The sequence below is a fragment of the Patella vulgata genome, chromosome 4 (genome assembly GCF_932274485.2).
Source record: "Patella vulgata chromosome 4, xgPatVulg1.2, whole genome shotgun sequence".
Classification (NCBI taxonomy): Eukaryota; Metazoa; Mollusca; class Gastropoda; family Patellidae; genus Patella; species Patella vulgata.
The window spans coordinates 61,958,255-62,074,749 of NC_065882.2; the positions used below are offsets into that span (position 1 = coordinate 61,958,255).

The 116,495-nt window shown below is 35.9% G+C and overlaps 8 protein-coding genes across 10 annotated transcripts; 5 read left to right on the plus strand and 3 right to left on the minus strand.

The window, feature by feature from the left end:
- Positions 1-384: 384 nt before the first annotated feature.
- Positions 385-12,268, minus strand: LOC126817327 (peptidylglycine alpha-hydroxylating monooxygenase). The gene is made up of 12 exons (XM_050544194.2): positions 12,103-12,268; positions 11,455-11,509; positions 11,015-11,105; positions 10,027-10,136; positions 8,210-8,287; positions 7,641-7,689; positions 7,275-7,339; positions 6,599-6,682; positions 5,877-5,953; positions 4,777-4,827; positions 3,470-3,522; positions 385-654 (listed from the first exon to the last, which is right to left on the minus strand). Exons 1-12 carry the CDS (start codon positions 12,220-12,222, stop codon positions 411-413), a joined length of 1,077 nt encoding a protein of 358 aa, XP_050400151.1. The 5' UTR covers positions 12,223-12,268; the 3' UTR covers positions 385-410.
- Positions 12,269-17,689: 5,421 nt separating this feature from the next.
- Positions 17,690-24,720, minus strand: LOC126817323 (uncharacterized). Of its 2 annotated transcripts, none has more exons than XM_050544189.2 (3): positions 24,651-24,720; positions 20,950-20,997; positions 17,690-19,386 (listed from the first exon to the last, which is right to left on the minus strand). In XM_050544189.2, the coding sequence occupies exons 1-3, from the start codon at positions 24,692-24,694 to the stop codon at positions 18,153-18,155; spliced, it is 1,326 nt and encodes a 441-aa protein (XP_050400146.1). In that variant the 5' UTR covers positions 24,695-24,720; the 3' UTR covers positions 17,690-18,152. The 2 variants fall into 2 exon arrangements, with proteins under 2 accessions (XP_050400146.1, XP_055956333.1); XM_056100358.1 differs by lacking the exon at positions 24,651-24,720 and adding an exon at positions 21,918-22,044.
- On the plus strand, positions 23,994-28,880 carry LOC126817325 (carbohydrate sulfotransferase 11). Of its 2 annotated transcripts, none has more exons than XM_050544192.2 (4): positions 23,994-24,154; positions 25,753-25,906; positions 26,424-26,548; positions 27,157-28,880. In XM_050544192.2, the coding sequence occupies exons 2-4, from the start codon at positions 25,825-25,827 to the stop codon at positions 28,198-28,200; spliced, it is 1,251 nt and encodes a 416-aa protein (XP_050400149.1). In that variant the 5' UTR covers positions 23,994-24,154; positions 25,753-25,824; the 3' UTR covers positions 28,201-28,880. The 2 variants fall into 2 exon arrangements, with proteins under 2 accessions (XP_050400149.1, XP_050400148.1); XM_050544191.2 differs by lacking the exon at positions 23,994-24,154 and adding an exon at positions 24,824-24,953.
- A 14,440-nt stretch (positions 28,881-43,320) lies between these two features.
- Positions 43,321-47,794, plus strand: LOC126817324 (carbohydrate sulfotransferase 14-like). Its single transcript, XM_050544190.2, has 3 exons — positions 43,321-43,584; positions 44,105-44,238; positions 46,030-47,794. Exons 1-3 carry the CDS (start codon positions 43,503-43,505, stop codon positions 47,071-47,073), a joined length of 1,260 nt encoding a protein of 419 aa, XP_050400147.1. The 5' UTR covers positions 43,321-43,502; the 3' UTR covers positions 47,074-47,794.
- A 4,754-nt stretch (positions 47,795-52,548) lies between these two features.
- On the plus strand, positions 52,549-56,816 carry LOC126817322 (uncharacterized). The gene is made up of 2 exons (XM_050544188.2): positions 52,549-53,153; positions 54,621-56,816. The coding sequence occupies exon 2, from the start codon at positions 54,645-54,647 to the stop codon at positions 56,010-56,012; it is 1,368 nt and encodes a 455-aa protein (XP_050400145.1). The 5' UTR covers positions 52,549-53,153; positions 54,621-54,644; the 3' UTR covers positions 56,013-56,816.
- A 1,807-nt stretch (positions 56,817-58,623) lies between these two features.
- On the minus strand, positions 58,624-68,999 carry LOC126817326 (uncharacterized). Its single transcript, XM_050544193.2, has 2 exons — positions 68,970-68,999; positions 58,624-60,651 (listed from the first exon to the last, which is right to left on the minus strand). The coding sequence occupies exon 2, from the start codon at positions 60,575-60,577 to the stop codon at positions 59,465-59,467; it is 1,113 nt and encodes a 370-aa protein (XP_050400150.1). The 5' UTR covers positions 60,578-60,651; positions 68,970-68,999; the 3' UTR covers positions 58,624-59,464.
- Positions 69,000-71,730: 2,731 nt separating this feature from the next.
- Positions 71,731-83,893, plus strand: LOC126817294 (uncharacterized). Its single transcript, XM_050544138.2, has 10 exons — positions 71,731-71,836; positions 74,121-74,217; positions 74,340-75,959; positions 76,318-76,423; positions 77,022-77,153; positions 77,524-77,619; positions 80,213-80,290; positions 80,893-80,958; positions 81,277-81,455; positions 82,547-83,893. Exons 2-10 carry the CDS (start codon positions 74,129-74,131, stop codon positions 82,677-82,679), a joined length of 2,499 nt encoding a protein of 832 aa, XP_050400095.1. The 5' UTR covers positions 71,731-71,836; positions 74,121-74,128; the 3' UTR covers positions 82,680-83,893.
- Positions 83,894-89,176: 5,283 nt separating this feature from the next.
- On the plus strand, positions 89,177-103,208 carry LOC126817295 (uncharacterized). The gene is made up of 13 exons (XM_050544139.2): positions 89,177-89,359; positions 91,539-91,712; positions 94,241-94,392; positions 96,334-96,478; positions 97,195-97,326; positions 97,715-97,732; positions 98,487-98,716; positions 99,041-99,186; positions 99,433-99,593; positions 99,733-99,805; positions 101,016-101,178; positions 101,827-101,965; positions 102,882-103,208. The coding sequence occupies exons 1-13, from the start codon at positions 89,293-89,295 to the stop codon at positions 103,055-103,057; spliced, it is 1,776 nt and encodes a 591-aa protein (XP_050400096.1). The 5' UTR covers positions 89,177-89,292; the 3' UTR covers positions 103,058-103,208.
- Positions 103,209-116,495: the final 13,287 nt, after the last annotated feature.

A 116,495-nucleotide genomic window follows, 5' to 3' on the forward strand; every position in this document is an offset into this window, starting at 1 on the left:
AATGGATTCATTGGCAGAAAAAGGTCATTTAAACAGGTAACAACTGACCAATTTAAAATTGTCTTTGAAAGACTACTGAATGAAGTTTTAATTTGATTATAATACCATAATGTATATCCAGGTAATTGAGATTAATTATTCATTTTGTGCCTCTTTTACTCAACTTTACAACCTGCATAAGATAAGATTTGATTTTACCATTACATCCATGGATAGCATACAAAGTTTAAAGTTTAAGCATTTAGTAAATGTTTGTAGTAGTTCAGTAGGAATAACTTTTAAAAAAGATTTTTTAGCATTGTATGGATTTACTATTTCTAATTGAACATCAAAAACTCGATAGCACCTTGTTAAAAAATTGAAAACACATTTGTTGAACTGCACTTTTTTTTTTTATTTATATCAAGATTTTACATAGTTTCCTGCACATGTTCCACTTCTTCGGGTAAACCAGGATTCATATCAAACATTTCCATTACCTTTTCTGCTCCTGGTATACCAACCAAGGAACTGGCAGTTCTCGGGATGTTTTCAAAATAATCATTCCAATGAAAGGTCTGAGCATCACGGAAACAGAACTGGGCTTCTAGATTTGGCTGCCAATATGTGTAATACAAAACATAGAAATTACACATTTCATCGGAATTTGTTGGTCTGAAAAATAAATATAAACAAATCCAAATCAAACAATTGGTTAATGGATGTGGGCACCACTTTAAAAGAAAGAGAGACCGGGGAGAATCGTATGTCCAACCTTGCCACGTTGAAACTAATCCAATAATGCCGTAGCAGTGGTAAGCAGTATTTTCACGATAATCAGCTGTTATCGGAGATTGGTTACCGACTAATCAATATGCATGTACTCTCTTTACGCTGCTCTTCTTTAGTATCCTTAGTAACTGTTACTTAAATTTTTTGAAAGTAGAGCAGAGAATATGAGTTGTGATTCAAGCAAGGTTGAATGCACCCGGTTTCTAAAGAAACTGTGATTTCGTTTCAGTATAGAGGTGCGTGGACCAGGTTCCCAACGAAAATATGTTTTCGTGTTCAGTGTATTTCTAAGTCAACACATGAAAAGGGGTATACGAAATGCAGTGTGCTATGAGGTAAATTTTGCACGGATAGCGGCGCTACGGCCTACTATTATTTCGTAATCCAACAGTCTGGGGTTCTTTTACGTGTACGTCAGTGTGTATACGGGTCCTGGGGTTTTCGTCTCATCCGTACGACTATATGTTGGCCCTCCGTCCTATACCACTGAGAGGAAATCACGGTGGCTTAGTGGGTAAGACGATGACTCGCTAGCCTGGAGGTTTGGTTTTCGCTCCCTGCATTGGCCGAGAAAGTTCCACCGGATTTTCCGACGTGGTTCCCCCATGGACCTTATATAAGGTCCATGGTTCCTCCTTGCTCTCCAGATAAGAATATAGCGTCTCCGTTTGATATGACTTGCGGAATATGCCTAGCCTCGGTCTTCGAGTCCCTTGTTACAAATGGCGCTGAAACGCATTATGGGACGATTTGAATTCCCGGGGCCGTAGTCCCGTATGCACCCCCCCCCCCCGCCACAGCCTCCATCCCTGCATGCTACTGAGTGAGGACAGCTTCCATCACCAAAGCCATAATTTAAATTTCATAAAAACTTAATTAATTTCATTCTTTGATTGCATTCCCGGGGCCTTAGCCCCGTATGCGACTGTGGTTAAAACCCATTTCCTTTCATTCCTCTGTCTGTCTAGATAATGTGTTATATATGAGTACTGGACCTGTATGTCTAGACATTGTGTTATATATGTGTACTGGACCTGTATGTCTAGACATTGTGTTATGTGCACTGGACCTGTATGTCTAGACATTGTGTTATATATGTGTACTGGACCTGTATGTCTAGACATTGTGTGGTATATGTGTATTTTGGATCTGTCTGTGTAGACATTGTGTACATTATTTGTAACGTGCTATACTGTCTATATTGTACTCTTATGTGTAACGTAACATACCGTCTATAGACATTGTGTACTATATGTGTACCGAGCTATACTAGACGTAATTTTATACAGGAAATACCAACCGGTGTATTAATACGATATAATATACGTATATATATATATATTATATATAATATAATATATATCAATGGTTGCCCTCATACAGGTTTCGTGGATGCTATAACCCCCACCCCACCCCCATTTGTTTACATATTCATGATTAAGCCGTGGTATGTTTCTCCTTTTTAATTTCCGTCTAGCTAATATATTAGTATTTTTATTGCCATTGATAAGCTCCGTCCCTTTTCAATAAGTTTCTCTAATCATACAATGTTCTGTTATATTATATCCAATTGTCTCTAATATTATGGCATATAATATAGGTTTGGCTATTTCTACGTTTCACCTAACGTGTTAGTTATTGAGTGTGGATTGTTAAAAACTGAGAGGAGTGTTTATAATGTGAATGTCAGATGAATACACTATATTATTGTCATGAACTAGTTAATATTTAATTGTTATGCCTATCTGGACCAGCATCCAAAACAGTACATATATGATAATTTCAAATAACTATAATTGGAAGACGGCCATCAGTTTGAATGGTAGGTGAATACATTTATTATAGAAATTTAAAAAAATGAATTTGCGTCGATTTCAATCTGATTAAAACACAGATCCTATTTCGTTTCGTTTTTTATTGTTCAAAATTTCGTTTTACTTGTCTTTACTACACTAGGATCTGGAAGAGTTGTTATATTTGACGTGTTCTGGGTGATGAAAGGTGTTAGCCAATGAAACGGTCTGTTACGGCGAGGTTTTGGCGTGAGGTGCAGGGAATTGTGGGTAATCCACTAGAAACATCAATGCTGATTGGTTAATCAAATGTCTGACGTCATAGGGTCAAAAGCCACTCGTATGACCTCTGAGGCGACTTCCCAAAACAACTGGTCAGATCTTCATGTATTACGTGCGCGTTTCTAAATTCAATTTCTTGTTCCAGCTTTTTGTTGTTTCGTAAAAAGTAGTCTTGATTATCCCGGCCTGTCAATCAGACGGATAATGGTCTGTAGACTGGTTAAGCGAGACTATTTTCAAAACAAGAGCACGTATCCTATTTTTTACTCAAAAGTGCCCGGATGTTATGGCCGAACCTCGAAACCATTTTTCAGTCTAGATGTATGGTTAAATGGTCATAGCTTATATAATTATTATTAAGTACATGGCCGTTTATTTGGTGATTATAAATGTGCGAAATGGATTTAAGGCTCGGTATATATTTATATATATATATATATATATATATATATATATATATATATATATATAAATGTTGTGGTGTAATTAAATTTCAAGATATTTGGAGATATTTATTTATGGTGAGACACCCTAACATAGATTCATAAAAACGCTATGGCCGTGTGCCGGATACGCAATACGTACCAGGAATTAACGCTTGCCAAAAGTCTCTAATTACTCACCCAATATACGTGTCTCCGTCTCTCTTCATACTATTCATAGTACACCGCGCAGCCTGAATTTCAAGAAAGGGTGTTAAAATAAGATTTGAAAGAAAATGTACATGTTCTGACTGATGAAACAGTATTTCCAGTTCATTGAACTAACGTAATAAGGATGTGTGGCACCTTGAGCAATATTAACACCATAAAGATGCAAAGTGAAATGTTTGAAAAGGCCACGAATTCGGGCTTTTGTAAAACATTATGACGTACATAAGATATTGTTTTACGCTTCTGCAAAGATTTCACAGACGTGAAAATTTATAAAAGGACAGCGGCTTTAATTGCGATTTGAAGCAGATTGGGGGTGTTGTCGATATGTTGCATATTGTTTACTCATGTTTCAGAACGTAACAATCAAAGATATGTAGATGTATTGACTTAAGTAGTGGCTAATGTGAAAACAGGGCTAAAAGTGGACGCTCTTGCCCCTTTAGGTTTACCTGAGGAGCTTAAAGTGTTTACTGGTGCCCCAAAAATGTAGTTAGGTAGTTACATAATAATAATAATATCTCTTTTGCGATGAATAAGTTCTTAATTTCTAAATCATCAATAAAAGAGAACTAAATTTTATTTACTTGTAATATACGCAACTTAAAACAGTTGTTTATGTAACTGTAACTCGTGGCTTACTGTATTCCAAACAATAGAGGGTACGAGTCTTAAGAGTTCTATTTAATTGCCTAACTATAGAGAGAGAGAAATGGGGTTTAACGTCCACTCGACACAAACTAGGTCATTTCGGGACTAACATATGGTTTAATTTTATTTACATAATTCGCTTGCGCGTAGGGGTCTTTAGCAGTGGGAGGAAACCGGAGGCCCCGGAGAAGCCTAACTATAGACACTCTGAATTTAAATTCGCTGTTAAATTGGACACATTCAAGAACACAATATTTTTTTATACAACTTTTACAAAGTATAATTGTGTGCCCAAATTTTCCCAGCTCGTACGCCTATGGTGTTTAGAACTGTCACACAAAAACAGAGAAGTTAAGCTATAAGCGAATTTAAAAACAATGTATTTCTGACAGGTCTGTAATTTCATCTTTTAAATATAATACAAATACAGGGTTAAATTATTATAAAATCATCAGATTTGTGAAAGATTCGAATGAACGCGAAGAAACTACCACGAACTCGTCGCACACTATGATTTGTATTTCATGAGTATTTTCAATGGAAAGAAACCTAAACCATTGTCCTGATCATGTAGACGATCTAATGACCTATATTTTAAAAATCCTTTCCGTTTTCTAAATTCTTACCAGTACATCTCCAGGTTTAACTTCTACCAAATTGGTCACATTATAAAATGTCTGAAAATGAAAATATAATAGAATAAGTAGAGTTTTGACAAAAAAACAATAAAAAAAAAAAAAAATCCCCCCCCCCCCAAAAAAAAAAAAAAAAAACAAAAGGAAAAAAGTCCCAAATCCCGAAAATTAATGAAAAACATTTGTTGGAATTAAAGTAGCAGTCCCATATATATTTCAGTGAATAAAACTATCTGATAATTTATTGAAACAATGCAGAGTTAATTACCCGTTATACAAGTCTAGAACGATTATTTCCTAAACGCTAAGTATTTCAATTTCAGGCATGTCTTGTGGAATCTGGAACTGCTCCTTTAAGGGTCGTAGTTCAATTAATATTCCGATTTTAAAGCATAGTTCAGAAACTAATACAGTGGTTCTCAACCTTTTGCCAACGGCACACATTCGAACACATGAAAAAAATAGCGGCACACCTGGCTAATAGCAGCACACCTGAATTTTGCAAAATGAAAACATGGTAAGTCAGACGGAATACAACCGTACACAGAGACTAGTCATAGAAACATAGAATGACTCAAATAAAATAAAGACAAACACAGCTATGAACTTATCAGTAATAGACACCAGTGAATAGTGAATACTCAATTGGGATCACGTATGGTTTTGCACATTTTCTTAGTGTGCCGTTCAAAATTTCGCGGCACACCTGTGTGCCGTGGCACACTGGTTGAGAATCACTGAACTAATATATAGTTGGATGGCAATATCTGGGAGTGCTTAATTGATTTAACTCAATAATCCGCATTGATAGAATTATGCGTGGTAAAAGGTATATACATTTGTTTACTAAGTTAATCAGAACTTTGGTCTAGGGCATTGTCAAGCAAAATGGTTTTGTTGAATTATCCGATCATATGTTTTTCAGACATTGTGTACTCTAAGTCTCTGAATTCTATCAATACTGATAAAAGTTGAACCGGTGACCTTTATCTTCTAGCACCCCGGTTATTATTTGTATCTACTCTCCATTGTAGGTCCTGCCTGCTTTCGTGTGTTTTCTGCAGTAAAATTTAATAAAAATACATACATACCTCGGGCAATTGTGGTGACATACGACCTACTTCTATCCATCTGCCACCTCTTATTCTGTACCCAGAAGTTACAACACCTTTAGTAATTATAATACAATGCTCATTATACTTTTGAAGAATGTTGACGTCACTGATATCCAAATTGTATCAGGTGAGCCTAGAAAAACCTTGTACCAAACACCCATTACCACTTTATCTAAATATTAGTTCATTACAATATTTCATTACAGTTCTGGTGTTTATTAAGATTCTTTAATGATTAAGAGAGCTAAATCTATTTGTTAAGGCCTGCTCAATTTTTGCCAAGGTCGTTGAGATGTAAATAAAGTTAGGACACGTGATTGTTGGCGAGATTGTAGGTTAGGGTTAGAGTAAGTTTTGGGGCTAGGTCCAGGGTTAAGGTTAGGGTTGAGATTAGCTCTAGCCCTGTTTACATCTCGTGACCTAACGGCTTAAGAGGCATTATCACTTTTAACCTGAAATTTTTATTTTTGTATTTTATATACTCTCATATAATCTATATTTTACACATTATATTGTATCCAAAAATAAAACAAGACTACGCCCATTTAAGTCGAAAACAAATGAATTACGACAGTGTTGTTTGAAACTGTAATAAAAACTGAAAGGGGAGACTTCCAATGTTGTGCTCCGTAGTTTGTCAGTAGCTTTCTGTACGTGACGGAGAAAACATTGACAAATCATATACATGTAGTGATTACCTAGGTTATGTGAATGTGTTCTGTAACCTATTGGATATATAGGATAATCATTCGCATATTCACACGCCGTTTCCATAGGGAAAGCTGAAATAAAACAATTTTATATTTAGAATCCAGTATGGTTATTTGCTGACTTATAGACTCTTTATGTGTGTCCAACCAAACATTAACATAATGTGCACACCGCGCGATTTTTGTCCAACCGAGTTTCGTATAAATTGAGTTTATTTACTAGACCTTCGTAAATCGACAACTCTGATTGAAAACTACAATATTGTGAAATTCGAATCTCTTTTGGAATTTCAGTCGAAAATATTCCGTTCGGTATTTACTAAGATACGGCGAATGGAAAATTCCATTGATCTTTGCTGCTCCCTATGTAACACGACGACCGCCACCTTTATTTGCCGTTAACCAAATTGATGGGCCCGTTTCAAATCCGATTGAATCCAAGCTGGGAGATTATTTTATAGAGTTTGTATTTTAATTTTTTTTTAAATATAAATGTTGAACACTCTGAATACATAGGCTATTAGCGTGAATTAAGCCGTGATATTTTTCGAAAAATGCGAATCGCTGGTCGTTACTTTAGTATTTTCAGACTATTGTATAGAGTGTACCAATTCCTTTTCCTATTAGTTCAGATATATATTATGACTTATGTATATAGACATACCTAAATGTTTTGGTGGAATATAACCCGAAGTACCAATAACATAAAAACCAGCTTGTTTTGGTTGCCTTTAAAAAAGATAAGAGACATACTAGTAACACTGAGGTTATATTTTGATTTCAGTATGCCAATTAAAGCAACCCCTCCTTGACGATCGGATAACGATTTAAAATAATGGCAATCAAAAGAGACCCATTAGAGGCTTAACGCATAAGTCAGAAAACCCGGATGCCCAATGAAAATCTAAGAGGCTAGACAGGCGACCCTTCTCTATGTCACCCACGAGACTTATGAACTAAAATGCACACGTTATAGCACTTGCACACCCCATCCCGCCGTTTCAATATACTATTGCCTTTTTTCGCTTACCTTGTACGAGTCATTTGAAGAGTGACGCCACTATTGTCAGATCTGCCAACTGAAACATAGTTAAAATAGTAGCATGTATTTCTTGTCACATTGTCGGGTTTCAATAAAGAGAGGCCCCAGGCTATCGACAAATGGGACCCCTCCCAATCTCCCACCTTCGGGACTAGAGGAAAATGAAAAGTGTGTTTAAAACACAACTGAGCAAAGTCGAGAATGATGACGCTTGAGGCCCAAGGCTTCGGCCCGTGGGTAAAATAAATTCAACGCTGTTTTTTCACCGTAATACAATCCTTTAATCAAAGGATTCGCCACTCTTTTGGTTTGTAGATTAAGCGCAGTGATTATCCTTAACTCAGTTTGGAACACCGAGGAAGTTATCGCAGTGTGTGGGGAAATCACATCGATCTCAGAGTACTACGTCATATTATAGGTCGTACGGATTTCCCCTTAGTTTTCTATTTGTAAATCGCGCAGAAGTTTGAAATACATTGCAATTTTCTTTTCTTTTTTATTTTGATATCCATTAATATATAATGATCATAGACAAATGTGTATTATATTGTACTTACTTGAAAACTTTTCTTTATAGTGCAGTTGTATAATTATATAGTTGATTCCAGTTGTTCCACCAACCCGTAAACCAACCCCTAATATAAAAGCAAACCACTATACCAAGATCAATTAGGCACTGTTTCTTTTTTAAGTACATGCATTATCAAATTGTTGAAAATAGCTCCGAAATTTTCTTTTGGGAAAATGAAAGGTATGTTCATTAAACAGCTTTTCTGAAATTGTTTTTTTAGTGATATATATGTGGCATCATTTATAGGTTAAATCGCTAACTCAATATCATCCCTAGTCTTCGACATTGCAAACAGTATTATGGCGTAGACATGACAAAGTAAGCTTGCCGTCAATGAAGGCTGGTATTATACATTGCTCTATATAGCAAATTTACTAGCAAATTGTTGGGATTCCAATAATTGTCTGGAACTGTTATAGATTAAAGTGTGACCTATTTCACATAAATTTGTTTTATAGCAGAGTTACTATTGACTTAAATATAATACACATTAAGTTTTTAAGTTTTCCGATATTAGTTTATGTTAAACTTTGAGGTATTTGATTGAGGGTTGCTACACTGCCGTATACAACACAGTTACAGATTAAGTTAGCGTTTCGCGGGATTCTGTTAATCTTTTACTGATTTGTATTCCTTTATTGACTTACAGATCAATTTAGAGAAATTCATTTTTACAGAATGTATGCCATTGGTTTATATTCAAAGAAATGTATTCGCTTACCAGTCTTTTATATATGAAGCAGTTGATATGCATTGCTTCAGCAATTTCATAATACTTTCATAACAGATCCTGTTTCGTTTCGTATTTTATTGATTAATCGATGTCTGACGTCATAGGGCCAAAAGCCGCTCGTACGACCCCTGACACAACCTTCGAATACAACTTGTCAGATCTTCATGTAGTGTAGGCCATCGAAAGTATAAAAAGACGAAACGAAATATAGATCTGTATTTTAATTAAATTGACATGCTTATTGTGTTTTGTAACTTAGTCCACGAGTTTTAACATTTGACGATTCCCAATTGCAAAACAATACTTTAAAAATATTACCACGATGGAACAGTTCTATGCCAATGTAGTATAAGAATGACATTTGTATTTAGCCAGAGTGTTTCTGTCCTCGAATGCTGATTTGATCATTTCTTTAAATGTACAATACATTTGTGTATTGTGTCTCAGCTAATTCGTTACGCGAGAGCTTGTTCCTTTTATTCTGATTTTTTAAGTAGATTGAGGCATTTGTCATCTAAGCTTCAACTACAAGAATACTTGCGCACTAAACTTATTAAAACCTTTTAAAAGTTTTATGGCCTTCATATTGATTTGATTGGTAAATATAACGTGTCTCTCTCGGCTATTATTCTATATATATTTAATTGACACGTATACTATTACTATCTCCCTGATAATGTCTACTACATCGTTAACACAGTTCATCGCGTGCATTTTGCATACCGATAGTTCATTGGCCAATCACGCTATTTTACCGACATTTCGCCTAATAGTTTGGATGCAGCTATGGCGGGTGTGGCGCCAGGTAGGGTAAGCTTACTCTTCCGGACATCTGTTACCACTGTTTGTCGTGTATTTTGTACACGAGGAGCAGTCCATTTGCTGATTACACTATTTTGCTTGAATACACTATTTTGCCTTTAACGTTTTTTAGGACTTCGAATTCTGTCTTATGGTTTGGATTGTTCGTACTTGGTTTTATTTTATTTATTAATAGAAAGTACGATAAACTTCAAATGACCAATCGACTTATTATAACTTTATATCACTTTACAATAAATTTACAATACCTTTAGGGAATTGGAATGAAGGAGCGTCAAGCGCCCAGGCAAACACGACCTGTTTCTGTCCCCCTTCACATACTAATGTTTCAGGATTTTTATAATTCTCTGAACAAGCCCTGGAAAACATTATTAGCTACAATAGGACATATAATTAATAGCCCAACTTTTAAAGACAGTGATTATCTGAGATCTCAATTCTTTAGAAACATTAAATGTTACGTTGTCTCTTCTGGATAAAATAGTTTAGTTGTCCCGTAACGAGATTGGAGCCCCAAACATTTATAGGAAAATATAATCACCATATGTCGGCATTGTTCTCCAGAAGTTTCATTTTGCTAACTGTGTCTGATCTGATGCGCACTTAATACCAAACGTTATGCAAATTATTATTGAATTTGTAATCCCACAGGGAGCATATTATCAAATGGCGAATTTACGATAAATAGTTCTATGCAATTCTCAGTGTATGGACTGTTTGGACATTGATAGAAACATATTTGTTTATAATTACGAATAAAAACAAATGAGTTTTCGTTTGTAAATACTGAATAATGTAACCAACGTAAAGAAATAATGATTTCGCAAAAATCAAATATCATGGCTATTTTTTATGGAATTAAAAGATACATTTTGTCATAAAACAGATAGCAAGCTCAAACCAACCCAACACGTACAGAACAGTCATAAACGTCGCCAGAATTTCAGTGAAAATGTTTGATTACATTTATCAATTAGTATTGTTTTTAAATTTTAAAAAATTATTAGTCGTTCGGATGGGGCAAAAAAACGAGCTCCCGTGTACACATTGGTGTGCAAGTAAAAAGAACCTTGACTGTTAGAATTCGAAACAAGAGTAGATCGTAACATCGCTGTCAGGCAAAATGTCCCTCATTATCCCCCCCCCCCCCATAATTAGGACATTCGGAACCCGTAAACATCTAAGTGGTAAATAAACCACCGGAAATATTCTAAAATAAGTAAATTCAAATATTACCAGTATGGTTCTTCATTGTTGGCTATTTCTCCACAACCAAATACCATCATATGGTGAGCAACGTCAGCAGTAGCATGGGGTATATAACTTACTGAAATTATTTGTGCAAATTTTAAATCAAATTAACAATATTATAGGTATATGCAGTATACACTGGAGCAAAAGAGGAAGAGATAACACCTGGAATAGGAAGGCTGTCTAAGTTTAATTTACGCTCCGTCAATATGACAGAAATGTTCACCGGGGATAAAACACGTTTGTTGCTATTTCGTTGAAAATAGCAAATAAACAGGCAAGTTATTATTTACGGAATAATAATTTACAGAATATGTTGAGCTAAATCCATTTATTTTACATATTTTTTAAACAGTATATTTCATTTTAAAAGTAAGAACGGATCCACATTTCCGCTGGAATTGGAACAATCATTCTGAAATTACCTATGTAAGATTCTCTTGGATCAATTCTAACAGCATGACATAACAAGGAATCGGGCTGTAAAATAATAATGACATTTATTATCTATTAGGGAAGAGTTTACATAATTCAAAGCTTTTGTAGCATTGGGACATTGGACTGGACTGCCATCACGACTGTACCTCCTGAACAAAGTACTATCTAAGGACTATTTTCTTCTTGTATAACATTCACAACAGCTGGCGTCATAGTTTCTTTATTTCCAAATGAAGTTGTTCTGTATTGTGGGAATTAATTTAATACTACACAGGGAATAGATTATTCAGAATAATCAACTGCTGGACGTTTTCTTTACGGTTATTTCTCAAATGAAATGAACAGAGTTTAAAGACATATACAGTAATTCTAGAAATTTCAATATAGGTCTATATGGCACGTTAGCTATCGTCTTATCTATAAAATACCGAAATACGTATAAGAATGAGATAAAATATTTCAGAAAGTTTTGTAGGTCATTATTTTTCTAATATACAAATATGACCATACACCTTTTTTCTTTTCAAACTAAAACATTTGAACTTAATTGAATAAATGACTGTATAGATTATCAGAAACGGTTAACGACGCTACACGTACGTACAGTTTTGGAATGATCCGAAATAAATGCTTACCTTTTCTGAAACGGCATCTGGCATACGAATTGTGAGATTATAAGATTCGGTATCATAATCCAATTCATCGCACACAGATAATCTCATAAGAGACGAAAGAATCAGTAAGGACACAATCATATCTCATGTGTAACGAAGGTGTTCAAGGAATTATGATAACGAGCTCTTTCCGGTGTTCTATTTAAAATCATTATCGACATTTCACACGAGCTACGTGATTTGAACAATCTATAAAAGTATATAACCAATTATTATGGTCAAATAGCGGTTAATATGATTTTTTAGAAGATTTGGTTTCAATCTTGACATTTATAATATAATATGACGTCAAATGGTAGTTTTACATATATCATTTTACTGTGCAATCTTCATTAATCGTATATCAATTGCAATTCATTTTCAATAATCAGGAAATATATATATGTATAGACACTTAATTGAAATACTATATCGAAAAACCGATGCAAAAGTTAAGCTTGAAAAACTATAATCTATAAAATGGAAACTTATTAAAGATACATTATGGCAGATTAGATAAAGAGCTGGCAGTTCCCACTGTAATAATTAAAAACTAGATAAAATAAAGGGAATTTGATAAAAATTTCAGTCAAATTAATCCACCCTGAACCAAGATTTTAGCGATTGAATTCTGGGTCAAACCTCGATCATCATTACTAAAGTCGGTACGATAAAAAAAACATAGTCTCGATTATCCATTTTTTGATTTAATTATCAATGAGCGTTAAGCAACAGGTAAGATTCTAATCTGGAAAATATCGCAGGCTAAAGATGACATTGAGGGTTGATTATGGTCTGGATAAGTTAATTAATGTCTTATTAATAATTTAGATAACATTTCAGGCCTAAAGAAAGACGTGCAATGGGCAGAATTAGCTTTTGCATAATGTATGTTTAATTGTAGTATAGAATATGATACTAATACTTGATCGTTGCGACCAATTTCATTCTTAGGTATGTAATTGCGTGTAGAATAAACAGCAAAAAAGTTTATTTAAAATTAATTTAATTAGAACAAACAGCTAATTTAAAGTTAATTTAATTAGAACAAACAGCTAATTTAAAGTTATTTTAATTAGAACAAACAGCTAATTTAAAGTTAATTTAAGCAGTTTTTCTTTTTCTGGGTGCGTTGTGTATTGGATACAGGTCTGTTTTGGGTATATTATTTAGTTTCGTGAGAGAATAAATTTATCGCATTTCTTTTTTAGAAACGCAATATATAATGTATATGCATTCCAAAAATCGATAGGCTCTTCTTGAAGCATTTTTGTTATATTAATTAATTAGTAACGTTAAATAAATAATTTAGTAATTAATAATGATTGAATTTAAAGCGAGGAAAGGAATTTTGACATGCTTCTTTGGCTTTATTTAATTCCAAATTCGATAGTATGGAATCCATCATATCTAGTTACATTTTTCATTAACATCTTTTCTCATCAACATTTTTTATTTTTCCTTTGTAAATAGTTATCATTACTGATATTAATATTATGACAATATATGTGTTCTGTTTAGTGGGCAGATTTGTAGACAGCCCCTATAGACCTAAGTCTCAACCCAAATAAAGATTTGATTATTATTATTATTACATGACATTTTCTAGGCGTTCGTGCAAATGCATACGTCATCAATAACTGATTATTATGATGTATTTCTTATTATGAGTCATAATACTATGGATTCAGCAACTATTATCATTTTTATTAGATTCTGATACAATTAAGGCTTAGTATTTTTGTTCTTCGGTATTCGCTAAAAATGTTTCTGTTGTTACTACAATATATGCGCCACGAACCACAGACAGAGAGTGAATCTACATCGGAAAGTGATTCTTCAACCCAAAATTCTTCTTCGATATCAGAAATCTTTACTTTTCCAGAAACAACTTCAGAAATTTTCACTTCGTCAGAAACAACTACGGAAATCATCCTTTCTCCAGAAACAACTACAGAAATCTTCACTTTTCCAGAAACAACTACAGCAATCTTCACTTCCACAGAAGCAACTTTAGAAATCTTCACTTCTCCTGAAGCAACTACGGAAATCTTCACTTCTCCTAAACAAATTTCAGAAATCTTCACTTCTCCAGAAACATCTTCAGAAATCTTCACTTCTCCAGAAACAAGTGCAGAAATCTTCACTTCTCCAAAAGCAACTTCATAAATCTCCACTTCTCCTGAAATCTTCACTTCATCAGAAGCAATCACTGAATTCATAACGTCTGCCGAACTAGTAGCGGAAATCACTGTTTCGTCAGAAAATATTTTCATATTCCGAAACTACAGCATCGCTGGAGGAGGTTTAGAATGCCCAATTTCTGATGGGATTTATATTTATAATGGGTTGACATGGTAGATCTAACGGCTTATGTTGTGTATCTGTCAATTAAAAAATCTTGTCAAGTCGTACATTTGAAAAAGATTGGTAAATTGGGCATGACGATTTACCCAACACCACCCTATACACACCCAAAACCAATAACCACATGCAACCTCATTATTGAAAAAACCCACTAACATCATAATTCAGTTCTATATAAAGAAAAGTAAGTTAGTTAATGCTTGTGAAACTTGTAAAGAAATCTAACAGCTAAAGTGATGGTCAACGTCTCGTTATTAAACTGTTATCTCTCTTGATCACCCAATACAACCTTAAGTTCTCTGAGACGCGTTTTCGAAGAAATACAACACTTAATGTCTGTTTAGATGTTTGCATGGCCTCTTATACCTCGCGAACTTGAACATATTTTTGTCTAAGCTCCGAGTCGGAATCTTTATAAGACATATAGAAATAGATTTCTCAAAATAAAACACTTGTATGGATATACTACTTCTGAACTTTAATAATATGTATGTCTATTGAAACGTAACATGTTATTAACATTCAGAAGTAGTATATCTGTATAAATGTTTTATTCTAAGTCTGAAATAAAAATATCTAAAAGTTGCGTTTCTTCGGCCTACCAATGCCACAGCTCTCCGCATACTATTATGCTCATTTCCGATTTATTGATTTGTGTTGAAACTTTCAGACGGGATAAGTTTAGGTAATTGCCTTTTATTTGCTTTTGACGTTTGATTTTTAAAAGCTTACACTACTTAAAAAAGTCAAAGCCACCAAATGCTGAGGTTTTTTTTAGTATATTCTGTGACCATTTTGCAAAGGACAGCGAATATTGCGAAATTTTCATTTCAACATACCGAATAGCAACACTCCCCATATAATACTGGAATACCCCGAATTCAGGGCCTGGTTTTGAAATTTGTATAGCTCGTAAACTTCTCGTTACGAATATTAATATTTGGATTATAACTGATGGTATGAAGTTATAATCTTTCTCAAAATAATAATAGTCCAGTAAGTTACATCTACTTATTATTAATAATAATATCACCACCGCTTTCTCTTCAGTACACCGAACATTAACAAAAGGCAAACTAATTCAAGTCATTTAAACTGTTGATTAAAGTAACTTTGATACCTGATAATAAACTAACCATTGTTTGGGATATTTGGGTTATCTCACGTCCGGAATTTAGCAAGCAATCAACGGATTTATAAAAGCTTTATCCACGTTATTAAGGTTTCGGCGGCAGGGACTATAAATCCGGACTAAATGGGATACACATAACTGAATCGAATGTCAGTAGGGTATTCACATTGTAGCTGATCAATCTTAGTAACATCAATCTCAAGTCTCTGAGTATGCTAGAAATGGTTCCACTACTGATGCCATCCGTCTTGCTCCAGCCACAATAGTGAACCGTCCTCAGGCCTTCACTTGACTACAAAAACGTTACTGGCCTATAACTCCCTTAATTTCTAATTACACTGACCCAAACTTACAATATTATAAACCAATTCCCATTGAAATAAAGGTGAAACCTTACTGCATAATTATAAGATTCTATTAAACCCAATTGCTATGCGAAATTTGTGTTCATTTTATGTCACTTTAAAACTGTTCGGTAAAATAAGATTAAGATTTCAGTGTTCCATTCTTCACTATTTGTATCTATTGTAGCCGTGAATAAGAATGGTTCAAGTTTATTTCAATAATTCGCTTGCGCGAAGGGATCTTTAGCAGTGGGAGGAAACCGGAGGGCCAGAGGAAAACCAACGAGGTTGGACAGGCGACTCTACTCCTTGTTAAATACAACCGGGGAATCGAAACCACGCCAGTTGACTCAATGACAGACCTTATGATACAGCACACACGTGCTAAGCATTCGGCCATCCAACCCCCACTTCAAGATTCGGGGGCAGGAGCAATAAATAAATGCACGTGTCTAATGTCTTTATGGCTGGTCGATATATTACAGAAACGCATGTTTCACAATGTACATGATGGATACTGATGGAAGTTTATCTTTTCTTTCTCAGGTGGGTGTTCCCTGAATTGTTGGGCTATTTATAAGAGTCCAGTCGTACAGGTGTGAATTAAGCATGTGTTTTCTTATTGTGTCGATCAGTTTTCTGTATTATATAATTTCCGATCTGGACGCCTGGTCCCACATGGCGATTAGTCTTTGTCGCGCAGCGACCCATTTCAAATTCCGGGTACTACATTTCAGCGACTGCCCATAGGGTAGGGAATGACGATATTTTTTCACCCCTTCAAAACGGCTGTGTATTGAGGACAGTACGTTACTGATTTGAAAGAACAGTTAAAGCTTTGACTAGAAAGGTCGAATTACGCGGATCAATCGGGTATGGGATGCATATATCTGTCCACAATTTTCGTAACAGAATTCAAGTTACTCCATTGCGCCCTGACAACGTCATTCGGCGTTTTACACGATCGATACCATTTTAGATAGGCGTGTATGCTCGCTATCTGATTGACGTTTATCTGGATCGCTAGTTTGGAGGTCGGGCTCTCGATCCCTGCATTGGCCGAGAAAGTTCATCAAGATTTTCCGGCGTAGTTACCCCTTGTCAGTGATGCAGGACGGGGGGGGGGGGGCTGGCAAGACAGCTGTCTGGTCGTTCGGATGGGACGAAAAACCGAGGTCCTGTGTACACATTGGCGTGCTTGTAAAAGATCCCTTGACAGTTGGAATTCGATATAAGAGTAGGCCGTAGTGCCGCTGTCCGGGCAAAATTTCCCTCATAGCACACTGTATGACGTATGCCAGTTCGGAGCGGTAGGACGTTAAACCCCATTTCATTTCGACGTTTCTCTTATGCGTCTTTTTAATACGCACCTGGGGCCTGGTTCACGAAATTTTAACTAAGATAAAATCCAAATTTTAGTAATTTGATTTGATAATATTAGACTGATTGTTGTGCTTAGCCAATCAAAATTGAAGTATCTACTAAAATTTGGATTTTATCTTTAGTTAAAATTTCGTTTAACAGGACCCAGGTGTATGATATTGGCAGAACTGTATATTACAACATGGTCAGACAATATCGTTATCTAATATGGCAGGACTTTTTATCGATTGCATTGGAACATTAACATATTTTGAATTCTTGTGTTTTTGACATTATAAAATCATTAATGATTGTGAGAATAAAGTAATCATGACCATTTATAAGAATAATGTATGAAACCGGAAAGTAGAAATACTGCCGGTCTTGTCTTTTGAGGTATGGTATTAGCAAATGGCAACCTATTTGAGAAATTGCAGGTTAACGTAAAGTTACACTAAACGATGTATACGTACACAAGAAAGTATTTGGAATTAAGGTGTCAGAAATCCATCAATCGGTATTATTTTTGAAGTGTGTGTCTTTCATAGAGTAGATTACTCTAATGAGAAAGGAGTCGACTATGTGTAGTAGCTGCGATGCACAATTTGGAGTGATCAGAGGGAAGGAATTTTAAGAAGAAAATCCCCTTTGTCCGTTTTAATTGCAGCCTCTTGCAAGGTATCCTATAAGCATTTATATCGAGTAAAAATTGTAAATATGACAATAGCCGACTATACTTATGGTTTCCGATGAAAAATGATATAACAATTCTTATTAAAGTATAAGTGTATAAAACCAAACATTAAAGGAAAGAATATCAAGTAGAATCACTTTGTTTTAAGTCCTTTAGTTAAGGGCGGTAACTTATTATGTTGTTGACGATAATATTGAGACGATTTTGTTGAAGCTATCGTTTTCTGGCTTAATAACTTGTCACTTCCATCCATCAGCAGCGCTCTACTTTTTATAGCCGAATAATCTGCAACTAGAAGGGGGAAGTCAGATCCTCTCCTTCGACGTCTAGTACTTTTTGATTCGCCCGTGCCGTCTGTCTCTGATAACGTCGGATGTAATGGACTGCAATTTCCTAAGACTCTGGCTCGATGAACTTCCCGCCAAAATTCATTATCTGCAACTGAAAATATTCTGTTATATGCGGGTGAGGTTTCTGTAACACTCAAATTGTTCGAGTCATAGATTCTTTCAGAAGAACTTTTATCTGGCTGCACGTTTGGAACTGGCTCGCTTGTACTCTCTTCTGGTACGTCGTATCCGTAGTTTATAGTGTAATATAATGAATTTCTTCGTAATGGTTCAGTTGGTTCTTTGATATCTTTCTCCGGAGCGACGCCATGTTCGGTTACACCGTGCAATTTAGCTAGCTGATCCACGAGTTTAAAGAGCTGATGTGTATTTGTTGAATGTTGGAGTTTCACCAAATCGGAATAACATACAGCAGCTTTTGTTTTTTTCTGTTTCTTTTTCGAATAAAAAATGACACCCATATCATCAAGCTTAGGGCTGTTATTTGTATGGTGGCTTCTTTCGTTTTGCAAATTTTTAGTCAAATTTATCATTGGAGATTGTTCAGTTTTATCACAAATTGGATCGTCAATGGAGTCACTGGAGTCTTTGATTTCACTAGAATCTTGATTTATGTCACTAGAAATTTCCGGACATTCCTTCGTTGACTCGTTTTCGCCACCAAGTTCTGTATCTTTTTCTTTACTGTCAACTTCAGTTTCTTCTGTAATGACATCTAAAGTTAACACATTAGGAACTGTCAGCTGACTTTTCTGCTTCAATTCTTGTTCACGTTTTTCTCGTTCTTTTCTATTGTGACGCAATGTTTTCGTGTAATGTCTCATTGAACGACGTAGTAAATTTTGCTGCTTGCTTATATGTTTGATGTTTAAACTCATGTCGGTATGATATATTTTCACCCATCTTTGACACGTTGCGTCATCTGCTGCCACTCGCGTCACCGTCAGTTGCTTCAATTCACTTTGTCGTAATTTGTTTAGTTGAAGAGTTGTTCCCCTTGGCCGCGTGTACTGTGTTCTAAAATAAAAGGAGAGACAAACAGATAATTATATGAAGCTTTTCATATTTAATTGTCCCTACTGGCGTTTCCGGGCCAAATATTGCTCAAACTTAGAACGAAGTTTTCAAAGTTCGCTTGTGGCCATAGAAAATTTAAGTAGGTGTGTATATTTTTATTGGGAATTATAAGTAATTCATCCATGACGTTATTGATATTTATATGGTAGGTATAAAATCAGTTGGTGTAAACAGTTATCTACACTAGATATACCACTCACTTTAATTATTTTTTTTTTTACAAACAGTATTTTATTCCAAGAAAACAATTAAGGAACAGGTCATAGGCCTATGTTATATTCAGAGTCAGTTGAATGAAGATTAACCTTATCAGGACCAGCCTCGCGAAATCTCAAATACATCTGTTAATGTTCTTCTAATAGTTAATCTTGATATTTTACTTTGAAGATTATTCTCAACAGAAAGGGACGTGTAAAGCGTTTCAACTGGCTGAAGATCCAAACAATCATACTTCCCAATAAAAATATGAATGATTAAATTTATGGTAAACGAGTGGAATGCGGAGAACTCTATTTTCAAATGGCTAATGTTCTTTATTTTAGTGGATAGGTCATCCTGCAAGCTTTATTAGTCCACACAGTATAATCTGACGGAACTGCAGGTTTGATCTCCCTCCGTTTGTCCGTCTATCTGTCAGTTGTGACGTTTTTTTTTTTAAAAAAAAGATATTTATTTGAAATTTGGACCATTGATTATTTATTGTTAAACTTTGAGTTATTTGATTGAAGGTTTGTGCACTGCTGTATACGGATCATGTTCGTGTTTCGCGGGATTCGGTCTCGTTACAATATGAATTACAATATGTATTCGCAGTCTCTGGGGAGCCGCGGTGGCTCGGTGATTCAGACTTTGGCCGTGAAAGATCATTGGGACTTTCCTGTGTACCCCCTCCCCCTTGCCAGTCCTGCAGGACGGGGGACCTGTCAGGGAACAACGTATTTTTGTCCGGATGGGACGAAACACCGAGATCCGGTGTACATTTTGGCGTGCACGTAAAAGAACCATTAACAGCTGGAATTCGAAATGCCGCTGTCCGGGCAAAATATTTCCCTCATAGCACACTGTATGTTGTATGCCCGTCTTCATTAGTCGGTCTAAACAGTAGAACGTTAAATCCCATTTCATTTCATTTTACAGTCTCAGTCTGTTATCAAATATATGTTTCAGCAATACTCTCACAATACGTTTTTAGCCACGAGATGCACCTAACTACCACAGGTAAAATGTTTGGACCATAAATGGATCTTCTTAAATAGAAACATTGCGTTTATTATAGAAATGTTAATGTGCGTTTCACAATTTTCTAAAAATGTTCGGTTTTAACAGCTCGTGCAATACACAGTTCTTTCTATTATTTGAAATTTCTCTTTAAAAAAATTAATAATTACAATACACAAATATATTTTTGGTATACAAGGCGAAAGAATCATGAGCATTATTCTTGCAAAATATTCCTTATAATTTGAAATTGATACAAGTAATGATATTGATTCTTTTTCTTACCTTTTTCGGAGACTTGAAATTTCTGTTGCTTCCATCCTAAATAATTCTCTAAAAATCAATACAGATAAAATAAACTGATATTGGCCTTTACTTTAAACAATGTTCATGTCTATTCAAGAAACTCGATACAACTCAATAACTATCTTTTATTATCTTAATGTATGTCCAAGATAAATAAAACGTCTTCCTAATCCGGCTTAAAGATACATTGTATATGAAAATCAATCAGCTTATTTTTGATTGATTCTATATCCTGTTAAGTTGAACTAGGTGCTTGTTTTATACTCCACGGAACTCTAAACGATAAAACTTTAACGTGAAACTCACATAATATAGACATGCATAGGTTAGACATACCAATTAAAGGTCTATCAATAGTTAATAAAGTAACATTGGTCTGTTTTAGATCACATTGGTATTCAATATCTTTCGTTGTAATTTTTAAAACCGATAATTCCGATATTTCGATTAACTGATCACAAGTTTTGAAAGTTTTTCCAATCTTGTTTTATCTTGGACCCAAATCTTGATTAACCCAACAGAAGGTTAAGTTTTTTTTTCACCACACTATTTTGAAAAAATGATATGCCCACATGCTGATAATTTTACTGATTAACCCAACAAAAGGTTGAGTTTTTTTTTCTCACTACACTATTTTGAAAACATTATATGCTCACATGCTGATAGTTTTACTTTATAATGTAGGTTTGGCTTAAATGTTGATTAACCCTATATAATTTTTCTTTTCAACACACTACTTTTAAATATCCCCTGTTGCTAGCAGTTCTACTTTATAATGTAGGTTGTATGTGTATAATATAAACTTAATTCAAAGTAGAACTTCAGCATCTGGGCATATACTTTTTAAAAAAAAACAAAAAAAAACATTATATGGGGTTAATTAAGATTTAGGTCCATGTGAAGTTTTAAAACCGGACACTCGTTAACATAATTATTAAAATACTGACCAGAATACTCGTCGGTTAAATGCTAATAAATCACCAAGTTCGTTTACAGAAGCAACTTCCATAACTAGGACTCCTCAAATTTGAAGTGGTACAATGTTTTACTCGGGTTTAATATATATAAAAGACAGTATGTCTTATTACTTGTTCATTCAGCCCCAGTTCATATAAGCATTGACTATTCCCATTCCATTCTATTATACCATTAACTATATCTCGACCTGTGTATTATACGAATATAATCAGCACGAAAAGATTATAGGATTTTTTTTATATTATTATTGACTTACAGCTTTAATAGAAATTCGATCCTGCATGGCTTTGTTTAATTGAACAACCTATACACTGTGCGTCCACTTCAACAGTTCATAATGTTGATATATCACAATTTATATTTTCTCATCGGCAAAACATTGAAACACAAAAAACTCATTCAGTAATCGTTTGAAAGAGTTCCCCAAAGTAGATTATTAAGGTTTTACCCACAGGGGTGTGCAGGGTTTGGCTGATGTCCGAGGCCAACTATTCCGTGTCATCAGCATACTACTGCCGTTCAGCACGGCGATCAGAAATTATTAAGAGCTAATAGTTAATGAACTGTACAAATAATAAGACCAAATTTCTTGCAATAGATATTTGAAAACAAATAACTGGGAATGAGGAGTTCGCCATATTTCTTTAGACTTCGCAATCTTAGAGGTCACCATTTGCCGACAGAAGATCAATATTAGCATTAAAATATCCAAAACATTCTGTAAAAAGTAGGTGTGTTTTTGCTAAAGAATTCTTAAGAGGGTATGCAAAGCAAAGCAGTACTATAATATAATCATATAAGGATTATTTACCTTTACGACGATATTTAAATTCAACAATACCAAATACAAACAACAACTAAATTTACAACTATTTTACATAAATCCTGTTTTAAAAAAAAACCCACCAACTTCGGTGCATTTTTCTAATTTGCCTATAGGTAATTCGTATAATCTTTATACATTGTAATTCTAAACGGTCGCAGGACATAATGTGTAAGCGTTATAGACAATCTATGGTTGTCAATAGATAAGTTACAAGATGAAATTTAAGACCATTATAATCTTAAAGATCAACTTTCATACTTCATAATCGGTACACAAATAAATTGCATAAGAAATATTTTACCCTCGTGGAAAAGTTTGTGGTATTTTGAAGTCCCTTCTCATCGGAAATCGTAAAGAAACATACTCCCCACCCTCTAAATAATGAACAGTTGGAAACAATATGAATAGTTTACTGTAACTGGGGAAAACCGCAACATTTCTAAACACTAGCATATTAGGTTGATATCAGGAAGATAGACAAGGATCTGCACTTTATCCTCTACGCAATAGTAACTGATTCAATATAATCTCACAAACGTATTAACAATAACAAAACTGTTGAATAATTCATGTCTACCGAGTTCAAGAAACATGTTCACCACAAATATATTTTTAGTTCGACATATTTATGCACCTTGCGTATTAATATAGTATTGGTGTGATACCCATTATATTTTACAGGTCAAAGCAGTAACATTAACGTGATAAAAGTCTTCATTCGAATACACAATGTCGGTTGAGTTGCCTTATTGCAAATAGTGACCAACAATGAAAGATAAGATATTTTTTAATGAAATCATTCAAATTTGGATATGATCTGTAGAATATACATCACTATAAAACATATTTCCTAATTTCCTTGTCGGTGACTTTTTGAAATACGTTACGCCAAAAGAAAAAAACAAAACCCGCCCTTGTCAGTGTCGTGAGGCCCCATAATTACGCATCCAGTCGGTAATTTGTAGACGATAACAGAAGTTACTATTTACATTATCGAACCAGTTTGTGTTCGAGTGGCAATCTGACCCAAAGAAATAAATTACAATAATATTATATTAAATTGTTGTTGATATTAAATATCTATATGGTGTACATATTTTTAGTTATTACTTTTATCGATCGAGTTCGATAGATATATAATAAATATATAGTGATATCGTATTTTAATTGAAACATTATAATTAACCGGATGTGTGGGCAAATGGTGTAATATCAGTGGTGTAATATGGAATACACGGTAAGGTAAAGGCGTTTAATCGTTCGTACTGTGAACACGTAAAAGAACTGTTGATAGGTGGAATACGACGAAAAGCCAACGGAATTGTCAGGATAAAAGTTGCTGTCCTGGCAAAAATAATTATACTAATTGCACACTGCATGGTAGGTACTCTGTCTCCATCAGCTCGATTGCACGTAAAAAAAATAATTCTGGTAAATGAAATTCGATTAAGAGCAGGCGAAAACGTCACTGTCTTGCCAGAATTGTGCTCGTGACACACTGCATTGTGGATGCCCGTCTTCAGTAGCTCAATCGGTGCAGAAAAGTAAACCCCGTTAAACCTTATTTCATTTCATTTGGGAAGTTCACACAGCTACTATTTCTGTTCTACTCTTGTATTTATACACCTGATTATAATGATCTTTCTAATGCGACTGTTTATCAGAGTATTTAAGATTATACATTATAAAAATATAGCCATTGGCTATACTGATCAGTAAGATAATTATTGTCGACTGATAGGACAGATAAATCTGATCATTTTAAACGTAAAGATTCACTTCAATACTGGAAATACAGTTCAGCATTAATTTCGTCAGTCCTGATCATTAATGCAACTCAAATGACAATAACAAAATCCTTTGCTGAGATTATTACCTTTGTCTTAACTTGAAATCGAATCCCCGGTGTGCAAAACCCATTACATTTATCTTGTTGTATGCTTCATTTAATATCTCCCGATTTAAATCAGGATATTACGAATCACTAAACATTAATATTCTAATCACATCGCTTGAAATCACATCATAAAGATAAGTGTTTAGCGGTCGCTATACGCTTCAGATGTCACATATAGATAGACCGGTTTGTGCGCTAGTCTTTTTTGTAAGAGTTTTACTTATATTGTGGAATAACTATGGAACATCAGCTTAAATATTTGGAACCAGATGTATAGAAAAGGTATATACAATTTAACAACGTATGTGTCTATTGAGATTTACCCAAAATTCCTAATATTTGTAAATCGTTTGATTATGTTGTATGTTTACATGGGTAATATTCGAGATTATCGTACTTTCTCTTCAATTGATATTTTATTCACCCGATCTCAGTGTATACAAATCATTCCGCAGTGTCCTTAGCCTGAGAGATAATTTCTCATGAGTAGCCACAGAATCCCTTTCAAAATGAATTACCCGACCGGTAACAAATCAGTGTTTGATACACAGGCATGTACTGCGTGGGTCGGCATGCATATTGCCTTCGAGAATACATGGATTGGTTGAGACGATGATGTAGTCTGGATTAGACGTCCCAGTTCTAATTCAGTATTTCGCCATCATTAATGATTTATCATTAGTTAATACATAATTAAAAGTTATTTTATTATATAAGTTAATAAAGCAATTATAAGTTGTATTAATTATTAGTTTATACTTCAGTATTATTATAAGATAGCTTGGTTGTAAAGTGAACTAATATAATACATTTCATTTCAAACGATTTAGTTATAGTTGCTCATCTAACCGCACACAACTTTGACAGAGGCCCGTAAAGTGATCACTGATTTTTAATATGTATAAAATACTGGAAGACAACCCAGCGCCAGAAACGATTTGACTTCAGTCACAGAAAGTGCTCTTTCTCTGTTTGTGTAGCCTAATACATCTGTTATAGTTTCATTTACTTTGAATCAATAGTCGGAAATTACCTATATTTATATGTAACGAGTTTTCATTGTTCTGCTTTATTGTTTCAGCTGCTAAACTTTCAGTAGTGTAATGGAGAAATAACACAAAGAATTATAATCAGAAGAGTGAAAAATAATATAATGGCGTTTAAGTTTTATTATAAATATTTATCTGTTTGCCTAATTGGACTTTCCGTAATTCTGTTTATAGTAAAACAAACAGGTAAATATGATTTTATATGATTTTAATTTAGTGTTTTATAATTGTATGTCTACCCAATCCGTTCAGACGGACAATCTTGATATAATGATAAAGGAGGGAAATATAACTATGAATACGAACTATTTTATTTTTTTATAAACAATATTTTATTCATAAATAATTGGAATTGGCCTAGTTAACCACTCTCAAATTTGAACATAAACTATGTGCAAGTATAATCAAAAATAGTGATATTTACACGGTTTAGTGAAATGACTTATGGACAATGTGCTTCACTATTTTAATGATTAAAAATTCCTAATTCTAAGTCTTGGGAGATGTCGGAAACTGTATGCACCTTTTCAAAAACTTCATTTGAGTCTGTTATATTTTTAGCCCACACAGTAGCTCCACCCCACCACCTTCCAGCCACTAACACTTACCCCCACCCCACCCCCTCCTACAAATCAAAGAGCAATAATACGTTTTTTCAATTATATGTATGACCATATAAAGGATCTGAAATTGATTATAACAGGTTATGTTGACAGCAGACAGGAAGTAACATTGGCACCGGAAGCAGACATACACAGCCAACCTTTCTTTAGAAATAATGCATATAAACAATTCTCGTCACATATTTCTTCAACTGCTACTTTTGAGGTAAACTTTTGAAATATAAAATAGTAATCTGTTGACCCTGTGAGTAGTCCTCGTTGACAGAAGTGGGATCCGTCCACAAAATTACAAACATTAAATTTAATATTTTCGATACGTGTTCCTATACCACTGCCCGGGTAAAATTTCCCTCATAGCACACTGGATGGTGTATGCCCGCCTTCATTAGCCCGCCTTCTTTTCTGCGACAATCGGGCTATTGAAGATATACGGCATACGCTAGAAGAGTGCCATTTCTTCACCAAATTCAACTGTGAAGGATTCTTTTATATGCAAGCCAATGTGTACACTGAAGCCTGTTTTTTGTCCCATCTATACAACTAGACACTGTTCTTTGTCAGGCCCTTTGTCCTGCGCTACCGAAAGGGATAACCACGCTGCAAAATCCCGTTGAACTTCCTTGACCAACACCAGGATCACTGCACATAACCATAGTATTGAGAGGAATATGGCCGATAACCGGCACCACGATGTCCGGTTGTCGTGGTGTCGGGTTGTCGCGTTGTATGCCAGCCACCGTAATATGAAGCTTTTGTAAAACAGAATAAAGTCTTTTATGGGTACCTACGATTCATGTCTTTTTATAATTTCAGGAAGCTGAACAGCAACGCCGCCTCAACAGAATTGATGACGTTTGCAAAAGAATGTCACATGGTAACACAGAGAATATTTTGATTCATAAACCCAAGAAGATGAGCTATTGCGTTGTACCAAAGAACGGATGCACATATTGGATACGTGTTATGCGATATTTAAACAATGATACCGGATCAAAAATGATACACAGTCCTTTCGAAATGAAGAGGTTCGAAGCTCATGGCCTTCGTTATAACCAGACTATGTATCGGTTACAAAATAAAAAACACCGCGATGTCATTTTCAACACTACAAGGTTTATGGTCAGTAGAAATCCATTCTCAAGACTTCTTTCAGGCTACATGGATAAGCTGTTTTTACCCATGTATTGGGAATTTCAGGGGACAAAACTGATCAAGGCAGTCCGCTCTAATCCCTTAGAAGGTAGTTTGAAGTGTGGACATGACTTGAGTTTCCAAGAATTTCTTGATTATTTGATAATAGCAAGAGCCAATCCAACGAGAATTGACGGACATTTCCGACCCATACAATTTTACTGTAGTCCATGTTTATTCAAACCTAATATATTGGCTAAACAGGAAACTTTTAAAAAAGATTCAGAATATATACTTCAGAAATTTGATCTTGCTTATTTGGTTAAAAACTATGATCATAAATCCCACGTCAACGACGAACTGAGGAGTCTTTTGAATGAGTATATAGGTTGGCTTAATTCAAAAATAGTAAAAGAATGCATAGGACATGAACAATATCTTTTGAGAATTTGGAAAACCTTTCAAATTAATGGTTATCTCCCTTTAGGCTCAGAAATTGCATTGAAGAACAAAGCTGTGTCTGGAAAGGAATTTAAAAGGCTGGTCATTTCGTCTCTTCACCATGGAGACGACAGTAAACAGAAAATGAAAAAACAAAGACATGAGATGATGGTAGAAATGTATCGAAACGTCTCACAACAAACACTGAATGGAATTATTGACATGTATCAGTTTGACTTTGAGTTATTTGGCTATGAAAAGCGACCTAGTGATATTTTTAAGTGATGATAATTATATTTTCGATATTTAAACAACAGGTTGGTTGCATTTCGTAAAAGAGAATGACAGCAGAAAAGTGGTCTAGACCACGGTAGCTTTATTTGTATTGATTTTCTTTTAGAAAGGATTATATTTTGAAGAATGCCCTATGGACAAGAATTATGATACTTATCTGGAATGACCTGAACAAACAGTGAACATGCTTTATACATGAAGTGATTTAGACAAGTATCACTGAGATGGTCTATTTTTTTGCTTTACTTTTCTGCACTAACAGGGATAATTAAGACAGAGGTATGTGTGCAGTGTGCTAAGAAGGAAATTGTGCACCGCCAAAGTGTAAACGGGGACTCACGGTCAACACGGTGATTGAATCCGAACGAGCTGTGGTGTTGTACTAACTAAGCCATAGTTGCTCCCACGTTACATGAAATGAATGAATGAATGATAACGCCCTACTTTTCTGCACTAACCGGACTAATAAAAAATTCATACAGCTTCCAGGTTGATATGATGATATGAGCCAAATTATACCCGGACAGCGACACTTTCACCGACTCTTCACCGATTTCTAACTGTCAAGGGTACTTTTAGACAAGATTATAAACCTGTAATTGGTGAAATAATAAAGATAAAAACTCGAGGAAAATAAAGACAGCCAATTGACGTTTCTTTTACTCACGTTTAAAAAAGATAAGTATTATTGCAATGTCTTGTTGGCGACTAATTTAGGGTTTATGTGACAATATAATACACGATCTTAAAAGACGTAAAAAAATGTTATTTGATAGATGCATTAACTACTCAAAAGGTTTCTTAGTCAGAGAACTCGGTAATAAAATAATATCCTGTAGGATGGAGACGGTCACACTCCATAAACTCTGCTATGCGAAGAATTTTGCATCGTCAGCGGTGTTTCCTCCTATTTTATTCGTTGAACGCCAACTGTCAGGTTGTACGCTACCGGGAAGCCTACACGGGTTGGTCTCGACATTTCGTGCCATTCGACCAGCAGAACTCTTTTTATTGACAGGTCATCTGGCTTTTACCACTGACAATGGGTGCGAGGGAGGGGGGTGGTGCAGGATGGAAATACCAGAATAAACTTGAACGGCTTACACCGGGATCGAACCTGAGACTTCCTTCTTAGTGAGCCTTCTCCATACCCACTGACCTAGAATGGCTTGTTCCGGCGGAAACAGTTCTAAATTGGCGGGGGGGGGGGGGGGGCTACCATCCTAGGATTTTAGGCGAGGGTCCAGGGGCCGCCTAGGCTTGTCTGCGATATCACTTCTGTGGAAGCAGACGTCAAAGCACCAGGTAGTAGTAGTAGTAGTAGTAGTAGGGCCACCAAGGTCTCGAAAGCTCTTGGGGATCTAAGAAATCCCTCTCTGCTCATTGCTGGATTGTCTTCTAACATGTTTCGGGCATCGTTTATGTTTTGTGAATGCAGCTGCAGCAATCTGATTGGATGGTTGAAATTCGGGTCTGTATAGAGTGGGATTTCCGTCGAAAACCGATTGAAAGTTTGAAGTTGCTTAATTCACGGGCTAGATCTCGTTGTATCTAACGGCATAATTACTTGCGTGCATTAACCCGAAGAAAAGAGTACTTGGGGACAAATTATTTCTGTGTGGGGGAGGGAGGGTGAGGGGGCTTACCACCGGGCCTGATATCTCCTTCAACAAAGACAGAAGAAACATTTGAATGATATTTTAATCTCTCCACCCCATCACTTTACCTTAAAGATTATGGGAGATTACATAACAGGTGGCAGTTCTCACTATAATAGTTAAAAACTAGATAGTGTAAAGGGGATTTGCTGAAAAATTCAGTCAAATTGATCCACTCTGAACAGAGATTTTAGCGATTGAATTTTCGGCCTAGCCTCGATCATCATTACTAAAGTCGGTACGATAAAATAGATAGTTTCGATTATCCATTTCATGATTAAATCAAGAATGAAAGTGGAACAGCAAATGGTATTCTAACCCAGTAAAAATCGCAGGCTAGCGTTGACATCGAGAGTTGATTATGGCTGGATAAGTTAAATAATGTCTAATTAATACTTTCGATAACATTTTAGACCTAAAGAAAGACCTGCAATAGGCAGATTTGGCTCTTGCATAATGTATGTTTCAGGGGAAGTTGGTGAATATTTCATTAACATTGGACCGGTGTTACATGGGAGACGCACCCAGCTCCCCACCAAGACAACAAAATTATTTCGGTTTCTTATAGACCGGAAGCTCAGTGCGTGGTGGGGGTGGGGTGGGGGCCATCAAATGAGCACAAAACCAGACCCAACTTTTCTAGGGTAAAATTTTGCGTTGAATACGATGCCGAGTGGTAATCAATCCCGTTTTCGCGTTGTTCGGGGTCAAAGGTCAAATGAGGTCATTTGCACTGAAAGTGAATGGGCAGCCATTCTTGTATCACGAAAACATGCTGAAAATGATCGAAAGTAATCAACCTTTCAATAAAAATGTTAACTTGCTAAATTCACCCTTGACCCCGAATATGCAGAAAACGCCCCAACGGCGGATTTATTACCACCCGGCATCGTATTCTACGCAAAATTTAACTCTAGAAAAGTTGGGTCTGGTTTTGTGCCTATTTATTGGACACCATTGTGCAGTTATCCTTCATAGTTTACTCATGGTAGTTAAATTTGATTTAAAATATCTATATACGAGTGGAATGGAAGTCTTTTACCTGTGTAATTATGTGTGTCCAATATACTTTAAACACGAGATATGAAATGATGTTTGACATAATATCTATTATTTGATAATAGATATTGTCATTCAAGGTAGGACTAGTCCGAAAATCGGATGAATAGATTTATGAACTATTTAACAATCACTCTAATATGTAAAATAATAAAAATAATTATGGATAATGTAATAAAAATGAATAAAATACGCGATACAATTAAATTTTAGAAATGTTCAATAACCTTTTAACAAAAGTAATTACAAAAAAGCGGCACATCCACCTTTTATCAAAAAAAAAAAAAGGTAACTAAAGACGCCCCTCCCGCAGTAGCCTCTGTTTTGAATCAATTAACCAGTTTATACGGGAATTTATAATTCATTAGTTTTTAGTGGTAACTACATTGTGTACATTTATGGTAAGCGACAAGCATAGTGAGCCTAAGTATTAACACCAAGCCATGAATTTCTTAATAATTGTATTTTCGATTATTATTTTTGCTTTTCATTCACCAAAATGTTTGGCGGCAATCTGATAATAAAACATCCGCCGAATTTGTACTGAACTGACGGCATAATTTTCAAAATAAGGCCTCCGATATAGTGCTTAGCGCCTTCGTCACACGCGTGCAACCGGCTTTTCAGACCGCTGCAAAAAAAAAAGAGAGACTATATTGGACCACTTTCAAGTTGCTATACTCACGGCCTGGAATAGTAGAAAAAACGCATGTAGGGGATTCTTTACACATTTACAGTATTACATGATTAAATTCTAAGGTGTCTGTTAATATTGTTAATTAGATAAGTTATTTTTCCAAATACAGAACTACAGCTTCCTGTGGTTACCCGTCGTATATCAGAAGAGCATTGACCATTGTGTATTGGTTTTAAAAGACATTTGTCAGCAGTAGTGTGAATTGTCGTACTTAGTTCAAATAAGTATAATCTCGACTGCAATATAATTTTCAAAATATAGTTATAAATATAGGGAGAGAGAGAGAGAGAAATGGAGTTTAACGTCCACTCGACACAAACTAGGTCATTTCGGGACTAACATATGGTTTAATTTTATTTTAATAATTCGCTTGCGCATAGGGGTCTTTAGCAGTGGGAGGAAACCGGAGGATCCGGAGAAAACCCACGAGGTTGGGATAAATATAGGACACACAGCTGGTTTATATTTAATAAAATAAGGATTATACGATCTTTTGTGTGTAAGGTAAACATATATTGTTCATTATAACATAGCTTTATGGATTTACTATACCTCTTATCTATTACTTTATTATATAACACTCTTACTTTGTCGTAAATTTCAAACTGTAAACAATGATACCTTTCGTGCAACACTTGTTACATCGAACTTTTCCAACATCTGTGAATTGCGTAACGTAAATGTAAAAGCTGATTCATGTGATAAAACACTAAGAAAAATCATTGGTGATCTACTTCGGTTAACCACTAAAACATTTACTTTTAGACTAGAAAATGAGTGGAAGTAACAATCAAATTGCTGAAGCAAAACAAAAAATCAGAAAAGCTGAGAATAAGTGGCGCGAGATCTCTCTTCATATCCATAAACACCTTTACTGCGAAGAGAAAAACAAAGTCAAATATATAATTGTACAATCAAAAGTTTCTTTCTACAATGAAAAATATCAAATTTGTACCCAATATGAGACGCCAACGGTAGTGCTTTAATAATTTCGATTTAGTTAGCGAATCTCTTAAATCGCCAGTCCCTAAGACCTGCCCTCTGGAGCAAACAGATTTCTTTCTGGCTTCGATACCCCACTATTGAAAGAGTCTAGCCTTTGGTGTGGGGAAATATCAACGTCTGGATAGGACGGCGTGAAGTTTACCCAATACTACCCAACATAATTGAAGTATTATGTTAGTTTCCCACAATAATAAGATAGTATTTGGTAGTATTTAGTTACTACCCCACCACTGCAAATATCTAGAGGTGGTCTTTTTTGATTCATGTGAATGTGTTGAACCTTTTACAACATTTTCGTGTGGATAATAAATGAGCTATAGTGTTGTGGGGTGGGACAATTTGGGACGCCTGACAAGTTTACCCCATCACGTGACGATGCTGAACATTATGCAACAAATTTCACGCTGATCTAGCTTAGCTTTTAGGGTGGGATAGTTATGGACGTCTTTACAATTAAAATGTCCCATCACGGGAATTTTCTGTTTTGTCGATGGTCTAATAGAGGAAAGGCATTTGTGAAGCATGCCGAAAAAAGTGACGAAAACTTAGAAAAATGTCCATAAAGGCGGATTTTATAAGACGAACGGGTAGGAAAAGCAGAACGCCTGTAACATTTTTTGCCCAAGACCGATTTTTGTGAATCTTTTCCCCTGAAGCTGTACTCAAATAGACCTTTCATAAAAAGCAAGAATCATTTGTTTCGGGTTTTTGCCCCAGCTCACGTAAATCCAAAATTCACCAAACAAACTATTTGGAGAGGGATTTCTGGACAGAAGAGGGCGCCATTGGTCATCGTTAATGGCAACTTGACCGCTCTGCGTTGCACTGATCAGATCCTTTCTTCAACAGTAGACCAATGGTGTCCTGTATCAGCATGACAGCGCCAGGCCCCACACAGCCCTCATCGTCCAGAACATCCTGGCAGTCAAGAACGTAATGGTGTCGCATACACGTTCCCCAGTCATGCCTGCTATTAAACATAGCCCCGAAATGACCTAGTTTGTGTCGAGTGGACGTTAAACCCCATTTCTCCCTCTCTCTCTCTGCTATTAAACACCTCTGGGGTGTCATGGATTGTCGTGTTCGACAAGAACTGATCCTGGCGCTTCAAGACGAATGGCAACGTATACCAGGTGACGTCGAGGACAGGGGGTGGTTACAAACGATATTTATATGCCGCATTATTGAAAAAAAAACTTTACCATCGATTTAAATAGCTCTAGAATCAAAACCACAAAATACAGTGATGTAAAAAGATCAAAATGTCAACGTAATGAACACTGGAAATGACAATCATACAGCGTCTGATAATGTAACAGCTGTTCACATGGAGGTAGGGTAACAAAATCGAATGTTCGATGTACTGGCAAGGAGGTAGCGCACACAGAAAATCGCTCAAATTACTTCATTTTATATGTGAGACTGATAGATAAACAATGATTGTCAATAGGTAAAGCTACTGTAATGTCCAAATTACTGCATTCGGTATTTGCATTAGTTATTTGACGATGTGAATTGAAATGTAAGTTACTCGTGCACAATTTCAGAAATGAGAGTCTAGTTGGTTTAGACTTTATTTCTTATTAAAATGTCATTATTGTGTAATCACGTGTAGTGTCTTATAATTATTTTGATGATTTTGAGATGTGAACGAAGCATGGCGTGGTTGGCAAGGTTTAGACTTTATTTCTTATTAAAATGTCATTATTGTGTAATCACGTGTAGTGTCTTATAATTATTTTGATGATTTTGAGATGTGAACGAAGCATGGCGTGGTTGGCAAGAATATCCGCACCGGCTTCGAAACCGTTTTTCACCCCATTGTTGTGGTAAATATATGAATCGTGAATTATAACTTTTGTGAATATGATTAGTGAATCCCCGCAACATTTTTTGAACAGTTAATTAGGTGTTGAACTGTTTAATTTTCTGTAGTCTCCTGTCATCCTGAAAAATATATATCGAATTCCAACTGCCAAGGGATCTTTTACGTGCACGCCAATGTGTACACGGGACCTCGGTTTTTCGTCCCATCCGAACGACTAGACAGCTTTCCTTTCAGCCCCTCCGTCCTGCATCACTGACAAGGGAGAACCACGCCGGAAAATCTGGATGAACTTTCTCGGCCAATGCAGGAATCGAACACCCGACCTCCAGGCTAGCGAGCTAGCGTCTTACCCACTTAGCCACGTGATCCCCTAGTCCGAACAAAAACAATAGTTGTTTTTATACTACGTACATGTAGTAGTATAAAAACTAATTACTGGATGACCTGGCGCCTGGTACGTTCGGGCATTTTTATGCGCGAACTCTTAGGTTTTTTTTTTACTGGCATGCGCTCAGGTACTATTTCTTTTTCTTTTAACAAGTACCCAAATCGGGGATTTCGTGCGGAGGTAGTTCGGAGGTAAACAGTCTGTGAAGTACAACACTTGCCTCTGTACCTGTGTATCGCTAATTATAAACCGAATGTGTGAAGACAGTTCATACATATCACTCAAAAATTTTTCAGTACAAACTCAGTTGATTCACGCTCGATTTGCTACTAAACAAACCCATCGGTTTATTTTCTCAACAGTGTGACCCGAAGTGACCGCGGATTTATTGACCTTGTATGAACTTATCCATAGCTATATCCTTACACCGAGAGAAATTATCTAGTCTCGGTGAAAAGAACCATGGTCATCTGGTAGAAAATTACTTTTGTATTTTTTGGAACGGAAAACAGTGTTTTTAGAAGCAAACTTACCTGCCGCACATGAGGAAGTCATTATACTAATAATAAAAGGCGAGACCTCTTTTTGCGGCGCAGGCTTATCACTGAGTAGTAAACCGTCCACAAACAATAATATAGGAAGCCTAGTGACGTTGCGACGGTATCAGCATACCCAGTTGTTGACACCCATTACATCACTCCTGTCTAACAAATCATAAAGCTGTGGTGTTACGGTGGCGGCATAGTATTTCACCGTAACACCACAGCCACTCTAACCATTCATAATACATCTAACTATCCCTTTACAGCACTTCACTCCCTACACATTTCCCCTCGTCCTACTTTCCCAAACGTCAACAACACATCTCATACATCCAGTTCGCTGATTAACCCTTGTACCACGTCTACTGGATGACCTGGCGCCTGGTACGTTCGGGTATTTTTATGCGCGAACTCTTAGGGTTTTTTTTACTGGCATGCGCACAGGTACTATTTCTTTTTCTTTTAACAAGTACCCAAATCGGGGATTTCGTGCGGAGGTAGTTCGGAGGTAAACAGTCTGTGAAGTACAACACTTGCCACTGTAGCTGTGTATCGCTAATTATAAACCGAATGTGTGAAGACAGTTCATACATATCACTCAAAAATTTTTCAGTACAAACTCAGTTGATTCACGCTCGATTTGCTACTAAACAAACCCATCGGTTTATTTTCTCAACAGTGTGACCCGAAGTGACCGCGGATTTATTGACCTTGTATGAACTTATCCATAGCTATATCCTTACACCGAGAGAAATTATCTAGTCTCGGTGAAAAGAACCATGGTCATCTGGTAGAAAATTACTTTTGTATTTTTTGGAACGGAAAACAGTGTTTTTAGAAGCAAACTAACCTGCCGCACATGAGGAAGTCATTATACTAATAATAAAAGGCGAGACCTCTTTTTGCGGCGCAGGCTTATCACTGAGTAGTAAACCGTCCACAAACAATAATGTAGGAAGCCTAGTGACCAGTGTAGTACTGTAAGTAGGCTATAGACTATAGGTTTGAGTCGAGATTACTCGCTTTCAGTTTACTCTGTTTTTGCGATAACCAATTATGTGAGAAATACCATACTGACATTCGGTTTTTAAAAGTTGTACGCGAACTAAATGCGTTTGTTAGATACTGACAGAGCAGCCCCGAGTCGAACAATCGCCGCCCGAGCTGTCTTCGTCAGCTAGTTTCACAATATCGTGCAATAGGTGTATTAATGTGATTTTTAGGTTTAACCCCGCAAACAATGCCAAAATAGTGTTTTCACTGCTTACAGAAAACTGAAATTTAAAAAAAAAAATTTTTTATGAGGGTGACCCTCCCACACACTCCCTATCGAGCTGCCGCTCGGTCTGCGCAGCCTCATGCCTGGCACAAACTGTCAACATTGTATATTTTTCCGTTTCCGCCCTTCCCCCCAACAATATATATTTCACGGCTACGTTGCGACGGTACCAGCATACCCAGTTGTTGACACCCATTACATCACTCCTGTCTAACAAATCATAAAGCTGTGGTGTTACGGTGGCGGCATAGTATTTCACCGTAACACCACAGCCACTCTAACCATTCATAATACATCTAACTATCCCTTTACAGCACTTCACTCCCTACACATTTCCCCTCGTCCTACTTTCCCAAACGTCAACAACACATCTCATACATCCAGTTCGCTGATTAACCCTTGTACCACGTCTACTGGATGACCTGGCGCCTGGTACGTTCGGGCATTTTTATGCGCGAACTCTTAGGTTTTTTTTTTACTGGCATGCGCACAGGTACTATTTCTTTTTCTTTTAACAAGTACCCAAATCGGGGATTTCGTGCGGAGGTAGTTAGGAGGTAAACAGTCTGTGAAGTACAACACTTGCCACTGTACCTGTATATCGCTAATTATAAACCGAATGTGTGAAGACAGTTCATACATATCACTCAAAAATTTTTCAGTACAAACTCAGTTGATTCACGCTCGATTTGCTACTAAACAAACCCATCGGTTTATTTTCTCAACAGTGTGACCCGAAGTGACCGCGGATTTATTGACCTTGTATGAACTTATCCATAGCTATATCCTTACACCGAGAGAAATTATCTAGTCTCGGTGAAAAGAACCATGGTCATCTGGTAGAAAATTACTTTTGTATTTTTTGGAACGGAAAACAGTGTTTTTAGAAGCAAACTAACCTGCCGCACATGAGGAAGTCATTATACTAATAATAAAAGGCGAGACCTCTTTTTGCGGCGCAGGCTTATCACTGAGTAGTAAACCGTCCACAAACAATAATGTAGGAAGCCTAGTGACCAGTGTAGTACTGTAAGTAGGCTATAGACTATAGGTTTGAGTCGAGATTACTCGCTTTCAGTTTACTCTGTTTTTGCGATAACCAATTATGTGAGAAATACCATACTGACATTCGGTTTTTAAAAGTTGTACGCGAACTAAATGCGTTTGTTAGATACTGACAGAGCAGCCCCGAGTCGAACAATCGCCACCCGAGCTGTCTTCGTCAGCTAGTTTCACAATATCGTGCAATAGGTGTATTAATGTGATTTTTAGGTTTAACCCCGCAAACAATGCCAAAATAGTGTTTTCACTGCTTACAGAAAACTGAAATTTAAAAAAAAAAATTTTTATGAGGGTGACCCTCCCACACACTCCCTATCGAGCTGCCGCTCGGTCTGCGCAGCCTCATGCCTGGCACATACTGTCAACATTGTATATTTTTCCGTTTCCGCCCTTCCCCCCCACAATATATATTTCACGGCTACGTTGCGACGGTACCAGCATACCCAGTTGTTGACACCCATTACATCACTCCTGTCTAACAAATCATAAAGCTGTGGTGTTACGGTGGCGGCATAGTATTTCACCGTAACACCACAGCCACTCTAACCATTCATAATACATCTAACTATCCCTTTACAGCACTTCACTCCCTACACATTTCCCCTCGTCCTACTTTTCCAAACGTCAACAACACATCTCATACATCCAGTTCGCTGATTAACCCTTGTACCACGTCTACTGGATGACCTGGCGCCTAGTACGTTCGGGCATTTTTATGCGCGAACTCTTAGGGTTTTTTTTACTGGCATGCGCACAGGTACTATTTCTTTTTCTTTTAACAAGTACCCAAATCGGGGATTTCGTGCGGAGGTAGTTCGGAGGTAAACAATCTGTGAAGTACAACACTTGCCACTGTACCTGTGTATCGCTAATTATAAACCGAATGTGTGAAGACAGTTCATACATATCACTCAAAAAATTTTCAGTACAAACTCAGTTGATTCACGCTCGATTTGCTACTAAACAAACCCATCGGTTTATTTTCTCAACAGTGTGACCCGAAGTGACCGCGGATTTATTGACCTTGTATGAACATATCCATAGCTATATCCTTACACCGAGAGAAATTATCTAGTCTCGGTGAAAAGAACCATGGTCATCTGGTAGAAAATTACTTTTGTATTTTTTTGGAACGGAAAACAGTGTTTTTAGAAGCAAACTAACCTGCCGCACATGAGGAAGTCATTATACTAATAATAAAAGGCGAGACCTCTTTTTGCGGCGCAGGCTTATCACTGAGTAGTAAACCGTCCACAAACAATAATATAGGAAGCCTAGTGACGAGATTACTCGCTTTCAGTTTACTCTGTTTTTGCGATAACCAATTATGTGAGAAATACCATACTGACATTCGGTTTTTAAAAGTTGTACGCCAACTAAATGCGTTTGTTAGATACTGACAGAGCAGCCCCGAGTCGAACAATCGCCGCCCGAGCTGTCTTCGTCAGCTAGTTTCACAATATCGTGCAATAGGTGTATTAATGTGATTTTTAGGTTTAACCCCGCAAACAATGCCAAAATAGTGTTTTCACTGCTTACAGAAAACTGAAATTTAAAAAAAAAAATTTTTATGAGGGTGACCCTCCCACACACTCCCTATCGAGCTGCCGCTCGGTCTGCGCAGCCTCATGCCTGGCACATACTGTCAACATTGTATATTTTTCCGTTTCCGCCCTTCCCCCCCACAATATATATTTCACGGCTACGTTGCGACGGTACCAGCATACCCAGTTGTTGACACCCATTACATCACTCCTGTCTAACAAATCATAAAGCTGTGGTGTTACGGTGGCGGCATAGTATTTCACCGTAACACCACAGCCACTCTAACCATTCATAATACATCTAACTATCCCTTTACAGCACTTCACTCCCTACACATTTCCCCTCGTCCTACTTTTCCAAACGTCAACAACACATCTCATACATCCAGTTCGCTGATTAACCCTTGTACCACGTCTACTGGATGACCTGGCGCCTGGTACGTTCGGGCATTTTTATGCGCGAACTCTTAGGTTTTTTTTTTACTGGCATGCGCACAGGTACTATTTCTTTTTCTTTTAACAAGTACCCAAATCGGGGATTTCGTGCGGAGGTAGTTAGGAGGTAAACAGTCTGTGAAGTACAACACTTGCCACTGTACCTGTATATCGCTAATTATAAACCGAATGTGTGAAGACAGTTCATACATATCACTCAAAAATTTTTCAGTACAAACTCAGTTGATTCACGCTCGATTTGCTACTAAACAAACCCATCGGTTTATTTTCTCAACAGTGTGACCCGAAGTGACCGCGGATTTATTGACCTTGTATGAACTTATCCATAGCTATATCCTTACACCGAGAGAAATTATCTAGTCTCGGTGAAAAGAACCATGGTCATCTGGTAGAAAATTACTTTTGTATTTTTTGGAACGGAAAACAGTGTTTTTAGAAGCAAACTAACCTGCCGCACATGAGGAAGTCATTATACTAATAATAAAAGGCGAGACCTCTTTTTGCGGCGCAGGCTTATCACTGAGTAGTAAACCGTCCACAAACAATAATATAGGAAGCCTAGTGACCAGTGTAGTAAGTAGGCTATAGACTATAGGTTTGAGTCAAGATTACTCGCTTTCAGTTTACTCTGTTTTTGCGATAACCAATTATGTGAGAAATACCATACTGACATCCGGTTTTAAAAGTTGTACGCGAACTAAATGGGTTTGTTAGATACTGACAGAGCAGCCCCGAGTCGAACAATCGCCACCCGAGCTGTCTTCGTCAGCTAGTTTCACAATATCGTGCAATAGGTGTATTAATGTGATTTTTAGGTTTAACCCCGCAAACAATGCCAAAATAGTGTTTTCACTGCTTACAGAAAACTGAAATTTAAAAAAAAAATTTTTTATGAGGGTGACCCTCCCACACACTCCCTATCGAGCTGCCGCTCGGTCTGCGCAGCCTCATGCCTGGCACATACTGTCAACATTGTATATTTTTCCGTTTCCGCCCTTCCCCCCCACAATATATATTTCACGGCTACGTTGCGACGGTACCATCATACCCAGTTGTTGACACCCATTAAATCACTCCTGTCTAACAAATCATAAAGCTGTGGTGTTACGGTGGCGGCATAGTATTTCACCGTAACACCACAGCCACTCTAACCATTCATAATACATCTAACTATCCCTTTACAGCACTTCACTCCCTACACATTTCCATCGTCCTACTTTCCCAAACGTCAAATACATCTCATACATCCAGTTCGCTGATTAACCCTTGTACCACGTCTACTGGATCATCCGTTTGATGGTTTAATTCACTGACCATTTATTAGTTAAATTTAAATCTTCATTAGAAATAATCCCCTGATAATACACCGAGAAAAGGTCATTAATAAAATAATTTCATTTTCCGGCAGAATCTCAAATTGTGAATTCCGATGACACGTGACATCAGTTGGAATTGGGTCAATAAACTTACGATGCTAGCTTTAGTTTTAAATGGCGTTCACCGTTATGATTATTTTATTTCATACACAGTGGTTCATTTTAAAGTAGCTAGGTCTCTAACTCAATATCATCCAAAGTCTGTGACATTGATAACACGAATTATTTGTCAATGTAAATCAACATTGGTGTTGTGATCATACCGGGAAAAGGTGGGCTTCAGTTATACAATATTCAAGACAAAATAAACATTTACCACTGGTCACCGTGTACCATAATGCGTTTCAGCGCTATTTGTAACAAGGGACTCGAAGAACGAGGCTAGACATATACCACAAGTCATGTCAAACGGTGACCCCATATTCTTGTCTGGATAGCATGCGCAATAGATACTATTGGCGTAGACTGAAATAACCAGACGCTAGAGGTTGCCATTCGATTGAGACGTTTGGCGTACTTCGCCAAATATAACTGATTTGAAATCAGAGTAAAAACGGAAACGATTGAGTGTAAATCAGTTTATTTACATTCATATTACATTATTATACGCATTGCGACCCATTTGTGTCAATTTCTAGGGGCCAAATATTAGCCATTTAACTCCTTTAAAAAATTGTCGTTATCATTGACGGCTATGTGGCATAGTCGTACGAAATATTATTTTAAAGCATTTTCTATTTTGGTTGTCACGCGTTCCTTGATCCAACCATCGACCAATGAAAATTTTTTTTTGAAAGTTACGTGATCGACAAAAACTACAAGCTGGTTTATGAAGAAATGGTATGTGGTATGAAGAAATGTCATGTGTTATGAAATGCCATGGTGCCGTACCAGCTTATTTTGGCTACGGCATTTTCTGATACTGACAGTAGTAGTAGAAAAATCTTATTTCGATCGACTGATGAACGGTTTATTACATCGAATAAACGAAGACTGTAATTTATTCAGAAATATTACTGATGTGAACTTCAAGTCGGTACGTAAATTAAATATGGAAAATATTTCGAAAGGTGTACCTATTTTTGTGGTAATCACATACAATACATTGAAAGTTACGTGATCGACAAAAACTACAAGCTGGTTTATGAAGAAATGGTATGTGGTATGAAGAAATGTCATGTGTTATGAAATGCCATGGTGCCGTACCAGCTTATTTTGGCTACGGCATTTTCTGATACTGACAGTAGTAGTAGAAAAATCTTATTTCGATCGACTGATGAACGGTTTATTACATCGAATAAACGAAGACTGTAATTTATTCAGATATATTACTGATGTGAACTTCAAGTCGGTACGTAAATTAAATATGGAAAATATTTCGAAAGGTGTACCTATTTTTGTGGTAATCACATACATTAGAATACGACATTCTCAATAACAAATTAACCAAAAATATTTTCTTTTTGAAGACTGATTATATTAAAGGGAATATAAGCTTATAGCTTATAATTATCCTATTTCCTACCAGGACCTTATTTGACCCAAATCTGACCGGTTCGTTTCAAAATGGATTAAGAACCCTTCTGCAGACCACACTAATTATCAACCGATATCCACGAAACTTACAGAATATGAAAACATCATTAATATGTCACCATAGGCAACATTTCGACCACTTCCGTTTAGCGGTTTTTGAGATATTAGGTTACGACACGTTTCATGTGGCACGGCTGCAGACCGCAATATATATTCAACCGATTTCAATGAAACCTACACATTATGATAACATTAATAAAATCTCAGTACAGTTTATTTTATGTAGCCGTGCCACATGAAATGTGAGGTAATCCCATATTTCGAAAACCGCTAACCGGAAGTGGCCGAAAATTTGGCTATAGTGAGATATTTTTAATGTTATCATAATCCATACGTTTCATTGAAATAAGTTAATAATTAGTTTATACTTTAGTATCATTAGATATCATGGATGTGAAGTGAACCAATACAATAAATTTTATTCAAATCAGTTTTAGTTACTCATAAAACCGAACACATCTTTCGCAGAGGCCGATAAAATGATTATTGAATTTTAATGTGTATCAACTATCGTAAGACAACCTAACACGAGAAACGATTTGACTTCAACCGGGAAAGATGCCTTTTCCCTGTGTAGCCTAATACATCTGTTATAGTTTCATTGTGATGCTTTATTGTTTCAGCTGCTAATGAATAGTGATGGCATCTAATTAAATTGGATGTGGTAATATTGATTTAAGTGTGAACGTGGGAGTAGAAAATTCCATTGAATGTGTGCAATACGAAGAATAAACACACCCGAATAAACGTTCAGTAGTGTAGTGGAGGAATGTGTTATAATCAGAAGAGTGAAAAATAATATAATGGCGTTTAAATTTTATTATAAATATTTATCTGTTTGCCTAATTGGACTTTCAGTAATTTTCTTGATAGTAAAACAAACAGGTAAATATGATTTTAATTTAGTTTACTCAGCCCGTTCAGACGGACAATCTTAATAGTAATAAATAAAGGGAATGTAACTATAAATACAAATTATTCTTATTTATTTTTTTATAAAAAATATTTTATTTATAAAGGAATGGGATTGTCCTTTTTAACCCCTCTCCTGTAAATATAAACAATTCAACTTTAAAATAAAAGATATGCAAGTATAATAAAAAAAAAAGTGACATTTACACGTTTAGTAGATTAACTTATGTATAATGTGCTTCACTATAATAATGATTAGAAATTCCTAATTTTAAAGTCGTTTGGAGATGTCGAAATCTGAATGAACTTTTTCAAAAATTTTGTTTGGTTTTGTTATATTTTTAGTCCCAAGACACACATACGGAAGCCCCACCCCACCATCTCTCAGCCCCTCACATATACCCCCACCTCCACCAACAAATGAAAGGGCAATCGTACGTTTTTTCAATTATAATTACGAACAAAATAAATGATCTGAAATTGATTATGACAGGTTATGTTGACAGCAAAAAGGAAGTAGCATTGGCACCGGAAGCAGACATACACAACCAACCTTTCTTTAGAAATAATGCATATATACGATTCACGTCACATCGAAGTACTATTTCTACAACTGCTACATTTGAGGTAAATTTTTAAAATATAAAATAAAAATTCGTAAACACTGTGAGCATGCCAGCAGAAACTTTTAATTAGTCCTTCTTGCCAGAAAATTCAACAGAAATTACATTTCATGTTTTCGATACGTGGTGCATGTGTGTGTGTGGGATTATGTGTGTGGGTGTGTGTGTAAATGGGGGTTGGCGGCAGGGACGTAAATGTGGGGGGAAGATTACCCAGAAAAAAAAATAGTCGGTCGCAAAATCAGTGCAGTCGGTCGCAAAATCAGTGCAGTCGGTCGCAAAAGAAGAGCAGTCGGTATCAAAATAAGTGTTCACTACATACGTCACGCTATTCATGAAAAACATTAGTATAAAATAACCTTGTCAACTTATCATGTTTGAAAAAATGTTGTGTTTCACTCTTATTCTGTTGTGAGTATGTTTGTCTAAGAACAAAATTTCCCCCAGGGAGAAAAATAGTCGGTCTCAAAATAAGTGCAGTCACTGCAGTCGGTCTAAAAAATTATGCATACGTCACACAAACTATAGTATAAAATAACCATGTCTGCTTGTCATGTTTGAAAAAAGTTTTTGCACTCTTATTCTGTTGCATGTTGTTCTAAGAAATGTTTTTCCCACATGGTAAAAAAATAGTCGGTCTCAAAAAGAGTGCTCACCGCAGTCGGTCTCAGACTAAATGAATTAATGAGGTAAACAAACAATGCCAAAATAGAAGGGAATAATTTTGTGTCAATCCGTGCACCTAAATTGCAACGGTATAGTATAAAATAACCTATAGTCAGCTTGTCATGTTTGAAAAAAAATCCTGTTATGGGTATGTTGATCTAAGAAATTGAATGAGTTTGTTACGAAGATTTTGATATTTCAAAATATATTCTTGATTGTCATACGAATAATATTAGTCGAGCAGTTGGAAAGAAGTTATCGGAAGTATAGTTTGTTTTAGAAATACGTAAAAAAAATCTTTAAATTATGAAATTTTAAGGCGAGCTATTGTACTTAGGAATTTTTACTTGTTGCATATTCAATCCCAGGAGAAATTGAAACATATTTGACTCATGTTGTAAGTGTTTTCTGACCATCAGAATTCTGCAAAATCTCTCCCCAAAGTCCCCCAAAAAATAAAAGCTCAGTTATATATCGGCGCTCAATTCCATTATGTCATCATTCTTAAACTCCTCTGTCATATAATATCTCATTACTATCATATACCATTCGAACGCCAGGCCTCCCGCCCTGCATCACTGACAAGGGCCAATGCGGGGATCGACCACCCGACCTCCACACTAGCGAGCCAGCGTCTTACCCACTTAGCCACAGTGATCCCCGGACCGGGTGGGGAGAGGGTTGTCACATATGGCTGGGAACAGTAATAAGCTTTTGAGAATTGCTATTTGACATATTGGATTACGATTTTGATATGGGTGACTTTAACTGGAATCGACCCGAGGCTGTCGGGGAGTGGGTGGAGTGGGGAGGAGGGTGTCACATAAATTATGGCTGGTAATAGTAATGAACATATTCTAGTGACAGCTGTTTAACGAGCATAATAATATTACATCTTCTGGGAATTGCTATTTGACATAATATGATTACAATTTTAATATGATTGAAATTTAGTGGAATAATGTATTGATGAAAATAGTGTATGTAAAAATGGTGTGACTGATCTAATTCAGTTGTGTAGTTTCTTACGTGCGAAATTATTCTAAACTATGTGAGGGTTTTGTAAAACAGAATAAATTTTTTTCATGGATAGGCCCTATCTACGATTCATGTCTTTTTATAATTTCAGGAAGCTGAACAGCAACGCCGCCTCAACAGAATTGATGAGGTTTGCAAAAGAATGTCACATGGTAACACAGAGAATATTTTGATTCATAAACCCAAGAAGATGAGCTATTGCGTTGTACCAAAGAACGGATGCACATATTGGATACGTGTTATGCGATATTTAAACAACGACACCGGATCCAAAGTGGTACACAGTCCTTTCGAAATTACGAGGTTCGAAGCTCATGGCCTTCCTTATAACCAGACTATGTATCGGTTACAAAATAAAAAACACCGCGAAATCATCTTTAACACTACAAGGTTTATGGTCAGTAGAAATCCATACTCGAGACTTCTTTCGGGCTACATGGATAAGCTGTTTTTACCCATGTTTTGGGGATTTCAGGGAACAAAAATGATCAAGGCAGTCCGCACTAATCCATCAGACGTTAGTTTGAAGTGTGGACATGACTTGAGTTTCCAAGAATTTCTTGAATATTTGATAATAGCAAAAGCCAATCCAACGACAATAGACGGCCATTTTAGACCGAAACAATTTTACTGTAGCCCATGTTTATTCAGACCTCATATATTGGCTAAACAGGAAACTTTTAAAAAAGATTCAGAATATATACTTCAGAAATTTGATCTTGCTTATTTGATTAAAAACTATGATCATAAATCCCACGTCAACGACGAACTGAAGAGTCTTTTGAATGACCATACACATTGGCTTAATTCAGAAGTAGTAAAAGAATGCATAGGACATGAACAATATCTTTTGAGAGTGTGGAAAACCTTTCAAATTAATGGTTATCTCCCTTTAGGCTCAGAAATTGCATTGAAGAACAAAGATGTATCTAGAAAGGAATTTAAAAGGCTAGTCATTTCGTCCCTTCACCATGGAGACGACAGTGAACAGAAAATGAAGAAACAAAGACACGAGATGATGGTAGAAATGTATCGTAGCGTCTCACAACAAACACTAAATGGAATTATTGACATGTATCAGTTTGACTTTGAGTTATTTGGCTATGAAAAGCGACCTAATGATATTTTTACGTAATAATATATTTAAGCAACAGGTCGGTTGCATTTTGTAAAAGAACTTTTAAAATAATAAAAAAAAAACGATAATGACGAATGCCCTTTGAATAAGAATTATGAGTATGACACTTGCATGAAATGGCTTGAACCAAAACAATAGTGAAATGCTTTACATGAAAGAGGGGTGGGGTGGCTGAATGGTTAACGAGTGCGCATTGCCGTTTGTACGTGACAAGGATTAGGGTCGCCCGTTCAACCTCGTGGGTTATCTTCGGGTCCTCGGGTTTTTTCTCCCACTGCTAAATGAAGACCCCTACGCGCTTGTGAATTAATGAAGTTAAATAATTGAACCATATGTTAGTCCCAAAATGACCTAGTTTGTGTTAAGTGGGCGTTAAGATGACGTATGCATGTCTTTGGAAATTTTGCCATGCCTACTCTCCGAAGATTATTTTGTGTACCGCGAACGTATAGAAGATGGGACCTCGCGGTCAACACGGGGATTGAGCCCGAAACAGCCTGGTTAGTCATAGTTACAAGAATTGAATGAATGAATGATAACACCCTACTTTTCTGCACTAACCAGGGTAATACAAACGGCCTTAAGCCATCCAGGTTGCTATGAGCGATATGTTACCAGGACAGTAATTCTTCGTCGATTTCTAACTGTTAAGGGTACTTTTAGACAAGAATAACAGCGATACTATCTAATTACGTGAAATGATTCAAACAATATTTTGAGGTTGCTTTTGTTAATAATTATATTGTTTTAGTTTGAATTTGAAAAATACCTATGATCAATCTGATTAAAATACACTCTATATTTCGTTTCGTTTTTTTTTTTATACTTTCGATGGCCTACACTGTATGATTCAAACAATATTCGGAGGTTGCGTTTGTTAGTAATTATATTGTTTTAGTTTGAATTTTGAAGAAAAAAAAACTAAAACCAAAAAACAACTCATAATGATCAATCTGATTAAAATACACATCTATATTTCCTTTCGTTTTTTTATACTTTCGATGGCCTCCACTACATGAAGATCTTGCCGGTTGTAGTGGAAGGTCGCGTCGGAGGTCATACGAGCGACTTTTGACACTATGACGTCAGACATTTGATTAACCAATCGGCGTTGATGTTTATAGTAGTTTACTACTCACTCCAAAAACTCGCCCTAACAGATCGTTTCATTGGCTAATCCCTCACATCACCCAGAACCCGGGTTATATAACAACTTTTCTAGATCCTAGTACAATAAAGACAAGTAAAATGAAATTTTGAACTATAAAAAACGAAACGAAATAGGATCTGTGTTTTAATCGGATTTCACAGCCAGATCCCCCATCTTACACCAGTGACAAACCGGCGCGGGGGGGGGGGGGGCTCTCGAAATTTCAGAGTAACATACTCGGACTACACCGGGATCGAAACTGGGAACACCTGGTTAGTGAGTTAGCGCCATACACATTGAGCAACCATAGGTCCACTTTTCATTACCAGCTCTTTACCTAATGGCGCTTTAACTAACACTAAATGTCACGGGGATCGGTTCTTGTAAACAAAATGTAATCCAGTACAGGACTTATTTGAGTGTGAATATCTTTTAGAGTTTAGTGTTTTATTGTGTTTGCGTGTAGATAAGGGTGTTTTTTGAATTTGAAGTAGTCAACTGTATTAAGATAATCATTTTATGATCTCAGATAATCTTATTGACATTGTTAGAAGAATAAAGACTAATATTGACATTTAAGAACTACCCTTTGATTTTAACAAATTATGGATTTTATCTTTTCTTTTAAAAAAAAATAAAGAAAAACAACCGTTATATCATATACGTGTATATTAACACATTCTTTACTTAAAGGAGCTAAATCGCTAAAATTTTGGATCTAGAAATTGACAAGAATGGGTCGCAACGTGTATAATAATGTAGTGTTTGTATATAAACTGATTTACATTCAATCGTTTCTGTTTGTACTGCAATTTCTAATCAGTTATATTCGGCGAAATACGCCAGAAGTCTCAATCCAATGGCAATCTGTAGCGTCTGGTTATTCCGCTCTATACCGATAGCATTTATTGTGCATGCTCTCCAGATAAGAATACGACATGACTTGTGGAATATATCTAGCCTCTTTCTACGAGTCTACGCTGAAACGCATTATGGCACACGATTCGTGTACCAATGGTAAAATATTTATTTTGTCTTAATTATTGGATATCAGAAGCCCAACTTTTCCCCGTAAGATCACAACATCAATGTTGATTTATATTGACAAATAATTCGTGTTTTCAATGTCGAAGATTTTGGATGATATTGAGTTAGAGGCTTAGCTACAAGATGTTATTTTCGTGTATAATAAAAATCATACATCGTCAATAGACAACTGTTATTACACAATAGCATGGCGGTGCCCGAGGGGATGGGGTGGTGTACACATATACCCCGCTACCGACAACCTCCAAGCAAAACAATATATATAACCGAATAATAAACGATAGGTCTGCAGCCAATGTGTTTCATTAATCGCTTGCCTAAGGACAGCCTAATAAGCGGCAATATGAAACAGTTTTAGAAAAGAACTATAACCCCGAAGACATGTATTTAAACGTGATGAAAGTTCCTATAAATATTATTGATTATTCCCAATGACAACCCACAGAAATTGCACTGTTTTTTTTCTATTTATTTCTTTTCATTGTGTTCTTTATACAGGGCGTACTCCAAATCACGTAACCGGGCTTATGAAGACGGACACGCACCATACAGTGTGCTATGTGGAGATTTTGTCCAGCCATAGGTCCTTTAATGTACACGCCAACGTGTAATCGGAACCTCAGGTTTTTTTCCCATCCGAACGCCCGCACCACTGACAAGGAGAAAGCACATTCTTGACCAACAGATCCTGATTTGTGAGCCAGTGCCCTACCCACTGAGCCACCGTGGCTCAAGACTTTCTGGATATTGAGGGGGTGTTACTTTAACAAATACTCCAGTTTCTTCAAAAGAAACCAAGTTAGACATTTTTATTGTTTATTGACCTTCTAATCAAGTATATGTTGACCTAGTTGTCAGCATGCTGAGTAAATAATTAGTTTGTTTAAAAACATGATTGTATTTACCTAGTAAGTTGAATTGGGAATATGACACAGGTATCATTGTGAAATGGACACAGATTGGATATTAATGTGATATGACAAATCATAGCTAAAACGTCAAGATATCCCCGAATTTCTATTATAACTGGGATGTGGTGGGCTGAGCGACGTATGTGCTACAGACTATAGGTCTGAAATATGCCTCCGCTAAATTCAAGTCAATTATCAATTTGATTAAAATACAGATCCCATTTCGTTTCGTTTTTTATAGTTCAAAATTTCATTTTACTTGTCTTTACTACACTAGGATCTGGAAGAGTTGTTGTATAACCCGCGTTCTGGGATCAGCCAATGCAATGATCTGTTACCGCGAGTTTTAGGTGTGAGGTGCACGGAACTGTGGGTAAACCACTAGAAACATCAACGCTGATTGATTAATCAATGTCTGACGTCATAAGGTCTAAAGCCGCTCTTATGACACCTGGCGCGACTACAACCGGTCAGATCTTGTAGGCCATCGAAAGTATAAAAATAGGAAACGAATTATAGATCTGTATTTTGAAATAAATGTATATTTAATTTACTCCCAAATTAGAACATTTTAAAGAAAAAGACGATAGCTAGGTAGAAGGCACAAAATCTTATTTTGTCCACATGGTTCTAGTTCTAGCTCCCCATTGATTAATGTGAGATATTGATTTTGAACAATTAGAGTTACCCAGCGATCGCTTTCAGAAAATAAAACGCAACCAACGCAGTCTTGTTTACTTATGGAAGGGGGGGGGTAGAATAATCTCTAATTATATGCATGGAGAGACAAGTCCTTTGCTTAAACAACCCGTTCTTTATTTTCTGAAAATATAACGTCCCTACCAAAAATAATCATTCCTAGTGTCTTTAAAGTAATAATATTCAAATCAGAGCGAAAACGGGATGCTGCTTATTATTATTTGGACACAACCGTAGAAAGTTATATTCGTTTGATCAAACACTAATTTAAGACCTTGGAAGACACATAGCACAGTCTTGTACGCCTTTAATAATAATTTCTTACACTAAGGATTTAAAACTGAAACCGTGATAACACCTGATGTTATAGATTTTGTATTTTATTGACTGCATAGCCTATTTTTTCCTTAAATCTCATATGGAACAACATTTTATCAACGCCTCACACTTTTTAAGGCTATACCATGCGACTATTTTAATTTACACTCTGAAGGGCCATCGCCTAGGCAGCGGCTAATAATTTAGTCTCATAACACTTAAGTAAATATGGAATAACGGTTTATCAACGCCCTACTTGGTTCTTTTTGAGACTATAACACATATTATTTTAATTTTATTCGCAATTCTTCAAGGGCGACATCGCTTAGACAACAGCTAAATGTTTGGAGTTTATATCATGTGTGTTGTATAAAATAGTTCTCGAATCAATGTCCGATATTGTAAAACGTCTCCTCACAATGGACGAGGGTGGAATGTCCGATTAAGCTTTATTATTAATGTCATATTGAAGAATAAATAACTATCTTGTTCACAACAAAAGAATCTCTTGTTTTCTCCCCGCCATTATTTGTAAAGCATGTTTTAGTGAAGCTAGGTATTTAGTATATGCATATCAACACATGTTTATAAGTAAAATTATACTATGTATATATATCTACCTATATTAATAGAGATTATAAACGTAAGTAACGATATCAACAAATAGGATTTATTATTGACTATAGTATGGTATATTAAAGGCTATAATAAAAGGCTTGTCTCAAATGTCTAAATATTAGAATTGTTTACACCAAGCCTTCTAGTATTGTGATGCTTATCATGGGTAGGAAATTACATGCAAAACCAGTTATAAAGGGGGTCAGCTATACAGTTAGTCATCTTTATGTAGATAATTCTCAAGTTTTCTATGAAGGTGTTATTATATGAATGAAATTATATTTATTATCTATAGTGCCACTAAATAAAGCTTATGCATTCAAAATGGTTCTTAGCGTGTCTGATATACCTGAGTATTGTATATTATTGTTTTAGTTTTTAAAATGATAACATTATTATTTACGAAGACTGACCAATAATTGATTTTTATGCTTTCTATATTTTGAACCCTTGGGATTGTACCCCTTTAACTCATAACTTGAGCATGAATCATTGATTACTATTAATATAGTGGTTGGTGAAACAAGCTTTAACTTCTGAAAACATCAACAACAAAACAACCGAGATTAAGGTGGGTGTTCCACTTTATTCTAGTTCGAACTAACATGCATATGAGAGACTTCTGTTAGATCAAATCGTTTGTAAGATATTGTGTCCAACAAGACAGTAGAAGAGAGCAGTTTGATCTAACGTTTTGTGTGATTTTTTATTTATGAACTATAACCATTGACCTGTAGATATTTGCGCGCGTAGGTTATGTTCAGTGATAGAATAAGTTGGTATAAGATAATCCATTACTTACGTCAAAGATTAAAGGATTGTGTATGTATATAAAAAGATTGTCAATAGAAAAAATGATGGTTATCAGTTCTAAATCGATTTTTAAGACAGTGTATGATGAATCTTGAAGAAGTTTTCATTGCGATATTTCTATACTGAAAAGGAATAATTATTACTTCATCCTGTGAATATAATGGCTTTTGTGAAGAAAACATTTTAATGAGTATAACCAATAGATATTCTTAAGTTTTCAAAAAGAAGGAAACAGTTTAGGACTAGCCGACATTAATGCTTTTTTCTGTGAAGTGTGTGTGTTAGTTCGGCATACATGTATTACGTTTTGGAGTTCTTGATTGGTTGTAATGAAAATTATTTAGAGCACGGGTCATTGATACTATTTTCTTCATCAAGGAATACAGTCGGTCCGAACAAATTAATAAACCCCATAATCTAATGGGCGATCTGGACAGAATAGAATTACTGGGACTTTAAAGAAGACAGAAACGCCTTATATAATTATATAGAAATACGTGGTATCACATGTTCTGAAAAAGGTGAGTAGACACTGTCTCATGCATGACACCTTTTGGTATTCATATGTCATAACATTATGTCATACCATTTCTTACAAAACAGTTCAAAGGTATGTACACGGTTATAGAAAGTTTTTTATTAATGGACTTTGTAACATTTTAAGCAAAGCGTGGATAGTTGTCGATAGTTTCATTGAATTAAGCAAACAGACAATAGTTTGTATAAATACATAATAAATCACCAATCATGCGATATATACATGCAGTTTACACAATAAAAAAAAGTATAAGAATAATTTTACACTTTTTCGTGATCGGTTTAAAATTAGTGTAAAATTATAAACATTAACAGAATCGTTATTACATGTACTGCCTTTAGCCTATAAATGTAGTCATGAAGGAACATAATACAAAAAATAAAAATAAAAATGAATGCTTCTATTGGTCTCTTGATGGAATGTAATACCTCCATTCATAGCAATTCGCTCTCTCCCAACCCCACCCTTTCGCGTGGCGATTTTTGCTGACTCTGTTTTAATGAATATTCATAATTTTTGGCGAAAACAGACATGAATTATGGTGAGAGCTTACTAAAGTGACACCACTGTCCATAGATTCCTGTGACCAGGGCTAACAAAAACTTGAAATGATCAATACCTTTAAACATTTTTACCAGATGATTGTGAAGAAATTTGATAGGCCAAGAGTAATGTCATGGATTTGACATTGAAGTCAATGAAGGGAATTGCTGATTCCTGATATACACAGTGTTATCACCACCCTTGGCGGGTCATTCAAAGAGCATTGGTACAAATATCACATTATGTTTATCAGTGTATTTCGACAATATATTTAGATAGATAAAATTATAATTTATGAGACATCTGTGGCCTGTTATTTTATGATTAAGATAAGTATAGTAGGTATATTATAGACAATGACAGAAATAGGCTACATATATTCATATGACTATGACACACCGTTCATCTCGATTAAGTATTGTGTTTGTTGCTTTAAATTACTGGTTGTAAAATGAGGACCAAACCATGGAGGCACATACGATAAGGTTGTTATGATAACGTGGCTAAAACGTCTTTGAGCAGTTGCCCCCTCTTTTCTAAAGGAGGATGGGAGGGGGATATGTCTTCATTAGAATTGGAACACCTCTTGGGATTAACCATTGTATCCTAATACAGACACGAAACCGAGTATATTATACGAACATACGAAACGTAAATACAAATGTCAAAACTGTTTTAATATAACCTGTAACGAATTGTACTTTTAGTCAACTTTGCCGTGGTTTTTTCCTTAAAAAGGTAAAAGTAAGCACAAATTCACACACCACGCCTATTTCATTGGTGAGTGACGTGTGAAATATATTTGAGCACATTCTACCATTTGATTTTGTAATTTGACTGTCAGTTAAGAATGGCTGTATTTGACATTCAGATATTAGTAATTCTTCACCTGATCACTCTTTTGTAGGATTCAGACCAATAACAAAGAAACATGCTCAAGTTTATGAAAGAAAGTGGAAAATCATCAGGAAATAAACAAGACCGAATAGCTGTATGGTCTCAGACGACAAGTTATCCTGGAGTACCCGGTTTACATAGTGAAGTTGGTCGAGGGGCGCACGCCCGAAATTCAAACGCTGATAACGAATTAAAAAGCACGGTTTCTGCCATGGAGTCGATTCACAAAAAGGAAATCAAAAAATTGGATTTCTCAAAAAAACATGTCGAAAGTTCCATGGTTGCTTACAGTGAAAAGATGCGACGCATTTCAACAGACAAATTTGTTGAGCGATTAAAGTTTGAACAAGAAGAAGAAAATTCGAAACGGTGGACAAATATAACCAAACTTTATGACGAGGCGATAAAAACCGTTTCATCTGAGATAAATTACACGCACGCAATAGATCGTGTTCATAGTATTTCCTTTTCTTACCCACGAAATCCAACGCCTCCTAAACGTAAAGCCAGTCAACAGGAGAGGCTTGCTAGTTTCGTACAGACAGATGACGATATTCCTTCTGTCGAGTCTAAATGCATTGAATATAAACCTGAACTAGAAACCGCCAAGCGAACGCGCAAAAGAGCCACTGTATTCGCCCCACATGTGTTAACTCAAAATTGTGACAAACTGCCTCCGATAAACATACGACCAGATATGAACAAATCTGTTGAATTACAAGACATCATTCTGAAAGAGGAAATTGTTCGTGATTCACATGACAAATCATTAAGCGATTTACCGAGAAGCAGCACACCTAAGAAAATGTCAGAAGTCGAATTACCAACAATCCGAACGCCGAGAAGTAGCGTTGTGATTTCTTCTTTTCCTGGATTAACAGAAGACGAAATTCAGAAATTCCACATTCCCAGCCCGGAAGAATATAGTCCTACTGATGACGGTAAGTCGAGTGATCCACCAAAAGCAGTTAGAAAATCCTCGAAAACGACCCGTAAAGAATCTCGCAACGGCAGCCATCATGATGTTCGCCTTGCCAGCTTATTAAACAATGCAAGCAAAGAGACAACCCGTATAAGGAAAACATCAAAGGACACGCGAGACAAAACAATTAGTCAGGAACACCCAGTAGGATTTAATCCTCATAGACGAAGAAGTTTATCAATGCCAACTTCTCAGAGATGTCACAAACACTTGAAAACTAAGTGTCTTGTAGATTGTGAGGGGAATGAAATTGTGCTAAAATCCGTGTTACGTCATCGCAAAACCAGTGACATCACATACATGGTAAAGAAATCTGTGCAGTTTCAGTTACCGGATCTGGACAAAAGCCATTTTGATTTGTATAAACATGCTAAATGTGAACAATCGCCAAATACTATCACAATTATACGAACAGATTAAGATATAGATGTATGTGTATCAAAACTAAATCTGTATTCATAGAACGAAAATTCAAATCAAAAATTCTACGGGAGAAAAGCAATCTATGAGCTACCTCTAATCCTAGATTAACTCGTTCTGACTCTTCCACTGCATCCAATAAATGTATAATTAATGTGGACAAAGAATACGAATAATTACGACTAATCTGAACTAAAGACAGTCTGAAAACAATTTTAAAACAAACTAAATTTTGACCGTCTAGTAATGTATGTTACCACATTATAAACTGATTTGTTCAAAACTGTTTTCTTCCGTACCTTAGCATTGAAACCACACAACCGATCGTGGCATACACCAGAACAATACACTGTCTGGGAAATGCACCTTGTTTCGTGTTTTGCGCTTGTGGGTTACTCCCCCTCCGAAACTCCCATTCGAAAGATTCTTTGCATTTTGAGGGAAGCCATATCATTGCAGGTTATGGATGCTCACAATCGCCCCCCTTATCGTTTCTTATTATTGTTCACTACTTGCAATGGGGGATGGGTGTGTCCTCGGTTTTGTCTTCTGCGTGGTTTCAGTTTTGTGTGGTGCTGTTCTCTTGAACTTACTATGGAATTTGTATGGTTCGGCTGATTAAAGGCCAGCTTGTTCAAGATTTATTATTAGGCAAATAGAATGTATCAAGGCAAAACACACGAGCGTTTATCAATATTTACATTATAGATACGCGCCCTTTTTGATATGGTTCCTGGGTTTACTTCTTGGCAAATGTGTTTTATATACATATTTCAGATCCGTTGGTTGTATTACGACTCGCAGTTCTATCTGATATGGCGTACATTTTGAATGGCATACATTAGTGGAAATTTGGTTAATATACGTCTTATGGCTCAAACATCTTTAAATATGAAAATCAACGGTTTCGGGTGGAACAATATTTTAATCAAATATTTATATTAAAAATTTCAAAATACCGGAACTCAAATTCAAATTAGCTATTTCACACGTGTCAATTTATCGGATTCAGGGGATTTCCTTTAACATGTGAAATCGGACACGGTGCTTCGATTTAATCACACCGATGCTTTCATTTTACTCAAATTAAAAACGTCATTTTCAAAATACTAATACCTTCGATCAACTTTGACATGTTGGCTTACGTGATAACACACGAGTAAAAAATACGAATGGCGACATCTTTTCTGTTCAAATTCAATAATATGAGCTTTAATAAAATATAACAAGAACAACGCTAACGCGGCAATATACGTCCACATTCCTGCTTTCATTAATATGGTATTAATGAAATATACAATGGCTACAACGACTGTAATATGAAAATAGGCAAAGAAAGCTATGTGTTGGGTTTGTTTTACCAAAATTTACAGACTGGGGGTTGGCGATGAATCAATATTAATAGGTACATCCCAGTTATTGAAATCTGTTCATAATTGCAACCTGTAGAGTATTTACAGACAAAAAATTAACAAATAAAAGGGGGTGTGACACCACCACTTGGGGCCGGGACATGCACCAAAATAAAAAGTTATTATCCTCGCGGTATAAGGAATAAATATGCAAAGTTCCATGATTATCCATTCAGAATTCCAGTCTGTAGACAAAAACACCAAAATTGGGCGTGGCTCTGCTCTGGGGGTTGGACATGGACCAATATAAATAGATACAACGCTATGATGAATCATGTCGAATTGGATCCAAATCTGTTAATAATTGCAACTTGCAGATTATTCATTATTAAATATTATTTTAAAAAAGTGGGTGTGGCACCACCGAAGGGTGGGGGCGTATCATGTGCCAATGTATTAAAATCCATAGTTGCTGTCCAAGATTACCACGTTCCAAGATAACCCATGTATACGATAAACACATGTATACGATAAACACATTGGGCTGTAAGGAATACAAATGTCAAGTTCCAGGACGATGCATTAAGAATTGTGGCCTGTAGGCAACACATGGATACGCAAAGATAAAATGGGGTTTGCCTCTGCCCCTGGGGATCTGGCATTCACCAAAAACAATAGGGATAGTTCATAGGGTATAAGGAACGGGCATAAAATGTTTCAAAAGGCGACACACAGACACAAGCAAACGTTAGGTGTGGCTCTGTCCCAGGGGGTCGGACGTGCACCAAAAATAAAAGAGGTTACCCCTATGGTATAAGGAATTAGTATGATGATCCAGAATTGTGGCCTGTATACGATTAACACAAAATATGGGCGTGGCTCTGCCCCTGGGGGTCGGGCATTCAACAAAAAACAATAGGGATCATCCTTAGGGTATAAGTATGCAAAGTTTCAAAGCGATCAGTTAACACACAGACACACACTCACACACACGCACACACACAGGCTTACAGGAGCGACAGCAATATACGTCCATCTGGTTCCACTGACTAGGCGAGACCAGAGTATATATAAGTCTCTGTACGAGACCATGCCGGTAAATGATAGCTTTTGTGGACCCTGGGTAAACACTACTCTTGGTCACGTGAAAACGTGAGATCGGAATCGAGCAAACACACATATAAAGGGAGATAACAAGGTTTTTAATGTGACTTAAAAAATGGTCATTCAGGACTATCTCGTCCATCTCGTCCATTATTCTTTCAAAAACGCTAAACAACAAAACAAATGAAACACAAAATATATTAACAGCGGTTCCAGATATAAAATGAACTACATGCAGACAAAGGATGCAATTACTGTTTGTTTATCACCCAATAATACATTCTACAGTAGATATCGCCTGTGTGATATATTCATAATCTACTGCGATATCTCCTTAGGAGATATCGCTTTACATGAATTTGATTGGTCAGTTGAAAAGGAACTACTTTTTTTTTATTTTCAAAGAACAGTTCATTTATTAAAAGTAACATTTTTTTTTATTAAAAATGAACTATTATTATTCAATTGATCTTGATGGAAACACTGGGTCAATATAAAGGACTTTGCAATGGTTGAATTGCTGTCAATAAATGATGTATCACTACGCCGTAATGTTCAGTAAAAGTGAAATCTACAGCAAAGAATTATATTTATCTATTTGTGCATGTAAGAAGGGATTGGGTGATAAATAAAATCTCCTACTCGTCTTTTTTGATATCAAAAAATATCAACACTCGTTGATAAAGTAAAAAAAACAACTCGGCAGAGCCTCGTTTTTTGTTACTTTATCAACTTGTGTTGATATTTTTTGATATCAAACAAGACTGGTAGGAGATTCTCTATATATTCAAGACGTTTTCCTGATGTCGTTTCAAAATGTATGGCTTCGAGCTTGAACCAGGGATAGTCTACAGCACGGTAATAAGGAATTGGGAAATATATATATACATCATATTGGCCTCTTCGTAGTGTTTCGGGGCGTTTTGTTAAAAAGGGTAGACATGAATTGCTTGCTTGCTATATTTTGTTTGTATTAAAATCAGAAGTTCAATGTCGTTAGCTTAACTTCCCGTCAACTTGGTCTTCTGGGTAATCTCGTAAAAATATTAACCTTTTCGCTTTCTTTTGATGTTTAGATTTAACAAATTTCGAGTCAGGATGGCTTTGTCGCTTAGATGGATCGTCCCGGAGTTCATTTAATAATTGTTTTTGACGAGGTGAATACTGAACAGTGTTATTTATATGAATCAATATTTGTTGAGGATTTACTAATTCACGGTCTGGTTTATCCAAAGTTGTTAAATCTGGGAGAATTTTATTTTTCACATGATTGTCTTCACTCACTGACCCTTCACCTCTCGGCTGACTAATACTCGGGTTAATCGATTCATTTTCAGTAACATCACTGTTCGAAAGTGTTGTGTCGTCTTCTGGAATATCGTGTAAAAATGACGGTTTCAGTTGCATCCTTTTTGCTCTTTTAGGTCTTCTATAAACAGGAATTACTAGATTATCGGTACCATCATTTCCGAAGTCTCCACTATTCTGTCTTTGCCTAGGTAATGATACGTGAAGCTGCTTCTTAAAGTTATTTGATCTATTAATAGATGGAATGGGTGGTAAAATGTTTGAGCGAAGATAGTCCGTTACTTTCGATTTCGGATTCTGTTCACTAAAGGGGTCGCCTCTAATACTATAACCAACGATATCAGTGTTGCCTGTCGCACTAACAAAGCTTATTTTCGATCCCCTCTCTGGTATATCAGTAAATTGTGAAGATGTTCCAGGAAGCGACAATCGTGGTGACGTAAACAGCATGCGATCAAACTCATCTCCATCTAAAGATCGAGCTTTTCGACCGGTTAGTTCCACCAATGATAAGGATTTTCGATGTTGAACTTTTGGTTCTATGCGGTTGAATTTTGGGATATGTTTGGCACGAACTTGCAAATAATCGGCCTTGCTGTCATTTAATCCTCTTCCGCGTGCTTCCTTGAATGTTCGTAATTTTTCAGAATAGGCCAGCATTGATGTGTCGCTTTCTTTAGACGACAGTCGGGATAAGTGTATATTAAAACTTTTACTAGAATTATCATATTTTTTAGAAGTTGGAAGTATGGTTCCTCGCTTTGACGACATAGCAACGAGTGAACAAGTATTTAGCGCCATCTTGTATTTCTTACTCTATTGGTAGTCACATCAACTGCTCCCTGTACATTACCATCGTTTTCATCGCACATCATCTGGAAAAAAACAATGCAAGTTAACAAAATGTAGGATTTTATTAGGCGCTGGTAGTACACCTAATATTTAGTTACTAGCTTGTTTGAATAAAGTGTCTAAGACGACTTTAGTACGTTCGCATACAAGCCTTTAGTAGAGGACCAATCATGTTTGAATTTTGCACTGTGAGAGAATCTATAGGTTGGTCAGAAGTGCGCTATCGTTACTCATATATAAATATATATTTCTCGTGTGTGCTTTAATATATCGGTCCTATGGAAAGTTGGCTTTTAAGAGCTCCATGAGGACAAAACTCACACTTTTAAAAACGAAATTATCCTTTATTATAATGGGGAATATATAAATGACGGTTAAGATGTACATTGAAGTACCCTTTCCTTTGAATCGGTCTAAATGTAGTGGGCCAAAAGTGTTAAATTTTAAATAGAGTCCAATGTGAGTCCATTTAATCAAAATGGATCATATCTAAGTATGGTTCAAATGTCAAATACTAAATGTCACTAAGCTTATCAAGATTACAGTTTTAGCATTATAATACCATAATACCATAATGAGCTTAAAGCAAATAAAGCGCTATGAGCATACTCTGTGTGGACTAGCGCTATATAAATGATATTATTATTATTTATTATTATTATAAATTTGCTTCATATGGTTGATAATGTAACTTTTGTAGTTAATCGGTTTCAAAACGGGGGTTGCATTCTTTGAGATTCGAACTATGTGTTAATAAAGCTGTTATAATAGTTTCACAACCAAAAAAACAACAACTACAACCCCCCCCCCCCCCAGAAAAAAACAAAAAAAACCAATGTTGTTGGGATGTGTTTATCGGGGGAATGAGCTGATGGGCGGATGGGTCGGAGAGTTGATTGAGGGGTCGGATTCTTGTTATTATTTGGTAATATTAAATTAATGTTGACAAAGATCATATAATTAGTTTACGAATTAAATGCAACTAGAACTCCTAAGGAATACTGACGTGTTTCGGTATGTCACGTCACGTCAGGTCACGCCTTGTCACGTCAACAATCAAGTTACACCATGAATTACTGAGTATAGTAACATCCAATACCTAATAAAGTGCATTCTCGGTCCCCAGTGTTCTCATTCCGTTCTACTCCACTATACAATGGGTTAATCCATAGGGTTTCCACGATTTCAAATTATCTGCCCTGGCCTTGATTGTAGCTAAAGTCAATTAAAAAACAGTTTACGAAACAGACGTTTCACCATCGTTTTTTTTAAGGGTAGATAGCCATATTCATGCCCATTTACTGAATAATTTGTAAGTACTAGTAATCACTGGTTTATAGACATATAGCACGGCGTTTCGACAAGTATTCTCTTGTCGTTTTCAAGCTTTTTTAATGTGCTCAATCGCTAAATGCCATTCAAGGACTAAAAAGAGATGCATTAATATCTAACATTCATAGGTGACCTCTAATTCATTTATATTTAACTGTATTATCAAAATCAGATTTCAATATATGTATAACATCTATATGTTTAATTTTTGTTATTATTATTACTATTCGTTCGTTGTCTGAAATGTTTCTGTTATGTTTATTATTATTGAACTTATACTTGGCAATGTGATTTACAATAACTTGTCTACGATGATACCACGTAGACGTAAAACTCTGGGAACGAACGAACGGTTCGCAATAGAACTCATGAATCTGCTTATTATATAAACTTTCGGTCTTGATTAATATAATATTATATAATTTGTTGTTAAAAAATCATAATCTTGTCCGATAAGAGTTACTTCCCTTAGCCAACTTCCTTTTTAATTAACGATTTATGGGATTGGTCGATAAAAATAGCACAATCATCAAGGGCGGATAACTTGAAAACGCGTCCCCCATAGATAGTGGGGTAGAACGGAATGAAACCGGTGGGGATACCGAGGATGATTAAAGTGGGAAAACCTGTTATTCTTCATAACCGAGCTTTTTTATATTAATTGTTAGTAGACTTCAGGGTCATCATACATACAAAGGTCAAGGGTCATTGAAAGGTTAGGTCACCAGCTGAAAGGTTAGGTCACCAGCTGGAAGGTGAAAAGTCGAACAAAATTCAAAGTGAAACTGGAAGTAAACAAAATCGAAATCCAAAAATCGGCTCCCTAATAATTGTTGCCATTTGGAGTAGGTTCAATACAAAAAATCGGAATTAAAATGGCGGCTGAATATCGATTTGAATGGGGTTTTTTTTGTAAAATCCAATATGGCTGCCAAGTGATTGAACATGTTATCGAACAAGGTCTTTGAAATGAAAATTAATATCTGGGGCTAAAACTACCATAACATCTCACTTTTTGTCTATTTTTAAAATGGAGAGAACTATTCATGTTCGGGAAAAATCGGAAGGCTTCGGTATTTTCCGGATGTTTTCGGAAGCCGTCACAATTTTTTTTTAATATGCCGTTTTGAAGGTATGGATGTGTTCCTTATTCCTACCAAAATGAAATGAAATGGGGTTTAACGTCCTACTGTTCTGCTCCTATACTGGGCTAATGAAGACGGGCATACGCCATACAGTGTGCTATGAGGGAAATTTTGCCCGGGCAGCGGCACTATCGCCTACTCTTATATCGAATTCCAACTGCCAGGGGATCTTTTACGTGCATTCCAATATATACACGGGACCTCGGTTTTTCGTCTCATCCGAAGGACGAGACAGCTGTCCTTGTCAGGCCCTCCGTTCTGCACCACTGACAAGGGGAAACCACGTCGGAAAATCTGGCTAGCGAGCCAGCGTCTTAACCACCTAACCACCTAACCACTTTCGCAAATCTTTGATGCTAATATTTATCGAGCGAAAAACCGTCAGTCAGAGTCAAAGAATCCAAAAATGAAAACCCGAAGAAGATCCGTTGATAAGTAACCGAGATATGGGCAATCTGAGATTATTTTTTGTCCCATCCGTAAAACACTTCATGTTTGTCAAAAATGACAAAATTTATATTTAATAAATGGATCCACAGAGAACAACCACATCTACGTTGACGAATGTTTGCACCATGTACAGTTTTGGCTGCACAAACTGACTTAATCCCCATCCAAAAATATAATAAAAACACGTGTAAAAATCCTGGAAAGAGGAATTATTGTAATTTTTTTCTTATCATATCATTGTGTTTTCTAAGTATGTTGGGTTTTTTTAAGGTGTTGTCATTTTATATATCATCTAATATCCGACACAACTTTTTATTTCTTTGGGATGTTCATATAGATAAGAATTTGAGGGGTATTTTTTTTTTGCTATACGGCCAGAATATACTATGATACCACTGGATCTAAATGAGTTGAGTTTCTAATCTAGCTTTTCGTAAAACTCAATGGAATGTATAGCCCCCCCCCCCCAAAAAAAAAATAAAAAATAAACAAAAACATGATGAAAAGGTCAAAACACAGATGTCGCGTCTGAACTAGTACTTTTTATGGTATTTCTAATAACCCCAAAAGAAGAGTAGTTTGATTAACTATTTCAGCCCGATAGCTAGAGTGAGTCAAAACAAGGTCGTTTTAGGGATACTCAAAGAACACTAGCCTTCACTCAAAATTAATTTTGGGAATATGCACTAGTGTCATTTTATAAAACAACTGTTTAAAAACTTTTTAATAAAAGATTGCCGCTCTTTCTTAACAACAAAATATTTGTCTGAAAAAGATTTCTGCCGTACATGTCTACATTAGTTGCGCCAACTTTGAAATTTTGACCTTGAAATTTAATCGCTATTTTCTGAAAATTTAAATTTTGGAGATAATGTTTTATATTTTGTAAGAGCAGTATTAATCCCCGACTTAACTTACAATGACATCCAACGTCATAGACGCACCTCGGTTTTCTTCGTTTTCAATCCTTAGTATAAACCAAGAATGTTACAATCCAATCCTACATCCGATAAATGTGGGTCAAAAATCTGTCAGGTGTAAACTGTCAGGTGTGCGTTTAGAGAAACAACAAAGATGTGAAATCGCTGTTTTATTTGATTATTCCAAAGATTTGTTATCTTTAATTTAACGGACTATTGTTTAAAAAAAATCTAAACATAACCGTTATCCTTTTCCTAGAAAATAGCCGCCCAATACTGTAAATATAAAGAAATGATAAGTAAGAGAAAAACAACAACCTACCTTATAGGACAGACAAAAAACGGCTACAGTATAAAGTATCAGAGTTACTGATATAAATAAAATTGACACAGTTTGAGTTGATATCCTTTTAAAACGCGGTCATTAATTCTATCCAAAATGTCCACAGCTTCTTTGTTTAAAAAAAAATAACTCCAAAAGAAACAAATATCCTCGATAAACCAAATATAACGTTACGCAGTAACACAAAACAAAAACTATATATATTAGAACCTAAAGTGGCATTCATGTATAGAACGTTTGCTGTTATATTATCTACATAATATAACCTTGCCTACGTCACGTTGCACGATTAATTTCCACCCGACTTGAATGATTTCTATTTGATAATCAATTAAACTCTTAATCTAAATCCACACCCCGCCTCTATTTATACGTCATATAACCTGTAACCTGTACGAGTTCTTATCTAGATGATATACACGCATGTATAATAAGCCGGGTAGAAAGAAATTAACTCATTATACTGTACAAATAGTTTTAGACAGCTTATTACCTTATGTTGTAAATTGTACCATATCCATAGAGACGATAAACAATTTTTTTTTAATTGGAATGTCATAAAATAAGTGTGGAGAAATAGCACACGAGTGCCGAAAACAAGGTGATCGTGTGCCAAATGAACATTTTGCAGCGAGCAATTAGTTATTTTACAAAGACCTAAGGTGTAAAAAAAGAAAAAAAAAGAAGAGAAAATGGTGTACACTATGTAAAATTAAACCTCAATATCAAAATGAATTGCCTAGCAATGGCACATACGCTCACCAGTTGGTCTGTTGTTGCTGTTTTAATGTTTTGGGGGTTTGACAAGAATATCATGCAAGTTTTCTGTTTAAATTTCAAAATGTCTGAGTATGATTACAAGGTTTCGATGACAGGGGCAATAACTCAAAGTAATTGATGGGTGACTGAATTTCAATACCTTCCAACTTTATAACTAGCCAAACCATCCAATCAAGTTTACAAAAAGACCCAGGGAGTGGTACAAAGTTTTGATTTCAAGGACAATAACTCTGCAAGTTATGCACAACTTTGAATATCGATAGGGTTCATCGAATAGTCAAAACGTAACTTAAAACTGTTAAAAACATGTAGAGTGATATATGCACGCTCCATCCTTATATGGAGTACTTGGGTAAATCCAAATAGCTTGAAATAAAAAAACTTTGATCAGTAGAGCGATTATAAAAATTATGAAGACAGGTGGACAGGGGCGACGACAATACACGACAACATTGTAATTTGTGCGCATTTAAATCTGTAAGATTCGTGAATGCATGTACCAAAGGACAAAGGGTAAAATCCCTTTTAATAATGTGTGTATAAAGCCCATTAGAAACATTTATCTTCTACATCTATGTGAAACGATATGTGTAAATATTTAGAAGACACACAAACGACCAGTTTTAGGGTGATTGGACTTTTGGATTTTATAGTATACATCTTATCGATTACTACTTATTTTTGCTTCGTTTTAGAGATACATATAGTGATACCCCCCCCCCCCCCCCCCCACACACACACACACACTCTCCCTCCAAGGAAAAAGCCATATACCCTGAACGTATTAAATTCCATTCATTTCGGCATTATAGCATATTTTCAAAATTAGTTTAACAAGGTGTGACATTATTTTGAATTTAAACTTTCAGATAATGGTAAATAAGACTGATTTTCATATTATGTATCAATGAATGGTGTGGTGTTAAATCTGGTACTTCTCCTTTATAACATTTAAGAAGGCTGGTTATATATTACGCATCAATGAAAATAATCAATTTCTGATTCAAAGTATACATGGTTTAATTAAATAGACCGTCTAAATCCAAGGGTGAGCTTAAAGTGTTGAATAGAACAGCACTTTACGAGGTATTGTGTGGAGGTATTAATCCACGGTTTACAAGGAATTAACTGACATATTCAAATCAAAACATATCTATATTAAAGTAAATGAATAACTAACATAATGTACAACCAGTTTTAAACTATATATTATATATCCATCCATTTTATTATTTATTACTCCTGTATTGTAACCCTATAATATATATAATAAAACAAGGCATGACAGTGGGCCCATAATACACGTCGTTGTATAAATCCGTTAGTCTTTCTCTGGATGAATAGTCAATAGATTTTGTTTCATAAAAAAGGTTGGACGACCGATGATTCTTTAGGGTAGGCCCTAAATAAATGGTGAGAAAAATAGTATAGTCAGTCTGATACCTAAATCCTTTCCGAAATACGCCCATAGCAACGCTCGTCTTCATAACAATATTCAAAGATACATTAGTTAAGAGTTTAATAAAGAGTTTGCCATTCTTGTTATAATAATTTAAAAAAAATGATAAAAAAAGAAAATATTGAAAATTTCATTCAAATTACTTCATTATCAGCCAAGTTATCATTGTAGTTTTGACAGGATGTGTGCACAGTGGTAACCAAAGCACTGGTTTTATTGGGACTTAGCCTCGCTTTCCCATTTTTAAATTAAATTTTTAAATGGCGAACCGTTTTAATCTAGTTAAAATCTCGAGTATCCGAAGCCATCGAGAGTCGATTAAGGTCTTGTTTTGTTAATAAATGTCTAATTAATAGTTTATTAAACATTTTGGGTCTAAAGAAAGACCTGCAATAGGCAGATTTAGCTCTTGCATAGTGTATGTTTAATATATTACTTTGAAAACTTATGTTTACTTGTTGACCTCTATCCGGCAGTTTAGTTTTGCTTCCCAAATCCAGACGTTTGCTCCAATCGTGCTGGAAGTCGAGTATGCTTACCTTTTCTATAAAACTTGATAAGTATTAACCATTTCAGGATTTTGTATATATACTTGCATCTATTATTACCCGAGTATACATTACCTTAACCAAAGTTTGTATATATGTGTACAGTGAAATCGATATGATATCATTCTGTGATTTAATTAGAGTTTCAAGAAAACTAATTAACATTTAATTACCCTACATGCCATACAATAAATTATTCATGAATAAATTAATATTATATAACCTATTTCATATAATCACGTTAAATCCTAACATCTACTCGTTTTCTAAACCCAATATTACACGATGTTCCCAAATAAGTTTTCCATAATATGTATTTGGACCAATTCGGAAACCATATTGTTAAAGCATTGTAACTTTAATATGATCTTGATATCTACTCAGGCAGTAAACTATACATTTCTGGTTTACTTTGGAGAGTAAATAAAAACAAATTTCTTATCTTTGTCAGTGACGTTTAAACGTACACGACAATACAAACAGCATACATTTTTAAAGTAATAGTCTATCTAAGAAACCTTTCTATAACGCTGGTCTGTCGAATGTATTTGTTTTAGCTGTGATGTGGGACCTTTTATTTACCCCTTAAATCCAGCTTAGCTCAATAACAATTACAATAACAATAACAATTCTCCTGGTCAGAAGAATTCAGCACTGTCTATTATGTATCTAAGACGAATTTTCTGATCAGGTGCAGCAATGATATACTTATGCATCATTGTTGTACAGATATAAGCTTTCCTTTATGATCTAGGTTTTGACAGTTTGTAAATTTGACAAAGAACAAATGGGTAGTATTGTTATGGGATTTAGATGGTATATCGAGCAAATGACAGTGGTTCTCCACCATTTTTTGCTAACGGCACACCTTGGAACACATAAAAAAAATAGTGGCACACCTGGCTAAATATATATGAAAAATATTTGAATTCAGCAAAATAAAAACATGACAAGTCATAGACGGCATACAAGCGTAGACACAGACTAGTCATGGACACATAATGACTCTAACTGAATAAAGAAAGACACAGCTATGAACTTACCAGTAGACACCAGTGAATACTCAATTGGGATCACGTCGTTTTTCGCATTTTCTTAGTGTGCCGTTCAAAATTGCGCGGCACATTTAGGAAGATCTCGCGGCACACGCAGGTGTGCCGCGGCACACTGGTTCAGAATCACTGTTATATGGGGTGCTATTGTTACGTATCGTAATAAAATAATACTTGTTAAAAGACGTCAATTACTTTTCATTTTAGTGGATAAAAATCAACCTTTCGCTTAAGTTATACCTAAATAGAATCTCCCAACCCTCACTTCAGACTTATACATTTTCTTTATTAGACAATAATTATAGAACTTACCTCATGTCGTTATAGTCCTGTACGTGTCAGTGGCATGGGCGGATTTTTTAAAAATAGCCATATCGACAGACATAAGCACAACATATTCCTAGACTGTTGTTGTTTTTATGCTTTCTAGCGCACCCTTTTGTTTATTATACGAATCCTTGTAGGATTTCTTTTCAAGAAAACAAAGAAAATCGACAACTGTATGGTACATAGAGCAGTCTTAAGCCTTAGAGTCGGTGTCATTAATATCTAATGACTATTATTTACATCGGCTAATAAACCATGAAGCGCTATATAATCAATAACCTGTGTATAATCCATTCATAAAGGCCAGAATAGAAATTATTGATACACAATGACACCTTTCAACCAAGTCGTTGTTTAGGGATTCAGGTGATTCTGTGCATGGAAGATATGTTCTTAGTTTGCATCGTATAATCTCCTATGCTAAATATGCACTCCGTACAAAAGCACAAAAACAAAACCGAAATACCTAACGATAGGCTTTAAACTCGTCAACAAATTTAATTAGTAAAGATGTGGAAAGAGCGCCTCAACAATTTTTTAAAAAAATCTTTTTTAATTTCTGGACTAACATATTAATCAGTTCTATTTCAATTATTCGGTTGCACAGGCGATCGGCCATAGGCTACTCTTGTCACGTAAAAGAGATGAATCGTTACCTTGCCATGCCACTTGACTAGATGAGAGACCTTATTATGTAACGCCACTTAAGCCCTACTCGTATTTTTTGATATTTTTTGATATCAAAAAAGACTCGTTGTGAATTCTCTATATATCCGGTGTGTTCAAACTGGGTGCCTGTATTATTAAACCTTATGTACATAATTTTAATTCATAATAGAGAAGGTAGTTAACCTTACTGCATTTTTATTTTAATATTTTAATTTTAATTTTTTTTAACTCTTTATTTGATCTCATTGTTGTTCTTGTTGTTTTTATATTGTTTTGTTATGTTTCAAGGGCAGAATTGTAAAAAGGCCTGGCCTAATTTCTTACCCTAATAAAGATATTATTATTATTATTTGTTGGTGAAACTGAAAGTCGTGGCTAAGATACGTGTGTTTTAATATTATGACATATGAACACTGTTAAATAAACAGCATGAAAGATTGTATCTGAATTGGCATTTTTGAAAGCAAATAGTTCCAATAGAAAAGGTACCAATATGAGGCTGGGTGTAATATGTTTTTTTAGAAAAGAAATGAACTCCATGCTATATGCTCTTTATCGGTGGGCTACATTATTAATTGTCTAAGTTTCCGGCGTGGTTCCCCCTTGTCAGTGATGCAGGACGGAGGGCCTGAGACGAACGGCTGTCTAGTCGTTCGGATGGGGCGAAAAACCGAGGTCCCGTGTACACATTGGCGTACACGTAAAAGATCCCTTGACAGTTGGAATTCGATATTAATTAATTTGTAGTAGGCCTAATCATTGGCTAATTATAACCTCTGCAGTAAAAATAATTAAAATATCTAAATATTATATTTTCATTTAAATATTCTAATGATACTGTTATATTGTTAATGATGTAAAATGTTAAAAACAGGAGAGTAAGGGCCATTTCGTATGTGAAATATCTTTATTTAACGCCCGCTTCCACCGAAGTGAATGATAGATAGATAGATAGATTTTATTACATACAACCCCTTTTTTCGGGCAGCATGTAAATTATACATTACTGTCAGCATGCTAAAAACATTATTGAGGCAGTATGTGCAAAATATAAACCAAAGTTTTGAATATATGTCATAGTCGTTTAAACTAAACGTGAAGAGGTCTTTGAATTGTTGGTTATTTTTTTATTTTTTTTGGGGGGGGGGGGGGGGCTTATATAGAAGTTGGTGCCACATCCCTTATTTTGAAAGTCTGATGCACAAAGTTGCACACTGCTTTTGCCAGAGCAAACGGCGGGTTAAACATGTTTTCGAAAGAAAATGGATAGATTTGGGTCTGAAATGCCCCATAAACAATTGCCTTGCGGAGTTCCTCATAGCGGTTGCATTCAGTGAGAAAATGATACTCATTTTCAACTTTCTGTTGAGGGCAGTCTGTGCAAAACCGCAGATGTGCAGGTATATTCTTGTATCGCCCTCTCTCTATTTCAACGGCATGTGTGCTTAAGTTTAAGGCAGGACATAGCGGTTTTAGTTTTAAGATTTTGAACAGCTTGCAGGTAGGGCACCGTAGCATTGATATTCTTTTTAAACCTATAAAATGTTCTTAGTTTCTGGGTATCTGAAGAGCAAAGATTGGCATAAACTTCATTGAATTTATCTTCAAGGCATTAATTAGTAATTTCATTTGATGATGGATTGAAAGATGATAATATATTAAAAGTATTTAACAATTCAGCAATGGCTGCTGTCCAAGAGAGTTTCGGGTTAATGCACGCTAAAGTAATATCCTCTTTAAAGAAAGAAAAAAGAATTGGGTTATTTACACTGAGTTGTGGGTTGGATAGACGCTTAAAATATGAAAGCATTCTACGATACACATCAACTTGTTGCGGGAATATTTGGGCTTCGGCTAAGCAGCCAATATTTGATGCCTTTGTAGGTTGCGCTAAAATGGGTTTTCAAATTTTTATGGTGATTTTATTTAAGTCTAATTTATCCCATGATATGCCAGACAAGTGCTTCGCCTGACGTGGTTTTCGATATAACGGTTTTGTATTGCAGGGGAACCAACTCCATTTAGTGATAAAACTCTTCTTTGATGAAGATAGACATTATCCCTTTTCCGGAATGACAGCCAATAGAAAAGCCATATTTTGTTATGGCGCCAATGAGAAATACTTAGCGGTAATTTTGTAGTATTTATTGGTTGTAATAAATGGTAAATTGGTTAAAAGAAAGGTAATTAAAACGAGAAAATACCGTATTTTTCCATGCAGACGAGGTAGAATTCGCAAAATTCAACTCCATGGGGCAGAATCGAGACAAAACCGTACCGGACGGACGAAGAAGAGTTGCATCGATTGAGAAACTGTCTAATTTTGAGCTTAATGAAGTTAATGAAACTCTAAAAGATAGCATAAGACTAATTATTAATAAATTATATGGTTGGTAGGTGGGAGGGGGCAAATATTTCCCAATATGTCATTTGTTTAAAAAATGGCTAGACCTACGGTACGGTACTCTAACAAAAAATCCGCCCACTCCCCCCATATGAATTCCGAAAAATTAAAGGAAATAGGGTTTAATCAGATGGGGGTCATTCGGGTGAATTATAATCTTTTATTATCCAGAGTATAGGCCCCTTCAGAGTATAGGCCTACAGAGTAAAGGTCTCATGAGATGAGAACGAAAACAGACTATACTAAGTTTACTATTATTACAGATATCGAGCATAAGCATAGGGATTAGGGATAGCAATAGAGAGTAGCATTACTTTCAGGTCCCTCCTCATTTCGGACTCAACACAGAAGACCTTTCGGACACACTCACACAGTTTGACGACTGTTTGGACTGAACTTGGTGACATTTCGGACTCAGTCTGGGACGATTTTATACTCAGATGAATAATTAAAAGACTTGAAAATTTGTGTGATATGGTAATACTAACACTAACAGCTGTTTTTTTTTTTTGTCTTATGTGAAGCTGATAGTTGTCTTTTGTTCTATTTAATTGATTGGCAATTGTTGAGACCGCTACCGGTAATAAAGAATTAACACTGCTTGTTCTACATATAGGCCTATTTTATTTTGTTTCATCGACGAGTATTGAACTTGCCAATAAAATATTGTTGAAAATTTGTGTATAACTGTATATTTAGTAATTCTTCAATGTTTTTATACGTCCACATTTTCATGAATATGGGATCGTAACTTTCTGAATTATGGCCCTTGATTGTACGAAATATTGCATTTTTAGCTTACGCTCCCTCTAGAGGTCACAAGTTTTATCCGATTGAAAAAAACGTTTGAATATATCACTGTTACACCCTAATGATGGCTAAGTTCGAATTTCATGAAAATGGGACCAAAGTACTGGACAAAATGGCTGCCCCTTCGTACGCAAATAGTGTAAATATGGTATATCAAGGTTGTGGACCCAGAAGTCACAATTTTGACAATTTTGATTCGATTTTGATGAAACTTGAAATCTGTCTTTATAACCCAAAGATCTTGGTTCTTTTCGATATTCGTGCATATATATATTATCGGATTGTAACTTCCTGAATTATGGCCCTTGATTGTACAAAAATCACTTTTTTTTAGCTTGATCTCTATCCATCATTTGCAAAATGTTGACGTGTCTTGCCTGGCAGCCGCTGTTCTTTTACATGCTAATGTTTTTGATAATTTTGAAAGCCCAAATGTCTTTTATGTAAGTCAAAAAAATAATTACTTTAGGGGACGATGGGTCTATGTAAGATCAAAACATGATAATGAAAGGTATTTTCCCAGTCATTATCAGCCGATGGCGTGATCCAAATGAATTTAGAATTGTCTAGTAAGTCAGAAATTTTGCAGAAATATATTGTAGATTCATATCATGCAAAATTGCAATCAAGCCTGAAAATAGGGAGTGGTTAGGCTACTTGCCATCCGGTCTGGTGGTGGGTATCCTTGAAGTCATTTGCCATCGAAATTAAAGAATTAACCTATATTGTTCTAAGGGTATCATTCTAGGATAACGTACTCACCATTTTATGTATACTTACATAGATATACTCAACTAGCTGATACTGTCTCCTTAGCATGTTTGAATTTCCTGAAAATCAGACCTAAACTTCCCATCAAAATGATCATCCCCCCCTTTTTGCAATTAGTGTAAAAGTATGTAATACCAAGGTTGTGGGCCCTCTTTATCCTATTTTAATGAAACTTCGAGATTTGGAATGTAGATTATAGCTCGAGATTGTACTTAAAATCACGTTTTTAGCTTGTAGAAACTCTAGAGGTCACAGTTTTTATCTGATTTTGATGACACTTAAACATATATGGTTATATCCCGAAGATGAAGATCTCGTTTCCTTTCGATATTGATATGTCGTATCATAACCTCCTGACTTATTGGTCCTAATTGTATGGAAAATCACTTTATTATCTTGTTCTTTTTCCATCTTTTGCAAAATGTGGACATATCTTGCCATGGCAACTGGTTGTTAACAATTATAATTTATTTAATTTTTAGAGTTCAGTATGGCTACTGACAGTATGGGTGGCAATTCTAGTTGTAATTTGTCAAGAAAAAGAAGATGGCTTTCATCACAAGATGAAGGAAAGAAAAGGTAGTACTCTTACACATTTATGACTAAATTACAATTAATTTACATACCTCTTCTCTGAATGTTCAATAGTCTACAGAAGACCGACAAATTTACAGAAATTCTCTTTCTTTCTTTTTTTCTAGATTAAATGGAGAGCTGTCTCCAAGAAAGAGAAGGAGAATGAAATCAGTTGAATCTCCAAATTCATCTCCACTAAAGAGTCCATTTGTCTCAGACTCTGATGAAGCACCTACATTTAGAACTAAGTCATTTTATCGATCCAAGGGAAATTCAAAGTTTGCTGCCATTACTTCTTCCACAAAAGAAAATCGGCCATCACCTCTTAAGAAATTAACACCTCGGAGAACCAGTAGTCGAATTCAGTCTTTGACATTGTCAGAGAGTGAGTCAGATCATACAGTTTCAGTAAAGACTGCACCAATTAAGAAAGACAACTTCCGATCTAATAGGTTAAAGAGCATGACAAGTTCTGATAGTGAATCTGAGCCCAACTTCGTCAAGGTATTGCGATCAAGGTCCAATAAAATTACTGAATGCTCAACTGAGTATGATTTCCCCAGTGTTATTCCCATTATTAAAGATTTGACTATTTCAGAAAAACGTAAGGCATACAGTGAAAGTAAAATAAATCCAAGAACAAACAGAAAGACAATAACTCACACACCACCCTTAAAAAAGAATTCAGGAAAGAAATTCTTTAGTGCTAAATGTCCTTTAAATTCCAAGTCGGTTGGAAGTGCTAGTGTTATCGTTAGAAAAGGCTTTGATTTAAAATTTGTTCCAAGACGTATTAGTGACCAATTCTTAAATGCCAAGTCCAAGAACAAAACTCCCAAATTGTTGAATAAATCCAAAACTTTGAAACAAAAAGAGGCCAGGGCATTTGTGAGAAAGTTTAGTTCTAAAAATATTGACGAATGTCATAGTGCTACAGCTACATGTATTTCAAATAAAAATTTGGATCAGACTGAAATTTGTATGAATTCAAATCCATCTCCAAAATCGATATCATGTATTTCTAGTGATTTAAAAACAACTGTTACATCAGAAGAAACAACTGAAATGGTTTCACAAGACTCTGCTGTCGTAATAAGCATCTCTAATGAATCCTATGCTGATTCTGTTGGATATTTACCACCTCTCAAGTCACCAGCTAAACCAGAACAGCCTTTTTCCGGTTCCCAGGATTTATTTTCTGATGCTGTGTCAGATATTTCAATGGCCAGTTCATATGCTTCTGGACCCTGCGAACGAAAACTTCGATCTGGGATCACATACAGTCCATCTCAAAAACAAAATCAGTCCGATGTTTTGAACAGTCCATCTCGAAAAAAGTTTCAGTTAGATATTTTAGACAGCCCCTCTCGTAGAAGTCTTCGATTAGATGCTATGATGAATAGCCCAAGTGCACAAGGGTTAAGATCAGACACTTTAGAAAGTCCATTGAAGAGAAAAGTGTTAACCCCATCTAATAAATTGTTAAATAGTCCTTGGAAAAGTATTTTAACTTCTGAATCAATTTTGAATAGCCCTGATAAGAGAGTATTGAGATCCGAAAGTCCCTTACGGAAAAAGTTTGCTGAAAACTGCCCACCGGTCAGTCCAGTGAAACAAATGGGGTGTAATGTGTCCAGCACTAGTCTTAGTTTGCCAGTCAAATCGATGTTTTCAGATAAACCATTATTCTCCATATTTGGAACTCCTGATCAGAGAAAATCATTAAAAAATATGGTTCCTAAAAGGTGAGTATAAAGGCCCTTACATGCTAGAAGATTGCTTGAATATAATTGCACCATATGTTAGTCCAGAAATGACTTAGTTTGTATTCAGTGGATGTAAGCATTTATTTCTGTCTTTGCCCTGCCATAACATGACCCAAAATACCATTCCTGGTAACCTCACATGGCTTTATCAACACCAAAGGAAACGTATGACATGTCGATGCAGTACATCAGACATGATATTAACATCTGATTTAACTACAATGGATTCGTCAAATATGTGAAAATAAAATACAAGCTTTTCAAAATGTACAACATGTCTGAATATAGAGATATTAATTTATACTTACATGGTATTATAAATATTTTGATTTTTCAGCCCTTCTGTTAAAAGTATATCACCAGGTTTGACACCAAAGTTGTCTCCTAAATTAAAAAAATTAATCAAAGACAAGGATGGTAAAAATGTTGAACAGTTGATTTTGGTGAGTTGAACATGTAAATGTAATTCTATTGGTCACCTGATTTAGAAGCTTCCGGTCTTTAAATTTCCTCAGGTATTGTCCAAATTAAATGATACATTTAAGATCTATCGTACTGCACATACATGTATAATGGCACCAGAACATTAGTAGCCTACCTGTATTTTATAGTAAATTGACAATTCAATATATACATCTCATCTTAGTCCCAGAATTAATTGTACTGTTCAAAGTAAAATTTGAAATAAATAATCTACATCATTCAAAGTTGTTCTAAATGATGCCTGGACCTGATGTGACTGAATACGCAAAATATTCAGATCAATATGGGGCGGAGGCCAGTGAAAGTGTGAAGAAACAGAACGAAATTCAAGTCGGTATTTGTGTAGAATCTCAAGAGAAAGAAAATCAAGTCATATTTGTTTAGATTGTTTAAAACTTAAATTTTAAGAATGTTACCAAATAAACTAAATATCGTTGATTTTTTTTAGTTACTGTCAGACAGTTTGGTAGAATGAAGTTTTCAATAAATATGTTGGCTGTAGAAATATATTGTGTTCTCTAACAGGATAAGCTTCTAACTTTATTATTTAAATCATAGGATGCTGGACAGAAGAAGTTTGGTGCTACAGTTTGTGATGTTTGTGGTATGGTGTATACACATGCTGATCCTGTAGATGAAACAACACATGCCAAGTTTCATATTAGTTTAATTAATACACTCAAATTTACCGTAAGTATACCATGTATTGTCAGAGCTCCTTTGTCTTGCTCCATCTGAGTTATTGTAACTTTGTTGTCAGATCAGGAGTACAGATCGAAACAGATTTCTTCAAATTTTACATGGAAAGTAGGCAAAATATCAGCTGTCTGGTCATTATCCTCCTTTCTCGCAGTCTGCTTGTAAAACTGTAACTCTGTCCCACAAAATAAAATGCTTTACTTCTGGGTGAGTGCCTCGGCAATATATGAAACAAACATGACACGAAGATTAAATGGTAAAGTGATTAAAGTAAGACAAAAATTATTCAAGGCATCATAATAAAACACTGTACATACTTTATGCAAATATTTATAAATAATCTAATTCTTTATTTTTACAGGGTTGGAAGAAAGAAAGAATTGTTCAAGAATATCCATTAGATGGAAGTCGAATTATTATGGTTTTAAGTGATGATCCAAAATATTCTACTAAAAAAGTAAATTTTATGCTTATCTTCAATGTGGTCTGATAGATTTTATGCAAAGAGTTTATCTGCAAGTCTTTTCCTAATAAACAGATACAACCTTTAATTTATGCCAAAAATAATAAATAATCAGCACTTTGTTTTATTTAACCAATAAACTCTCTTCGGTGTATCTTAAAATACTAGTAACTTAAATGTAACAATGATCCTAATTAAACAGGCATTATATAAGAACTAAATCTGCCTACTGCAGGTCTTTCTTTGGGCCTTTAATGTTGTATAAATTAGACATTATTAACATGACAAGACCATAATCAACTCTTGATGCTATCGGATGGCTCCGATTTTAATTAGATTATAACGGTTCGGCAATTTACTGATTATTTATAAATGGAAAATTGAGGCTAAGACTCGAATGACCAGGGCCCTGTTTCTGGAAATCTTAACTAAAGATAAAATCCAAATTTTAGTAGATACCTAAATTTTGATTGGCTAAGCACTAAAATCAATCTAATATTATCCAATCAAATTACTAAAATCTGGATTTTATCTTAGTTAACATTTCGTGAAACAGGCTCCTGTACAGTGGATACAATCAATGTTCACATCTTGCCAAAACTACAAACATTGATAACATTGCTCAAAGTAAAGTAATTTGAATGAAACTGTCAATATATTCATTTTGCATTATCTATTTTTGAAATATTATAACAAGAAACTGAATCTTACATGATGCCCCTTTAAGAAATCTGGATAGATAAATTGTTTGTCCTATACTATTCAAAAAAAGTAGGGGATATTTGATTTTTAAGTGTTATTAAAGTCACCTAATGAAACTGACGAAGAAACAAATGACAAAATGAAATGAAGTTCACATTCATCGATTTATTCCAAATGATCGTTAGACTAAGTAAGGCACAGACTGACCATTATAAGGGTAAAATGATACCCGGGGTCAAACAGCAAAGTTACCACAGCATCACAACCAAGTCAGTAACGGGTAAATCCTCCTCTGTTTGCCAAACAAGCATTGATCCGACGTGGCATGCTCCTAATGAGACGTCTACGGTCATTTTGGTCCAGATTGTCCCATTCCTGTTGCAACGCAGCAGCAAGTTCTTGGACATTGGCAGGACGTTGTTGACGTTGACGTAACCTCTGTCCAAGCATGTCCCAGACATGCTTGATGGGGGAGAGGTCGGGACTCAGTGCTGGCCAAGGTAATGTGGTGATGTTCTGTTGTTGGAGGTAACCTGTAACGATCCTGGCCCTGTGACATCTTGCGTTGTCATCCTGGAAGATGAAACGGCGGCCATGACGTCGTGCGAACGGCACAACATGGACTGCCAAGATGTTGTCCCGGTAGTACTGGCCTGTAACACGCCCTGCAACAACATGTAAAGCCGTTCTTCCAGCAACAGTGATGCCTCCCCACACCATAACAGAACCACCCCCAAATCGATCATGTCTGATGACGTTAACGTCTTGGAAGCGCTCGTTTCGACGATGCCACACCCTCCTACGTCTGTCCAAAAAATCAACAGTGAACCTTGACTCATCTGAAAACATCACATTGCTCCAGCGTCGATTATCCCAGTGTTGACGATCCCTACACCAACTACGTCTTGCCTGAATGTGATGATCTCTCAAACAAGGGATCACGCGAGGACGTCGGGCGCGAAGGTGACCCCTATGCAGTCGATTCCGAATCGTCTGGCCACTCACTCTCACACCAGTGTCTGTTTGAAGACGAGCGCTGATCTGATTTGCTGTGATGACAAGATTTCTCAAGGCCAAGGTACGGGTAAATCGATCCTGGGCTTGAGTTGTCGCCCTTGGTCGACCTGAGCGTGGTCTGTCCTGTACAGATTGTGTATCACGGTATCTGGACCATAGCCTGCTTATGACAGACTGAGAAACATTCATCGTCCGCGCCACAACCGCCTGTGTTGTGCCGATCTGTAGCATGCCAAGGGCACGTAACCTTTCATTTTGGGTAAGCCGACGCATATCAAAATTTGTTTTCTGGTCACTAAAACAATTAAACTGATGTTTCCACCCTGGAATTCAATGGCACAATGACTGTAACATTCAAAGTCAGAGTCGTGCAAATCTTGGGTTGGACCCCCATGATGATCCCAAGCATCACCTGCATTCCATGCGGTAGCTATTGGTGCGTTTGGGCGTCACATGTAACTGGAAATGTTTCTTCTGTTAGGTTCTATAGTGACTTTTTTCGTAGTCATTTGCATATTTTAGTATTATGCCCCCAAAATCAAATATCCCCTACTTTTTTTGAATAGTATATATACTATAAACATGAATTATCCCCTATATGAAATTAATTCACTTTCAGTTCAAATTGAAATAACCCTCAAAAAGTTTCAAATTAAAAGGTATCTCATTTAAATCTTGACAAGCCACTTTCAGTTCAAATTCAGTTAACTGAAAAGGTTAAAAGGTAATCACATTAAAATTGTCAAAGATTAAGGTCTGGTTGTATTAGTGATACAGCTAAGTTGATAATGTTTACTTACATCAATGATTGGATGTTTTTGATTTTGATTTATGTAGAAGAAATATTTGTTATAAATGTTGTTTTTAGGTTGCTGATATCAATAAGATAATGGGACAAGAATTGGGTTTTCCTGAACAGGCTATGTCTTTTCATTCCAATTACAAGGTAAAGCTTCATTAAAGATAGATTTTTCATCATCTATTTTTTAATTGTTGCTCTTGATCAAATCTTACATAAAGCATCTTTAATAATAGCTTCTGGCAAATTGTGTTAAACATTACTGTTCTAATAACGTATCACCTAAACATTTTAAATCTTTAAGTAGAAGGAAATGTAAGTAAAAGTTCAAGATGCTTTCTTATTCAATATTCCATACATTTTACCAACTCGATTATACTTATATACTGACAAGTTTTATCAATTGTGTTTGTGCCCTGTAAATATACAAGTAAAACGCAGCTGTTCCTGTCATGCTGTGACATTATCTGTGGACCTATGTATAGACTTACTTAAGTCATATCTTATGAAGAATGCAACTGTCCAAATACAAGCTACTCTGAAGATATATGAGTATTATACAATGTAGAAAATCAGAACCATGCAGACAAATCAGAAAAAAAGATCTAGCCTAATTTTAATTAGATTGGAAAAAGCATTCACAATAATTCTGTCACTCAAATTGGCAAAACAGTTGATTGTGAGGATCGCACATAGCATTAAATTTTCTATGTATTTTGTCAAATGTTTCTGCACGTTTTCATCTACAGGCATTTCTTTATATATCGGAGGAGAAGACAATAGAGGGATGTTGTATTGCTGAAAGTATAAATGAGGTATGTGTATTTAATTTTTTAAGAAAAAAGATTTAAAAGTTAAAACTTATTATATGATAAATATAAAGGCCACAATTTACAAGGCATTACAACTACATACTATGTCCATCAAGTGCGACATATACATGGATAATGTCATAATTTCGTGATAAAAAAACTAAGAAGAAATTCATTATTTGCTGACAACTTGTCCATTGATGTTTAATTCTAGAAGAGGAGATGTTTTAGTGCCAAATGCCCTGGTTGTGTTGAGGGAACATTAAACCCCATTAAACAGTTATTTTTGACAAGAATTTATTTCCATATTATATTTTGCAGGGTTTTCGTGTGATACCTGAACAGATTTCATCTGTACCTGTACCAAATGAATGTCATCAACAGCGACCATGGTACTGTGAAACAAAAGCAGAGAAAGCCGATATTGGTATCAGCAGAATATGGGTTTACAAATTAGCCAGACAAAAAGGTATCGGTTCCAGACTGTTAGATAGTGTAAGGTTAGTGGAATCTCAGTATTTTAATATAGCTCAGTTATTCACACTGTAACCCAGGTATCGTTTAATCTTGTGTATCTAGAACTGATTTCTTTCACATTCGTTTAATATCAAATCTTTGTTTAAAAATTTGTAAAAACTGTTTAAAATCACCATAAATCGTTTAATTTGTACTTCTGTCCAGTTTAAAGCTGACCATTCAATTTTGATAATGAGTGTCCAATTTACAAGTGTTTAATTTCTCAATCATTGTTAAAAAATAAACAACCCAATTGATTAATGATGTATAATGATTAATTTTTGAACAGTGATCAGGAAATTAAATACTTGTAAATTGGACACTCATTATCAAAATTAATCAGTCAGCTTTAAACTGGACACATGTACAAATTAGATGATTTTTGGTGATTTTAAACGATTTTTACGAATTTTTAAACAAAGATTTGATATTAAACGAATGTGAAAGAAATTAGTGCTAGATACACAAGATTAAACGATACCTGGGTTACAGTGTCAGCTTACTACATGTTTGCATCAGAATCTACAAAATACATAGAGCAAGGTTATGGGTCTCCTAGAATATGCAAGTGCCAACTTGCCCAGGTATCACATGCTTTTTATACGCCCACATTGAAACATCCATAATTTCTTGTAAACACTTTACACAGACTACATCTATTATCTGATTCTTAAAAATGATGTATGCTGTTGTTATTTCTGTTAATTATTTCTCAAGTTATTACTCTTGCTCACTTTATAGAATCTTCTGAACTGAAATTGATTAGGAAAACAATGCGCAATATTTTTTTGACGTACTTCAGAGCAATGTTATCATCTTACATTCTTTATATTCTCTAAGTAAAATTTTATGAGCTGTTCAGACAACTTTGCTGGTGAGGGACACATATGCATGTATCAATATAGATCAAAGCAAGAACAGTCCTATAATACAATTATAATACAAAATAGCTTCCGGTATTCACTGCTCGGATGACTTAACTGCTATGGGCCTATGTTTTGTTGCCTGGCAACCTAACTCTAATTTAGGGTGTGTCAACTTGGCGAAAATTAATTTGTAAATTTGTTTCTTACAGATCATGTTTTCATTATGGTGGAGTTATAGACAGAAAACAAATTGCTTTCTCAGACCCCACTCCAGATGGAAAGAAATTTGCTACCAAGTATACAGGCTCACCAGCTTTTCTAGTCTATAAATATACTCGATAGTGTCTTCATATTCTTTTTAGGACTAATGTATATCTAAGAGTATTTAGCTGTGTTAATGTTTATTAATTATCTGTAATATTTGTAATCGAGACATGCTTTCCAAATTTGTATACATATATTGTCATCACCGGTGTCTCTCTGTCCTCCCATAGACCACAGTTCTTTTCGGATTATGTAAAATGAGGCATAACAGGTACCTCTATCGAAAATTCTGATTGTTTTGAGTATTTACCCTACCTATACATTCCCGATTATCCACCGTCCTTTACTTTCATATTCATTATGTACATGTAGTGCTGAACAGATGATTTTTAAAACTCCTTGAGAATGCACATTGTTGCATGAGAAAAAATTCTATTAAATTTTGATATGTTTGGTTTGTAAATATGAAACACCTTCTGCTGAGTTATCTTTCAGTTCACATTTCGACAGTTAATTCTTGTTATTTATGTGATAAAAGATAAATTGCTCAATGGAATTATGCAAAGATATTTTTCAGAGTTATCCCCCATTTTCCAAAAACCTTGTTAACCTGACAGAGACTTTATTTTTTAATGGATTTTTTCGAATTTGGTTTGAAGATTTAGGGTCATGTCGGAGGATGAACCCTATCAATTTTCAGTCATCTAAGATTTTCTGTTAAAGAAATATATTATTTGGAAAAGCTTGTGAACAGGATATAGATTTCATTTAAGTTTTCCTTTTGCATAACTTGTCCAACCTTGTGGGTTTTCTCCGGGTCCTTCGGTTTTCTCCCACTGCTAAAAACCCCTAAGTGCTAGCTAATTATTGAAATAAAATTAAACCATGTGTTATTCCCGAAATGACCTAGTTTGTCGAGTGGATGTTAAACCCCATTTCTCTCTCTTTTGAATAATCTGCTGTTGCGAAATAGCTGCTGTGTGGGCATTTATCCACACTTTAAGTGACTATCTTTTTAAAGTAGCTCTATGGTTTTCATTGTTGTCCTAAAAAAAAAAATCAAATAAAAATGTAATTGACAACTGATTTTAATCATATTGCTATTAACCCTTTAACATTTGGTACATTTATATATTGCTATTAACCATGTTTGTTGAAAATTATTATTATTGTATATATTTTTTAAGAACTTTCACAGTGTTTATAAGCTATTAATATATATAATTGTTATTGGAATATATATATACAATGAATACCTGTGTTGTAATATATAATTATAATTGTTATTGGAATATGTAAGCTTGTAATATGTATGCCTGTATTGTAATAAATTTGCTTAATATCAACGTGTTTATATGTTGTGAAGATGATCTGCCTGATACTATAAGTCTTTATGAGTCTGTGTCAAATATATTGATAGAAATATCATCAGAAATGAAGCCTCGGTCATCCTGGATGTGCTTTTTATGTGGAAGTATATTGCCATCACCCCTGTCTTTATGTGTGTCGTCTACAGGCTACAATTCTTAAGTGATCATCTTGAAACTTTACATACTTATTCCTTATACACTAAGGATGATCCCTATTGTTTTTGGTGCATGCCTGACCCCAAGGGTCAGCCACGCCTATTTCTTGTATTTGTTTGTCGGCTACAGGCCACATTTCTTAATGTATAATCTTGAAACTTTGAATACTCATTCTTTGTACCCTAAGGAACATCCGTATCGTTTTGGGTGCATGCCCAACCCCCAGGGGGAAGAGCCATGCCCATTTTCTTTTTGTCTATCTGTCTTAATCCATCGTCTTGAAAAAATTTCATATGAATTCCTTATACCCCAAGGATAATCGCTATTGTTTTTGGTGCATGCCCGACACCCAGTGGCAGCGCCAACCCAATTTCTTGTATTTATTTGTTTGTCATCTACAGAACACATTTCTTAACGTATCCACTTGAAACTTTCCATACTTATTCCTTCTATCTTAAGGAACATCCCTATAGTTTGAGGTAAATGCCCAATCCCCAGGGGCAGAGCCATGCCCATTTTCTTTTTGTGTGTCACTCTACACATAATTGACGGAAATTCGTAAAATTTAATAGAGTTCTTCATTTCACTAATCTAAATGATGCATATAAATTTCACACCACAAAGATCGAACCAAAACTTTTGTCGTTAAAGTGTTCACAAGGTGCGACTTCGTGAAACAAGGGCCAGAACACCAGGCGTAATTATCAGAAATTGCTGAAATCCAATAGATTCCTTCGTTTCACTACTATAGGTAGGTGTTACATAAACCAATTTCATACAGATCGAATAATAACTAAGGGCATTGGACCGTTCACACGATGCAACAAAGTGAAACAAGGGCCATAATTCCAGAATAGATTAATGGACGTAAATAGACTTCTTCATCTCACTAATGTAAACAACATATATCAATTTCAAAACAATCAGATGATAAATGTACTCTGTAGAGCGTTCACATGAAATTGTGAACGACGGACAGACCGTCGGCAATACAAAACCCCCCTTTTCATGCTGACATATAAAAATGACATATACACGGGTCATAATTGTCAAAAATGTTTGTTAATCCTTATTTCATACCACTTTTGGATTTTCGGCTCTCCTGAGTTTTCAGAGGTAGCAAACTACAGATATATGCACTAGGTGACTATGGTCCCTTCTATCAGGAACCATGCTCAATCAACCCTTGTTCGCCGAGAAAGGTAGGACAATACATGTGGTATAGAAGGGGTGGGGTAGTGGTGGTGTGTATATTTTTAGCTAGAATGAAATGAAATAGGGTTTAACGTCCGACTGGGCTGATGGAGACGGGTAACTAGAATGAGTCAAGCCAGTGGCAACAAGAGCATCGCTAACACTGCAATATACGACCACATCCCTGCTTTGATTGATATGGTACTTTTTAAAACGAAGAGAATGAAATATGAAATGGCTGTAATATGACAAGAGGCAAAGAAGGCTAGGCGTTGGTTTTGTTTTGCCAAATTTACAGACAAAATATTAACAAAAAAGTGGGTGTGACACTGCCCCATGGTGTCGGGGCATGCACCAAAATAAATAGTTGCTGTCTTTACGGTATAAGGAATAGATGTTCAAAGTTCCAAGATGATCCATTCAGGATTGCAGTCTATAGACGATAAATATATAAAAATTGGGCGTGGCTCTGCCCCCTGGGGGTTGGATATGGAACAATATAAATAGGTACCACCCTGTTATTGAAATGATTGATATACTGAATTTGAACAAAATCTGTTAATTATTGCAACCTGTAGAGTATTTACCGATAAAAACTAACAAAGAAGTGGGTGTGGCACCACACCCCTGGGGGTCGGGATATGCACCAAAATAAATAGTTGCTATCGTTACAGCAGTGATTCTCAACACTTCCTAAGTCTGCTGCGCAATTTTGAATTGCACACTAAGAAAATGCGAAAAACCACGTGATCCAAATTGAGTATTCACTGGTGTCCACTGGTACAACCCTATGCTGGATTATTTCGAATTGGATCCAAATCTGTTAATAATTGCAACCTGTATATCATTTACAGACAAAATATCAACAAAAAATGGGTGTGGCACCGCCGAAAAGGTTGGGGTGGAGGAGGGGGTTGTGCGCCAACATCAATAGTTGCCGGCCTTAGGGTATAAGGAATAAGTACACCAAGTTCCAAGATAATCCATTCAGAATTGCGGCCTGTAAACGATTAACACAAAAATTGGGCGTGGCTCTGCCCCTGGGGGTCGGTACAGGTATTTGTCATATGCAAAGTTTCAAGATGATACGTTATGAAATGCGGCCTGTAGACGACAGACAAATAAAAGAAATGGGCGTGGCTCTGTCCCTTGGGGTCGGGCATGCACCAAAATCAATAGGGATCATCCCTAGGGTACAAGGAATAAATATGTAAAGTTTCAAGATGATCACTTAAGAATTGTGGCCTGTAGGCTACACCCCCCACACACACACACACACACACACACGCACACATGAATGTGGACGTATAAAAAGCACATCCAGGATGACCGAGGCTTCTATTCTGGTGATATTTCTATCAATCGATTTGACACAGACTAATTAAGACTATGTAGGGTTGATATTTTGAGGTATTTGGACGTGGGCCATCTCTGGCCCAAACATGACAAACTTCTCGCATAATATTATTTTTTCAAATGTTTTGAATATAAAGCAAAAAATTTAAAACCTTTTAACAAATTGACAAGATATTCTTAGATACCAGTTACAAAAATAAGTTTTATTTATCAGTAGTGAGTCAATAGCTGTCAAGTGTTATCCAGACTATGGCCTAACGTGGCAACATCTGGCTGGATATGGGCCACACCCCGTCAGATGTTGCCATATGTGGGCCATAGTAGGGCCAAAGTTGAGTGGCTGTTTGGGGCTATTCCTCTTGATATTTCATCAGGGTTTCCCTTTGCCAGAGATCCAATTGGATGGAGCTGACAATTAGCTCGTTAAATCCAATTTTATTTCACTTCCAAAACCCTAAGCTTATCATACTATGTTGTATCTATTATTAGGGTGGTATAAAAACAATAGGGTTAATCATAAATGTTTCATCCATTTGAGAGTTCGGAATGTCAAATAAATAATTTGTAATGGTTCTAATGTCTAATAATTTGAAGTCGAAAGTAAAAATAAGCGGAAAAGAAAGAAATCGAAAGTTAAATTAGCGGAAAAGAAAGAAATCGAAAGTTAAATAAGCGGAAAAGAAAGAAATCTGTATAAGCCCATATTAGGCAATAAAAGTATTTTATACCAAGAAAAGGAATAGTTATACAATATTGTCTTTCATGAACAGATTGTGTATGTTGGCTCATGTCATCACATTTGTCCATCGCCCGTCAACCCTTTCGGCGTAAACAATTCATCAATTTCTCCAAAACTGTGCTATAGCTTTCAAAGAAATTTGATAAATATGTGGCCAGGATGGTTTTATTTAAATTTGTTCAAATGCAGTTGCAAGGTATTGGACAGAATCACCTTTAATAATCAGAATTAAGGCATCTTAACTTATAGTCTTCTTCTTCAGAATGATTGAAAGGATTTCTTTTGAAATTTTTCAAGAATCACCCTAAGACGAGAAAGGTACAGTTTTGTAAATTGAACGGGCTGGACCCCATATGAGAGGATCAGGACTTATGGGCATATTGAAACATTTTTAACTTTGAACTCTAGAAGTGTTTGATATTATTTTAATATTAATGACGTGTATGAATATTACACAGGATGCGATTAATCAGGTTTGTTCAAATGAAGCTATTAGGCTGGTCATTGGCACCTTAAGTGGACAATTTTATGTACTTTGGACTTTCAACTAAATTTGAAAGGTATTACAGTCGTGTAGGTTACAATTGGCCTATTTATATGTTGCAATTTTTATCTAGAATGTTCCATATAATAATTATTTTAATAAAAGTTAGTGGCTTACACGAAAAGTAGTTTCCCTTTTAGGTGGTGCAGGGAGGAGAACCTGGCAAAGAACAGCGTCTAGTCGGTCGGATGGGAGGAAAAAAGGATTTGTGTACAAATGCCAGCCCGGGAAATTTTTTGCACAAGCCACACTACACTGGCGTATGCATCAATCCGCATTTTCTTTCATTTTGTTGGGCTGTCCAAGAATACAATAATGTTATGTAAATACGAATTGCCATTAATCCTTTAATTTTTGTTTTATTATATACTGTATTACATCCGTTCCATGTTGATCTCTACATAGAAACAACTACATATAAATGTCACTTTGATTTAATCAAAGTAATGTCCATTCTAAAAATAGTCTTACGTTATGGGCATTCATATTAGCAGTAGAAACTTAAAACTCGGTGTGCAGGAGGAGACTGAGTGGTCCTATTAATGACCGGTCCTACTAATGACCAAAACCAATTATTGTCCGAATAACAGATCATTCAAATTTGATTCCAAAATTGTCAATTTTTTGCTTATTTTTCTATTAAAGGCTCAATACCACTCTTGTTGTAGCTGAATAATATGTCCCAAACTTTATTCTGGCCAACAAATTGTACTATTTTACAATATTCCAATTAATTAGCGATACAAATTTCATCTTAACACACCTAATTTAAAAAATTGGAAAAATTCAACTAAATGATTTGAAAAGCCTAACGTAAACCTTTTCAAATGTGACTTGGATTTAAAAATATTTTCGAACCCTCTGGACAAGTAAAATAGGATGTAATGGATAATTTACACAACAGGTAGGACACTTAAACATCTAGTACTTAGAATAAGTCCCTTTAAAAAATATTATTCAAATTTGCCAGGTAGTTATAAACTGAATCAATCTAATATTCTGTTGGGATATATCTGGGCACTACCCCTGCAGCCGTATTATTAAATTCGTGGAATTAAAAACGAAAATAGAATCGGTGAAAATGGCTTAATTGTAAATCTATAAAAGGGCAATGATATAATGTGATTCGAAGAAAGAATGTATTTCACATTAAATACAAGTACCGGATAACTTAATTGTAACCGGGGACTTGATTTCCGTTGTATATATATTTCATTATAAAATAGAATTTGAGCTGGTCTTATCTCGCGGATTGCACGTTATCTTGGATTACAATCGTATGTGCACGCGTAATATCACGCTTAGTACTACATCGTGACTTTGGAGTAAACCATGGTGTACAAAGTTTTAACGGCATGTGCACTGTTGATTTCCACAGCTATTCCAGGTTCCTTGCAAGGTGAGCCATTAATAAGACCCGTTTTTGGGTTTGTTTTTTTTTAAATATGCACACGGTTGTAATTTCACCTTTCGCATTTTTTAATGTTTTATTAGATGTTATGAAAATGTTACATGGCCGATCTTTATTTGAAACTTACATAGACCCCACAATATAACCAAATTAGGGATTTAAAACTTACATAGACCCCATAGTATAACCAAATTAGGGATTTGAAACTTACATAGACCCATAGTATAACCAAATTAGGGATTTGAAACTTACATAGACCCCACAATATAACTAAAATAGGGATTTGAAGTTTTATTTTAATATATCTCCATACAACCAAACCAAGCAACCAGACCCGGCCAGCCTTTTAGTAATGAAACCATTTGAAACGAAACGATTAAAGACGTGCATTATGTAGGAGCTAAATCTGCCTATTACAAATTTTTATTTTGGCTTAAAATTTTATAGAAATTATCATTTAGACATTTATTCACACAGGGCTATAATCAACTCTCTAGATCATCTGAGAGCGTAGATGTAAACGGATTAATGATTTAATATAAAAACGGAGAATCGATGCTGAGTCTCGATTAACAAGTAACGTTGTTATGATAATAAACAATCTTTGTCAAAACTTTGTCAAACAGTGATAACGTCGTTCATTATAAAGTAATTTGAATGAAATATTTTCAACATATTAATTTTGAATTATCTTTTTTGGAACTATTATAGCAATAATGGCTAGCACTTTATCTAATCGTACATAATGCATCTTCAATCTATGAAATTTTTCATTATTTACAAAATTTAATAATTCGTGAGAAGAAGTTTCCCATGTAAAAATAATATATAATCCCGTCGATTCACACTTAAAATTAACCTATTTTTGACCATATCGGGGGTTATCAGATTTTTGTAGCACAGACGAAATGAAGTGTGATGAGTGAACGGAATTTAATGGGGTTTAACGTCCTAGTGTTCTGTCCCGACTGGGTTAATGAAAACGGACATACGCCACACAGTTTACTATGAGGAAAATGTTTCACGGCCTACTTTTGTATTGAATTGCAAGTGTACAGGGACATTTTACGTGCACACGGAACCTCGGTCTTTACGTTGTCCCGTGTCAGACTCTCCGTCCTACATAACTGACAAGGGGGTACCACGCCGAAAAAAAAGGTGAACTTTCTCCACGAACGCAGGGATCGAAAGCGGGACCTCCAGTTCCTATAATTATAATACTGACATATAATCTGGGGGTAAGGGTTAGGTTACTCTAAGGTATTCTTATAGGACCCGACGGTCCAGGGGTCTTCAATGCCATATGCACATAGTTAATAAATTTATAGATAATTATCAGTCACAAATGATACATTATACTCCAGTACAAAAGGTTTGAGGCCTGGAATAAGTAGATATGATCGGGACTCCCGAAACGCAACTATTAAGTAATGCTTTTGACGACACCACAAATGGGTATCAAACTGTTAATTGCGACCCCTGGGGAAGTACAAATCTTCCATAATAATCAACTTTTGGGATTAAGTCTCTTCTGATTTTATGGGTACCATTGATCGACTGGCAAAGCCCAATCCACCTTAAATGCATATCTTAGGTCACTTCTTAGTAAATCAAAGGGCACTTAATAATTGAATTGCCCCAGGGGAGCACAAGGAACAATTTGATGCCTATTTTGTGCTTTCACTGAAGATGTGTAGTGAAATATGCATCCAAAATGAATTGAGAGTGGCTGACCAATGGTGACCTTTGACCTACTCAGAAGTGGGTTAATCCACACAATTGACTATTTAGAAGGGTTCATGGTGTCGCAGAGACCCCAAAGAACAGTTTTATATTCATTTGGTGCTTGTACTGAAGATATGTACTGACGTATCCATTTAAGGTTGATTGGGCGTGTCCGAGCCATGGTCATCTTTGACGTAATCAGAAGTGGGTTATTTCCCCAATTTGGCTGTGACCGAACAGTGGTGCCCTTCGACCTTTGCTAGCTCCTGGACTATTACTATTAACGATACATACTTAATGGGAATAAGACGTTGGCTCACTAACCAAAATATCCGGAGTTCGATCCGGATGTTAGCCGAGAAATTTCCTCTGCTAGTGGCCACGTTATGTTGACCATTGAGACAAAAATGATATCTTATTACCAATACCGTTTCTTTACCAGGAGAAAACTTGGTTTGTCCGAGTGGCTGGACCAGACACAATGTACAATGTATTAAAGCTGTAGCACAGATGTTAAACTGGGAAGAGGCGTCATTATATTGCAAACGCCAAAAGGCCGACAACTCATCATCTCTAATTGAAATAGATAATGTGGAGACAAATAACAAAGTTAAAGGTATCAAGTGACCTGATTCTTTTTATACACCCATATTTAATGTGGACGTATATTGTCATCACGTGAGTTCGTCGGTCCACCAACACAACAATACAAATTTCTTGATAGAACAATCTGATTAAAACACAAATCCTATTTCGTTTCGTTTTTATAGTTCAAAATTTCGTTTTACTTGTCTTTACTACACTAGGATCTGGAAGAGTTGTTATCATTGTCGTGTTCTGAATGATGTGAGGGAATAGCTAATGAAACAGTCTGTTAGGTGTGAGGTGCACGGAACTGTGGGTAAATGACTAGAAACATCAACGCTGATTGGTTAATCAAATGTCTGGCGTCATAGGGTCAAAAGCCGCTCGTATAACCTCTGACGCGACCTTCGCACTACAACTGGTCAAATCTTCATGTAGTGTAGGCCATCGAAAGTATAAAAAAACGAAATGAAATATAGATCTGTATTTTAATAAGATTGTTGATAGAACTGGGGCATAAGGGAAAAAAATTCTTTGGATCGTAGATTTCAAAAACATATCTAGGAGTTATCTTTCCGTTCATATTTTGACTGTATATATTTTGCAGGATTTGTTGATAAACCTTTTTATACGTCCACATTTTCATGTGGACGTATATTGTCGTCGCCCCTGTCCGTCCGTCCGTCCATCAACAATTGTTTGTGAATACTCTACAGGTCACAATTTGTATCTGATTTCAATGAAACTTGAAATATAGGTTTATCACCCTAAGATCACGTTTTTGGCTTGTGAACACTGTAGAGATAACAATTTTTATCCGATTTTGTTTAAACTTGAATGTATGTTTATAATCCACAGATCTTGGTTCCTTTCGATATTCGCGCATATAGGACCATAACTTCCTGAATTATGGCCCCTGATTGTACGGAAAATGGCGTGTTTAGCTTGTGGACCCTATAGAAATCACAATTTTTATCCGATTTAAAAAAAACACAAACGTTCAAATATATCACCGTTACATCCTAAGAATGATTGAGTTCGAATTTCGTGAAAATCGGACCGAAACTACTGGACAAAATGGCCACCGCTCGTTCACAAATAGTGTCAAAATATATTGTGTATAAGGGTTGTGGACCCTCTAGAGATCACAATTTTGATCCGATTTCGATGAAACTTGGAATGCATGTTTATAACCCAAAGATCCTGGTTTCTTTTTATATTCACACATATGGGATCGTAACTTCCTAAATTATGGCCCCTGATGGTACGAAAAATCACGCTTTTAACTTGTGGTCCCTCTAGAGTTCACAATTTTTATCCGATTTAAAAAAACCGTTTTATTATATCACCGTTACACCTTAATTATGGTTGAGTTCGAATTTCGTGAAAATCGGACCAAAACTGCCGGACAAAATGGCCGCCCCTTATACGCAAATAGTGTAAACTATGGTATATCAAGGTTTTGGACCCTCTAGAGGCCACAATTTACATCCGATTTTGATGAAACTTGGAATACATGTTTATATCTTTGCTCCTGTCGATATTCGCGCATTTCGGGTCTTACTTCCTGAATTATGGCCCCTGATTGTACGAAAAATCGCGCGGTTAACTTATGGTCCCTCTAGAGGTCACAATTTTTATCCGATTTAAAAAAAACCAAAACGTGTGAATATATCACAGTTATACACTAATGGTGGTTGCGTTCGAATTATTACGTGAACATCGGACAAAAATTGTACGCAAATGGTGTAAAAATATAGTATATCCAGCTTGTGGACCCGCTAGAGACCACAATTTTTATCCGATTTGGATGAAACTTTAAATATATGTTTTTATCATAAAGATCTTGGTTCCTTATGATAATCACACATATCCGAACGTAACTTCCAGGATTATGGCCCTTGATTGGTCGAAAAATCGCATTTTTACACTGTGAATTCTCTAGAGGCCACAATTTTCTTTCCGATTTTAAAAAACCGTTTAGATATATGACCATTCCACCATAATGAAGGTTGAATTGGAATTTCGGGAAAATCGAAATGAAACTACCCGACAAAATGGCCGCTCTTTGTACGCAAATTGTGTATAAGTATGTAATACAAAGGTTATGGGCCCTCTAGAGGTCACAATTTTTATCCAATTTTGATGAAACTTAAAACATCTTTATATTCCAAAAATCTCAGTCCCTTTTGATATTTTGCGCATTTAAGACCATAACTTTCTGGAGTATGGCCCCTGTTTGTACAAAAAATCCTTTTTGTTTTTAGCTTGTTTTCTATCCATCTCTTGCAAAATGTGGGCGTATCCTGCTGGCAGCTGCTGATTAATCTTGCACGATTTTTTTTAAATCATGCACTCCTTTGCTACAGGCTTGTTTGGGTTTTTTTTCTAATTTTAATCCCCAATCATTTTATTCACTAATTTTATAGTTTAATAATAATCTAATTTGTAATTGAATCTCAATATTTTCTTTTTAAGATTTAGATATAAATAGCCCCCCCCCCCCCTCCCTGCTCTGAGTGAGCTATGTTACTCATAATTTTATATTTTGTGTTTTAGCTCTTATAGTTGATACCGGTGTGGATTATTGGATTAACATTAGATCAACAATAAGTACGAGAGAAAAATATGTTCGTCACAATTTTGGTTATCAACGAACACAAGTTCACTATTCTTATCTTAGCTGGAATCAGACAGAAACAAAAGTACAGGTATAAATACGATAGTTTAATGCACATTACATGATTACCCGAGTATTTTAACTGTTGCATCATTATTTGGGAACAAAAATAGCCATTGAATTAACTGATTTTTGCTGATAACTTTCATAATTATTGTCCTCGATTAATTTGCAATATCTTGTGATCTCGCCTTAAATAATTGTTCAGGTTTTCAATAAATACTTACCTTTCACAAGTTTTACAATTAAGTAATGCGTTTGTCGAAACAATTAAAATTGCAGAAGATAACAATATTACATAGTTCCCACTTAAAGGGGAAACCAACGATTTTCGACAAGGTTTCCTTAAATCTTAAATATATATTGATACCCCACCCCACCCCGTAACACAAGCAAAAAGGTTCTTGTAAGCGAGAAATTTTTTTAAAACCGGAAGTGATGTAGTTGGTTCAGCATGCTCTCTGGTCTCTATAGCAAGCATACATATTTGGCATAAGTTTGTTCACTCGACGTCGTTCGGATGAGAATCCGACCAAAAGGGACTGTTTATTTGGATATTATAAACATGGAATAATTTTGGGTTTTTTTAACGGTTAATACACAAATCCGACGCGTACTGAATTGACGTTGTGGACCAATTCACAACACACGGCCAATTCTTTACATCACGTGGTTTGCTTGACACCCGACAAGTGAAACATATTTCATCTGCTTGAATGTTTTTGTTCGTGCTGAGTCTGCTGACTGTGCTTGTGTTTATTTCAACGGACTTGTGGCGCATATATATTCACATAAATATATAAATTTCCAAAGTATGTCAACGTCAGACACCAACGTATCGAAATATAAGATATCGCTTCTATGGGTCTACAGTAATGCCGTACAGATTCGAGTCCAACCATTCTCAAAAGGAAATGGAAGAAAAAAAGGAAAAGCCGCTCACGTCGACATTATGTACCAAAATGCACTATATTATATGTCTCACGTGCCCATAATTTTGGTCTGTTTATGTTGAAAAACACTGTCAGCAAGCACAAAAACATCGAAGCAGACGAAATACATGTCACTTATAATTGCAAGCTGCCAAACAAACCACGTGATGTAAGTAAACATTTAGCCATGTGGCGTGAATTGGGCCGCAGCGTACTGTTCGGTATGAGTGAATTTACGCGACGGCTTTGTGTACTAAACGATAAAAAACCCTCATAAATTCATGTTTATAATATCCTAATGAATAGCCCATTTGATCATTTTTTGGCCAAAGGACGACGCGTGAACAAAATCTAGCAGTAAACTTATGCCAAATCTGTTTACTACAGAGCCCAGTGAGCGTGTTGAACCATTAATTTCTCGCTTACAAAAACATTTTTGCTTTTTTTACAGAAGGGATTATATATGAATATATATTTAAGATTTATGGAAACCTTGTTGAAAACAGGGGGATCACGGTAGCTAAGTGGGTAAGACGCTGGCTCACTAGCCTGGAGGTCGGGTGTTCGATTCCTGCATTGGCCGAGAAAGTTCATCCAGATTTTCCGGCGTGATTCCCCCTTGTCAGTGATGCAGGATGGAGGGCCTGACAATGACAGCGGTCTAGTCGTTCGGATGGGACGAAAACCGAGGTCCCGTGTACACATTGGCGTGCACGTAAAAGATCCCCTGGCAGTTGGAATTTGATATAAGAGTAGGCCCTAGCGCCACTGCCCGGGCAAAATTTCCCTCATAGCACACTGTATGGCGTATGCCCGTCTTCATTAGCCCAGTTCGGAGCAGAACAGTAGGACGTTAAACTCCATTTCATTTCATTTCATTGTTGAAAACAGTTGTTCTTCCCTTTTAAATATATTATATATAATACGCAACCTTACTACTTGTTGAAATAATAAATGGAAATATCAGGATTCTAAATCTGGCCATTCATTACTATTCAATGTGTCTGTTTCTATTTGCACCTCCTAATATTTATTTTCAGAATGGATATCTTAACTTTGAACAGATGATGAGATCATATGAATACGAGGACACTGAAGATCGATGCGGGTATATGTCTGATGATGGGAAATGGCACGATGCTAAATGTAGAGCTAGGAAATCGTTTATTTGCAGCAGAAGTTTAGGTCAGTGATTTCATTAGCGAAGTTAAATGGTGGCGGGTGGTGAGAGCGAGGTTATTTAAATGTTTCACTTTCGCCCGTCTTGACTTGTTATGTTGCTCCACACATTCGTCTATTAAATTAAATTTGCTAATGAAAATTTCCTCGGGTTTAAATTTTGATGCTTTCACCGGAATACATTGGTCTCAGTGTTTGGCCTACATTCACTACTTTTGAAATTTTCTCAGAAATAATTATATAGCTTCAGAAAGATTAAAAAATCTTCAGGAAACGTTCATTTGTATGTACTAACGACTAACAGTATTTCGTACTCACAGCACCAGCTTAGAATTATCAGTTGATTTTTCTGAACGAATTTGCATTCATAAATAATATATATACTTAGAACTAAGGGCGGACTATGTCTCGGGCCGTTAAAGGTGACCCGATTGGAAAAGAAATTTGTCATATATATGTCATATATATATTTTTTTCAAAAAGAATATAATTCATCTTCGCATATAAGAGGAGAAAAATGCTCTATGGTTTCGTGTCGCGTAATCTTTACAGTGGTGGGAACGGGGGAGATGCAACGAAACCAGTCGGTTCGACGACACGGAGGTGCCCCCACCCCACCCTTGTCTAGATCTGGACATATAACATTTTGTTCACCATCTATAATCATGAGTAGAATTGAATCGAGTTATTAAAGATGATTATCTTATTATGCTGTTCAACAGATTGTGAAATGGGATATTATGGTCCAAACTGTGATGAAGTATGCCATTGTTACCAATCACAATGCGATCAAGATACAGGAGTATGTGACTATGGATGTAAACATGGATGGATGGGATTTAGATGCGACCAAGGTAAACTATATTTATTTACTTACTAAGAATCACGTAGGTCTTAAATAGAATTGATTTTCTACTGAAAATGAAGTTATTTCAGTTATAGAATTTTAAAAGTGTCCTGTTAAAAATTGAAATTATGAATTAAATGTCAATCTATTTCAAAAACCTAGGAGTTAAGTCCAGTCTGTAACTATAAGATCAACCCCTATTACCTAAAACAAAAAGATCAACCACTATTTCAAATTGCGTTGTGGAAGATTTTTTTCTAGGTATAGGCTTTTGACACGGAACAAGGTGCATTTCCCCAATAATTTATAAAATTAATATAATTTTTATAGATTGATTTATACAATTTTGTGGTTTTGTTTGCATACATTTATCATTTTATTTGTTTTTGTTTCAGTGAAAGCAGCAGCAGAAGGTAGAAAATCTCAATAAATCAAAATTAACTGCTTTCTTTTAGTTATGTATATCAGGTCTATCATTACTCTTATTTTAACTTAATATGATGAGGCATTTAAAACAAATATTCCGGGAAATTAAAGACTTAAAAGCCACAGATTTTTATTTGTATTTTTCAAAAAATGTATAATTATAACTTCTTAATTCACGCGAAAAAAACCCAACTCAAAATGATTATTGTAGCAATATGCGTCAGCGGTCAGATGTGGAAAGCTCGAACTGTCAAAAACCTCACCACGTCCAACGTGTGACGTATATCCCATGTGGTCTTCTAGATTTATATCTGGTCATATTTTATATATCTTTTCTCTTGTCTAGGACTCTACTTTAAGCGTTGTGAATTTACTTTCAGCTTACTCAGTTTATCCTGTTATCTTCACAATATTTCACAAACAAACCACCTGTGTTCCCATACAAATACTATTTTTCATAGATAAGTGCGTGTCATCTTCATCTACTGGTTCATATCATTCAAAATGTTACCACAGATTTCCGTTCTAACGTGTGTTATGCTTGTATAGTTGAGCTAAAATTCACATATTAGCCTAATCAAACCAAATGCCCCCCCCCCCCCATCAACCCATGCCATCAAACAACCACCCTTTCTCACAGGCACACAGACAGACAACCCATTACCTCTACATTAAACGAAATATCTCCTTTTCACCAGAATTTCATCGTACGCAATAATATTAAAACATTGCATTTTTCAGTGGCAACGTACTGTGTTAATTCTCCAACCAAAGGTAAATATGCTCTGTTAAGGGTTGATAGAAAAAACGTAAAATATGACAAAATCTACATCATCAACGAATCACAGGATACACCATCATCTACAACATGTGATCAAGGAATGTTTAACGAGGACGTTGACGGTGTTTTAAACCTCAAGATATTAATTGAAGATGATAATACAACATCTCCCAGTTGTTACTATACAAAGGTACGTATACACTCTTGTTACCATTCACAGGTACGCATACACTCTTGTTACCATTCAAAGGTACGCATACACGGCGATGGTCATTGCTAATATGTTTTGTTAATGAGTGTAAAAGTCAGAAAGGTACGTCGACACACTGAATTATCATGGCTAAGTCGCCTTTCAAAAAACAGATTACGAGTGTCAATTTAGAAATAAAGTGAACTGATATACAGTTGATTAATTTTTCTGTTTTTAAACAGAAAGATTGAAATATAACCATATCGCTATAATATATCACCACCTTTAAAAAAAACTGTTACCATTAAATTTATCCATTAACAGACGGACAAGGGAGTCGTCAAATGGACATTAAGAACAGAAGAAGTGTCTGGTTTCTTTAGTTACTATGACAGATTATATGAACTGAGTTGTGATTTTACAACAGCAGAAACTTTGACAAGAAATTATAACAAACAGGCTATAAGTGGGTAAGTTTTGTTTAAAGGATTTCATTAATATTATTTTGTGGGTTCTTGCCACAAAAAAAACATGCTGCAATATTGTTTCAACAGCTCGACCTTACCTTCTAAATACGTAAAATCCACTTCAGTAGATTTAATGGAAATATTTTTTAGTTTGCTGAATAAGGCGAAATTCTAATTTTATAAATGACAATTTTTATTTAAAAGTGCACCTTGTGTTGTCTTTATTTTGTTTTATCTTGTTCTCCCCAGTATATATCAACCCAGCAAAGTAAATATCATCCAGACTACCGAGGACGTCCAGCTATTCATTCTGAACCCAACAACAACCAGTCGTGTTTCGCAAGTACAGATTGGCTCCAGAATTCAACTGGCAATGATATTAAATAAACGTGATGACGTAACAGCCTCCGGTCAGTAGACGCTTATTTTCGTTAAGCACATTATATTAAAGCGTAACTGAGCAGTGATGTGAAATGGAAAATAATATCTATGTCGTTTATGAGAATTCCACTGTCATTATCTACTAATAAATGTATACTTTTGTAACAGGTATTTCACCATATAACTGTTCCTGTTCTACACCTGATGGGAAAACAGTTCATCAACTTACAGACTCTAGGGGGTGAGATTTACTTTAAAGAAATCGATTGGCTTAATTTAAGAAAACTATTTCCTTTGGTATTTTAAAATCCGCTTATAATAAGAAACGAAATTCACTTGAAGAGATTACAAATAATATGTCTAGTCTAGACTATTTCAGTTGGGACAAGGTCAATTAAACCACCATTTCACCAGATATTTCTTACCTGATCATCTCGCAATTTATTGGTATGAAAGACTAGACTTTAATCGATCCTTATCCTGTATCCAGTTTCAATAAATTGGTCATTGTTTTAATTACAAATGAAACTTGGAGTGATATGATCACGATTTCCAAAACCATCATCCTTGAACGAGGGGGGGGGGCACAGCCCCACTTCGGCATAGTTTCATTTTCACCACTGAACAGTTACCCGCCCATCGAGAGGCTAATTTGTTCGCTTGTTGTTAACTAATGTGTGAATTAACCCAAATCTGTATCATTACTGTAGATTAGTAAGCAAGGTGCACCAAAGACATCACTACCGGTTTTTAACTACAAAAAAATAATTAACTATTCGCTTACAAAAACTTTTTTGCACGTGTTAGAGCCGTAATGATATTTTGTAATAATTTTGTTAGAAATTTGTTGGGTTTTTTTTTTGTCATTTAAATTATAGTAATCAATTTCGGCAATTGTTCTTACAAACAAATTTGTTCTAAATAATGATTTAAATTGCTAATGAAACCGGGCATGACGTAAAATTTGTCGTAAAATGTCATTTGAGGACGTGTTAACAGACCGTATAAGTTAACCACAGCTGTGATTATCTGAGGTAACTACAGTTGAAGTTGGCTGAGTACTGTTAAAGTAAGCCGATTTATCTAGAGACGAGGTTAGCCGAGTTACTGCGGTGGAAGTTAACCGAATATATATATACAGTTGAAATTAGCCAAGTTAACTACGGTCGGGGTTAGCCGAGTTATCTACAGTCGAAGTTAGCCAAGTTAACTACAGTCGAAGTTAGCCGAGTTAAATACAGTCTAAGTTGGTCAAGTTCACTTGTAATTCTGTGATTAGGAAAAACATTATACTCCCGGTGAAAACATTCCGAATGGACCATGTGGTGAGGCGATGAGACCATTAAACGTTCTCATGCGAATCACTCCTCGAAATTTATATATTTGAACTACATGTACATGTACTCCATTTGTAGATTTAGAAGTACTATTATATTTAAATATCATTTCAGATGTCCTGTACGAGATTCCCCTGTATTTGCTCTAACCGGAAGTAATGACTCATACCTTACATCCAATGTATTTGATGCTTTCACAATTAAAGGAAGTTTAGGTCTCATCTTCAGTTGTAGTTTTGAATTCTGTTTTGATTCAAATGAAACGAAGTGTGCTGATGTAAGTTTTTTTTAATTTTGGAATCTGTATAGTTTTATCATACTCACCTTTTCCTTTAACATAGCCGGTGTATACGTAGAACCTTTTCTTATGTGGCGAGTGCACTTTCCTTTGCTCGGTTTTCATGACATATTTGGACTTACTTTGATTTAAATCCCTCTCAAAACATTTATTTGTAAGTAAACGGACCTATGCCACAAGAATCTATTTAAAGCAGTCTTGTTTTTCACGTAACCTCTCTCTTCTCACGATTTTAACACAGTGTTTAAAGCTAATTTTTGATATACTAGAACTTGTTTTACCCATTTGTTTTAATTATACGCCTTGGACTTTAAATTTGTAATAAACAGCAACACCATTCACGTAACTGGATTGAAGGAGAAAACTGTTTTCATCGTTAATCGCTGTCCATTTACCATAGATAAATGTCTCTAGTTTCCATACATAGATATACCAAATATATCGTACATTTATTGGAAATAACACCATATAAATATTTTTGTGGGAATGCATTTAAAATGCCCTACGGACCATTTATTTGATTGTCTTCTTATTAGTATTATCTTTAAATGCCCTGCAGACCATTTATTAGATTTTTTTATTTTAAAAAAGGCCTTCTTTTTTAGTATTATTAATTGTATATTATAGAGATGTAGTGATCTAAGAACTCGATCAGTATTCGAGATAACATCTAGAACAAAACGATCAACAGATGAGAATAGAAAGAGTGGCCAAGCATCAGCTTATTTACTGTTGATACCAAAAACACAGAAAGACAAACAAACTGGTAGGTTATAGTAGGCCCACCAGATTGGTCAAATACGATATTCTGAAAGTTTCAATATGATTAAAATGCAGATTCTATATTTCGTTTCGTTTTTTTATACTACATGGAGATCTGACCGGTTGTAGTGGAAGGTCGCGTCAAAGATCATACGAGCGGCCTTTGACCTATGACGTCAGACATTTGATTAACCAATCAGCGTTGATATTTCTAGTGGGTTACCCACAGTTTCGTGCACCTCACGCCAAAAACTCGCTTTAATAGACCCTTTTCATTGGCTAATCTTTCACATCACACAGAACGCGGGTGGTATAACAACTCTTCCGGATCCCAGTGTAGTAAAGGCAAGTAAAATGAAATTTAAACTATAAAAAACGAAACGAAATAGGATCTGTGTTTTAATCAGACTGTGAAAGATTTTTATAATAATGGGCAGTTGTTCAGTAATTTTGATAAAGTGATGTAAATTTGGTTTGTAATTAATTAAAATTCATATAAACATAAAGATATTTCAACATAATTCGATTAAAGTGATGTAAATTTGGTTTGTAGTTAATTAAAATTCATATAAACATAAAGATATTTCAACATAATTCGGGATCATATATATATAAGAATCTTTGAAAGAACGGTTAAATAGATGAGTAATAATGCAAAAAGAACTTTCTTACATTTCTAATAACGTGATAATGTAGATAACTTTCTTACATTTCTAATATTTTGATAATATAGACAATTTTCTTTCATTTTTAATAAGTTAAGATAATGCACAGAACTTTCTTACATTTTAAATATGTTGATGATGCATCGAACTTTCTTACATTTTAAATATCTTTTTTTCTGAAGTATTTTTAACTACCACCGATTTAGTCTTCTCTAACAGTACAAGTAATGTGCATGTCATTATTCTCCATTACAGATATTAACCACCTCTCTGTAGAATCTGATGATACCGTTTCCAAACACTTGACTGTTATAACTGGTTCCATCTTGGTATTGGTACTGTGTGGAGGTGTGGTCGCTGTCGTGATGCTTGTACGATCTAGTCGCATTAGAACTGTTAGGAAACAAACCAATGTGAAAATAACGGAATAACTCTATAAGAAAGTTAAAATAAGAAATTAAATATTACCAATAATATCGATACTTTCATGTTAAAATCTGTAATTTGTACTTTTGTCTTATCGATAGTTTATATGTCATGAAATACGTTATGGTTCTTTAATAAATTACTACTGCAGTGTCATTTTTGAAAGTTCATTTAACGTCCCCGGATGAAAAGTACAATTTTATTGGTATTCTGTAATGTTTCGATATTAAAGCGTGCGGAGTCATCTCCATTATTATGCTTTGAGTCTTAAAACGTGTGTACATGATATGGGAGTTCATACTGAAATCAGCGCGTAGGATGGGTGTGGTTGTGACAATGATATAACACTGCCAACATTATGGCATATTATTAATGGGGACAGGGCGCCTGTGTCCTGTGGAAGGGCCTTCAGGTCGATGCAAAGGGTCCCGAATATGTTCTCAGTCTTTAGTGCAAAAGCCTTTGCTTCCAGTAAAAAGGAATGTGAGTCATTGGAGAGGAATTTGGTGCAAGGGTTGGAGAGGAGAAATTATAATCTAGCACTTAAGTGACTCAAACAGAGCTCCTTGTCTTTAAATAATACACCTTATCTCTGTATTCCAATCCTCCCAGCTGTAAACGGGTACAGATAGTATGATGTATACAATTACACAGACAAATAACTCTTGCGCTGCGTGGAAAGCGTACGTTGTGGTGCTATTTAATATTCTCGTCACAGATACACCACGCTAAAGCTGCATTTCCTTTAGTACGGATCCGGTCCGGCCCCGGTCCGGTTGCGGATACGGAAAAAAACACTTTCATAGAATGTTGGTAAGAGTGTTTCCTTATGTGCGGGTGCGGATACGGTTCTGTATGCGGCGTCCGGTACGGTTTTTCGAAACGGACCATGTAACGCACGGTACGGAAATGCATGCGGAACCGTGTCTGTAAACGCACATAAGGAAACACAGTTTGGGTAGCCCGCACGGGAAAAAGCTAAAAAAAGGTTTTTTCTTCTTTTACGAACCTTGACAATACCGGTGCCATGTTGAAAAGAGGGCCCTCCCGCTTGAATAACCGCATATAAGGATACATAACCTGCCGTGTGCTATGTCTACTCCCGGACCGGAGCCGGAACGGAGCCGGAACGGATCCGTACTAAAGGAAGTGCAGCTTTAGGCTTAAAAATTCAGCCAGATTGTAGCTGAGAGCGGCATGAACGTGGCTTTATGGCTTCGTCAGCGTAGTAATGCCACAGAGACACTTAAACGATTTTTGTCGCCACAATGCCGCGCAATGCGTCGTGGCAAGTTGTGCCATTTCGGTGGTACGCAGCATCGCGCGAAGCCGTGTTTGCGCCCTGGTCATCTGTTGTACACGTTTAAGTTACGCACAGTCTACGCAATGCGCGACCAAAAAATGGACCGCATTGGTAAGCATTGAGACGCAATGTAACAACTTGTTTACGTATAGGTTAAGTATTGTTCGCGCATTGTTCATGTACCGTACCGGATTGTCCCGTAGATTTCTGAAGTGTCCCTTGCGACGACGACTACGTACATTCGTGAAGTCGCCGTGAAAATTTTTAGTCACGCTTTTTTCCCCTTGGCGACACGCTATGCTTCATTCCTGGACTCGCTGTGGACGATACAGCATGTTGTCCTCATATTCTCAAAGACCGTCTTGCACTGGGCACCTAGAAAATTGGTAGAGGAACAAAATAATAAATACAATAGAACAATAATTTAGTGAAGCGAATTCAGTGACATAATGCACAGCCATTATCACAAAAGAAATCAGACAATAAATCATAATAATTCATTCACAAATTCAAGCAGGGAAGAAGGAAATGAGTGACAAATGTATGCCAGTGGCAAAAGAGGTTTCTGTTGTTCTCCAGCCTTGTAGCACCATAGGTCTTTTGTCTGACGTGGAGAGCGGACGTTGTCAAACCAGTCGCCACATCCTACGTAGAACCCATGCATCTTTTCTTACTACATATTTCTGTAGCCTTGTGATCGTCTAGAATTTGTCTCTAGCTGTCTTTACTTCTGCTTCACGTTGTGTATTTACTTCTTCCAGTTTCTTAAGACGTTTGTCTTACCAGGAATAATAATGCATAGTTCGCTTCTACATTTTATATAGCATATAACTGAATACAGGTATACAAGCATAGCACAAATTACAATACTATATAGCTAAAACCACTTCTCCACCCTATCCAGCCTTTCAGCTGTCTAGGAACTCAGATGTACCCTCGATCTCTGGAATCTAATGCAAGTCTGACTTACAGGGTTCCCCGGTTTCTTTTAAAGGTAAGTGAATATCATGCACAATAACGCGTGATCATGGCCCTGAACTTGTGTAATTAACAAAATGATTGGTTACTTTAAATCAAATAATGCAATTAGAATAATTCCACTCACGTGTAATTCGGTGGTAAATGAGTGGCATATGTTTTCGATAAATCGCTCTTTTTTATGTGTCAACTATCAATTACAGACTAAGTTGATTTAAGTATTTTAAGTACATATCACATATTATGCGAATATGTTATTTCTCGAGCAAAAATTCTACTAAAAGTATTACATTCGTCCCTTTCTTTAAGACTTTTTGCTCGGTATTGGGTAAAAGATCCCTTGAATCCTTTACAATAACCATACCAACATCTGTAGAATTATATAACTATTCATAAATGTAGCAGAAATCTAGAAAATCAACATATATAATTATCACCTCCCCGCCTTCTAAGATTTATGCTAAATGAACAGGTAGGAGACTCTTAAAACGTCTATGTGCTAAACCCTATAATTATTCATGCAACAGGCATATATCAATGATACTATACTATATAACAAAACTGAAAACACAAACACACATAATCAAAAATCAAAAATCAAAAGTTGCATGCAAAAGTTCTCCAAAAAGTTCATCACTGTAAAATCCTATGAAAATTCACTAAGCCTAAACACAGAAAACACAAATTGTCTTTTTTAAATCTTCAAGTGTCCTAATTTCAAAACACTATAACACATCACGTAATGTTTATAAAGTTCAGGTTTCACTTCAAATTCTGTCTCAGGAAATCTCAATTTAGTAAACTGATAAACCATTTCTTCTTCTTGGATTTGTATTGGTCTGTTTCAGCTACCATAGTGTCAAGTTATAACTTTCTTTTTTTCTTCTAAGTATGATTGGTTTGTGCAATTTTATCCGTCAATCAAACATGTCATTGCCATCCGACCAAGAACTAACTATTACTATTTTTTTTTTAAACTTTATGTTGCTATTAGTCTAACATTATTATTAATATATTATTTCGAAAACGTATTAGCAAATCTTACTGTAATGAAAATTAAACTTTATTTAAGTATTAATAAACTTTGAGGTGTCCCTTTAATTAGAAATTTTCAAACTAAGTTTGACCTCTTGACCTAACTCGATCAGTAATTTTATAATTGCGTTTTCTGTTTTAGAATTTCCGTTTGTGTTTTATAATCCCGCCATTATTATTTTATATTTCTCAGTCAGTAATGTGACCTTTTTGACCTAATCATTTACAATTTTGTATTTCGTTTTTTTTATAAACCTTCCTATCAGACTGACACTGACACAAGCTGAGCTGACACTTATGACAATACCAGTGTTACATTTTACCTAGAATAGAACTGTCCATCAAATATGGCCAGTATATGAATGACATTCCATTTTATCCTACAGTACCTATTCTATTATTAGTATTATATAAACATTATTTAGAATCATGTTCAAAGCAAGTGACGTGCACTTCACTCCCTCGGAACACCAGTCTATATTCTAGAAACAAAACAATTAGAACATACCTAACTTTTAATAACACATACAGTTAACTACATCCTATATATTATATTAATGCAATCCGTGACTTTTACACACGTCAAATTTAACACAGTATTAGAACCTATTGTTTATAATAATCTGACCGAATGTCAAATTACACATTCTAATCATCTCGTGTACATGTCGAAAGCTTAAAGCAATTAGCAGTATATATTAAACGTTAATATTACGTTTCTAAAGCAAAAATTTAATTACATAAAATTATATACGGACAAAATCTACCGTATACTCCACTTTTCTAAAAAGTGTCATATTCTTAACTTTAACCTCCTATTAAACTCGTATTGATGACTTTGTGATAATCTCACAATTTAACGAGCCTTTAATTTTAGTTTTTCCCCAGGAAAACTATAACCAACATCCCTAGATTAACCATATGGGATTTTCAACATAACCCAACTCTTTAATCAAAAGTTAAATTACAACAACTCTAAGGCCTGGACTAAGGACCTCAAAATTATATAGCTGAACACACATATATACGAAACAACACAAAAACACAAATTAACGAATCACAGTAGAAACCACGGCCAACTAGGAAACTGGAGTTAATCACTCACAAATTTCATCCTTAGCTCCGCCTTCTTTCTCACTGCGATCCGGAGACAACATTAGTTCCTTATTTTATTCCCTATTCCGTTTCCTTATTATTCCTTAATTATATCAAAACATTTTTTTTTTAAAACCTACTCCCTAAAGACCCTCACTTTAACTTTAATTTTACTCTAATTTACTACAGGTCATGTTAACCTGGCAATATACATACGTAACTCATGAAATTATATTGTTTAATAAACCTATCAATCTAAACTTATGAATGACTCTAATTTATTCTCTATACAGTTAAATTTTAAATACTTAGATTCTAATCAGATTTTAACTTTAAATTAATATTATTTGGTCTTTAAACAAATTTAACACATTTAATTTACCAAACAAAATGTATTTACCCAATTTTTCGAATATCCCCACCAGATTTTTTTTTTTCCACCATAATTTTTCTGTTGCTGGATTGTACAGATCTTTTTTTCTTCTTAACATCTTCAAATATGTATTCTTCTTCTAAAGTGACTTCTTACCCCAAAGGTATCAAATTAGAATATGTAAGACTATGCAGTGCGAGGCAGTCACTGATTAGATGTGGAAAATATGTGATGCTTACTCTCTTTTCTTCTAATCTTCTTCCAAATTTTCTGCTTACCCTAAAGGTCGAAACTGTCACGGCAACCAAATAGAATATGTATTCTTCTTCCAGGTTACTCGATCTCGTAGTCACGTGCACCAAATAGAATATGTAGCACCATGAGTCTTCTGTCTGACGTGGAGAGCGTCTATGGGAAACCGGTCGCCACATCCTACGTAGAACCCATGCATCTTTTCTTACTACATATTTCTGTAGCCTTGTGATCGTCTAGAATTTGTCTCTAGCTGTCTTTACTTCTGCTTCACGTTGTGTATTTACTTCTTCCAGTTTCTTAAGACGTTTGTCTTACCAGGAATAATAATGCATAGTTCGCTTCTACATTTTATATAGCATATAACTGAATACAGGTATACAAGCATAGCACAAATTACAATACTATATAGCTAAAACCACTTCTCCACCCTATCCAGCCTCTCAGCTGTCTAGGAACTCAGATGTACCCTCGATCTCTGGAATCTAATGCAAGTCTGACTTACAGGGTTCCCCGGTTTCTTTTAAAGGTAAGTGAATATCATGCACAATAACGCGTGATCATGGCCCTGAACTTGTGTAATTAACAAAATGATTGGTTACTTTAAATCAAATGATGCAATTAGAATAATTCCACTCACGTGTAATTCGGTGGTAAATGAGTGGCATATGTTTTCGATAAATCGCTCTTTTTTATGTGTCAACTATCAATTACAGACTAAGTTGATTTAAGTATTTTAAGTACATATCACATATTATGCGAATATGTTATTTCTCGAGCAAAAATTCTACTAAAAGTATTACAGCCTTTGCCCATTACTGAGACTTGGTAGCCACAGTGAGCCAGTACTTCTGCTTCTTGTCAACTGCGGGTAGTCTTTAACAAATTCTTCTAATTTTCTCGTACCCTCATAAGTCCACTTAATTTCTGTTGATACTCTGATTCTCTTCCATGGTACGTGACGTGCGTGAATTATGCATGAGCTGGGCGTACCATGATCACGTGAACAACTCGTGACAACACTCTAACGACCGTCTAAGGACGGTGCGTGGCATGACGTGTGGGCCCTTTTAGTCAATTTCCATGGCACTGATACGCACCGTTGGCAGTGGTCGCGTCGAGTTCGCACTGTGTCAACGCATGGTCCACGCAAGTGACACGCACATGACACGAATTTTGAAAATTCTCTCTACGACATGGCACGCAAACCCGCACGCTTCACACACTCCTCACGCTCGTTCCCGAAGACTTTAATCATCGACACGCCGAAGTGCGCGCCATTGCGGGAACGAAAACCATGCAAATGTCAGGATGGCTTAAGAGTGTGGTAGTGTTTCGTTCCGCCCAGGCTTCCCTTCCGAGCGTGTGCTCCGATTATATTCGGGTTCGCCCCAGTACTAGCTTTAACCAAAGAAACAACAGAGTCAAGATATTGGGTAAAAAATGAGTTTAAGGGCAAGGTAAAGTGACACCATTTTGTCACAACACCTGAAATGGGGGGTTCTCAAAAAGGGATTTACACCAGCTTTAATGCAAATATGTTGGTATCTACATGTGCAGAAAGATGATACAGAACAATAAAAAATGGATGGAAATCCAAAATAATGATTTGAAATAAAATATTTACCAAATAATGAAGCAAATTCCTCTCCTTTCAAATTTCCTCCTTACAAAACATTTCTCTCAAAAAATTCACGAAATAAAGTTTTTGCCAAATTTCTTAATTGTTGACATTTGGAGGCCGAATGACACCTTCTAGAAGGGGCCCGACTAATCACCCGAATTCACCGGAAATCATTTACAATCACCGGAATTCACATATAATCACCGGAATTCACTTCGAAAACCCCCGATTCCTCCCACAAAACTAATTTATTTTAAATGTATAATACATTATAATGTAACGAATTACTATTTTGATATCCCCACAGGCCAAATAAAGGCCCTGTGGGTATATTTATTTGAAAGACTACCGGAATTCATTTCAAATATATGCATCATGGTTATGATAACGTAGGGCGCGTCGTATTACCCAATAGGCCGAACTTCAAAATAACACTAAAAAACAATTTGCGTCGAGTTACCCAATAACTCCAAAATAACACTCAATAACTTCAAAAAAAAATTGAATGTGGAAACACAAAATAACAATTTAGTATGAGTTTAAGAAGCGTCACTGGTTTTTGTTCAAATCGGAGGTTCACGGGAGATAACTCGTGTATGTGATTTTTGTTGACCAGAAACTTATGTATACTTTCGTTGCAATTCGTTGTAATGTATTGTAATTAGAGATTGATTAATAGTGTTGTTGTTGCCACCGCCTGACGATACCCATGGAGGGGTTGAAATAGTTATTTTACAAAAAAAACAAGATCATTTAAAATCAGACTGATGGCCATCTTACATAATGATATGGTATATTTTAATAATTATTTGATTTCGCACCCATAAAGTGGTATTTTATGATTATCCATCAACTTGTATACACTGCCATCAATAGTAGGCATATAGAATGTTCACCAGTTAATTGTCGTTGTAAAAGGTAACAAATCACATACAATCACACCTCCAACAAACATAATGAACTATGATAACATGAGAATGAGAATTTATATATTTCTAATGTCGATGTCGATGACCGAAAGAGTGACAATCGGCGCAATTTGCAATTATAAATAAATCAATTTATTTTATGATCAGTAGTGGAATACCGCGTTTTATCAGTGAAATAAAAGTGTTATTCCACTGGCTAAAGTAGTCCATGTAGTTTTTTCCCTAAAATGATTGTAAAATCATAAAATAAATAGAACATTTGTCGTTTTGTCGTGAATAACATATTTTATTTCATCTCTAAGCAAGAAAACATTTATATTTTCACGAATGCGTCGCATTGGTGAAAATATAAGTTTTCTCGCTTCTCGATGAAATAAAATATGTTATTCACTCTAAAACGACAAATATCCTCTATATAGCTATAATATTAAATTGTTTATTGCACTATATATACCATAATATGTTTCATGTATATAATTACTGTTTTAATAAACTATTAATCAATCTTTTATTACAATACATTACAACGAATTGCAACGAAAGTATACATTAGTTTCGTGTCAACAAAAATCACATACACGAGTTATCTCCCGTTTACCTCCGATTTGGGCACAAATCAGCGAGGCTTCTTAAATGCAACTAAATTGTTATTTTGTGATTTTGTGTTTCCACAGTCAACATTTTGGAGTTATTGGGTAATTCGACGCAAATTATTATTTTGTGTTATTTTGGAGATCGGCCTATTGTACGCGCCCTACGTTATCATAATCAGGATCGGTGCATATATTTGAAATCAATTCCGGTAGTCTTTCAAATAAATTCACCTATAGCGCCTTTATCTGGCCTGTGGAGGGATCAAAATGTATTATACATTTAAAATAAGTGAGTTTTGTTGGAGGAATCGGTGATTTTAGAAGTGAATTCCGGTGATTGTAAATGAATTCCGGTGAATTCCGGTGATTAGTCTACCCGTCTAGAAGTTCTGCAGCGAATGGCAATAGTCCGGCAAAGCCAATTTAAATTCCATAAGTTACACTTCACAAACAAATTTTAATACAAGCAACATATTCTTACTGATATGTGTCAAATAGTATGCCACATAATATGACACTTATTACAGCAAATTATAAACTTGCGCCAAAAACTCATTGAACGCGGAGTAATGCCTGTAAAAGGTGAAGGTCGTTTGAGCTGTGTTCGGAACTACAAATTGTATATAATGGTAGGGTGACCCACCATAAATAAATATCTCCAAATATCTCGACAATTACGCCACAATATTTATATATATGCCAAGCCTCAAATCAGTTTCACACAATTATAGTCACTAAATAAACGATCATGTTGTACTTAATAAGCTATGACCATTAATCATCTATAAATAATAGACTGAAAACTGGTTCCAAGTTGCGTCCATAACACCCAGACACTTTTGAGTAAAATATAGGTTACGTGCCCTTGTTTTGAAATTAGTCTCGCTTAACCAGTCTATCGACCATTCTACGTCTGATTGACAGGTCGGGATAATCAAGACTACTTTTTTACGAAACATAACAGAAAGCTAGAACAAGAAATTGAATTTAGAAATAAGCACTTTAGACAACTCAACAATTGTTTTAAGAAACTTGTAAAAGTAAAATGAAACTACTGCTAGTATCATGTTCCTGCTAAAGAAAGTGATTCAGAGATAGTATTTGTACTAAAACCAAAAGATGCCGCTCTTAACGGTACAGTTAATGATAAAGCAATTTAAAAAATAAAACAAACGTAATTACTAAAGCTGCTGTAATAACCAAGAAGCTAAATTTTACTGCTATTCAAAATCGTCAACAAAAGATTTTTTACGGCTGTAATAGTTGATATATTTGTAGAGAATTGCACGTGCCATGGCTATTTATCGACTCAAAGCGAGTGCGGGGTAGTCAGAAATCAGTTCGAGACACGCAACTGAAGCGTGCACATTTAGCCGTGTCGAGACCAACTTTCTGTAAAGTGCACGGGTCATCCTAATAATGGGTGATCAGAAAGAAACTGCAACGGTTAGGGTTTTTAAAAATATATAGGTATGTAAATAATTGATTTCCCTCGATTTGTATTCCGTCAGTAGGTTCGATCAACCTGGCGATTTTTCGTACTTCAGTGATATGTCAACAGAGGGTCACTGGAGAAGAAGGGCGAGACGAAATAACAAAATGGCTAAAGCACATGCGAGTATGTACCTAACGTTATGAAAGACGTATTACATTAATAGAGAGAGGTTAATTGAAAAAAGCGAGTCTCGACGGTTGTTGTACACACCATGGGACAATAGTTGAATGTGATAAGTAACGTCAGAAAGTTCAAATAATTCTTGTAGGTGTCACCGCGTTTGTTGGACATTTTGCGATATTTTCACCATAAATTTACGCCTCAGTGATCACAAGATCGGTTTAAAGGGGCAGTGGTAGTAAAAAAATGGTCTGTGAGTAATGTTTTTTATTTTAGACTTTTGTATCCAAGGGCCATTGTTCTGGTTTTTGAAATAAATTTTTCATCTTTTCAGGTGTTGTGACAAAATGGTGTCACTTTACCTTGCCCTTAATAACAAAATTAACCAACATATGTTACACATCTACATTATGGTTATGTACAAAACGGTTAAGGTTGAGTTGCTGATGCACAAATAGGTACATTGTATAGACAAGTAATTCATTCAAAATAAAGAATAAACCCCACCCAAACTGTCTTGTTATATCTATCTAACCCCTTACAGCATAGCTACATGATTATGCCTCCATATGTGGAGCCGTCCCGGATAATGCTCCTTCCCCCATTTGATAACAATCACTCTCAGTCCCATTTTTGGGCCACTGAGCTTGATATTGGTAATATCCTTTTTCCTCACTAATTCCCACCCCGCTATAAGATTACACACCCAACAATGGCAATGGCAATGCGCCAACTCTCCGAGACAACTGGTAAGCAAATATTCTATAACTTTGTTAGGTAGTTATAGTTAGGTAGCTCGTACCTCCTGTCATGTGCTGACAACCCGTCAGTCGATTCGTTCCTAATAAACTGAAAGTAACATCCAATCCATGCTCGCGCGCTGGCATTTTGTTCCCGACACGATGCCTTAATTCTTATTTGAAGTTCATGTACTTCGTGATTACATTAATCGTTAGATATAGTGATTCTATTCTTGTCCCTCCCCATTACATATACTCAGCCAAATTAAAAACTTGACACTCGGGATTTTTGGGACTAGATTTTTAATATTTGGTTTAAGGCAACTATTTTAGTGTTATGTTGTGCACAGACGACCTTGACATCAACAGAAAGCAAGAATACGTCTCGCCGAAAGTCCTTGACATTGATAACGTTCGTGATGTCACAGTACCCCCCAAAATGAAATTCACAGACTTGGAGAACAATAGGAATAAAGTGTTTAGTTACGGTTGTGGCCTCCTCTAGCGTCTCGTACTGCCACACAACGTCTTCTTATGGATCTCAGAACATTAGTAAACACTACCCGAGGAAGACGTCGCCACTGCTCAGCAAGAGCATGTTCAAGGTCCTGCAACGTCAGTGGTGGACTCACTTGCTGACGAACACGTCGACCCAGTTCGTCCCAGATGTGTTCAGTAGGATTAAGGTCAGGGCTAAGCGACGGCCAATCCAGGACTTGGACACCGGCATTTCTTAAAAAATTCTGGGTAGCAATTGCTGTATGTGGTCGAGCATTGTCTTGTTGGAACGTTAGTCCAGGCCCATGTCTCTGCATAAACGGAAGAAGAACAGGTTGCAAAATCTGATCTCTGTACTGGACAGCATTTAAGTTCCCTTGGACAACAACAAGAGGAGAACGTCCATGTGCACAAAAATAACCCCAAACCATGACGCTGCCGCCACCAAATCGGTCAACTTCTCTGACGCATACTTGGGCGTAACGTTCACCTCGTCTGCGGTACACTTGGGCCTTGCCATCGGCAAATCTCAAAGTGAATCGAGATTCGTCACTAAAGACAACCGAATTCCACTGTCTTTGAGTAAATCCTATGTGTCTTGTGGCCCACACAAGTCGGTTACGGCGATGAAGAGGTGTCAATATTGGTCCATTATAGGGCCTCCGAGCTCGAAGACCAGCAGCCTGCAAGCGATTTCGAACAGTTTGTGCAGTTACCCTTCCACCAAACATCTCTCTACTTGTGGAGGTTGCAGTGACAAATCTGTTTCTAAGATGACGTAATCGTATTGCTTGATCTTCCTGGAGTGACGTCACACGTGGCGCTCCCGCCCTTGGGCGGTCGGCAATAGTTCCAGTTTGAAGCACTCTCATTCTAAGATTAATTATTGTCTGGCGTGAACAATTAAAGGCTCTTGCAACAGTGACCACAGACTGACCAGCATAGAGCCTATCTATAGCACGTAGACGTTCTACATTTGAAAGGCGCGGCATTTTCTAACAAAGATGAAAATAACAATTTTAATTTGTTTTTCCAGTTCAAGTTACGTGTGCGTGTTCAGTTTACGCAAACTTGCATCGATTGACCTCACGAGTTTGTGTTTGCACGTGTTTTTCAGGTTTTTCATCTTTATATGCTCAAAAGTCACGTGATCCACGTGACTTTACAATTTTATAAAATTAAAGGCTTCTTACTACTTACTATCGTTAGAAACACTTTAAAATTTATTTGACTTACCAGAAAAAAAATTTTGTTGAAATTCATCAGTGTCAAGTTTTTAATTTGGCTGAGTATATTTATTTATCCATGACATCCTGTCATATCCGTTATTTGTAGGTCCTAGCGGAAATTTGTTTACACGTCTGCGTAATATCCCGTGATACGCATGTCAGCCGGTAGCTATTGAAAAGTAAAGGCCAGTGATACAGTTGCTCGAATGAACACACCAAGTTGCGAGACCTCAGGCTGGTAATACTAGAAACGGGGAGAGTGGGTATCGAGCAGGCGCCCCCCCCCCCCGTATGACACCAACACGCATTTACTACGCTCACACAGATTTTACGGATTTTTGGGGTCGCAACGAGGGTCGGTCTATTGTGTAAACTTTCTTGATGTTTCCTTTTTGTCTGCTAAACTGGAATTGGTTGATTAGGCTCAGTACATCATCTACATACCAAATATCTTCTGAACGAGGTGATGGTGGCTGAGTGCCGTGCACACGCATAGGGAGCGTGGTGTGCGCGTATTTAGAACGTGGAAAAGGGTGAACATTTCTGCGATTTTGTGTGTACTGAGAGCGTAGTTACCTTCACTCTTAAGGTTTTGTATGAGAATGCTTTGTGAACTCGGGGCCTGCACTGTACATGCACATGAGCATTAGAAGTGACCGAAATGTCCAACTGGTGAAGCTGAGCAGCCTGATTGATTACATTCCATCCCTTGGTGGTGAGCTTGACAACATCCCCACCATTATTTAGGTTATTGTCGCAAATTATGCACGTGTCCATGGCGAAATATGGCTCTTTTCATAAAATTAGCAAAAAAGTTTCAAATATCGGGGAAAAACCTAGACTGGATTGCAAGCCAATCACCAGAGCTTAACAACATCCCCACTATTATTTAGGTTATTGCCCCCAATTATGCACGTATCCATGGCGAAATACAACACTTTTCACAAAATTAGCAAAAAAAAGTTTCAAATATCTGGGGAAAACCCAGACTGGACTCCAAGCCAATCACAAGAGCATGACAACAAAAACAAACTAGGTCACAGCCCGCTTATTCTGAGTTCTCTAAGACATCAGAACTCACGTCAAACCCGCTTATTCAGTATCAAAGCAGTGTTTTGACGGCAGTGTGACGTCATGACGTCATTGTGGCGTCAGGGCGTCACACCATGACCTGCTGGC

Coding starts and splice junctions, on each gene's coding strand:
- LOC126817327 (XM_050544194.2), bottom strand. CDS start 12,222: ATGATTGTGTCCTTACTGATTCTTTCGTCTCTTATGAGATTATCTGTG. Junction 10,137..11,014: donor AACAATGAAGAACCATACTG/GTAATATTTGAA, acceptor AATGTTTTCCAG/GGCTTGTTCAGAGAATTATA. Junction 655..3,469: donor GACGGAGACACGTATATTGG/GTGAGTAATTAG, acceptor TTTATTTTTCAG/ACCAACAAATTCCGATGAAA.
- LOC126817323 (XM_050544189.2), bottom strand. CDS start 24,694: ATGGGTTTTGCACACCGGGGATTCGATTTCAAGTTAAGACAAAG. Junction 20,998..24,650: donor GATTTCAAGTTAAGACAAAG/GTAATAATCTCA, acceptor ATTGATTTTTAG/AGAATTATTTAGGATGGAAG. Junction 19,387..20,949: donor ATTTCAAGTCTCCGAAAAAG/GTAAGAAAAAGA, acceptor CTTTTATTTTAG/AACACAGTACACGCGGCCAA.
- LOC126817325 (XM_050544192.2), top strand. CDS start 25,825: ATGGCGTTTAAGTTTTATTATAAATATTTATCTGTTTGCCTAATTGGA. Junction 25,907..26,423: donor GTTTATAGTAAAACAAACAG/GTAAATATGATT, acceptor TGATTATAACAG/GTTATGTTGACAGCAGACAG. Junction 26,549..27,156: donor CTTCAACTGCTACTTTTGAG/GTAAACTTTTGA, acceptor TTATAATTTCAG/GAAGCTGAACAGCAACGCCG.
- LOC126817324 (XM_050544190.2), top strand. CDS start 43,503: ATGGCGTTTAAATTTTATTATAAATATTTATCTGTTTGCCTAATTGGA. Junction 43,585..44,104: donor CTTGATAGTAAAACAAACAG/GTAAATATGATT, acceptor TGATTATGACAG/GTTATGTTGACAGCAAAAAG. Junction 44,239..46,029: donor CTACAACTGCTACATTTGAG/GTAAATTTTTAA, acceptor TTATAATTTCAG/GAAGCTGAACAGCAACGCCG.
- LOC126817322 (XM_050544188.2), top strand. CDS start 54,645: ATGCTCAAGTTTATGAAAGAAAGTGGAAAATCATCAGGAAATAAACAA.
- LOC126817326 (XM_050544193.2), bottom strand. CDS start 60,577: ATGGCGCTAAATACTTGTTCACTCGTTGCTATGTCGTCAAAGCGAGGA.
- LOC126817294 (XM_050544138.2), top strand. CDS start 74,129: ATGGCTACTGACAGTATGGGTGGCAATTCTAGTTGTAATTTGTCAAGA. Junction 74,218..74,339: donor CAAGATGAAGGAAAGAAAAG/GTAGTACTCTTA, acceptor CTTTTTTTCTAG/ATTAAATGGAGAGCTGTCTC. Junction 77,154..77,523: donor TTAATACACTCAAATTTACC/GTAAGTATACCA, acceptor TTATTTTTACAG/GGTTGGAAGAAAGAAAGAAT.
- LOC126817295 (XM_050544139.2), top strand. CDS start 89,293: ATGGTGTACAAAGTTTTAACGGCATGTGCACTGTTGATTTCCACAGCT. Junction 89,360..91,538: donor TATTCCAGGTTCCTTGCAAG/GTGAGCCATTAA, acceptor TTTCTTTACCAG/GAGAAAACTTGGTTTGTCCG. Junction 94,393..96,333: donor AGACAGAAACAAAAGTACAG/GTATAAATACGA, acceptor ATTTATTTTCAG/AATGGATATCTTAACTTTGA.